This window comes from Gigantopelta aegis, chromosome 9 (assembly GCF_016097555.1).
Source record: "Gigantopelta aegis isolate Gae_Host chromosome 9, Gae_host_genome, whole genome shotgun sequence".
NCBI classification, from domain to species: domain Eukaryota; kingdom Metazoa; phylum Mollusca; class Gastropoda; order Neomphalida; family Peltospiridae; genus Gigantopelta; species Gigantopelta aegis.
This window is the reverse complement of record NC_054707.1, coordinates 36,797,403-36,909,902: the sequence shown is the minus strand read 5'-3', so window position 1 is coordinate 36,909,902 and position 112,500 is coordinate 36,797,403. Positions and strand designations below refer to the sequence as shown.

Genomic DNA, 112,500 nt, shown 5'->3' with positions numbered 1-112,500 from the left:
TCTGGTCAATGTAGCCCTGTGCATTCAGGTTGCCCTGCACGTGGACCAGGTCAGTTCTGCCAGTGTGTGAGATGGCTGCCCACACCATGACACTACCCCCGCCGAATCTGTCCACTTCCTGCACGCAGTTTGCCGCATAACATTCACCACGACGCCTATACACGCGACATCTTCCATCATGACGTCGGAGCAGAAATCGGGACTCGTCACTGAACCACACCTGTCTCCATCGCAGTTGAGGCCATTGTCGATGAATCTGGCACCACTGCAGTCGGAGTCGACAGTGTTGTGGTGTTAAGATGACACCTCGAACTGGACGTCTGGCACGAATTCCTACCTCACGTAGGCGGTTCCGTACGGTCTGGTCGGATATCCTGCGCAAACCTGGTATTGCTGCGGCTGTGGAGGTGGCAGTAGTCAATCGTTCCCGAAGGTGGCGTACCCGGATGTAGCGGTCCTGCCCGGGGGTAGTGACCCGTGGTCGACCGGATCTAGGGAGGTCACGTGTTGATCCATGTTGCTGGTAACGGTCCCACAGTCTGGAGATGGTGCTTGGGGACACATGTAATGCCCTGGCAACGGCCGTTCTGGATTCGCCTGCGTCTAGTCGGCCGATGGCATTGTTTCTCTGCGGTTCACTGAGACGTGGCATGTCCTGGATTGTCAACTGTCGGCCAGATACAGAGGCCAGGCAAGCGAACACCCTGCACTTTTATACTGTCGGTGTTCATGTTGCACGTGCAGACAACGCACGTGCAGTGGTGACATGGTTTGCACGTGGCTGCGTTTTTGCGAATATTCACATTTTGGAACTTTATTGTACAGTAGCTGCGTTTTATCGAATGTAACCGTGGGAATGTGTTTGGGACATGCAATGACCTTATATTCACAAAGCATGAACCGGTAGGAAACATAAAATCGGAGTTATAACCCATTTGTACCCTTTTGCGTTTCTTTTTTTGAAGAGTATATAATAGTGACACTCCCATAAAAGAATGTCTTTAGAGTTTGCGTGTTAAAGTAACAGATTGTATATTGTATCAATTGGTGGGTGGTTGGGTGGGGATTGTCGCCATTCAGAAGTGTTATTGTACTCACGAGGTTTCCCGCCAAATTATTTCCACATTGTGACGGCGGTGGCGGAAGTAACGTCGTCCAGTCGTGATGGAAGCAGATGTACATGTGTGTGCCACCAGGCGGAGTCTGGACCGTCGTGTATACACGGTGTAGCAGCACGCGCCAGAGTCTGAAGCAAACAAAACAAAAAAAACAGCAACAAACAAACAAGAAGAAAAAAAAAGAAAAAAGATGACCGAACCTGGATTTAATATCATATTAAATAAGTAGTTTTTCTCTATCCCCAACCCCCCCCCCCCAAAAAAAAAAACACAAAAAAAACAACAACAAAAACACACACACACAAAAAACAACAACAACAACAACAAAACAAAACAAAAACAACAACAACAACAACAAACAAACAAAAACAACAAGAAGAGGAAACTCCCACCCATTCCCACACATGTAAAAACGGCCACAGGCGCGTGTTCAGGATGGTGTTTTGGGGATCGAACATACCCCACCTTTTTAAAAATGTATTTTCTAGTGGAGCATGGCCTTATATACTCTTCAAAAAAAGAAACGCAAAAGGGTACAAATGGGTTATAACTCTGATTTTATGTTTCCTACCGGTTCATGCTTTGTGAATATAAGGTCATTGCATGTCCCAAACACATTCCCACGGTTACATTCGATAAAACGCAGCTACTGTACAATAAAGTTCCAAAATGTGAATATTTCGCAAAAACGCAGCCACGTGCAAACCATGTCACCACTGCACGTGCGTTGTCTGCACGTGCAACATGAACACCGACAGTATAAAAGTGAAGGGTGTTCGCTTGCCTGGCCTCTGTATCTGGCCGACAGTTGACAATCCAGGACATGCCACGTCTCAGTGAACCGCAGAGAAACAATGCCATCGGCCGACTAGACGCAGGCGAATCCAGAACGGCCGTTGCCAGGGCATTCCATGTGTCCCCAAGCACCATCTCCAGACTGTGGGACCGTTACCAGCAACATGGATCAACACGTGACCTCCCTAGATCCGGTCGACCACGGGTCACTACCCCCGGGCAGGACCGCTACATCCGGGTACGCCACCTTCGGGAACGATTGACTACTGCCACCTCCACAGCCGCAGCAATACCAGGTTTGCGCAGGATATCCGACCAGACCGTACGGAACCGCCTACGTGAGGTAGGAATTCGTGCCAGACGTCCAGTTCGAGGTGTCATCTTAATACCACAACACCGTCGACTCCGACTGCAGTGGTGCCAGATTCATCGACAATGGCCTCAACTGCGATGGAGACAGGTGTGGTTCAGTGACGAGTCCCGATTTCTGCTCCGACGTCATGATGGAAGATGTCGCGTGTATAGGCGTCGTGGTGAACGTTATGCGGCAAACTGCGTGCAGGAAGTGGACAGATTCGGCGGGGGTAGTGTCATGGTGTGGGCAGCCATCTCACACACTGGCAGAACTGACCTGGTCCACGTGCAGGGCAACCTGAATGCACAGGGCTACATTGACCAGATCCTCCGGCCACACATCGTTCCAGTTATGGCCAACGCCAACGCAGTGTTCCAACATGACAACGCCAGGCCTCACACAACACGTCTCACAACGGCTTTCCTACAGAACAACAACATTAATGTCCTTCCTTGGCCATCGATATCACCGGATTTGAACCCAATTGAGCATCTATGGGACGAGTTGGACCGACAGCGACAACCACAGCCCCAGACCCTGCCCGAGCTGGCAGCAGCCTTGCAGGCCGAGTGGGCCACCATCCCCCGGGACGTCATCCGTACTCTGGTTGCTTCAATGGGCAGGCGGTGCCAGGCAGTTGTCAACACACGCGGAGGCCACACCCGGTATTGACTCCAGATGACCTTGACCTTGGTGGTGTGTCCTATCACTTACTCACAATGGACTAGAGTGAATTGTGAACAATCCTGCAACATTTGGTAATTATCGGACTCACCATTCAATAATTAAATCAATTCTCCAAATGTTACGACAATGTGGTTTTGCGTTTCTTCTTTTGAAGAGTATATATATATATATACGATCGCGCATCAGGCGAGCGCTGTACCACTGAGCTACGTCCGCGCATCAGGCGAGCGCTGTACCACTGAGCTACGTCCCGCCCCATAAATAATAATAATAATAATAATAATAATTTAATAAGTTTAGTCACTATATTTGAGTGCAATATATTTTAACATGTTCCTATATTCCACTAAAGTTTCGAACATGTCTGTCCCGGATCCTGTCTCTGGATAGCCAGAAGCCTGATCCAGGACAGAATATATTACAGGGACAATTTTGATTATTACAGCCAAAAAATTATAAGGGGACTTTACATAATTTTTGTGCGCTTCCAACTTATGAATGTTATAAATAATAAAAAGGACTAATTAATTTTTGCGCATTTTTGATCGGGCTATCTAAAATAATTTTACTTTTAAGTCATTATATACGTACAATTTGCAGGACACATGTCACAATAACAGGAAACATAAACCAATATCTTTTAAGCCATCGGCTTAAAATTTGAGAGTTATCTCTAGCTACGAACGTTGAGGGTTGGGACATTAAAAACAAAACTCCTATCGTTTTCTTAATCTTTTGTTTTCTTCTTATTCTCTTTTTTCTTGGGGAGGGGGGACGGGGGGAGTTTCTGAAGGACATGACTATTTAATTCGTCCACCACGTATCACAACATGACGTAGAAGATGATCGGTTCATTGCGTGACTTATGTTGGAAAGCAAACAGCACTCCGTCAACTTAATTATGTCGGGTTAAGGCCATTAATAATGCAGAGCAGCGCGCATCCTAGAGTAATAATGAATGGCGGAAAAAAAACAAAAAACAAACCCAAAACATCAACATGTGGGTTGATACTCCTGTCCAAGGAGATGATAATAAATGATAATGATGATTATGATCATCGCTATAGGCCTAATCATAAAACACAAACAGGGGCCTAATTCACTAAACTCTCGCAACTTTGCGATCTCGCAGTGCAATGCTAAAAGACTTGCAAAGAGGATGCTTTTTTTGTCTAACAGAGCCTAAGAGACCTGTGTGAATTAGGCCCCTGATGTAAAACGGGCGGGAGCGAACGCACACACCGATACAAACAGACAAACACTGACACAGACACACACACACACACACACACACACACACACACACAGACAGACATACAGCCACACACACATTCACAGACACACATACATCGACACACATACACACACACATAATCACGCACATACATACACACGCGCGCGCGCGCGCGCACACACACACACACACACACACATAAATAGGCATGCAAAATTACAAAAAAGAAAACAAAAGTCAATAAAACAAACAAAAAGAACACACACAACTTTTTTTTTTTTTTTTTTTTTTTTTTAATATTACAATCTAGTACAATATTGAATGAAAAAAGCACTGTGTCAACTTTGTAGTTTTGTTTTGACGTGATTAATAATGCAAACATCTCGAAGCTGCTGGAACAATACTGCATGCTGCCAATGCCATTCACATCCAGCTTGTCAATGTGAAGACTGGCAGATATGCAATTAATGTTTGATGAGCTCACAGCTGCTGTTACTGAGTTGGGATAACCCGTAACACGTCATAGTGTATCGTGCACCTAAGGCGTCGGGACAAGCAAGAGAGTACAGACCCCTCCAACAACACTGTCCCTCTTGTGGGTGTGGGTAATTTTTGGCATGCTTCCATCACAGAACTGTTCAAGCACGCCTGTCGTGGGCACAACCCCTGACCGCTAGAAAGTGCTGTCCATGACAGGCGTGTCCCTCTTGAAAGGCGAATTAATATATGCATGTAGTTGTCCTCCCCTCCCCCCCCCCCCTCCCAACAGTTGCTAGCATCAATTCGTCTTTGGTATGATGTGTGTATATGTATGTATACGCGTGTGTCACTGTGTGTGTGTGTGTGTGTGTGTGTGTGTGTTGTATTTGTGAGGTGTGTGTATATCTTGTGCGTGTGGACCATATATATGACTGTGCATGCGTGCGTGTGTGGTGTGTATGTATCATTGCATGTATATGTGCGCTGAAGAACATGCACCTTTAACGAAAGATTATTGTCACTTTCGGATGTTGTTCTCATTTCACGTGTGACCGTCCGGTTGTTTCTCATTCCGTGCGGTGCACATTTCACTAGCGGGTCGCGTTCGTTTTGACAGTCGTAAATTTCAACATCTCACACCTGTGACGACAAGCGCTTTTAACTGATGTACATTTTCCGCGTGCTGACACGTGCACGTACCTTTGCAGACGGGTCGCCGCGGAAGTCAAATGGGCATGCAGAATGTAAACATTGGCGAGCTGTGCATTTCCAGTGTCGTCACACAACCTACAGTTGTTAATTATAATGTACGGTATATTATAATGTACATTTCAAAACTACTGTATATAAATATATAGGACCGTACCCGACTTAAAGTTACAAGGGTTGTGTGTGGGGGGGGGGGGGAGGGGGAGGTAAATGAGAAGAAGCTACCCTAAACTAACTTAATTCTTCTTAGAGAGAGCGAGAGCGTGAGCGTGAGCGTGAGAGAGTGAGTGTGAGAGAGAGAGAGAGAGAGAGAGAGAGAGAGAGAGAGAGAGAGAGAGAGAGAGAGACAGAAAGGCACACAGAGAATAATAATAATAAAACAATATTTTTAAAAAAAATCTCCAGCTTGACAATAAGGCCCCCTTTTTAAAACGAATTATTCAATAAATGAAGTGGTCTATATAAAAGATTTTCCACAAAATGACGTTATATACCAGTTGACTGTATAAAATTAAACTAACGAAAAACATGGGCTCTTATTAATTAGCCAGTGCACCACGACTGTGTGTGGGATGGTACATATAAAAGAACCCTTGCTGCTAATCGAAAAGAGTAGCCCATGAAGTGGCGACGGCGGGTTTCCTCTCTCAATATCTGTGTGGTCCTTAACCATATGTCTGACGCCATATAATCGTACATAAAATGTGTTGAGTGTGTCGTTAAATAAAACATTTCTTTCGATCAGTGGAACATGACTACCACCATGTTTAAAACTGTTAATTCGACAACCAGCCCATAAAATCAGTACTATGTTAGTAATACGTCGTGTGTGTTGGGAATATTACGCCCGACACAACTCCGTATAATATATTATATGCATTACTTAACACAGGTACGTCCTTTGTGTAGTCACATAAACTGGTGTATTAATATGTTAATTCACGTCGCAGGGAAGAAAAATCCTAAAATCCATTCATAAGCCGGGTAGGACTGGAACCAAATCCTGGGAACCTGTCAACCTCGTTTCGTCTGCGTAAGGTGTAAAATACTATATAATACGCATTGGTTTTTTAATAAAATAATATTTGATTTTAAAAGGATAACGTTCGTCTTTCACACATATTTTAATATGCTTTCATACGTGTCCGTTGAACGGCGTGAGACAGCGGTGAATTTAGGCCCGTTTTCAACGTGCGCCGTTTTTGAAACGGCGCCGGCGCGGTCAGCGTGCGACGCATACGAAAACACTTGTCTTGGTAAACAAAGAATCGAAAAAAATGTATGCGTACATTTTCCGATACCCGCGCCTGCGCTGCACCAAAAACCCCGCAAAAAACCCCAAAAAAACCCAGCAATAAAAAAAAATCAACCAAAACAAAACAAAACAAAACATAACACACACACACACACACACACACACACACACACACACAAACACACACACCAACCCCCCCCCCAAATTAAAAAAAAAAAAATACAAACAAAACAAACAAAACTAAAACAAAACAAAACAAACGCGCACATGAAAAACGGCGAAAACGCTGTACATTACTTGAAAGGTTTTTAACACACCGGCCTCGATGGCGTCGTGGTTAGGCCATCGGTCTATAGGCTGGTAGGTACTGGGTTCGGATCCCAGTCGAGGCATGGAATTTTTAATCCAGATACCGACTCCAAACCCTGAGTGAGTGTTCCGCAAGGCTCAATGGGTAGGTGTAAACAACTTGCACCGACCAGTGATCCATAACTGGTTCAACAAAGGCCATGGTTTGTGCTATCCTGCCTGTGGGAAGCGCAAATAAAAGATCCCTTGCTGCTAATCGGAAGAGTAGCCCATGTAGTGGCGACAGCGGGTTTCCTCTCAAAATCTGTGTGGTCCTTAACCATATGTTTGACGCCATATAACCGTAAATAAAATGTGTTGAGTGCGTCGTTAAATAAAACACTTCTTTCTTTAACATGAATACGGTAATTTTGAAAATGCAATATTCCAACAACTTGTAGGACGGCAACAAGTATATATACCTAGATATTAGTGGTCTAGCGATCGTCTAAGATGCGATGAGCTGTAGGATGGATCCCCTCAATAGACCCTTTCGCTTTTGACAGTTCCATCCAATGCTTCACCACTTAGTATGTGTATTATTATATATCAAGGGCCGTAGCAAGTGCTGCCTGTTTGTATGAAAGTGTATATAGAAGACCCAAATACTACATGAGAGTCTTGTTCAACAACTCCACTAGCGCACATTGATTAAGTAATCGCAAAACTGCTGGCTGAACATAGGTCAGTAAACTAGTAGTAAACAAACGTTCGCGTCGCTGAACGCAGGACTAGAAGCCGTTCAAAGTGACTATATCGCCTAGGGTACAGTTTTAATTAACTTGTATAAATAACTAAATAATAAAATAATGTGGATAAGTTGTTCTAAAAGATCAAATAATTAAAATAAGTACTAGATATTGTAGCTTTGAAATGTGGGGGCTCAGTGATACAGCGCTCACCTGATAAGCGATTGATTTAGGATCGATTTCCGTCTGTGGGCCAGCTCATTGGGCTATTTCTCGTTCCAGCCAATGCTCCACAACTGGTGTAACAAAGGCCGTGGTATGTTCGATCCTGTCGTAATATCCTGTCTGTGGAATGGTGCATATAAAAGATCCCTTGCTACTAATTGAAAATAGTAGCTCATGAAGTGGAGACAGCGGGTTTCTTGTCTATGTCTATGGTCCATAACCATATATCCGACGCCATATAACCATAAATAAAAAGTGTGTCGTTAAATAACACATTTCGTTCCTTTCATTTAAAATGTGCCCAATATGCCTTGCTGTTTAATAGAATCTCTGTCTAAACTCTTGTTATTTTCTTTCCTTCAGTCTAGCCTGTATGGTTAGGATTTATTTATGTTGACAATTAAGTGTTCTCGAACGTGTATTCTTTTCATTCCGTCAATAGCAACCAGAAGAGCTGACGTTTGGGACAATTAAACCTTTTGTTATTGTTTGGGTTCAAATATGACGCAAATGAAAAATCCATTCTACAACCGTCATATAGGTTACACTCTGCTATAGTAGCAAGCATTGTGCGATCAATGGTAACGTATACTCGCTGAAGACAGAAACACACCCGTTAATGTTGAACGAATAGTAGGCTATGTGGATTATTCAGCTGTGGACACTCGTTAAATATGAAACCGATATCTACTTGTTGAATTCCATTAGTATCATCATGATTATGACCAGAGAACTATCGCTGTCTCTGTCTGTCTGTCTGTCTCTCTTACTCTCTCTCTCTTTCTCTCTCTCTCTGTATGTATTGATGTTTTACTGTTTCGCGTGACTCTTGCCTTTGTGAGTGTTACAAATACAACAGACCTCTTCCCTAATTTCAGAACGAACCGCCAAATATAAAATAAAATGCTTAGGCGCCTTAAATCAACTCGCTATGTAATTATGTTATTATTTGAAATATAAACAAATGCCCCATACATTAATTTATTTGTGGAGTATACTGTATAGGGCCTAATTCCCTGGCACATTGCCAATGCGGAGTTCATTCATAGATGGCAGACGGAGGGAAAATTACATCCAATCACACGTTTGTTGACGCAAACATTAATACCTCGCACGAGACATATTCGCTCGTTCGTACGTTAGAGAACTATTTTATAAAAATCTTTGTTTCTGGATGACTGCAATACAATAAAAGAAGATCGTCTGTTTTGCTGTTGAATTTGAGACGTTGCTCCCTTCCATTCTCATTAAACAGAGACCTCTAGCGGGCACTACGTATTCGACCATAATCCCGCTAAAATCATGGCTGCACCGAACCAACATGGTCTGTATCCAACTGTCCCGCATTCTGGTCGAGATATGGATATTTCAAATGGGAATGCTGATGGAATAAATGAAGCACAAGTTGACCTTTTGGTGAGTGTGATTTTTTAAAAGCTTAAACCTCGATATTTACGAAACTGACGACGAAACATGATTTAAGCACATGGCCCACTTCAAAATAGACCCTATGCCAACATGATGATGAAATACTCGCATCGCTAGCGCTACGGTTTATTTACACGTAGGTCGGACAACTGCGTGGCGCGTTCTCGTGTATCATTTTGATACTAATCCATGCAGTAATTTATTAAATACACATACTAATATTTTTTACGTGCTCTTTATTTTTGTTGGTGGTTTTGTTTACAAAGGAATCGTCGCGAAAAAAGGCAGGCAGTGGCAGAAAGGTTTTGTTAAAAAAATACACAAAAAACTGAGGACGAGATTTCCATATTTAGTCGCAGACAAGACAAGTCGCACGCGCTGTACCGTTTCCCAGATCAGTTATGTCCGCGGGAAATAGAGTGGGCATTTTGTGGTAGCCTGTTGGTCAAACGGCGGTGATTTCGTAAATAAAAACAACGTCTGAAGCTTTATTTTGTGAAATGTGTGGTTTTGTTTACATAAAAACTAAACAAGATATTTTGTGTGGAACAGTTCCTGTTAGGCTCTGAGCGATGCAGGCATCAAGTTCGCGTGTGTAAATTTAGAAACAATGAGCCAGTTGGTTATAATTTTTGTTAAGTAGCAAATTACTGTTAAAATTAAAATCAGTAGACCTAGAAATACTTTGTAGACCTATATTATAATATTGTTTGATAAAGTTTTTGTTTGTTTTGTTGTTTGCAAATATTGTGTACATGTTTGTTATGTATTTTAACATATTTGTCAAAAAAGAAGAAAAAAGTTTTGAAACATACATTGAGGATATAGCAAAAATGTTAGGTGGTTTTTTTTTGCCATGAGTGACAGATTTTAAATGAACATCCTAAGACTTTATCCTGTAATATTATAAAACTCTTTAAAAATATACTTTTAGGAACACCCCCTCCCAACTCCAAACCCCCACCCTCCAAAAAACCCACAACAAACAAACAACCCAAACACCAACAAACCTTTAAAAAATATACATTCAGTAAAGGTATAAGAGACCAACCATATGTGATTTGAAAAAAAACGTCTATGCAAATTACATTTTAAATTTAATAAAGTTTATGTAATTCAATTAGCCTGTTAAGACAGCATAAAATCTGATAAAATTATCCCGAAACCGAGGAAATAACCAGTGGGCTATTTGTTGGTAAACACACATTCCTTTCCTCTTTTTTTTGCCTACTCACAGATGCTCAGCTGACACTGTTTAACCTGATGCAGTTAGCGCCTCAGAGGGATTGCATCATTGTTGTTCAATCAGACTGCACTCTCACTGATCAGCTAGCAATCAGGGAGGTGGTCAGGTCAGGTCATAGGGTTTTACGTGCACATTCAGAACAAGCTGTTGTAGCGCACGCCTGTCATGGGCACACGAGCCGGCCTTGGCCGGCTCCTCCGTCCATGACAAGGGAGGTGGTGTTACCTGTAGTGATAAAGAAACAGTTTACTGTTATACAGGCAGTAAGATATGTACTATAATTGACTAAAGTACCAGGCGGGATTAACTCCCCTGTTCTATACTTCTATTGCCTGAGGTCAATGATCTGTGTAATGAAATGAGTTACCAGAACAGATTGTTTCTAAAGGTGAATGGAAATAAGTTACACTGACCAATGATGGCACTTACAGGTAGCCAGACTTGTCAGGGTTAAAGGGCCTCTATCAAAGTTACCCTAATGACAGTTACCTGTGGAAAAACAAAATTGTAGTGAAATGTAAAGATTGTACAACTTCCACAGGAATTTTTTTGGCAGGGTCCCAAATGGGACTCTCTTGTCTAATTAGATTGGGAAAATTTGTGCTGTTTAATCATAATAGGGATTTCCGTTAAGGCCACTGTTTGATGAAATGCTCCATTGTTAAATTTATCAGAACAGCCATAATTACCAAAAAAAAAAAAAAAAAGTACACATCAAACTGAGAATTTTCAGTGCTTCTTGCATTTTGGAAGGGGCCAAAGTGACATAGAGCGCTCCATGTAACAGTGACATAGAGCTCTACATGTAACAGTGACACAGAGCTCTACATGTAACAGTGACATAGAGCGCTCCATGTAACAGTGACAGAGCGCTCCATGTAACAGTGACATAGAGCTCTACATGTAACAGTGACATAGAGCGCTCCATGTAACAGTAACAGAGCGCTCCATGTAACTAGCATAGAGCGCTCCATGTAACAGTGACAGTGACATAGAACTCTACATGTAACAGTGACATAGAGCGCTACATGTAACAGTGACATAGAACTCTACATGTAACAGTGACATAGAGCTCTACATGTAACAGACATAGAGCTCTACATGTAACAGTGACATAGAGCTCTACATGTAACAGACATAGAGCTCTATATGTAACAGTGACATAGAGCTCTACATGTAACAGTGACATAGAGTACTACATGTAACAGTGACATAGAGCTCTACATGTAACAGTGACATAGAGCTCTACATGTAACAGTGACATAGAGTACTACATGTAACAGTGACATAGAGCGCTACATGTAACAGTGACATAGAACTCTACATGTAACAGTGACATAGAGCTCTACACACTAACAGTGACATAGAGCGCTACATGTAACAGTGACATAGAACTCTACATGTAACAGTGACATAGAGCTCTACATGTAACATAGACATAGACCTCTACATGTAACAGTGACATAGAGCTCTACATGTAACAGTGACATAGAGATCTACATGTAACAGAGACATAGAGCTCTACATGTAACAAGAGTACTACATGTAACAAGAGTACTACATGTAACAAGAGTACTACATGTAACAGTGACATAGAGTACTACATGTAACAGTGACATAGAGTACTACATGTAACAGTGACATAGAACTCTACATGTAACAGTGACATAGAACTCTACATGTAACAGTGACATAGAGTACTACATGTAACAGTGACATAGAGTACTACATGTAACAGTGACATAGAGTACTACATGTAACAGTGACAGAGTACTACATGTAACAGTGACAGAGTACTACATGTAACAGTGACATAGAACTCTACATGTAACAGTGACATAGAGTACTACATGTAACAGTGACATAGAGTACTACATGTAACAGTGACATTGAGTACTACATGTAACAGTGACATAGAGTACTACATGTAACAGTGACATAGAGTACTACATGTAACAGTGACATAGAGTACTACAAGTAACAGTGACATAGAGTACTACATGCAACAGTGACATAGAGTACTACATGCAACAGTGACATAGAGTACTACATGCAACAGTGACATAGAGTACTACATGCAACAGTGACATAGAACTCTACATGTAACAGTGTAACATGTAACTAGCATAGAGCGCTCCATGTAACAGTGTCACTGTTACATGTAGTACTCTATGTCACTGTTACTTGTAGTACTCTATGTCACTGTTACATGGAGAGCTCTGTTACTGTTACATGTAACAGTGACATAGAGCTCTCCATGTAACAGTGACATAGAGTACTACAAGTAACAGTGACATAGAGTACTACATGTAACAGTGACAGAGTACTACATGTAACAGTGACATAGAGTACTACATGTAACAGTGACATAGAGTACTACATGTAACAGTGACATAGAGTACTACATGTAACAGTGACATAGAGCTCTCCATGTAACAGTGACATAGAGCTCTCCATGTAACAGTGACATAGAGCACTACATGCAACAGTGACATAGAACTCTCCATGCAACAGTGACATAGAACTCTCCATGCAACAGTGACATAGAACTCTACATGTAACAGTGACATAGAGTACTACATGTAACAGTGACATAGAGCGCTCCATGTAACAGTAACATAGAGCTCTTCATGCAACAGTGACATAGAACTCTCCATGCAACAGTGACATAGAACTCTCCATGCAACAGTGACATAGAACTACATGTAAAGTGACATAGAGTACTACATGTAACAGTGACATAGAGTACTACATGTAACAGTGACATAGAGTACTACATGTAACAGTGACATAGAACTCTACATGTAACAGTGACATAGAGCTCTACATGTAACAGTGACATAGAGCTCTACATGTAACAGTGACATAGAGTACTACATGTAACAGTGACATAGAGCGCTACATGTAACAGTGACATAGAACTCTACATGTAACAGTGACATAGAGCTCTACACACTAACAGTGACATAGAGCGCTACATGTAACAGTGACATAGAACTCTACATGTAACAGTGACATAGAGCTCTACATGTAACATAGACATAGACCTCTACATGTAACAGTGACATAGAGCTCTACATGTAACAGTGACATAGAGATCTACATGTAACAGAGACATAGAGCTCTACATGTAACAGTGACATAGAGTACTACAAGTAACAGTGACATAGAGTACTACATGTAACAAGAGTACTACATGTAACAAGAGTACTACATGTAACAAGAGTACTACATGTAACAGTGACATAGAGTACTACATGTAACAGTGACATAGAGTACTACATGTAACAGTGACATAGAGTACTACATGTAACAGTGACATAGAACTCTACATGTAACAGTGACATAGAACTCTACATGTAACAGTGACATAGAACTCTACATGTAACAGTGACATAGAGTACTACATGTAACAGTGACATAGAGTACTACATGTAACAGTGACATAGAGTACTACATGTAACAGTGACATAGAGTACTACATGTAACAGTGACAGAGTACTACATGTAACAGTGACATAGAACTCTACATGTAACAGTGACATAGAGTACTACATGTAACAGTGACATAGAGTACTACATGTAACAGTGACATAGAGTACTACATGTAACAGTGACATAGAGTACTACATGTAACAGTGACATAGAGTACTACATGTAACAGTGACATAGAGTACTACATGCAACAGTGACATAGAGTACTACATGCAACAGTGACATAGAGTACTACATGTAACAGTGACATAGAACTCTACATGTAACAGTGACATAGAACTCTACATGTAACAGTGACATAGAACTCTACATGTAACAGTGACATAGAACTCTACATGTAACAGTGACATAGAGCTCTACATGTAACAGTGACATAGAACTCTACATGTAACAGTGACATAGAGTACTACATGTACCAGTGACATAGAGCTCTACATGCAACAGTCACATAGAACGCTCCATGTAACAGTGACAGAGCTCTCCATGTAACAGTGACAGAGCTCTCCATGCAACAGTGACATAGAGTTCTCCATGCAACAGTGACATAGAACTCTACATGTAACAGTGACATAGAGTACTACAAGTAACAGTGACATAGAACTATATATGTAACAGTGACATAGAGCTCTCCATGTAACAGTGACATAGAGCGCTCCATGTAACAGTGACATAGAGCGCTCCACGTAACAGTGACATAGAGTGCTCCATGTAACAGTGACATAGAGCTCTACATGTAACAGTGACATAGAGCGCTCCATGTAACAGTGACATAGAGCTCTACATGTAACAGTGACATAGAGCGCTCCATGTAACAGTGACAGAGCGCTCCATGTAACAGTGACATAGAGCTCTACATGTAACAGTGACATAGAGCGCTCCATGTAACAGTAACAGAGCGCTCCATGTAACTAGCATAGAGCGCTCCATGTAACAGTGACAGTGACATAGAACTCTACATGTAACAGTGACATAGAGCGCTACATGTAACAGTGACATAGAACTCTACATGTAACAGTGACATAGAGCTCTACATGTAACAGACATAGAGCTCTACATGTAACAGTGACATAGAGCTCTACATGTAACAGTGACATAGAGCTCTACATGTAACAGTGACATAGAGTACTACATGTAACAGTGACATAGAGCTCTACATGTAACAGTGACATAGAGCTCTACATGTAACAGTGACATAGAGTACTACATGTAACAGTGACATAGAGCGCTACATGTAACAGTGACATAGAACTCTACATGTAACAGTGACATAGAGCTCTACACACTAACAGTGACATAGAGCGCTACATGTAACAGTGACATAGAACTCTACATGTAACAGTGACATAGAGCTCTACATGTAACATAGACATAGAGCTCTACATGTAACAGTGACATAGAGCTCTACATGTAACAGTGACATAGAGATCTACATGTAACAGTGACATAGAGCTCTACATGTATGAGCTCTACATGTAACAGTGACATAGAGCTCTACATGTAACAGTGACATAGAGCTCTACATGTAACAGAGACATAGAGCTCTACATGTAACAGAGCTCTACATAATAGAACTCTACATGTAACAGTGACATAGAGTACTACATGTAACAGTGACATAGAGTACTACATGTAACAGTGACATAGAGTACTACATGTAACAGTGACAGAGAGTACTACATGTAACAAGAGTACTACATGTAACAGAGTACTACATGTAACAGTGACATAGAGTACTACATGTAACAGTGACATAGAGTACTACATGTAACAGTGACATAGAGTACTACATGTAACAGTAACATAGAGTACTACATGTAACAGTGACAGAGTACTACATGTAACAGTGACATAGAACTCTACATGTAACAGTGACATAGAGTACTACATGTAACAGTGACATAGAGTAGTACATGTAACAGTGACATAGAGTACTACATGTAACAGTGACATAGAGTACTACATGTAACAGTGACATAGAGTACTACATGTAACAGTGACATAGAGTACTACATGTAACAGTGACATAGAGTACTCAGTAACAGTGACATACATGTAACAGTGACATAGAGTACTACATGTAACAGTGACATAGAGTACTACATGTAACAGTGACATAGAGTACTACATGTAACAGTGACATAGAACTCTACATGTAACAGTGACATAGAGCTCTACATGTAACAGTGACATAGAGAACTCTACATGTAACAGTGACATAGAGTGACTAGAGCTCTACATGTAACAGTGACATAGAGCTCTACATGTAACAGTGACATAGAGTACTACATGTAACAGTGACATAGAACTCTACATGTAACAGTGACATAGAGCTCTACATGTATGACATAACAGTGACATAGAACTCTACATGTAACAGTGACATAGAACTCTACATGTAACAGTGACATAGAGTACTACATGTAACAGTGACATAGAGCTCTACATGTAACAGTGACATAGAGTACTCTCCATGTAACAGTGACATAGAGCTCTACATGTAACAGTGACATAGAGTACTACATGTAACAGTGACATAGAGCTCTACATGTAACAGTGACATAGAGCTCTACATGTAACAGTGACATAGAGCTCTACATGTAACAGTGACATAGAGCTCTACATGTAACAGTGACATAGAGCTCTACATGTAACAGTGACATAGAGCTCTACATGTAACAGTGACATAGAACTACATGTAACAGTGACATAGAGCAGTGACATCTACATGTAACAGTGACATCTACATGTAACAGTGACATAGAGCTCTACATGTAACAGTGACATAGAGCTCTACATGTAACAGTGACATAGAGTACTACATGTAACAGTGACATAGAGCTACTACATGTAACAGTGACATAGAGCTCTACATGTAACAGTGACATAGAGTACTACATGTAACAGTGACATAGAGCTCTACATGTAACAGTGACATAGACTCTACATGTAACAGTGACATAGAGTACTACATGTAACAGTGACATAGAGACAGTGACATAGAGCTCTACATGTAACAGTGACATAGAGCTCTACATGTAACAGTGACATAGAGCTCTACATGTAACAGTGACATAGAGTACTACATGTAACAGTGACATAGAGCTCTACATGTAACAGTGACATAGAGCTCTACATGTGTGACATAGAGAGTAACTACATGTAACAGTGACATAGAGTACTACATGTAACAGTGACATAGAGTACTACATGTAACAGTGACATAGAGTACTACATGTAACAGTGACATAGAGTACTACATGTAACAGTGACATAGAGTACTACATGTAACAGTGACATAGAGTACTACATGTAACAGTGACATAGAGTACTACATGTAACAGTGACATAGAACTCTACATGTAACAGTGACATAGAGTACTACATGTAACAGTGACATAGAGTACTACATGTAACAGTGACATAGAGTACTACATGTAACAGTGACATAGAGTACTACATGTAACAGTGACATAGAGTACTACATGTAACAGTGACATAGAGTACTACATGTAACAGTGACATAGAGTACTACATGTAACAGTGACATAGAGTACTACATGTAACAGTGACATAGAGTACTACATGTAACAGTGACATAGAGTACTACATGTAACAGTGACATAGAGTACTACATGTAACAGTGACATAGAGTACTACATGTAACAGTGACATAGAGTACTACATCAACAGTGACATAGAGTACTACATGTAACAGTGACATAGAGTACTACATGTAACAGTGACATAGAGTACTAGTAACAGTGACATAGAGTACTCTACATGTAACAGTGACATAGAGTCTACATGTAACAGTAACAGTGACATAGAGTACTACACGTAACAGTGACATAGAGTATGTAACAGTGACATAGAGCTCTACATGTAACAGTGACATAGAGCTACATGTAACAGTGACATAGAGTCTACATGTAACAGTGACATAGAGCTCTACATGTAACATGTAACAGTGACATAGAGCTCTACATGTAACTGACATAGAGCATGTAACAGTGACATAGAGCACTCCATGTAACAGTGACATAGAACTCTACATGTAACAGTGACATAGAGTACTACATGTAACAGTGACATAGAGCTCTACATGTAACAGTGACATAGAGCTCTACATGTAACAGTGACATAGAGTACTACATGTAACAGTGACATAGAGTCTACATGTAACAGTGACATAGAGTACTACATGTAACAGTGACATAGAGTACTACATGTAACAGTGACATAGAGTACTACATGTAACAGTGACATAGAGTACTACATGTAACAGTGACATAGAGTACTACATGTAACAGTGACATAGAGTACTACATGTAACAGTGACATAGAGTCTACATGTAACAGTGACATAGAGTCTACATGTAACAGTGACATAGAGTACTACATGTAACAGTGACATAGAGTACTACACAGTGACATAGAGTCTACATGTAACAGTGACATAGAGCTCTACATGTAACAGTGACATAGAGTACTACATGTAACAGTGACATAGAGTACTACATGTAACAGTGACATAGAGTACTACATGTAACAGTGACATAGAGTATACATGTAACAGTGACATAGAGCTCTACATGTAACAGTGACATAGAGCTCTACATGTAACAGTGACATAGAGCTCTACATGTAACAGTGACATAGAGTACTCTACATGTAACAGTGACATAGAGTACTACATGTAACAGTGACATAGAGTACTACATGTAACAGTGACATAGAGTACTACTATGTAACAGTGACATAGAGTACTACATGTAACAGTGACATAGAGTACTACATGTAACAGTGACATAGAGTACATGTAACAGTGACATAGAGTACTACATGTAACAGTGACATAGAGTACTACATGTAACAGTGACATAGAGTACTACATGTAACAGTGACATAGAGTACTACATGTAACAGTGACATAGAGTCTACATGTAACAGTGACATAGAACTACATGTAACAGTGACATAGACACATGTAACAGTGACATAGAGTACTACATGTAACAGTGACATAGAGTACTACATGTAACAGTGACATAGAGTACTACATGTAACAGTGACATAGAGTCTACATGTAACAGTGACATAGAGTACTACATGTAACAGTGTAGACTAGTAACAGTGACATAGAGTACTACATGTAACAGTGACATAGAGTACTACATGTAACAGTGACATAGAGTACTACATGTAACAGTGACATAGAGCTCTACATGTAACAGTGACATAGAGCTCTACATGTAACAGTGACATAGAGTACTACATGTAACAGTGACATAGAGTACTACATGTAACAGTGACATAGAGCTCTACATGTAACAGTGACATAGAACTCTACATGTAACAGTGACATAGAGTACTACATGTATAGAGTACTACATGTAACAGTGACATAGAGTACTACATGTAACAGTGACATAGAGTACTACATGTAACAGTGACATAGAGCTCTACATGTAACAGTGACATAGAGTACTCTACATGTAACAGTGACATAGAGTACTACATGTAACAGTGACATAGAGTACTACATGTAACAGTGACATAGAGTACTACATGTAACAGTGACATAGAGCTCTACATGTAACAGTGACATAGAGTACTACATGTAACAGTGACATAGAGCTCTACATGTAACAGTGACATAGAGTACTACATGTAACAGTGACATAGAGTACTACATGTAACAGTGACATAGAGTACTACATGTAACAGTGACATAGAGTACTACATGTAACAGTGACATAGAGCTCTACATGTAACAGTGACATAGAGCGCTACATGTAACAGTGACATAGAGTCTAACAGTGACATAGCGCTCTACATGTAACAGTGACATAGAGCTCTACATGTAACAGTGACATAGAGCTCTACATGTAACAGTGACATAGAGCTCTACATGTAACAGTGACATAGAGCTCTACATGTAACAGTGACATAGAGCGCTACATGTAACAGTGACATAGAGCTCTACATGTAACAGTGACATAGAGCTCTACATGTAACAGTGACATAGAGTAACTCATAGAGTACATGTAACAGTGACATAGAGCGCTACATGTAACAGTGACATAGAGTACTACATGTAACAGTGACATAGAGCTCTACATGTAACAGTGACATAGAGCTCTACATGTAACAGTGACATAGAGCTCTACATGTAACAGTGACATAGAGTCTACATGTAACAGTGACATAGAGTACTACATGTAACAGTGACATAGAGTACTACATGTAACAGTGACATAGAGTCTACATGTAACAGTGACATAGAGTACTACATGTAACAGTGACATAGAGTCTACATGTAACAGTGACATAGAGCTCTACATGTAACAGTGACATAGAGTACTACATGTAACAGTGACATAGAGTACTACATGTAACAGTGACATAGAGCTCTACATGTAACAGTGACATAGAGTCTACATGTAACAGTGACATAGAGCTCTACATGTAACAGTGACATAGAGCTCTACATGTAACAGTGACATAGAGTACTACATGTAACAGTGACATAGAGTCTACATGTAACAGTGACATAGAGTACTACATGTACAGTGACATAGAGTACTACATGTAACAGTGACATAGAGTACTACATGTAACAGTGACATAGAGTACTACATGTAACAGTGACATAGAGTACTACATGTAACAGTGACATAGAACTCTACATGTAACAGTGACATAGAACTCTACATGTAACAGTGACATAGAGTACTACATGTAACAGTGACATAGAGTACTACATGTAACAGTGACATAGAGTACTACATGTAACAGTGACATAGAGTACTACATGTAACAGTGACATTGAGTACTACATGTAACAGTGACATAGAGTACTACATGTAACAGTGACATAGAGTACTACATGTAACAGTGACATAGAGTACTACATGTAACAGTGACATAGAGTACTACATGCAACAGTGACATAGAGTACTACATGCAACAGTGACATAGAGTACTACATGTAACAGTGACATAGAACTCTACATGTAACAGTGACATAGAACTCTACATGTAACAGTGACATAGAACTCTACATGTAACAGTGACATAGAGTACTACATGTAACAGTGACATAGAGCTCTACATGTAACAGTGACATAGAACTCTACATGTAACAGTGACATAGAGCTCTACATGTAACAGTGACATAGAGCTCTACATGCAACAGTCACATAGAACGCTCCATGTAACAGTGACAGAGCTCTCCATGTAACAGTGACAGAGCTCTCCATGCAACAGTGACATAGAGTTCTCCATGCAACAGTGACATAGAACTCTACATGTAACAGTGACATAGAGTACTACAAGTAACAGTGACATAGAACTCTACATGTAACAGTGACATAGAGCTCTCCACGTAACAGTGACATAGAGCGCTCCATGTAACAGTGACATAGAGCGCTCCACGTAACAGTGACATAGAGCGCTCCATGTAACAGTGACATAGAGCTCTACATGTAACAGTGACATAGAGCGCTCCATGTAACAGTGACATAGAGCTCTACATGTAACAGTGACATAGAGCGCTCCATGTAACAGTGACAGAGCGCTCCATGTAACAGTGACATAGAGCTCTACATGTAACAGTGACATAGAGCGCTCCATGTAACAGTAACAGAGCGCTCCATGTAACTAGCATAGAGCGCTCCATGTAACAGTGACAGTGACATAGAACTCTACATGTAACAGTGACATAGAGCGCTACATGTAACAGTGACATAGAACTCTACATGTAACAGTGACATAGAGCTCTACATGTAACAGACATAGAGCTCTACATGTAACAGTGACATAGAGCTCTACATGTAACAGTGACATAGAGTACTACATGTAACAGTGACATAGAGTACTACATGTAACAGTGACATAGAGCTCTACATGTAACAGTGACATAGAGCTCTACATGTAACAGTGACATAGAGTACTACATGTAACAGTGACATAGAGCGCTACATGTAACAGTGACATAGAACTCTACATGTAACAGTGACATAGAGCTCTACACACTAACAGTGACATAGAGCGCTACATGTAACAGTGACATAGAACTCTACATGTAACAGTGACATAGAGCTCTACATGTAACATAGACATAGAGCTCTACATGTAACAGTGACATAGAGCTCTACATGTAACAGTGACATAGAGATCTACATGTAACAGAGACATAGAGCTCTACATGTAACAGAGCTCTACATGTAACAGTGACATAGAGCTCTACATGTAACAGTGACATAGAGCTCTACATGTAACAGAGACATAGAGCTCTACATGTAACAGAGCTCTACATGTAATAGAACTCTACATGTAACAGTGACATAGAGTACTACATGTAACAGTGACATAGAGTACTACATGTAACAGTGACATAGAGTACTACAAGTAACAGTGACAGAGAGTACTACATGTAACAAGAGTACTACATGTAACAAGAGTACTACATGTAACAGTGACATAGAGTACTACATGTAACAGTGACATAGAGTACTACATGTAACAGTGACATAGAGTACTACATGTAACAGTAACATAGAGTACTACATGTAACAGTGACAGAGTACTACATGTAACAGTGACATAGAACTCTACATGTAACAGTGACATAGAGTACTACATGTAACAGTGACATTGAGTACTACATGTAACAGTGACATTGAGTACTACATGTAACAGTGACATAGAGTACTACATGTAACAGTGACATAGAGTACTACATGTAACAGTGACATAGAGTACTACATGCAACAGTGACATAGAGTACTACATGCAACAGTGACATAGAGTACTACATGCAACAGTGACATAGAGTACTACATGTAACAGTGACATAGAGTACTACACGTAACAGTGACATAGAGCTCTACATGTAACAGTGACATAGAACTCTACACGTAACAGTGACATAGAGTACTACATGTACCAGTGACATAGAGTACTACATGTAACAGTCACATAGAACTCTACATGCAACAGTGACATAGAGCTCTACATGTAACAGTGACATAGAGCTCTACATGCAACAGTCACATAGAACGCTCCATTTAACAAGTGACAGAACTCTCCATGTAACAGTGACAGAGCTCTCCATGCAACAGTGACATAGAGCTCTCCATGCAACAGTGACATAGAACTCTACATGTAACAGTGACATAGAGTACTACAAGTAACAGTGACATAGAACTCTACATGTAACAGTGACATAGAGCTCTCCATGCAACAGTGACATAGAACTCTCCATGCAACAGTGACATAGAACTCTCCATGCAACAGTGACATAGAGTACTACATGTAACAGTGACATAGAGCTCTCCATGCAACAGTGACATAGAACTCTCCATGCAACAGTGACATAGAACTCTCCATGCAACAGTGACATAGAACTCTCCATGCAACAGTGACATAGAACTCTCCATGCAACAGTGACATAGAACTCTACATGCAACAGTGACATAGAGTACTACATGTAACAGTGACATAGAGTACTACATGTAACAGTGACATAGAGTTCTACATGTAACAGTGACATAGAGTACTACAAGTAACAGTGACATAGAGCGCTCCATGTAACAGTAACAGAGCTCTCCATGTAACAGTGACATAGAGTACTACAAGTAACAGTGACATAGAGTACTACATGTAACAGTGACATAGAGTACTACATGTAACAGTGACATAGAGTACTACATGTAACAGTGACATAGAGTACTACATGTAACAGTGACATAGAGTACTACATGTAACAGTGACATAGAACTCTACATGTAACAGTGACATAGAGTACTACATGTAACAGTGACATAGAGTACTACATGTAACAGTGACATAGAGTACTACATGTAACAGTGACATAGAGCGCTCCATGTAACAGTAACAGAGCTCTCCATGTAACAGTGACATAGAGTACTACATGTAACAGTGACATAGAGTACTACATGTAACAGTGACATAGAGTACTACATGTAACAGTGACATAGAGTACTACATGTAACAGTGACATAGAGTACTACATGTAACAGTGACATAGAGTACTACATGTAACAGTGACATAGAACTCTACATGTAACAGTGACATAGAGTACTACATGTAACAGTGACATAGAGTAACAGTGACATAGAGTACTACATGTAACAGTGACATAGAGTACTACATGTAACAGTGACATAGAGTACTACATGTAACAGTGACATAGAGCTCTCCATGTAACAGTGACATAGAGCTCTCCATGTAACAGTGACATAGAGCACTACATGCAACAGTGACATAGAACTCTCCATGCAACAGTGACATAGAACTCTACATGTAACAGAGCTCTACATGTAACAGAACTCTACATGTAACAGTGACATGGAACTCTCCATGCAACAGTGACATAGAACTCTCCATGCAACAGTGACATAGAACTCTACATGTAACAGTGACATAGAGTACTACATGTAACAGTGACATAGAGCGCTCCATGTAACAGTAACATAGAGCTCTCCATGCAACAGTGACATAGAACTCTCCATGCAACAGTGACATAGAACTCTACATGCAACAGTGACATAGAACTCTACATGTAACAGTGGCATAGAGTACTACATGTAACAGTGACATAGAGTACTACATGTAACAGTGACAGAGTACTACAAGTAACAGTGACATAGAGTACTACATGCAACAGTGACATAGAGTACTACATGCAAGAGTGACATAGAGTACTACATGCAACAGTGACATAGAGTACTACATGTAACAGTGACATAGAGTACTACATGTAACAGTGACATAGAGTACTACATGTAACAGTGACAGAGCTCTCCATGTAACAGTGACATAGAGTCCTAAAAGTAACAGTGACATAGAGTACTACATGTAACAGTGACATAGAGTACTACATGTAACAGTGACATAGAGTACTACATGTAACAGTGACATAGAGTACAACATGTAACAGTGACATAGAGCTCTACATGTAACAGTGACATAGAGCTCTCCATGTAACAGTGACATAGAGTACTACAAGTAACAGTGACATAGAGTACTACATGTAACAGTGACAGAGTACTACATGTAACAGTGACATAGAGTACTACATGTAACAGTGACATAGAGTACTACATGTAACAGTGACATAGAGTACTACATGTAACAGTGACATAGAGCTCTCCATGTAACAGTGACATAGAGCTCTCCATGTAACAGTGACATAGAGCTCTCCATGTAACAGTGACATAGAGCACTACATGCAACAGTGACATAGAACTCTCCATGCAACAGTGACATAGAACTCTCCATGCAACAGTGACATAGAACTCTACATGTAACAGTGACATAGAGTACTACATGTAACAGTGACATAGAGCGCTCCATGTAACAGTAACATAGAGCTCTCCATGCAACAGTGACATAGAACTCTCCATGCAACAGTGACATAGAACTCTCCATGCAACAGTGACATAGAACTACATGTAAAGTGACATAGAGTACTACATGTAACAGTGACATAGAGTACTACATGTAACAGTGACATAGAGTACTACATGTAACAGTGACATAGAACTCTACATGTAACAGTGACATAGAGTACTACATGTAACAGTGACATAGAGCGCTCCATGTAACAGTAACATAGAAGTTAGAACTCTGCAAGTGAAAACAAGCAACGCTAATATTACAAATGATTTGATGACGTCCCAAGACTTTTTTTATTCGTCATTACTTAATATTTTTTTGATGTTATGTGGGCGTTACACTATATTTCATTGATAAATTTTATTTTATTTTATGATGGCATGGTTTCTGCCAGAGGGTAAAAACAGGTATGGCACCATACCCAAATATATTGGCAATTTGTTTTTTAAAAGTTAACCTTTTGACAAAAGTAATTACTCTTATTATTACTGCAGGGCATACAATTTGACACGAACGATTTTGTCGTTCGTCTGTCGGTTATGCAAAACCAATATCGACGGATCGTTCGTGGAAAAACTATAATCGCTCGTCAGAAAATGTAAACTGACGTGTTTTGGCTAATACAACTATTTTTGGAATAAAATAATAAGAACGGGCGTAGCATTACAGGTGTGAGGAAAAAACCAATGTATACGTTTGGACTCGACATCGCAGTCAATTACAAAGTCGGCACTGTCATTAGAAGTGTCAATAACATTTAGTAGCATAGTCGCACGTTCCCTTTGATCATTTTGCTACGTGCAGAAAACAATACACGGTTTGGAAATTAAAGCAGTTTGTGAGTATTTTACGTTACACTAAAACTGAGCTCATGAAAGGAGCATTGAACAGCAGTTTAAGATACACTGTTGATATAGATATGTATATGTGTGTGTGTGTGTGTGTATATATATATATATATATATATATTATATATATATATATATATATATATGTATATATATAATATATATATATATATATATATATATATATATATATATATATATATATATATATATATATATATATATATATATATATATATATATATATATATATATTAAGGGTATGTAATAAATACAGAACCTCACATACATTATTTTCGCTTCCTATTTATTGTGAGCAAGAACATACCACTCGACCGCTTTGCGGTCGAGTGGTAAATACTCTTGCGCACAATAAACTCGTGCAATAAATAGGAAACAAAAAAAACGTATGTGAAGTTCTGTATATTTATTTACTTTTTAACACCTGTGTAGTTACGTTGAAATATATGCATTAATTCTGAAAAATGTATTGTAATGAAAACAAGTACAACCCTTGCTAAATCAATTTATTAAAATATGACATACAAGGGCATAGGCTGGGTGGGGGTGTGTGTTTGGACGAACTGGTGGTGCAAAAACAAAATAAAAAAAGGTCCACTTGGTTCATATACGAACCCCCCCCCCCCCCCCCCCCCCCCCAGGTCCAGATCACGCTATGCCCCTGACATACACAGCGAAGAAAATAGTATGTTTAATAAGGGACTTTAAAATAACGAAGTGAAAATTAGAACATGATGAAACACTGAACTTTGCAGAACTTCAGGTCTTTCCGTTCAGACCCGGAAGCTCAAAGCTTCCGAGAAATCCCCGTTTTGTTCAGACTATTGTTTTTGGCGCCAACAAGTACTCCCCTGTAACAGAACCGATGGGGTAGTGTGCTGAAATGTAAATGGCAGCTTTCAAGTTAGTCCCAGCATACCAAATAATAATAATAATTTAGTATTTATAATAAAAATTTGGAGAAAAGCTACGAAAGTCGCCCATCTTAGATTCTCATTTGATTACCGTTGCCGGTTAACCTTTTCATTTGTATCTGAACCACTGAAGAAAATCGTTCGTGCAAACACTAAAACCACACGAACGACATATTGGTTGTTTGAAAAAAAATCAAATTTTATGCCAATTTACTGTATGGTTTTCTTAACTCTAACCCTAAACTTAACCCATTCTCTTTCTGGGAGAGGCCCCCCCAATACCCCATGTCGTTGTATTCAATTCCATTGTGCAATACCCAAACATTTCTTTCTGGCAGAAACTCTTGATGGGTACTTAATGACGTCACCACCAAGTGTGATGATTTTGGAACAATAATTGTCTGTCATGGATTTTTTAAACACATGTTTATGGTTCATTAAATGTCTCCCACGATTTTTTGAAGACATGTTTATGGTTCATTAAATGTCTCCCACGATTTTTTGAAGACAATGTTTCGCTCGATGAACTAGTTGTTATCTCATTCAATCATAATGATTATTTTGACCATGTTATTAAATTACAGTCTATACCCCCCTGTATCTGTGCCACGCAGGTCAACATTTGATTTGATGCCAAATTATTTGTTCCGCCGTTGTGCATCTTTTATTTGGGGGTTCATATTCAAATTGATCTATATAAGACAATCCAGTGTTTTGTTATGATCATATTTGGCGTCTTATGATCAGACGAACAGTATGTGTGATAAATTGGATTATTTGTGTTTATTTCGTCATTTCAGGTTTTTTTGGAAATGACTGTTTTCTTTTATACCAGCAAAATAAAGTGTCGTTTTTTTTGCACACATTCTAAAATATGGATTTACGGAAATATCGCAGAAGTCGTGCTCAAAGTGAGGGTGTGATAGGAGTTCCGGAGAGGTTTATGAAAGCTAAAAGGAGTGTTCCCGATTTTACGTTAACCCTTCCTCTGTTACCGTCTGAATTGAGTGAGAATGAAGCATCAGAGGTAGTGTCTTTGAACATGTAATTAATATATCGTTAATTAGCACCATTCTGCTTTTTCACAAACATTTAAAACTAAGGTTGGGTGGGCAGTGAAGGGTTTAATATTGGGATTTGTTCAGAATCTTTTTTGATGGAGTACTCTTTGTATGCTTACAGTGATGAAGTGGACTGTTGTAAATGGTTGAATTGTTTTTGTAAAAATCATTATTTGTCCTGATTGGCAGATCAAAATGGGAGGCAGTTTCTGAGAAAACAAATGTGAACATCTCTTTTTTATGTTGTCAGTCATTAGAAAACTGGTTTAAACGTGACGGTCAAGTGTATATGTTTATCCTGTAATAAGTGATAGTATTTACTCTTTTTTTTTACCCACACTCTTACAGGGCTTCTAGAATTTTTATAAAATCAGGGCTTCTAGAATTTTTATGAAATCAGGGCTTCTAGAATTTTTATGAAATCAGGGCTTCTAGAATTTTTATGAAATCAGGGCTTCTAGAATTTTTATAAAATCCACTAGCCATGAGATCAGGGATTTTAAATATTTACTAGCCACGATTAAAAATTCACTAGCCCCACTTTACTTTAAGTTAATACAATTTTACTAAATAACAGTAATTATCTGCTATGTCACCTAAAAAGGGAATAGAGCTTAAAAACACTAACACTGGGGGTTGAGGTGGGAGCAGTGTTATATTGTGACAACATTTATATGTTATTGTTTCTGACTAGGATAAATATTTATACCAGGGCGCAATACTGCGAGTGAAACACTCGCCTATGCGAGTGAAATTTTGTTACGGCGATTTAAATTTGCAAAACACTAGCGGGTAGATTATTTTTTCAGAATGAAGCTGTCACTGGAACATTTATTTCACTAATCAGTCAGACGACACATATACTAATGTGTGAAACTGTAAACATACACTTCTGCATTTTGCCCTGTTTGCGGATATCACACTCGGAGCTCTCCGGCCGACTTGACGATCGAGGTGTTCGGAAAGCCTCGTGACACATCGGGGTTTTCCGATTGTTTTCACAAAGCATTGGACCAATTGCTTCGCAGCCAATTTGTTTGCACCTAAAGTTAAGCTAAATGTTACATGGCGGGAATATGCTAAATAAATGTTTAAAAAAACGTTCGAGAAAGTTGTTGGTAACGATAGCATATCGTGAACAAAAATAAATAAATAAATAAAATACGTCCTAGTTTCGGTAACTGTAGCCGTCGGTATACTTGTCGGAATCGTGTAACCCAATTAAAAAACGGTTTACAAAGGAAAGTAAAACAAAATGTACTTCATATGTTGCCTGGCGAGTAACAATCTCTAGTTGGCTAGTATTTTTTTTCATTCACTAGCCAGTTGGCGAGTAAATATAAAGTGCTGCTTTGCGCCCTTTATACAGTGTATGTATGTATTGCTGTGTGCCATTATCTGAATTGTCAAGTTTCTGCCTGGAGCTACTCCTATTATATAGCAAAGGATCTTCAGGGGTGCACAAATCGGTTGTGCTCGGGACAACCAAAATATGTTGCGGGCAACCATTCTTTGTCAAACAGTTGCCCGATGGGCAACCAAGAAAATCATAAAACAAATAAAATGAAAAACAAAACTTCACAACACTTGGACAGTCATGGGCAATTCAAAGTATTGGCACTGACAACTTGACTGACAGGCGATATAAATATCCACCCTAACGCTGCCATCCACTTAAGTGTCCACCATACATGATTTTGGCAGGAGGCATTTCGAAAACCCATGTGCCAGTTATTTTGTCCCCAAACTGGCTGGTTCCTACCAATTTTCGCTACAAAATATTTCCTATTCACCCTAAAAACCTTGTTGACACATCTCAATATTGACAACTTGTGTGCTTACCGAGTGTGATTTTTTTAGACACCATCTGGCAAGCTTTAGTCTAATTAATAATGAAATATTTCTTAAATGTTGTCATTATTAACTTTACTTCAAAACGAGTTCTGCATTTTGTAAAACATGTTTTTTATGTTTCAAGTTCTTCGTATTTTCATGAATTAAATTTCAGTTTCATTTTCATGACAGTTCAAAATTATATTCATAAAACGTTTATGAAATATGTGGGCAACCAAGAGATGATGTTGGGCAACTGAACTTCAACTACTGGTTGCCCGGTGTGGGCAACCATCACCTATACTGCAGTCGTTGATGTATACCAGTGGGTTGAAACAATAAAACAAACCCAATTAGGCTTTCTGCCAGAAAATAATTTGAGGGTATTTAGTAAAAACAAAACAAACCATGAGTGCTCCTACTAGGTGGTTATACGTTTGAAATGATTTGAAATTAAATACAATATTGCATTTCATGTGCTATGACAATTTTTAAGCGGCAATTCTCTTACTATCATCTCTCTAAAAATTAAAAAAATATATCACATTAATTTCCAAGATTTTAGGGTACCTAATTTTACCCTTCATACCCTCTGGCTGAAACCCTGGCAATGTCCAGCTCTAGGTGTTTATGTGTGTGTGTTCTGCTACACATTGGCACTCACTGAGGGTTTGGACTCGGTATCTGGATTTAAAATCCCATGCCTCGACTGGGATCCGAACCCAGTACCTACCAGCCTGTACCCTCTGGCTGAAACCCTGGCAATGTCCAGCTCTAGGTGTGTATGTGTGTGTGTTCTGCTACACATTGGCACCTCAAGCAACCGCTCAACCACCCCACTGAGTTAAGTCTTACTTGTGTTCATTAATATGCGGTAGGCGGGCGGGACGTAGCTCAGTGGTACAGCGCTCGATCGATGCGCGGTCGGTCTGGGATCGGTCCCCAATCGATGGGCCCATTGGGCTATTTCTCATCACAGCCAGTGCACCACGACTGGTATATCAAAAGCCGTGATATGTGCTATCCTGTCTGTGGGATGGTGCATATAAAAGATCCCTTGCTGCTAATCGGAACGAGTAGCCCATGAAGTGGCGACAGCGGGTTTCCTCTCTCAATATCTGTGTGGTCCTTAACCATATGTCCGACGCCATATAACCGTAAATAAAATGTGTTGAGTGCATCGTTAAAACATTTCCTTTCTTCCTTCTATCCAATACTAGCGCCATCATCCCATTTCTTTTTCTTTTTTTAATATGCGGTAGTGTGCAGGCAACAATGTTTGGTGGCTATTGTTGGTACCGCCGCCTATTTATTTTACGTTTACAGTTATAAACCTCTTAGCATTCAATAAATGTAGAAGACTACTTTTCTCAAACAGCCTCCTATTCAAATTGTCAAAGATAAGGAATAACGAAACCCCCTGGTTGTTGATATGAAGTCAGTATCGTGAAATAATCTGACTGACCAACTGACTTTGATATAATGACCGATTGACTGACTGGCCGCCAATACAGTGGGTCCATGTTGTTCACAAGGTCACTGCTAATAGACCGATCGTGCGGTCTGTCTGTCTGGCTTGGGCTGCCGCCACAAGTCTGATCTGTCGAGTTGTACAGCTTTCTTGTCCATGCGTAGTATTGATCCATCCGTCTGCCAGCCAGAAGACGGTGAAATGTTTCCGCAGCAGTCGATTGTTCTGCATGTGTTTAGGCACTCCGATTGACTGGGGAGCATTTTTGAGTATTTGATCTGTTTATTTACCTGCAGAACTGCTTGGAACACTTCCAGCCTGTGAATTGGTGGACTTGTCTGTGGATTGCGTCTGCTCCCAACCCAAATATTGGCACCATGCCAGTGCCAGTGTTTTGTTCTGTGCAGTGCAGGATCTATCCGGATCTTGTACTGCGAAGGTTACAGATAATCGGTGTATAGGTATTGATGACAGACTTAGTGTATATATATATATATATAATTATTATGTATGTTTGATAACATAACTAGCCTTGTGGTATTGGTTACAAAGAACTTAACAGATTTGATCACAAACAAATCACAATACTATACAACAGAAAATTAAGTCCCAGCAACGGCACGGGACAGTTTGTGATGCCAGAAAGGATTTAATTATCCCCTGGGCCAGTGCGTTAATATATATGTATGTAATGGTCAACCTTGACATACATACAATATATAGATATTCATACATCAATACACGCACACGCACACATGTACACACATACACACACATGTACACACATTCTCACACACAAACACGCACAAACACGCACAAACACACAAACACGCACACACACACACTTACACACTCACCAGTTGACCAAATGCAGTAATTAATGGCCATCATCACAACATATAAACGTACCATATACACATGTATATTAAGGAACGAAGATATTTGTCAAAGCTGTTAAAAATTCTCATTCAGGAGTGAGGATTCATTATTTCAGCTTCGGAATTGGTAATTGGTAATTGGTAATTGGTAATTTTCAGTTATACTTTCTTTTGGCAATGGGCCCATGTTCGGACTGACAGAAGGCCTGAATAAAAACCTTTGTTCACTGTATGATCCTCTACACTAGAACTCTGTGTGTCTGTATTTCTCGTTCCAGCCAGTGCACCACGACTGGTATATCAAAGACCGTGGTATGTACTACCCTGTCTCTATCTGTGTGGTCCTTAACCATATGTCGAACACCATATAACCGTAAATAAAATGTGTTGAGTGCGTCGTTAAATAAAATATTTCTTTCTTTCTGTGTGTCTGTGACTGTGTTAATTGAAGAACATGTATATTTGACACTGATGGAACTGCCTGCAAGATGCTGTAAAACAATCAATCCTCTCCGTTTCCCATACCTTGTGATGTTGCCTTGAATAACAGAAATGGGGTATCTTCACGACCTACATTTCACGGTTTATTGCATGTGAAAGAAAGTGTTGTCTGGTCCTTAACTTGCAGAACTTTTGATTGACAGAGGCAATAAACCTGAGTTAGGGTGTGTTAACATTACGTAATTAAGTCTCAGAGAATGGAAACTTTGCATAACCCATCTTTTGGTTATGCAAAAAAGAAACCCATTTCACGTAACCCATTTCCTTTTCCTGATGGGCAATCAGTTTGGGCTATTTCTCATTCCAGCCAGTGCACCATGATGTATATCAAAGGCTGGCGTATGTGTTATCCTGTGTGGGATGGTGCTTATAAAAGATCCCTTGCTAGTAATGAAAACAATGTAGCAGGTTTCCTTTCTAAGACTATATGTCAAAAATACCAAATGTTTGACATCAATAGCCAATGATTAATAAATCAATGTGCTCTAGTGGTGTTCAGGGCTTCGCAAATTTTTATAAAATCCACTAGCCATGGGATTAGTGATTCTTTAAATTTACTAGCCATGATTAAAAATTCACTAGCCCTACTTTACTTTGAGTTAATACAATTTTACTAAATAATTGTAAAAATCAGATACATTTGTATGTCACCTAAAGAGAGAAATATAGCTTAAAGATAATAAAAGTGGGGGTTGGGGGCAGGTTATTCATATTTACAAAATAGACAACTGCAACATTTGACAAATCTTTTTCACTAGCCGTCAGGCATGGCAATAGTGGTTATTTACTAGCCCAACATTGAATATTACTAGCCATGGGAGTGAGGCTACCATTATCTAGAAGCCTTGTTGTTAAAGAAAAACAAATCATCTTCTATTTAGTGATTCTGTTATATTTTAATTTTATAATGCTCTACAATACACCTCAGGGCTCCTAATTCTCCACACAGTCTCAAACCCTGCTCTCAATTGGTGCTGATGTCTGATTTCCAACAGGCCATTTTTTATTTCTTGGCAGGCCATATTTCTTTTGGCCTGCAATTAATAATAATTAAAAAAAATATTGTGCCATATTTAACTTCCTATTTCAAGCCCTGTATCATATCAGGGTTCAAAACTCGCCAAAAAATATAGTGGCCCCAAAAATAATAATGCATGTTGGCAATTATAGTAAGTGAACCATGATTTTGATGTGGAATACAAATATTAATAATGGCTCATGTGTTATAGCTCTAAAGAAGATAATATTATTTGGATGACTAATGCCATTATTGTTTTAATATTTAAGTCACCCAAACAGGACATTGGTAGCATTTGGCGACCTGGCCACAGGCCATTTCGAGCCCTGTCATATACAATAATACATTTTGTTTGAATGAGATTTGTGAAAATGTTTACTAGATTATGATGTTTATAACCATTTGCCAGGTATGTTTCTTTCAAATATATCAGTATACATATGTTTACCAAACTTGATGCATTCAATAACAGGGTTTCTGCCAGGTATCTTTCTTTCAAATATATCAGTATACATATGTTTACCAAACTTGATGCATTCAATAACAGGGTTTCTGCCAGAGGGTAAAACGGGTATGGTGCCATGTCTGGGTTTCTGCCAGAGGGTAAAATGGGTATGGTGCCATGTCGGGGTTTCTGCCAGAGGGTAAAATGGGTATGGTGCCATGTCGGGGTTTCTGCCAGAGGGTAAAATGGGTATGGTGCCATGTCAGGGTTTCTGCCAGAGGGTAATATGGGTATGGTGCCATGTCAGGGTTTCTGCCAGAGGGTAAAATGGGTATGGCGCCATGTCTGGGTTTCTGCCAGAGGGTAAAATGGGTATGGTGCCATGTCAGGGTTTCTGCCAGAGGGTAAAATGGGTATGGTGCCATGTCTGGGTTTCTGCCAGAGGGTAAAATGGGTATGGTGCCATGTCGGGGTTTCTGCCAGAGGGTAAAATGGGTATGGTGCCATGTCTGGGTTTCTGCCAGAGGGTAAAATGGGTATGGTGCCATGTCAGGGTTTCTGCCAGAGGGTAAAATAGGTATGGCGCCATACCCAAATGTTTGGCAGATTTTTTGAATTTTTTTGGATAAAATTAATTACTCTTACCATTAATGTATGATTTTCTTAACCCTAACCCTAAATTTAACCCATTTTCTTTGTGGGAAAGGCCTCCCATACCCCCTGCTGACTGTGGTTGCATTCAATTCTATAGTGCCATACCCCAAAACACTGAATAAAGTTAATTTGAAATGCCACAGAGTCATTTTTTGTAAATAGATTTGATGCTACAGACTATATCGGTCAATAGTTATGCCCGATATTCTCAGTAATCTTGGCTGTTAACAGTTACGATTATTTCACATTTTAATGCAAATGTTAACACCATCATAAATACAAATGTCTTACAAAAGCATTTATGTGTGTTATCCACAAAAGACAATGTTGAGAATCTCATTTTCTCTTTGTTTATAACCGTTCTCGTTATCTATTAAATGGTGTTATTTCACCTCTTGATAGAATGTAGGCTACTTGTACACAGGTGTGACTATTATAATAAGACACTGACGTAACAGTCGCAATATGCTGGCAGTCGATATACATTGTATAATTATATTTACAGTTATGTTGAGTGAATGTTTCATGCATCATAATAAGAAATAAAACATGTTTATATTACTGATGCTGTAATTACAATGCATCTTATTTTAGTTTTTCCTGTGCTGAAAATTGGGAAGTGGGGGGGGGGGGGGGCAACCCCTGCAATTAAGAAAATGTCTGTGGCAAAAAAACATGCCATTAAAAAAAAAAAACCTGAATATATATATTCCATAGCAAAATCTGTGCCGTGGAGAACTAAAAACACCACAGCATTGCTGATTGCCACGGCAACTGCAGGGGTTGGGGGGGGGGGGGGTGATTGCAAACACAGATCTTATCATTTAAGGGCAGCTATCACCCGCTCCCCATCACTCCCCTGAGACTAGTCCAAGGAGAGTAAATTTTAGCTAACCGTAGCATGTGAATTTGTATGGTAATATTTTAAATGGCTTCCCATTAGCTAAAGTTAGGGGAGCAATTAAGTTTTATACTGATGATGCAGTTTAGAAAATAAAAGATAGAGTAAAAATGTACAAATTTGCAAATATACAAATATGCACCAGGAATGGAAACAGTACGTGTGTATACATATACATGTCAGTGGAATTGTCAATTGAGGTGTCAATATTAACGGGGCTAGCTCAGGGTGAGCAGAAAAAGTTAACAAATTACAATGTACATGTATCTCGGTGGCGTCGTGGTTAGGCCATCGGTCTACAGGCTGGTAGGTACTGGGTTCGAATCCCAGTCGAGGCATGGGATTTTTAATCCAGACCTATACAGACTCCAAACCCTGAGTGAGTGCTCCGCAAGGCTCAGTGGGTAGGTGTAAACCACTTGCACTGACCAATGATCCATAACTGGTTCAACAAAGGCCTTGGTTTGTGCTATCCTGCCTGTGGGAAGCGCAAATAAAAGATCCCTTGCTGCCTATTGTAAAAGAGTAGCCTATGTGGCGACAGCGGGTTTCCTCTAAAAAACATATGTTTGATGTCCAATGATAAGATAACAAATCAATGTGCTCTAATGACATCGTTAAATAAAGCAAAGTTTACTTTTACTTTACTATTAAATTTTATGAGGACAGAAACCTATAGTTATTTTCCAATAAAATAATCATGTTGTTACATGAAATTATTTTACCAAATTAAAATAAAATGTATCCGTTGTTTTTATAATTTGCAGTAGGAGATTGGCAAAGGTAGACATGGTCGTTCAAGTTTGTGTAGTGCACATGTATGTTCTGTTATAACATTTAAATGTTGTATTTCCAATACCCTACCAGGGTTTCGGCCACAGGGCGCCATACCCCAATTTTTTTTCCAGATTTTATTTTTAAAGTTAACTTTTGGACAAAATGAATTACTCTTATCATTACTGTTTGATTTTCTTTTAAACCCTAATCCTAAACTTAACCCATTGTCTTTCTGGGGGAGGCCCCACCCCTCTCTCGTATACCGTTGACTATGGTTGCATTCAATTCCATAGCGCCGTACCTCCCAAACACTGCCTTCCAAACAAAGTATATAACATGTTGAATGTCAAATGCATGTTGAATGCAGATAATTTACACAGTGTCAAAAATCCAGTTGCTGAATAATTGTCGTGGTGTAAAGTGTAATAGCTGTTGCATATTATGTAACATTCATTGTGTCTAGAATTGCGGGCTCTAGGTACATGTATCTCCATCATCAGTTACGTCTTGCAGTCAGCCTGCAACCATGTTTCTTCTTTCAGTTACCATGCAGGGTTTCATTTCAGTAATAACCATGTACATTCATTCATCACATTTCATTTAGCTTGCATCTTTTGAGATTTTTCTTAAATACCTCTTATGCCAAAATGGCTGCCTGTTTTGGGGTGTGTCTTAAAGATTCTTTGTTTTCTTTCTTTTTTCTTTTTCTCTCCTGTATGTGTATGTTTGTGCAGAACTCGAACTTTAAAAAAACCCCAAAACAAATGTAGGCAAAATGCTCACATAAAGCAATTTAGTAGCTGCCTACGGCAATTTTAACTGTTGCAACAAATAAGTGTAACTTGAAAAGCAATAAAAAGCAAAAATTATCTCTTGACCATCGGCAACAGTTTTTTTATTCAGTGACAAAAAAAAGAAGAAAAGCCAGTGGTATAGCCACTAGCCAATTGATGTTAGTTCATAATTTATCTGCGGCAGTAGCCATTGGTGCCATCGTTAAGTTCGAGGCCTGTGTGTGTGGTATGCTGATTTGCTGGTAAATTACAAGAGCATGTTTAAAAAATCTTCGTGTTTTTTTTTTAGGTGGTTGGGCTTGTGTTTTTATGTTGGTTGCTTTTTAGTGTGTTAGTACTATGTCCTTCAAAAGTGGCTGTCAGAAGTTGTATAATTTGATTTGATTTAAATAAGATAATTAATTAAGATAATTAAAAAAAATCTCACGCCCCCTCCCCCCCCCCCCCCCCCAAAAAAAAAAAGGTGAAAAAACATTGATTTCAAGATTATGGTATAACATGGATGAAATAAATATTTGTTACAAACTCTGTATTTTATTAGTTTCAATTTGCCCATGAAGTGACGACAGCGGGTTTCCTTCCTCAATATCTGTGTGGTCCTTAACCATATGTCAGACGCCATATAACCGTAAATGAAATGTGTTGAGTGCGTCGTTAAAATAAAACATTTCCTTCTTGTTTAAATTTGTATCATAAGTCTTTAATTGAAATCTCATTACAAAAGTTTATGGGTGAATTTCTTAAGAAATTTTTTGGAATTGAATGAAAACAATTTGTATATAATAAATTTAATCATTTTAAAAAGTTTCCATTGTCTTTTGTGTCGTTCAAAAAGATATGGACTTTTACTTAACTTAAAAATATTACTTGATTAATAAATTAGTAACTACGAATAATCTTGGTTATTAACTCTAAAATAGCCTTTTTGTTTATGTTGAGTTAGGGCATAAATAGAGAACTGGCCTGATATGCCGGGTTGTAAACATCCTCCCCGTGCCAGCCAGTGCCCTACGACTGGTATATCAAAGGACGTGGCATGTGCTATCCTGTCTGTGGGAAAACACCTGTAAAAGATCCCTTGCTTCTAATAAAAAATATTTACAAATGTAGATTTCCTTTGAGTAGTTGTCATATGTTTGACATCTAATAACTGATGATTAATTTAAAGGGACATACCCTAGTTTCAGCCCATGGAAATGCACACTAAGTTTAGTTTTATCTACAAACCTGTAACACATTTGGATAAAGTTACAACTGAGTGAAACATGAGTCTGTGACTTTGAAATGGTGAAATACCCTCTAAAAATAGATTAAACCTCGACTCCATAACTGTTACCACTCAAACGCATATGCGTTTTTAAAAATATGAGAAATTTATTTTGTGATGCTAAAAACACCAGGATCACCAAAAATACTTTGAATGTACGGAAATGAATAAGATAAACAATAAAAATCTAAATAAAGTATGATTTCAGTTATCAATAATGGCCTTAATAGTCAAAAATATGCCTTTAGTGATTAAAAACTAGGGTATGTCACTTTAAGCAATATCCTCTTGTGGTATGATCATGAAATGCATACATGTAGTTAAATTGGCTGTGCTAACACATTATCTAGACCTATTGTTGATTTTGTTGGTGCTTCTTGGGTGTGTTTGTGTATGTGTTGCTTTTCCCTGTTTTTCAGAGAGGCACCGAGAAGTACCAGGGCAACGCTCAGCCCAGTGATAAACCGGGGAAGTGGGGCGTGGCATGGTACAAGCAGCAGGAATACCCCGAAAACAACCTAGAGCAAGAGGTTACTTCCCCTTTTTTGTTTGGCTTTTTGTATAATTTTGCTTTAATTTTTTATTTTTTATTTTTTGTTTTGTTGTACCAGCTTGTGTCTCACCATCCTTCATTGTTCATTGAAATCATTCATTAGGGGATGTATTTACATTAAGTCATGGAAGAAGGGGAGGTGGGAGGTTTGTTAAGAGGAGGTGGGAATTTTGTTAAGAGGAGGTGGGAGGGTTGTTAAGGAGGGTTGTTAAGAGGAGGTGGGAGGATTTCTAGAGGTGGAAGGTTTATTAAGAGGTCTTTAAAACAGAAAGAAAAGAGAAGAAATAAAGAAAGAAAGAACGAACGAATGAAAGCCCACCTCTGTTGAGATAACAGACTCCATCATATGCGGTCATGTGGAATAGAGGTGGTGGACATTTCTACCCGGGACTAGGCTTGCCAAGTTTTTGTTGTCGAAATTTCCACCACTGAGGGTGTACTTTTTCTATTCCACATGACCGCATATCCAGTCTTTTTCTCTCATCAGTTCGGTAAATAAACAATTATTTTACACGAACAGCCAAAGATAGCTGAAAAGTAACTTCTTTATTTGACCATGTTATCATAAATAAACTACACTATTACATTTGTCACTACAAATTAACAAGATGGTGAAGGCTTTATTAAAACAAAATATCAATCTAAAACGGTTGTTTGAAAGAAAAAAGAAAGAAATGTTTTATTTAACAATGCACTCAACACATTTTATTTACGGAATTTATATTGAGAGAGGAAACCGGCTGTTGCCACTTCATGGGCTACTCTTTTCGATTAGCAGCAAGGGATCTTTTATATGCACCATCCCATAGACAGGATAGCAAATACCACGGCCTTTGATATACCACTTGTGGCGCACTGGCTGGAACGAGAAATAGCCCAATGGGCCCACCAACTGCAGGACACAATATTTCACGCGAACCGCCATTCTGTTCGCATGTCGGTTATGCAAAATTAAATTTACGCGAACTGCAAATTGGTTACGTCGTGACCTGTAGACGTTCAGAAATTAAAACTTGCAGACTTCACGATTACAGTAAGTTTATTCATGCAGACATACTACTAGTATTCCGACAAATGTTTTAGACTGATTTTTAGATACTTGATGTGCAGCAAACCAGTAGCCAACGGTATATTGCAACGGTTGTAACTTGTGGCCGAAGACTCAGTATAGAGTCGAGCCAAAAGTTTTAAAGAAATGTGCACGGATCGCTAAGGCGCCTAAATTATCTGCTGCTATTCTGTCTCTAAAGGAATATATGTAGACATAATATTGGATTGCCTATAATTTCAGAAAGGTTGAAAATGGTTTTAACATATAAAAAAAATGCAAAAATGTCACAAAAGCTGAAAAATACTAACATCGCATAATGAGCTTTAAATAAGACATTTGGAACATCACTGTAGTATAGAAGTACCAGTGATAAAATGAAAGTAGCATGGCCACCGCAAAATATCGGTGTCAAATTGTGGTCTTTCTTTTTATGTTATTATAAGATTTATGTTTATTAATCTAATCATGCACCAATGAGTAGCCTGTTTTATAGTTCAGAGGAACTGGACATTTGTTGCTTGGGTTTTGGGTGGGTTTTTTAAAAAAAAATTCCAGTCTGCTGTATACTAAATTTTATATATCAGTGACAAATGGTAGCCTTTATTTGTTATTTATAAAAGAAAATTATTAGTCTAATCATGGGCATTTTTCCTCCAAATGTATTTTGTTTCAGTACTGGGCTGATATTTAGTCATTTTACAATAGCGTTACCTTCCGCAAGCTGCACAGAGGTTATAGAATACGGTGGCCCGATGTCTGAGGACAGTGGGTTTTAGATTCGGGCAACTTAAAATTACTTTTTGCGATCCCGATGGCAAATGGTGAATAATAATAATAAATCTACAACGCTACGATCTTACGAAAACAAAAGAAACATCTACAAGTCACTTCTTTCGATTTGCAAGCATTAAAGAAACTGTTTTATAATACGTTTTCTTTTGTATTTTGTTTTAACTTTATGCTTGAGCTAAAAGTTATGTATTTAAAATATAATTTCAACGTAACTTTGAGGTAACCGATCAGGTAATCCACAGGTTATGCAAATATAATTCACGTAACTGAACAATTGGTTACCTAGGTAAAAACCACGTGAACCGACTTCCGGTTACCTAAGATTTTGAAATATTGCCCCCTGCGACTGGGATCGATCCCACACCGACCCTGAATTGAGCGAGCGCTGTACCAGTGGGCTACGTCCCGCCCCGCCCCTGTTGTTTGATGATCACAGATCACAAACTTGCTTTAATATGACGTCATATATTACCAACGATGTAATACTCCCCATGTTAATAATGTCATAACCTATACAAGATAGATTTATTCTGAATGGGCTGACATGGAATGGGTCTGTCTTGCATAGCTAGGGAGGGGAGAAAACTGGTGGTGGTAACCGAGTCTGATAAAACTTTTGCAATTTTGGAATTCTTTTTTTTATTTTATTTTATATTTAAAATGTTTTATTGCTGCAATAATAAAAATAGTATTATTTACCCATTTGTTTGGATTATGTTACTGTATAATAATTGATTCTGGATACTGGTTTTTAGTTCAAATGCCCTATATTAAAACTATCAGCTTGGCCTGGTTTGTGTTTCCTATTTCAAGAGCGACAATATGGATGGATAATGGGGAGTTTAGAAAAAAGTTTGTTTTGTTTAACGACATCACTGGAGCACATTGATTTATTAATCATCGGCTGTTGGGTGTCAAACATTGGGTAATTTTGACTGGTAGTCATCAGAGGAAACCCACTACATTTTTCCTAATCAGGTCAGGTCAGAATGCTGTTGTAGTGCACACCTGTCCTGGGCACAGCCAGTCTCGGCCGGCTCTTCCATCCAGGACAGGAGAGCACATACCACGGCCTTTGTCCAGTTGTGGTGCACTGCTTGGAACGAGGGGAGTTTATAAAGGAACAACCCCAAAAATGACAGTGAAATCCGCTGTACTTGTGAGAAGAATAAAACGAACACTTCCAATAGATGCCGGTAACTAGTTGCTTTCTTTGTACTCTCTGAGCCAAACAAATGCATTGATGTTGTAACTAAAAATGGTTTCCTCCCACCCATCCACATTTTAACGAGCATCTAGGAATTCATCAGTTTATTTGCAATTCAGCTTAGTGTGTAGGTGAAGAGAATTATTGATTTAAAAAAACCCAGAGCAGAAAACAAAAGCACAAACAAATGAAACAAAAAGACCTAGGCAAACCATTAAAATAAATGTTGCTATGGGGAGATTCTTGTGTTCTGGTTTGATTGAGTTAGATTGCTACAGGCATTTAAAAGTGCGTTCTGAGTACCCTATCACCTCTTATATATACAGGCATTTAAAAGTGCGTTCTGAGTACCCTATCACCTCTTATATATACAGGCATTTAAAAGTGCGTTCTGAGTACTCTATCACCTCTTATATACTCTTCAAAAAAAGAAACGCAAAAGGGTACAAATGGGTTATAACTCCGATTTTATGTTTCCTACTGGTTCATGCTTTGTGAATATAAGGTCATTGCATGTCCCAAACACATTCCCACGGTTACATTCGATAAAACGCAGCTACTGTACAATAAAGTTCCAAAATGTGAATATTCGCAAAAACGCAGCCACGTGCAAACCATGTCACCACTGCACGTGCGTTGTCTGCACGTGCAACATGAACACCGACAGTATAAAAGTGCAGGGTGTTCGCTTGCCTGGCCTCTGTATCTGGCCGACAGTTGACAATCCAGGACATGCCACGTCTCAGTGAACCGCAGAGAAACAATGCCATCGGCCGACTAGACGCAGGCGAATCCAGAACGGCCGTTGCCAGGGCATTCCATGTGTCCCCAAGCACCATCTCCAGACTGTGGGACCGTTACCAGCAACATGGATCAACACGTGACCTCCCTAGATCCGGTCGACCACGGGTCACTACCCCCGGGCAGGACCGCTACATCCGGGTACGCCACCTTCGGGAACGATTGACTACTGCCACCTCCACAGCCGCAGCAATACCAGGTTTGCGCAGGATATCCGACCAGACCGTACGGAACCGCCTACGTGAGGTAGGAATTCGTGCCAGACGTCCAGTTCGAGGTGTCATCTTAACACCACAACACCGTCGACTCCGACTGCAGTGGTGCCAGATTCATCGACAATGGCCTCAACTGCGATGGAGACAGGTGTGGTTCAGTGACGAGTCCCGATTTCTGCTCCGACGTCATGATGGAAGATGTTGCGTGTATAGGCGTCGTGGTGAACGTTATGCGGCAAACTGCGTGCAGGAAGTAGACAGATTCGGCGGGGGTAGTGTCATGGTGTGGGCAGCCATCTCACACACTGGCAGAACTGACCTGGTTCACATGCAGGGCAACCTGAATGCACAGGGCTACATTGACCAGATCCTCCGGCCACACATCATTCCAGTTATGGCCAACGCCAACGCAGTGTTCCAACATGACAACGCCAGGCCTCACACAGCACGTCTCACAACGGCTTTCCTACAGAACAACAACATTAATGTCCTTCCTTGGCCATCGATATCACCGGATTTGAACCCAATTGAGCATCTATGGGACGAGTTGGACCGACGCCTCCGACAGCGACAACCACAGCCCCAGACCCTGCCCGAGCTGGCAGCAGCCTTGCAGGCCGAGTGGGCCACCATCCCCCGGGATGTCATCCGTACTCTGGTTGCTTCAATGGGCAGGCGGTGCCAGGCAGTTGTCAACACACGCGGAGGCCACACCCGGTATTGACTCCAGATGACCTTGACCTTGGTGTGTCCTATCACTTACTCACAATGGACTAGAGTGAATTGTGAACAATCCTGCAACATTTGGTAATTATCGGACTCACCATTCAATAATTAAATCAATTCTCCAAATGTTACGACAATGTGGTTTTGCGTTTCTTCTTTTGAAGAGTATATATACACAGGCATTTAAAAGTGCGTTCTGAGTACCCTATCACCTCTTATATATACAGGCATTTAAAAGTGCGTTCTGAGTACCCTATCACCTCTTATATATACAGGCATTTAAAAGTGCATTCTGAGTACCCTATCACCTCTTATATATACAGGCATTTAAAAGTGCATTCTGAGTACTCTATCACCTCTTATATATACGGGCATTTAAAAGTGCGTTCTGAGTATCCTATCACACCTATAGCACTGGTTTATTCACCAAGAGAGATGTTTTGCCCGTAAAATTTCAGTGATCAGTTTGGGCATACTCGTTAATGGTTTAAGATTTATTTTTTTAAACTGGCAACCCGAAAAAAGTTTACTTTTGTGTGTGTGTGTGTGTGTGTGTGTGTGTGTGTGTGTGTGTGTGTGTGTGTGTGTGTGTGTGTGTGTGTGTGTGTGTGTGTGTGTGTGTGTGTGAGTAGGACTAGGAGTAATCCCTCTGCCCAATCGTACAACCATGGTTTTAAAAATATTTTTTGTCCACCCCTATTTTCTCCCCCTCCCCACAAATGGAACATATCTATAAAATAATCTTCAATCGATATGCTAAGTGGTAAAGTGCTCAATTGATGTGCATTCAGTCTGGGATTGATCCCTATCTGTGGGCCCATTGGGCTGTCTCTCGTGCCAGCCAGTGATGCACGACAAGGCTGTGGTATGTTGTATGAGATGGTGCATATAAAAGAACCCTTGCTATTAATGAAATTTTTTATTTTTCTATTAATATTTTGTTTTGAGTTTTTTTTTACTCTGCACTTACTTACATACATGTGTATATATGAGCATGTAGTGATGATGTATTGAAATTCCTAACATTCAGACTCTCACTCGTGCACACATCGGTGATGTAAATAGCTCTGTACAGTGTTTGGAAAACCATCTTGTCTGGTATATATACATTGGCAGTGACACGAGATCCTGAGCATTGTGGTGTTTCTGACATTTACCAGGCCTACCATTTATTTATAACATCTTCGTTGTCGTACACACACTCTCCAGATTACACTCTCTCAAGATCACGGTGCGATGCTTGCAGTCATTTGTTGAACATTGCAAACAGATATATGCCAACAGATATAACCCGAAACTAAATGATATCTAATTGAATTAATCGGTATCCTTCATTTCGTCTACACAAATCTCCAGTTGGTCTACACAAATCTCCAATTGCGTTTTATTTTATTTGATTACTTTTCTTGTATACGATGACAGGGCTTGAAATAGAAAGAAAATATTTGCCTGCTGTTATTATTATTATTTTTTTTTAAAACCAGTAGGCCAAAAGAAATATTGTCTGCTAGAAAACAAAAAGGTCTGTTGGAAATAAAAACAGCACAGGGTTGTGGGAGGCCCCAGGGTTTGGAATGGTGTGTGGGAAAATGACCTCTGAGATATATTTTGAGAGCATTATGGAATTAAAATGATACAAAATCTCGGGTTAAATAGCAGATGACCTGCGATTTCTGGGTGGGTTTAGCAGATGAATTTCTGTTTTTGCTCCTAGGTCTAACAAAATGGCCAGCTTTTTGCAGGTTGCTATTTTGAGCTGTGCATTCCACAGTCTTTGAGGGGAGGGACGTATCCCAGTGGTAAAGTGCTCGCTGCTAATCGAAAAGAGTAGCCCATGAAGTGGCGACAGCGGGTTTCCTCTCTGTGTGGTCCGTAACCATATGTCTGATGCCATATAACAGTAAATAAAATGTGTTGAGTGCGTCGTTAAATAAAATATTTATTTTTCCACAGTCTTTGATGTACCAATTGTTTTGCAATGATTAGAATGTGAAAGAAACCTGAATCAGTAGACGGCGATCGTCCTCGAGGACCAGGCAATTACAACAAATGGATGTAATTAACATGTACATGTATTTAAATTTTTTCTTAAATGCAGAAATACTCAAAACTTACACTGATGCAAACTCAGCACCTGCCAGTTTTGAATCCAATTATTTAACTACTGTGTCAATGTTGCTTTTATCAAGGATGTTCTAGATACTTAAAAGGGGTGGGGGGGATGTGACGTAGCCCAGTGGTAAAGTGCTTGCTTGATGCCCGGTCAGTGTGTGATTGATCCCCGTCGGTGGGCCCATTGGGTTATATTTCTCATTCCAGCCAGTGCACCACGACTGGTATATCAAGGGCCGTGGTATGTGCTGTCCTGTCTGTGGGAAAGTGCATATAAAAGATCCTTTGATGATTACGAGTCAGAATTACCCAATTTTTTACATCCAATAGCCGATAATGGATTAATCAATGTGCTCTAGTGGTGTTGTTAAACAGAACAAACTTTAAAAAGAAATCTACTTAAATACACTATCCTGAGGTGGTACACATTTTAAATGATGATCAGCAAATAAATGTTTTTGACATTATTAAAATTACGATTTACTTACACAGATTTTCTTACTTAGATTTTCTTGTTCAGAATGTGATTATCTCTATAACCAATGCATTTTTAGACATTGTAATTTTATGTAGCATCTCAATATTGATTTTTGTCTAGTGTAATTTTGTAACGGTGTATGGATTTATTATCTCGTTCAACAGCCAAACAAACTTTGATTTAAATTAGCCAAAGGTCATTTCCAAATGTATTTATCGGTTTACCGTAATAATTTATATGTAAAACATGTTAACTTGAGGTAAGATGGTGTTCTAAAAACAAACAGAACCACTACACAGGACGAGTTTTTATTATGTTGCTGGAGAAGGTCAGGATGAAAACTCGATCAGTCTCTTAAAACTTGATGAATAGCCTAACTCTATTAAACACGGTCTGTCGGCATCGTGATCACTGGATGACATCGTAAACCCATTATGTGTCCGATACTGTCTGGGAGCTCTCCTGTCATGGAGATATATGTACCATCTCGGTGGACCACAACACTTTAGCCATGTCAAAATGTCACACACTCGGCCATTACATTGTTAGGTGTTTTCATTAATTTAATTCTTTGTTGATATGAAAATTACCTAATTTATACTGGTGATGGTTTTGAGTGGGGAAGTTGTGAACCTAGTAATGCGTCTGTGAAGTTGTGAACCTGGTAATGCGTCTGTGAAGTTGTGAACCTAGTAATGTGTCTTGTCAGGTTGTGAACCTGGTAATACGTCTGTCAAGTTGTGAACCTGGTAATACATCTGTCAAGTTGTGAACCTGGTAATGCGTCTGTCAAGTTGTGAACCTAGTAATGCGTCTGTCAGGTTGTGAACCTAGTAATGTGTCCGTCAGGTTGTGAACCTAGTAATGTGAACCTGGTAATGTATCTGTCAGGTTGTGAACCTAGTAATGTGTGTGTCAGGTTGTGAACCTAGTAAAGTGTCTGTCAGGTTATGAACCTAGTAGTGTCTCTGTCAGGTTGTGAACCTGGTAATGTGTCTGTCAGGTTGTGAACCTAGTAATGTGTCTGTGAAGTTGTGAACCTGGTAATGTGTCTGTCAAATTGTGAACCTGGTAATGTGTCCGTCAGGTTGTGAACCTAGTAATGTGTCTGTGAAGTTGTGAACCTAGTAATGTGTCTGTCAGGTTGTGTTGGAATTAATTAAATCTAGCCTTAGTATACTTTCAAATAATGAATATGTTGAATGAATGTATTTCTCAGAAGACATCTTGGTGGTTATCAGCATCATATTCAGCATGGATTTGCACCATATCAAGATTACTTTAATCTGGTTGTATTGATATGCTGAATATCGCTGTTGATGACCATTGCCATGATCTTCTGAGTTGGTAATTAGCTTTTGTATTTATGTTCTCCCTGGAGGTGAGTACAGAATGTTTTTCTTTTATATTGATTATTGAATTTCAGTCCTTATTTTTGTCAAAAAAAAAATTCCTAAAAATAGCCCTTATTTTTTAAGAATTTTGCCCTAAAAAAAGCCCTTATTTTTCACAAAATCTTGCTTGAAAGCCTGTAATCCAGATACCGACTCCAAACCCTGAGTGAGTGCTCCACAAGGCTCAATGGGTAGGTGTAAACCACTTGCACCGACCAGTGATCCATAACTGATTCAACAAAGGCCATGGTTTTTGCTACCCTGCCTGTGGGAAGCGCAAATAAAAGATCCCTTGCTGCTAATTGGAAAGAGTAGCCCATGAAGTGGCGACAGAGGGTTTCCTCTCAAAATCTGTGTGGTCCTTAACCATATGTCTGATGCCATATAACCGTAAATAAAATGTGTTGAGTGCGTCGTTAAATAAAACATTTCTTTCTTTTTTTTCTTTAGTCTTTATGTTTGACTGCAGGTGAATATAAAAACAAATATTTAGTTTTTTTTCTTTCTTTTTTTTTTTTTCTTTTTCTTGTCTTTTCTTTTCTTTCCTCTGCCCTTTGGCATTAATTACCTGCTAACCTTGTGATGCAAGTGGTGTATCTCGTGTCTTTAGATGATATCGCGCAGTAGGTTTGGGAATACCATTCGAGCAGTGAACCAGTGACGCAAATAGACTGGTAGCATCCAAGTGATTGTGGACCAGTCTATTTTGGTTTCTTGATAACGTCTGATGTATTTTCCTGCTTGTTTAAGAAAAGGGGGAAAAAACCTACAAAAAAAAACATATTTTATTTTTGTCGGTACTCTGGTACTGGTGTATGTGTAGGTTACCAGTAGGAATGTGTTTACAAGTCATCTGTTGTTATTTTAAAAAACCCACCAAAGATATTACGTAAATGATTTGTTTTGGTTGATCCAAAATTAGTTTGGTATATTTTATATATTAGTATCTAGATGGGTGTAACATAATATAATAATGGAATGAATGAATGAATGTTTAACGACACCCCAGCACTAAAAAATATATGGGCTATTGGGTGTCAAACTATGGTAATGGTAAAAGTTAATATAATAATGGATTTTATCTAATAATGGATTTTATCACCCAATTAGTCAAAAATAAGGTTATCAAATGATACTGTAAATAAATCATAATATTGCGCCAGTATAGGTACACACTTAAATGCATATTTTGTGTTAATGCATCTAGACCTCATCATCTTAGGTGAGCTATCACTCACTCTCACCTGCCATCACTCCCCAAAGACTACTTCAAGGAGAGTAAGTTTTAGCTCCCCTAAGCATGTAAATTTATATGGTATATTATTAATATGTAGGGCTTCAGATTGCATCAAAGTTGAGGCGATAAACATGCTCCAAATACATATGCCCAAATAACGACGCCCAAATTGTGTACAGACATGCTGACCTCAAAATATTTCACCTCAAGACTGCTGAAATGTTAACTTTAATTACATTAAATTAAAATAACTTTAAATACGTTTTTGAATATTGACAGTTCTCCAGCAGCCGTTAATGACGGTACTGAACTAAAACGACCTTTCCATGCTCAGAAAAGACAAAAGTCCCCATGGTGCCCAAATTAGTAAGATCAAAATCCCTTATATGGTAATATTTAAAATTTTAATCACTCCTCTCCAGGCCTCTGGGAATTGAACATTTGCGTAAACCATTTATGGATATGTAACTGATGTCATAAATTCAGTGCGCAGATGAAAAGTGGGTTATGGAAACTATACTTACGTGAGTAACACATGAACGAAACTATCGCTCTCGCAATTTTCAGAAGCCTGCTCTCAATGTGTTTTTTCAAGTTGAAATCTGCTATATCTTCTAGTGTTACTTTAAAAAAACAAAATTCATATCTAATTTGTTTTTCTCTCTCTCTCTCGTTTCCAGAATCCCAATGAACAACTGGTCCAGGATGTTTCCAGTACCGCGGTGCTCACCCCACTGGACGATGACCTGGTTGGAAACATCGAGGACCCCGGCGACCGGGGCAACTGGACGGGACGGTTTGACTTTCTCATGTCCCTCCTCGGCTACTCCGTCGGGCTGGGCAACGTGTGGCGCTTCCCCTACCTGTGCTACAAAAACGGCGGCGGGGCCTTTCTCTTTCCCTTCATTATCATGTTGTTTCTCATTGGAATGCCCATGATGTTCATGGAACTCGCGTTTGGACAGTTTGCCGCACTGGGTCCCGCGGCGATATTCGAACGGATATGTCCGTTGTTTTACGGTGAGTGGATTTTTAATTTTATTTTTTGTTTGTTTGTTTCTTCGAGACTACATGACTGGTATATCAAAGGCCTTTTTTTTTTGGTTTCATCGAGGCTACATGACTTGGTATGTCAAAGGCCGGTATGTGCTGTCCTGTCTGTGGGATGGTGCATATAGAAAGATCTCTTGCTACTAATGGAAAAAATGTAGCGGGTTTCCTCTCTGAGAGGGGCGGGATTTAGCTCTGTCGGTTGAGTGCTTGCTTGAGGTGCTTGCGTTGCGGGATCGAACCACCTCGGTGGATCCATTCAGCTGATTGGGTTTTTCTTCGTTCCAACCAATGCACCACAACTGGACAAAGGTTGTGGTATGTGCTTTCCTATCTGTGGGAAAGTGCATACAAAAGATCCCTTGCTGCAAAATGTACGTTGTTTTCTCTGATGACTATGAATCAAAATTACCAAATGTTTGACACCCAATAACTGATTATTAATTAATCAATGTGCTCCAATGGTGTCGTTAAACAAAAACTTTCATATTTTTTTCCTCTTTTAGACTATGTCCAAATGACCATATGTTTGACATCCTATAGCTGATGATTAATAAATCTGTGCTCTAGTGGTGTCGTTAAACAAAACAAACTTTCCTCGAGGCTAGGCTGATATTTGAAAGTTGAGGTGTAGTATTTTTTCTTCGAAGCCGTCTTAGCACTATGATATAGTAAAACCATTGTAGGCTATGATGTCACTATGACACACGCCATAGCTTACGATGATTTTATGATATTGTAGTGCTAAGATAGCTTTCAAAATAAGAGCCCTGTTTGAAGTAGTGTTTATTTGTGAGAGAGACCGATAAACAGACAGACTGGTATTTTTTTTATTTTTATAAAAAACAGACACTGGCACATGTATGTAACATATACAATATTATCTGTGTGAAAGTACTTAAAATACTTGAATTTGTAATGGAAAACATTTAACCTAGATCTATCTGTATGTGTTTGGCAGTGTTTTGTTGGAGTTTTTTTTTCTTTCCCTTTTTTCTTTCTTTTACGCATTTACTTACAGTATGCTGAATTTGTCATTAAGTAATAAAGTCATTAGTTTTAGAGTGAATTCTCAGTTTTTTCATGGACTCCTGTTGTCTTTTTGTTTCAGGTCTTGGGTACGGTATGATCGCGGTATCGGCTCTCGTATCGCTCTACTATACGGTGATCATTGCCTGGGCCATCCTCTACATGTTCACATCCTTCACCTCAGAGCTTCCATGGCAACGCTGCCACAAACCCTGGGCAACGAAAAGTAAGCAGTTCTCGTGCTAGGCTCAGACTACCAGCTGTCACGACAGAGTTGACCAACTCGACAGTTGCGTTGTACTTTCCCCCACTCAACTTACGACCGGTGCACTCAGATTAACAGTCTGTCTTAGAAATTGTATATGACAAGAATCGAGTTGGCAAGAGCGCTTAGACTAGCAACTGGATGGTTTTAGAAGTTGTGAGATTGTCGAGTTGGCAAACTCATTTGTGATAGTTGGTAGTCTTACAATAGCAATACACTGTTTTTGATGATTATTAGAATTTTAATTTTTATAGTTGAGCATCGTTTACACTTTTGTGTGCTAGTGGGTCGTTAAATATTCGTTTATCCATTCCCTTGAGCTTTTAATGTTTTGTCATGTTTTAAAAGTCATTGACCCGAGATCTCAGAGTATATCAGAGCTTTCACAGATGTGCAAACCATCTGGTTTGGACATAATTTATTGATGCATGTTATTGGATAACTGAAAAGACACAAGCAAAACGTGTTGCATAAAAGATCGCAGTGATACACAAGCATCTACAAGATCACTATCTTGATCATCAGACCATGACATTTACAACTGAAGGTTTTGGAAATGAAGAAGCACATTGCACACAGCCCCAGCACAAAATAAGATGTCGACCTGGTAGTGTGTAGTGGCACTGTTCTGAACAGTAAAAGTTTGTGTCAGTTGTGGGCCCAGGCGTGCTTGTTGAAGTCTAGAATGGGTATCACTGGGATAACTGAGGTGCACACTGAATACTTTCAGTCCAGAAACGTTCGAATACACAGCTTTCGATCCTGCAATTATCTGACCTTCCATGGTGATCTTTTTGCCAGTGTTTCTGCCAGAAAGAAATTTTTGGATATGGCGCTATGGTGGGGGGGAGGTCCCCCAGAAAGAAAATGGATTAAGTATAGGGTTAGGGTTAAGAAAATCAAACCGTAATGATAAGAGTAATTAATTTTGTCAAAAGGTTAACTTAAAAAAATAATCTGCAAAATGTTTTGGGTATGGCGCCATACCCGTTTTACCCTCTGGCAGAAACCCTGCTGTGATGTTATCTGACCTTCCATGCTGATGTTTTTTTTCAATAAATTTCTAAAGTAGCAAAATATTCGGACTTAAGAGAATTTTTTTCTTTTCTTCTTTGATCTTCCTTTGTTCATTTGTTAACATGTCATTCTCTGTGGGAAAAACACTGTTTTGGAAAGTTAAATTTATAAAACATTTTCAGATGCTGATTTTCAACATGACCACCATTTTTCATGCTCTATCAATGAATGTGTGAAGTATCACCGTTGTGTTATATCTGGTGTAGTGAAAGCTAATCTGGTTCTAGCCTTCTTATCTTGAAGTGATCAGTTTACCATTATGTGTATTTCTGGCGTTGGTGCCCATGTCATATTTTTCTCTTCTGGAGTCGAGACATGACGTTTGGTTGAATTATTGAAGTTATCCCCTCGACAGAATTGACCATAAATAACAAAACAATCGGCACGAATGGTTAAAAATATCCTCTTCACGTATGTTATCAGAAAACTAAAGAAAAGAAAAGAAAAAGGGGAACAATTCTTCTTTTTTCATTTATAAATCTTGTGTGAATTAGCTCAACATTGGTAAAGCCGCACGCTCGATATGATGTCGGTCTGGGATCGATCCCCATCAGTGGGCCCATTGGGCTATTTCTCGCTCCAGCCAGTACACCACGACTGGTACATCAAAGACTGGTATGTGCTATCCTGTCTTTGAGATGGTGCATATAAAAGATCCCTTGCTACTAATAGAAAAACGTAGCAGGTTTCCTCTCATCAAAATTACGAAATGTTTGACATCGTAGCCAACAGTTAATAAATCATTGTGCTCTAGTGGTGTCGGTAAACAAAACAAACTATAACTTTTTTCACTGCCACTTTGATATAGTCTGTTACACAATAAAATGTTTGTTGTATGGCTGGGGATTAGGCGAGAACCCCACTTGCAAGTCATTCTTTTATGGCAGGCTTTGCTTCAAAATCTTTTAGGGGTTTTGTTCCATGTGTGGTTATTGTGACTGTTACTGGACCGCCTCTACCCCAAAACGCTTCTCTGGGATGTTTTTAACTGTTAGTAGATGCGAAAAGTCTCTCACAAATAACCGCGGCAGGACTCAAAGCAAACATGAATTCTGTTTCTCTTCACAGGAGTTACAAATATTCATATCACATTGAATTTTACTTCTTTAATTTTTCTCCTTTTTTTGTTTTGTTATTTTGGTAAATATGTCAGAGTGAAGAACCTACTTCACAATTTTAAGGATATGAATTTAATATATAGTGAGCATATGAATGAATAAAAAAGCATTTCATGATATTAAAAACACCAGGATGACCAGAAATACTTCGGATGTACGTAAATGGATATTCCTAGCAATAAAATGCAAGTAATGTCAAATTTCCATTATCAAAAAATGGCTCAGATATTACAAAAATTATTTAAGTCTTTAAAAATGAGGATCTGGCGCTATAAATTAATAAACAAAGGATATTGTAATTTTTAGCTGACTTGTGTAGTCGGGCAAGTAACAGTTTACTTGTTGTACACCAAAACCAGGGTTTCTGCCAGAGGGTACGAAGGGTACAATTATATACCCTCAAATCTTGGAATTGATTTTTAGAAATTCAAGATTATAGTAAGACAACTGCTGTTTAAAATTTGACAAAGTACATGAAATACAGTGTCCAGTTTCAAAAGATTTGAAATTTGACAAGTACATGAAATACAGTGTCCAGTTTCAAAAGATTTGAAATTTGACAAAGTACATGAAATACAGTGTCCAGTTTCAAAAGATTTGAAATTTGACAAAGTACATGAAATACAGTGTCCAGTTTCAAAAGATTTGAAATTTGACAAAGTACATGAAATACAGTGTCCAGTTTTAAAAGATTTGAAATTTGTAATCACCTAGATGGGGCACTTATTATTATTACGTACCCTTAAATTATTTGCTCATTCACTGATTCCTTAAATTATTTTGTGGCAGAAAACCAGCAAACTACTTGTCCTGAACGAAAAAGTCTTTCTGTAGAGCTCTGGACTAAAAATGAAATTTAAGTTTTATTGTGTTGTTTAATTTTCTTTACGTAGATCCATAGACCAAAAATTAAATATAAGTTTTATTGTTCTGTTTGAATTTTCTATACATAAGAGTCTTGGACCAAAAATTAATCGTAATTAAGTTTTCTTGTTCTCTTTAATTCTCTTTATGTAGAGCACTGGACTAAAAATGAAATTTAAGTTTTATTGTGGTGTTTAATTTTCTGTATGTAGAGCACTGGACTAAAAACGAAATTTAAGTTTGAATTTTCTTTACGTAGAGCCCTGGGCCCATATTTTCGAAGCAATCTTAGCCTACAAAATCGTAAAATCATCGTAAGTTATGACATCACTATGGCGTGTGATGTAGTGACGTCACACTCTACGATGGTTGTACGATTTCGTAGCGCCAAGATAGCTTCAAAATATGAGCCCAGGACCAAAAATTAAATTTAAGTTTTCTTGTTGTTTTGTTCTGTTTAATTCTCTTGATGTAGAGCCCCTGGACTAAAAATGAAATTTAAGTTTCCTTGTTCTGTTTGAATTTCAGACTGTTACTCCTACCAAGATGCCGATGAGTGTCAGAGTGTGAACGGGTCGTTCTACTTCAAGACGGTGTGCTATAATGCCTCGATGGTCGTGGAAAATAACATGACGGCCATCACCCACAGCCAGGTGGATCGCCACGCTCCAGCTCAGGACTTCTTCGAGTAAGTCAAACAATTCGGTGCCAGTGTTTTTGCCAGTATATGGGGTATGGCACTATGGAATTGAATGCAACCACAGTCAACAATGGGTATGGGGGGGGGGGGGGGGGGGGGGTGTCCTCCCCCAGAAAGAAAATGGGTTAAGTTTAGTGTTAGGGTTCAGAAAATCATGCAGTAATTAATGATAAGAGTAGTTAATTTTATCAAAAGGTTAACTTAAAATACACAGAATCTGTAAACAAAAATTGGGTATGGCGCAATACCCGTTTTACCTTCTGGCAGAAACCCTGGGTGCACAATGTTGAGATAAAAAATTAAAGTACTATAAGTATTACCTAGTTTGGCATATATATATATATATATATATATATATATATATATATATATATATAGTGAACCCAACACCATTGATGTATTAATGATTGATGTCAAACATTTGGTAATTTTTTAATTAAGTCTTAGACGAAACCTGCTACATTTTTAGTCCCCTACTGGTCCAACCGTCCTTCTGTCTGTGAATCTGTCTGTCTATCCATCTATCCCATGTATAATTTTTCAGACGTTTTTTTTCACAATGCCTCAAGATATTGATCTGAAATTTTGTGTATAATTTTACCATGCACTGTTACAGATAAAAGTTTGACTTTCATGGGAATTTACCCATTTTTGACAGAGTTATGGTTCTTGAACTTAGGAGACATGAAAATATGTTTTCCCGGACATTTTTTGTATGTAATAACTGAATATCTATATTAGATGAAGTTTTTAATATAGCTTATCATGTACTGTTACAGATGAAGTTTAACTTTCATGGCAATTTACCTATTTTTGACAGGGTTTACGGCCCTTGAACTTTCGAGATATGAAGAAAACAATTTGCTCTGTAGGGGACATGTATTGCTTTAGCAGTACTCTCAGAATGCTTGTTCTATTAGCAGCAAGGAATCTTTTATATGCACTTTACCACAGACGAAAGCACATTATACAGTGCTTGGGAGTGGAAAAAACAACAATTGGTCGACCAAGCAGTAATGTTACATGTATGACATACAGTATATGTTGATTACATGACTTCACTTTGACTTGTTACAGACGACACATCCTAACGATAACGGAAGGGATCCATGAGATTGGCACAGTGAAATGGCAAATTGCACTCTGTCTTCTGTTTGCGTGGTCGCTCACGTTCTTGGCTCTTAGCCGAGGCGTCAAGTCTGTCGGAAAGGTGAAGTTTTTTTGCAATATATATATATATATATAAAAAAAAAATTTTTGTTTAACAACACCAGTAGAGAACATTGATTTTATTTAGTGAAACATTTGGTAATTTTTGACCTATAGTCTTAGAGAGGTAACCGACTACATTTTTTGTAATGCAGCAAGGGATCGTTTATATGCATTTTACACCGACAGAAAAGCACATACCACGGTCTTTGTCCAGTTGTAGACGACTGGTTAAAACAAACAAAAAACCCATTCAGCTGAATGGATCCACCGAGGTGGCTTGATCCTGAGACACAAGCACCTCATGCGAGTACTCAACCGACTGAGCTAAATCCCGCCCCTTGCAATATACAAAGATTAATTACAGGTCAAAACTGGACATTTTTATTACAGATATTTGAATTAATTAATCCAAGATTGAGAATTCAACATGTGCGTAAACTATTTATGGAAAACACAAAACATTCAGGTAACCCATTTTGTTTTTATGGAAACCATCATGACCATGAAAATGGTGTCCTAAATTAAATGCATGGACGAAAAATGTGTCACGCAAAACTACATTGCACGAGTGATACAACAAATGAAATAATCGTGCTCGTAATTGTCAGGTCAGGTCATAGGGCTTTACATGCACATTCAGAACAAGCTGTTGTAGTGCACGCCTGTCCTGGGCACAACAGCCGGCCTCAGCCAGCTTCTCTGTCCAGGACAGGAAAAGTGTCGTAATTGTCAGAGGCCTACTATTTATATACCCATTATGGATAGTTTGTGTCGGCTTTTGTGGATTTTTATTTAGAATATTTTATCTAAGTACCAATAAAATGGATAGACTTTCTATTAATTAACAGCCTATTGCCTTACATTTTCTGTCTGTAAATAATAAAATCTGTTGATGTGCATTTATTAACATTCTGTTATCATTACTAGCCTATACATTAAAAGGATGTAAATCATTAGTGTAGATAGTTGATATCTCTAAACGGTTACTTGTCTTATTTTCCAGGTTGTGTACTTTACAGCTTTATTTCCATACTTTGTATTAACCATTCTCTTCTTCCGTGGAGTCACGCTACCTGGGGCGATCAATGGAATTATTTTTTACGTGACACCAGATTTTAAAAAGCTTGCCACTGCCCAGGTAACATTTTTTTATATATTTTAATTTTAACCTAGTATGGCCTGTTTTAAATGTTTACATTTAGTCTGTTTATTGTCTGAGACAGTCAATGGAATTATATATTATGTGACGCCATATTGGAAAAAGCTTGCCACTGCCCGGGTAAGATTGTTAATGTGTTAATCATTACCTAAGTAAGGTTTGTTTTCAATATTTACGTTGAGTTTTGTTTTCTGCCTGGGGCTTTCAATGGAATTATCTGTTAAGTGACACCAGGTTCCATGCTTATAAAAAGTTTAGAATTTAGACTTAAAACTCATTAGAGTCTGAGACTTTTAACGCCATGGAATGAATGAATGAATGAATGTTTAACGACACCCCAGCACGAAAAATACATCGGCTATTGGGTGTCAACCTATGGTAATGCAAATAAATAAAGTGATGATCAACATCAATATAAAAATTCAAGACAAACAAAAACAGTGTAAAGAACTGTGCAAAAACACAAATATCACAGAATTTTATGGATACTGAATTTTACTCAAAACTTCAATTTTGTGCTGTATTGGCCATTCTCAAAGAGAATGTTACACCCCTGCACCACGGTGAGGTTACAGCACACGCAGGGGTTTAACGCCATGGCAACGATACACAAATTGTATATGTATAATATCATTAGATTATCTCTAGACTCTAGTTTTATAAGCAGGTAAGTTACTTTGTATTTTATTATTAAGCTAATGACATCCATTTTAATGTCTTCTGTTTTTGTGTATCGGATTAAAATACAAAATTGAGATTTGATCTCACTTTTGTTTTGTTTACTTCAGACATGGGTTGACGCAGCAGTGCAAATTTTCTTTGCTCTAAGTCCAGCTTGGGGCGGCTTGATAACGCTGTCCAGTTATAACAAGTTTCACAACAACTGTTTCAAGTAAGTAATCATGAGGTGTTTGGTACAGAGTCAGCTATGCAAAGGCAAATGGTTTTTCAGATTTTTAATTGTCTGAACAGTGTTTCCGGTTTTTCTGCTGTTTGTCAAAAACATTTCATATTCTGTCCAAAACCTGCGATCTGGTTTTGGTTGATGCTTTTCATGCATTCTGAATGGGGGTGGGGGTGGAAGCTGCCATTTATTTTTTACCATTCTGCAACCCTAATCCTAGCACCAATCTAAGTATCCAACCACCAATATTAAAATTTCTGGTTGGGGGGGGGGGGGGGGGGGGGGGGTCGTAACCCACTTCCATCTCAGCCTTGTCAAGCTGAAATAACAAACTGACCAATAGCAAGGCAGAAAATTTGGCAAAAAAAGTTTTTGTTGTTCGTCTGTCGGTTATGCAAAACCAATATCAACACAAATGATGGATTGTTTGTGTAAAAGCTGTAATGGTTTGTGAGAAAATGTTTATTAAAACATTTATCATTAAAATTGGTTGAATATTAACAAAAAAATTCTTCCTCAAAAGAAGTCAACAAAGATTTTGACACGGGGTTCATTTTCATGGGTCAGTTGGGTTAGGACAAACAAACATAAAAAAAAATTCTGCCTGGTAGCTTTTAAGTTAGTCTTAGCACACAAAAAGTATATTTCCGTATTTATGATAGGAGAAAAGCTAAGAAAATCGCTTATCTTAGATTCTTGTTTGAATGTTGTTGCCCATTTTATGGCTCAGTAAAGTTAGATTGATTTTTTTATCAGTGTTCGGAATGGTTTATTAACACATTTGATATTATAAAGATTTGCCAAGGATTTGAGAAACATTTAATGGTGGTTGTATTAATATTTATGTTTTTGTTGTTTTTCAGGGACTCATTAATTGTGTCTATTGGAAACATATGCACGAGTATATTTGCTGGATTCGTTATCTTTTCTATAGTCGGGTATTTGGCCTATGAACTGGACATGCCAGTGGACAAGGTGGTAGAGCAAGGTGGGTCGATTATATACTCTTAAAAAAAGTAGGGGAACCTGAAATATTAATGTTAATATCAACTATTACATACGTTTTGACCACAGACACCCTATTAAACAACGTTCTGGTCTGTTTATGAACATACAGAAACACATTCCATAGTTTGCACGTGCATCACGCAGTTGCTCCGTACACGTGTGTAGGGTGTCATTCTCGATTTTAACAATTTCCAGGAAGGTCCATTAATCACTGTGGAACATTATTTCTGTGTACATGCCTGATTTAATCACAGTTTTAGGACACTAGATCGGACTAATATTGTGAGGTGTTTTTGTTCTGTTAATATGTACTTCACAACATGTAAATGTAAAAAAAAAAATTGATAGCTGCAAACCCACTGTGTAATGAAAATAATGCGTGCTTATAAATTTGCAAATTGAGGTGAGATGTGAATGATGCAAATTGTATATGCATGCATTCCCCCACCTCAGTTTACAGTATACATTCTAAAATCATGTATGTAATGTAGGGGTGAGGGTAGGGCATTGATTAATGTTATTTGTTCCACTTGTGTATTCTGCATAGTGACGTTTCTGTAAATGGCAGTGTGTTAATGTAATATTATATTTTTCTTTGTTTTTTTATTCGACAGGTCCCGGATTGGCGTTCATCGTGTTTCCAGACGTGGTGACGAGACTCCCCATACCACCTATTTGGTCTTTCCTCTTCTTCTTCATGCTCATCACACTGGGCATGGGCAGTGAGGTGTGTTCTCATTTTAAAATTCTTAACATTCAGAGGTTTAAAACGATGGGACACATAAAATCTTTAAAAAAAGCTTCAGAATTTGGTAGACAGATTCAATCTTCAGTGTGTTTAAAGTCTTTATAAAATGTGGGGGGGGGGGAACTGTTTTTCGGAAGGGACAGGAATGGTATTTATTGTTTTCTGTATTTCTGTAAAATAGATACAGACTTTAATAAGATCACAACACTGCATTATATACACGTTTAAACCCTTTGGCACAGATCTTTGTTTGGTGTATTTAATATTGCTAGGGACTATAATGTTTGTGTGGGTTTTTTTCCTCTTCAGTTTGCATTGCTGGAGACCGTGATGACCGCCATCCAGGATACTTACCCACCTTTCCGACAGAAAAAGACGTGGGTTGTACTTGTCGTCAGCATTCTCGGGTTTTTTGGCGGTCTCGTTATCTGTACTGAGGTAAATATAGTGTTGCTGTTTTTCCCTATAGTTAACCGCCTCAGTGTATTGTGGTAATGGCTGTGATTGGAGCCATAGTTTTACCTCCTTTCTTGTTCAGTGCTCGAAACTTGCCAAATAATATGGTGGCCCAAAAACTAATAATGGGTGTTGGCAAATTAAGGTAAGTGAACCATGAACCACGAGTAAGATTTTAATGTGAAATAAATCTATGCAATACAAATATTAATAGTGACTCATATGTTATAGCTCTAAAGAAGATCGCCCAAGTAATATTATTTGGATAATTAACACCCATAATTAATTCTGTAACATTTTCATATCAAAATAAATTGGAGTAATGACAAAATGCAGACAGCAGATTTTGGTGGCTGCTGTTGCTGCCGCTACCATTGCCTATTTTTTTATGCTTACAGCTATAAACCACCCAGCATTCACTAGAAATAGCCACCTACTTTTCTCAATCAACCTCTTGTTTTCAAAGATTAGTAACACCCTGAAAATGGATATAAAATACAGACTGAAAGAGATCAAATAAAATTAAAAAGATAGGTTATATGTACTTCTAAACTTGTAAAATAAGATTTGATAGTTATCAGTGTGCGATTTTGGTTAAAAACATTTAAGTGTCATAAGGACTCACTGTTTGCAAATCTCGAGAGCCCGCCACCAACCCGGCGAGCCCTGCCGCGCGTCTCCATGTAGGACAGAAGATACACTAAATGTTTTGCTTACAACCGTGTATTTTGACAATGTCTTTTCGAAGAATCAATGTAATTTGTACAAATAAGTTGCTCATATGCTAGCTAAGCTAGAGAGTCCTACATGATTTTTGCAAGCCTTGGTCTCCCGGACTCTCCTCAAATTCACACACTGGTTATGATCAAACTGCATCCGCACTGACATGTACAGACATATTTTATGGATGTAAACAATTTGAGATTGTTATTATCGGTGAGGACAAAACTTGTGTTGACAGCTGCAAACCATGAAAACAAATATTTACAAAAAATGCATCGATCTGCTGTTCTTCTGTTAAACATTCATACTAAAAAATGCATCGATGTGCTGTTCTTCTGTTAAACATTCATACTAAAAAATACATCGATCTGCTGTTCTTCTGTTAAACATTCATACTAAAAAATACATCGATCTGCTGTTCTTCTGTTAAACATTCATACTAAAAAATGCATCGATCTGCTGTTCTTCTGTTAAACATTCATACTAAAAAATGCATCGATCTGCTGTTCTTCTGTTAAACATTCATACTAAAAAATGCATCGATCTGCTGTTCTTCTGTTAAACATTCATACTAAAAAATGCATCGATCTGCTGTTCTTCTGTTAAACATTCATACTAAAAAATACATCGATCTGCTGTTCTTCTGTTAAACATTCATACTAAAAAATGCATCGATCTGCTGTTCTTCTGTTAAACATTCATACTAAAAAATGCATCGATCTGCTGTTCTTCTGTTAAACATTCATACTAAAAAATACATCGATCTGCTGTTCTTCTGTTAAACATTCATACTAAAAAATACATCGATCTGCTGTTCTTCTGTTAAACATTCATACTAAAAATGCATCGATCTGCTGTTCTTCTGTTAAACATTCATACTAAAAAATGCATCGATCTGCTGTTCTTCTGTTAAACATTCATACTAAAAAATACATCGATCTGCTGTTCTTCTGTTAAACATTCATACTAAAAAATGCATCGATCTGCTGTTCTTCTGTTAAACATTCATACTAAAAAATGCATCGATCTGCTGTTCTTCTGTTAAACATTCATACTAAAAAATACATCGATCTGCTGTTCTTCTGTTAAACATTCATACTAAAAAATACATCGATCTGCTGTTCTTCTGTTAAACATTCATACTAAAAAATGCATCGATCTGCTGTTCTTCTGTTAAACATTCATACTAAAAAATGCATCGATCTGCTGTTCTTCTGTTAAACATTCATACTAAAAAATACATCGATCTGCTGTTCTTCTGTTAAACATACATACTAAAAAATGCATCGATCTGCTGTTCTTCTGTTAAACATTCATACTAAAAAATACATTTATCTGCTTTTCTTCCATTCATAACTAAAAATATACATTGATCTGTTCTTCCATTCATAACTTAAAAAAACCCATTGATCTGGTGTTCTTCCGTTACATTCATACTAAAACATCATTGATCTGTTTTTCTTCCATTCATAACTAAAAAAATACATTGATCTGTTCTTCCATTAAACATTCATACTAAAAACCACATTGATGTTTTTCTTCCATTAACCATTGATATTAAAAAATACATTGATCTGATTTTCTTTCGAAAAATGTGTGTGGTCATGCATACTGTGGAATATCAGTCTTAAGTGCGTGCCCAAAAATGACAAAAAGAATGTTATTTACACTGAACTAAATTAAAATGAACATGTGTTTTGTCATCTTATAGGGAGGGATGTACGTCCTTCAGTTGATGGATACGTATGCCGCCAGTTGGTCCGTGTTTTTCATGGCCATTCTGGAGTGTGTTATTATTGGATGGATTTATGGTACGTATTTCTTTCATAATACCTACAGCTATAATTTGTCAAAATTATGATTTCATTTCCGGGGGGATATAGCCCAGTGGTAAAGCACATGATCGGTGTGGGATTAATCTCCGTTGTTCCAGCCAGTGCACCACGACTGGTATATCAAAGGCTGTGGTATGTACTACCCTGTCTGTGGGATGGTGCATATAAAATATCCTTTAACCATATGTCTGATGCCATATAACCGTAAATACAATGTGTTGAGTGTGTCGTTAAATGAAACATTTCCTTTCCTTTTTTTTTTTTTTTTTTTTTTTTTTTTTTTTTTTTTTTTAAATAGTTTATTGCCCCAGAAATATGTTATGATAGTCTCAGGGTTGGGGCCCTGATTTCACTACCTTACAAAGTACATAACAAACAATATACTAATATATAAGAAAGGAGCAGTAACAAAAGTGGAAATAAAAAGAAGATTGAAAACAGAAAACTTAAAATGAAGTTATTGATATACTTCCAAACTGGCTTCATACTTAAAATTATACACATAACAAAAGTATTAAGTGTCTCAGTTGTGGCCTTCTAGAACTTTTAACTATGGTCCCCAATTGTCGTCGAATTCTGTATGTAAAAAGCTTTTATAATATATATATTTTTCTATTTTAACTTATCTTTAATAAAATTGTTGATACCAGTTTCATTTAGTGTACTCTTTTTTAATTTTGATTTGTATATGTAATATTTTACGTTAACAATTAACCAGTTTACAAATGTATGTTTACTATTTATAATTCCAAATAAAACTGTGTTCCTATTCAACTGGGTATAATCACCTTTTTGTAATAACTTTTTCTATAATACTCCAGAGTTCAACGACTTTAGGACAGTCATAAAATAGATGCTGCAGTGTTTCTGGTTCGTGTGAACAAAAATTATACATACTAGAATCAATCGGTTTTATTTTATGTAAAAAGGTATTTGTTGGTATAATTCTATGTAAAATCTGGTATTGAAACCACAACAGCGTTGGGTCTTTTAAAGAGCAAAATGGTAAACTATAATATTTCGCCCATAATGAAGAGGTAAAATCACACCCTTCGGCTGAATATTTCATTTGTGATGTAGGAACTATAGATGATTTATTTAGTAGTTTGTCTTTTAGAAAGAATTTAATTTTCGATGGAAATATTGGATTTTTGCCTAAATTGAATGTTTGGTTATTGGATTTATTTTATCACGCATAAAGGATTTGACAGCCGTTAATAACGAGGTATATTCTTAAAAATTTGACCTTATGTTATATTTTGCTTTGAAGGTATCAAAGTTCATGTATCGTCCTTCGTCATCTAATAAATCTTGTATAAATAATATACCTTTTTCAATGTAGTGTTTATAAAATATAGTTTTTTTGTCTATTAATATGTTATTATTATACCAAATATTAGAACTTAACAAATCATCATTATTAAAGCCGTGTTTTTGTTGAAGTATTAGCCTCCTTTCCTTTCTTAATGCATACAGTTATAATAGTCGAAGCTTTCATTTCATTTCAGTATTTCTAAAGTTGGATTAACAGTAAAATCAGTTTTTTTAGTAACATGTTGCTTCTTTTATTCTAAATTATACACCAAATTGTTCGTCTCAGGACTGGCAATATTTGATGATTTGTGGCCTTGGAACATACATTTTGAGGACTGAGGAAAGAGATAAAATGTTTATCCTGAGTTTATTTAGATGGGTAATAAAATTCTGTGATTTGTGATTTTTTTTTAAAAGTTTAAAGTTTGTTTTGTTTGATGGCACCACCAGAGCATATTGATTTATTAATCAACGGCTACTGGATGTCAAACATCTGGTAATTTTGGTGTAGGAGAGGAAACCCGCAACTCTTTTCCATTAGCAGCAAAGAATCTTTTTATATGCACCATCCCACAGACAAGGTAGCACATCCCACGGCCTTTGATATACTAGCTGTGGTGCACTGGCTGGAATGAGAAATAGCTCAGTTAGAAGAACAATTTGCTTAAACAATGAAATACTACTGGTTTGGAGACGAGGCGGAGGATTTGTGCTATTAGCAGCACTGTACAATACTTCAACAATTGGTATATTAAAGGTCGTGGTATGTGCTATCCTGTCTGGGAAAGTTCATATAAAAGATCCCTTGCTGCATTAGAAAAAATGTGGATTTCCGCTGATGACTACTTGTCAGAATTATCAAATGTTTGACATCCAATAGCCGATGATTAATTAATCAATGTGCTCTAGTGGTGTCGTTAAACAAAACAAATTTCTTACAGTACTTATGTGGTCAGGTATCATGAATAAAGTTGTGTCATTTATTTTATTTCTTTTCTAAAATACAGGTGCCGACCGGTTCCTTAATGATATTGAACAGATGATAGGGGTGAGAGGTCGACACTGGAAAAACTTTTTCAAGGCTTTCTGGAAATACCTCACTCCAGGAACACTATTGGTACGTTACAAAATGTTACAATCAATTCTGACTTTAACAACATTAATTAAATTTTCTTTCCATCTATGCTCTTCACAGCAATCTGATCGGTTGTGTATGATTCTTACCGTTTAGTCCCCTACCGGTCCAACCAGAGGGGACCGTAGGTTTTGTGTCTGTCCGTCCATCTCTCTGTCTGTCTGTCCCACATATAGTTTTTTTTTTAATTGTTTTGTTTTTGCAATTCCTCAAGATATTGAGCTGAAATGTTTTGTATAACTTTATCACAGACAGTTACAGATCAGGTTTGACTTTCATTGTGGTTTACCCATTTTTGACAGAGTTCTGACCCTTGAACTTAGGAGATATGGAAATTAGTTGAGCCTGGCAGTGGACATGTATTTCTTTAGCAGTACTCTTCAAATGCCTGTTTGCATCTTTTGATGTACAATTTTGATTCTGTCACCGAGGCATTTGAATGGCATACGTAAAATGTTTGCCACAAATAGGTAATACCTGTATGATATCAGGTGCAAAAAATAATTCTTGTTTAAATACTTTCCAATTATTAATTAGTATAGGGTCCTTTTGGGGGGGGGGTGGGGGGGTTTACCACTAATATTCTAAGCAAGAACGTGAATTTAATATATATGTTTTGTTGTCCAAAAGGCCTCCAGATTTCATGGAAACGATACAAATTTCTTTTCCCATTATTATCATATCGAGTACAGAACCGAAAAAGTGTTAAACACAAAATTTGAAATCCCATGGCCATTAAAAGGCTTTAATTAATCATCTGAATCGTATGAACAATGGCAGAAAATTTCGACAGTCGAAAACATTAAAGCTTATATTCATTATTATTTTTCAGTTTCTTCTGTTCTTCAACTGGATTGAATACAAACCAATGTCGTACGCTGGCCGCAAGTACCCATTCTGGGCCAACATCATCGGCTGGGTGATGGCATTTATTCCAATCATCGCCATTCTCAGCATGAGTGCATTGAAACTAAGACAAGCTCCTAGTGGACTCAGTCTTATCGAGGTATGTGCCTTAACAAGTTCTTAGAGATAAAGCTGAAGCGTGTGTTGTTTACTGGACGAAGGAGCTGGTGCAAGTCCATCTCAGCGCCCACGACAGGCGTGTGTTACAACAGCTTGCTCGGAATGTACACATTAATACTTATGACCTGACCTGACCTGTTTAATGGCGCCACATATAGCACATAGATTAATTAATCATTGGTTATCGGATGTCAGACACTTGAGAGTATAGTCTTCAGAGAAAGCTGCTATATTTTCCGAATTCTGATAAATATGAAAAAGTTTATTTAAAGGCACCACTAGAGCACATTGATTTATTTATCATCGGCTATTGGATGTCAAACATTTGGTAAAAAAAATTAGCATATAGTCTTTCTGAGGAAACCCACTACATTTTTCCCATTAGTAGCAAAAAATCTTATATTCAACGTCCCACAGGCAGGATAGCACATACCACAGTCTTTGATATACCCGTTGTGGTGCACTGGCTGGAATGAGAAATAACCCAATGGGTTCACCAAAGATCTGACTGCACATACGGTGAGCGCCTTACCCACTGGGCTGCCTCCCGCTCCAATAAATAAGTAATGCATGTTGATGTTTTGGTAGCCAAATTAAAGTGGTTTCGTTTTTTTTCAGAAATGATTATATATAAAGAGGCAAACTTTTTGTACATCTGAAGATGGGTGTCGACATTTGTGTGTTTCAATTATTGATTAATTGCTTCCCTTGTCCAGGACAAAAAATTCAAGCCAGATCAGGCCTTAGAGATTTGAAAATCTGTATGTCCTATTTATTGGTTACACAGAAACAGATCCAGGTAACTCATATCCTTTTTGGCAAACCCGTTTAGTTTATTCAAAATTAGATTTGCATGAGCAATGCGCGAACAAAACGATCGTTCTTGCAATTTTCAGAGGCCTATACCTAAAACAGACCTCATTTACCATCAGCTAACTTCACCAAAGAAATGGTTCCCACAAACTACACAATTACAGCAAAACAAACAAATGTGCTAGAAGTTACTAACAAAACTGTATAATATTTCATTTTTTAAATTCTTTTTCCAGAAAATCCGGCATATGTTGAAACCATCGGCAAGCTGGGGTCCAGCTCATAAAATACCCAAGTTCGATATCACCGATGTGGACAATGGAAAGGTCGATGCTAGGACCATAACGAACCCAGGATTTAATGGAAACGGTCCCTTCGAGACAAAAATATGAAAGTAATTTTAGGTGGTTCTCTCTCCTTTTTTTCTTTTTTTTCTAGATCAGGCAGTTGTCAATTTTCCAAAAGCATGTTCTTGCAAGCTGGGCAAGAGGTTTACGAAACTTTCATATCAGCACTGTGTGGTAGCAGTTGTTTGTTTTTCGCGTTCGATCAGGATTTAATTCGTCACACTCGTTGCCATTTTTGTTTGACTGTTAAGGAAGATAACTCTTGCTTAATCTTTCCTCGTGGAACAGCTTTTGTGTTGATTGTTATCAACACAATGTATCTGAGGCAGGACCTCCCGATTCCATCGGTTCTATTCTCAGACAATCAGGAAAGTGAGAAACTTGTCCATGTCCAGTCTATCAAGAAGTACATTACAAGAGTGAAGTAAAACAAGAAAAGGAAAAGCAAGCGTAGGTCGGCACATTTAACCCTTAAAGCTGGCCGTAATTTCTTTCTACCATTTATAACTACATGTCATTCTGCACACAAATGTATCTTGGTTTTTAACCCTAATCTCAGCTATAGGGCATTTTTTTATTTTTTTTTTATTTTTTTATTTAGCATACAATTAATCAAGAAAGCATTTAAATAGTAATGTGGAACAGGAACAGTTGTTAAGCTTAATGTATCAAAGACTGACAGCAAAAAATGGTTGTCTTTTTTGTTTGTTGCAATAATGAGTAATCGTCTTTCACATTTGTTACATTTTTTTAAATATTGCTGTTAATGGAAGGAATTCAAGGCTATATATTTTTTAAACTTTATAAAACTTTGGACCTAGTCAATTCTGGTATTTAGCCTTTGATATATGATGTACATTTTATATCTTTAACTTAAATAGGGATTAAAAATCCAGTGATTTTTTTTTGCGTGTGCAAAATAAACATACATGTTTTAGATGGAAAGTCTCCAACCTCGCTGCATTAATGTCATATAATTATCACTGAAGTGTGTGAAGTCGGCAACAGTTTATCTTAGCATTCATGTACCTTTTTCAACCTAGCAGTATGAGACTGAATTTATCAACATCTTATGTTACTGTGCCTGACAAATATTTGTTTTATTTAAAAATGTAATAACACACGTTTGCTTGACGAGTCATGTTGCCATTGTTCCGATGAGTTTGATCTAGTAAGGCTGGAAAATTGCATTGTTGTTATGGAGAGTGGTTGGACGATTGGTTTTCAGATCTACCAAAGAAAAGGCTGGACAAGAAGAAATGAATGCAACTTTAAATCGGTATATGTATCTGTACATAACTGTTCCTTTAAGATGTCTGGACAAAAAGAATAAATGAACGCAGGTTTGAATTGATACATGTATCTATATATAACTGTTCCTTTAAGGCGTCGGCATCAGCAGATTTGGAATATGTACTTTTCTGGCCTGCAGAATTGTTGATTGGAGAAAAAACCCAAAGAGAACTGATATGACATTGCATCAAGATACGTATCTTGTACATACGGTTTTGTGTAAAACTCTGGAATATGTCTGTGTATTTTCTAACCTGCTGAAAAGTAGGTTGAAAAGTTTAGAACTGATTTGATGCAATTTTGCTTCAAGGTGTGTATCGAGGTGTGTATCTGTACAATACGGTTTGTGTAAAAGCCTTGGGAACACATCTGGATATATTCCAACCTTCTGAACAAAAAGACTGATTACTGTATCTCGCGGTTTTGCATAAAGTTATGTACATGTTTCTGTAAACCATTGATGGCCTAGGAATGTACGTGGACCCATCATTCTGACTTGTTAAGGAACTGGAGAAGACTGGATGCTGAATTAATGCAGCTTCGCGTTAATATATGTATATTTATATTATGTAAGACTTGTTCATAGCTTTGGATTACGCCTGAACATATATATTTTTTGTTCCTATCTGGAAGTTTGTTCATAGAAGCAAGACCGGTGAATTTTACATATCAACATACTTGTCGTAGGTGTTTCGACTGTTGTTAACAATCTGGTCATTGCATCTAAATTCAAAAGATTTATATTCGAAAAAAAGATTTCAACTTTACCATCATCATTATTAACATTCAGGTTTGATGTGTGGGGTTTAACCATTGTTGTTTTGTTTCCGTTTTGTTTTGTTTGTTGTTTTTCTTATCCTACGAACACTTGTGACTTGTTTATATTGCATAATGCATTTTACAGAAACCAAGTTGCCGTTACAAATATAGAAAACGTAAACTTAGATCCAAATATAGAAAACGTAAACATAGATCCAAAATGCAATTTAAACCCATTTGTGGCAATTGTCATATTAGATGACCTAATGTTGTTGCTGATTAAACAATGTACTGAGGTGTTTTTTTAAAATACATATGCATTTCATTTTGTAAATATAAAATGAAAAAAAAGAAAGAACATGTAACTGTTTGGAATATCGACAGTAAATCCTCAGCATATGATGTGCACCAGAGTCCGTGCCCATGTTGCCTAGGTAACCCAATTACGTCGGGTCGGGTCGGGTCGGGTTAGGTTAATCTTTGATCCCATGCATACATCTACGTAAAGTTCACACATGACCACCACAGATTCAGTTTGTAAGATTGCAAACTACTACATCTTTGTAGAGGATCATGATATCGGTCTGCGTGTTTATGTAATACTGCTGCATAATTGGTTTGCTAATTAAAGTAAATTTGTATTTAAAAACAAAAACAAAAAACCCACTTTTTTTTCACTGAAATTTCTTACACTTTTATTTTATTTTTACTCATTAAAAGTCATTGACCGTAGTTTCTGGGGTATATTTTTTTTCTGTTTTGTATAAAATGTTACTATAGACATCAAGATAACCTAAAAGTGATTAGATTTGCCAAAATTAATAATTTAAGCAAGACATTGTAAGTTGTACTATGTACCAGAAAAAATAGCTGTCATAGCCAAAAAATATTTTACAATGCCTAGAGCTACGTTTCTGTATGTATGCTTTTCCTGTCTGTTTTACATCAATCTGTGAATGAGCAAAATAATGTGTGTGCCATGTCTGTTTCAATGCGAACCGTGCATGAACAATGTATGTGAATTTGGAATCGCTTTTCAAGTGATTTATTCATGGATACACTGATGACAGATGTGTGATATTTCACAAGAAATGACGTCATATTATGGAAGAAAGAATCATTGTCAATATGTGCAAGAAGCCTTAAACTGACTGATGGTCTTCACTGTATCCTTTTGAAATTAATATTCTGTCAGTGTGCATTTATGGATGGCTATATATGTGCACAGATATTGCGATTCATATACTAGTATTCAAAGATCCGTGCAATATGAACACGGACAATGTGCATATGGCGACGTAGCTTAATACACGGAATTAGGGTCAGTGACTTTAATTAATAATTATAATTTTGAAATTAAACTGACCCATCCCACTCTGAAGTAGAACGCGATGGCAAACTGGATTTTTTTTTTTTTTTTTTTATAATTTAATTTTAAGGAGGGTTTCACTGCAGTGTTTTATAAAATGTCAAAGTAAATGTACCCATGCTGGCAAATAGAAATATTATAAGCTACATGTATTGAAGTCAAATTTGGGCATAATGATTTTAAGTTTTTGTCTTATAAATATAATATTTTTAGAGTGGATAAGTGAGAGGTCCATGGCAGGTTTTTTTTTCTACCTTTTGAAAAAAAACCCCAAAACATGTGCAGTAAATGTGTTATATATTTTCAATATTGTCCTTATAAATGCATGCTAGGACTTCAGTGATAAAACAAATTACATTTTGTTAGCTTTTTAGCCTGAATAAAATATATAATGCATTTATGTTTGACAATGACATTAAGATTGATGCACAAAATACTCCAAAAACATTATTGATCCAGAATTCAAAATGCTAGATTATAATGTTGATAATTATTAACAACACTACACGGACTGACAAAAGAAATTTTACAACCTTTGTAAATAATAGTTTAAAACTTTAACAAAAATATGCAAAACATAAATTCCTTAAAAAGATAATACATGGAAGTAAAAAAAATAAAAATACTAACAGTAAAAGTAGTCTGGGTACAAGTTATTCAGCTTTTTAAAGGGACACGCCCTAGTTACGGCTAGTTGTTAACCATTATGGCATTGTTTTTCGCTATTAAACCCATTTTTTCACAAATAAAATTGCACTTTACTTACATTTTATTATTTAGAATACACATTTCCATTCACCTGAAGTGCTTTTTGGTAATCCTGGTAATCCTGATGTTTTTAAAACCACGAAATGCATTTTTTGTATTTCTTAAAAATCCGCGTGCACTCGAGAAAAAAGCGTTAAGCAAGCGAGGTCCAATCTATTTTTAGAGGGAATCTTACTGTGTAAATGTCACAGATGTTGGTATACCATGTGACCGTTATCATTTTGGTTTGGTTTGTTTTCTCGTGCACGGTTCGTGCAATCAACATCCGATTTGTTGTCTGCTTGTTGTTCATTTGTGAGATTTTTCTTCACAATTCGTGAACATTTTCAGTAACAATAAAGTTCAGACAAGTAAGTATCTCAATACAAAACGTTACAAACCCTTAAAACCAATAATTTTGCTAAGTCTTATGATATCTGGAGAGGGGATACAACCAGGACAGAACAGTTGGAACATGTCCAGGAGAAGTGAAAGGAACGCACCCCAAGTCTGTGCGCGCTCTGTGAAATTTGTCGTGACATAGGCATTGTTGTGCTTTGAGCGACATCTACCGGTTTTTCAGAATACTAACTTTCAAGATTATTTCAAGCAATTGGGACATGGGGATTCCCATGGTATTTATCGATATAAAACCTGCGTTTTCACTCCATTTGATAAAAACGTGATCTAAGTGTGTTACGGTTTGTAGATTAACCAAATTATAATTTATTTTTGCTGGATGGAACTAGGGCGTGCGGCTTTAATATTTGGTGGGTTTTTTTTACAGAACACCAACTTTAAATAACGGTGTGTTGAATGCAAAATGCAAGTCATATTGTTAACAAAATTTGGAAACTATTAATATAAAATGCCCCCAGCCCCTCACTGAATTTAGCTATAAAAAAATTGAAATAAATTTGGTTAAATTCTCAACAGTCACTTCAGTGTAACTCTGTCACATCTCTAAAACCGTCGATACATGATATATTTGAAAAACGATAGTTCTATGTAAGATAAGTAAATTGTCAAAAGTTAATGAAAATTTTCTGCAAGTTACAGTATTTGTATGTTGTTTGACAGTGCTTGTCGCAGGTAATGCAAGGAATTCAACACATATTATTAAATGTAATAAACAAAACTACGTGTAGGACTATATGGAACTAAATGTTGTGAAAACGTGGATGGTGTAGCAACCATTGACATCTATACAGGACCTTGAAATATACCAAAGACCATTTATTTATTGTGTACGGGGGCCAAATGTTCGCATGGCAGCTATTTTAAGACATGTACATAGATGTAGCATAGTGATTATTGTATTATATAATCCTAGTATTATTAATTATGTGTTTTTTTCTTGTTGTTTCCTTGGTAACCATATATTTACTACAGGCACATAGTCATATGTATATATCTTTGGCTCTTTATCGTGAAAACATTCCGTGTGGTGAATAAAAGAAAAATTGAGGATTAATCAATATTTTAATTGGGTTAAAATGTTCAACCTAACACTGGTAAACAATCTGGTCATTTCCCATTCTGAATTTTTTTAAATGTTTTTATCAGAAGTCAAAATGATAGAAATAATATATTGGTTATTAGGTGATCACAGGTGATATCTGTCATTTAATGTCGTAATAAATCAGGTTTTAGGTGATCATAAGTGAGAAATGTCCCTTAATGTAATAAATCGGGTTTTAGGTGATCACAAGTGATAAATGTCCGTTAATGTCGTAATAAATCGGGTTTTAGGTGATCACAAGTGATAACTGTCCCTTAATGTCACCTTCCATCAGTGCCTTCATTATCTCATCTTCCTAAAACTCAAAATAACAAATTTGTTGCTACGTTGTTGCTTTGAATACGCACACTTTTTTTGTTATTACTGCTAAAAATAAGCTTATTATAGGTGGGGTTTTTATTATTATTTTTTATTATTAATTGTTAATTTAGTTGGGTTTTTTAATCTTGAACAATATATTTGCAAGTAAAAAATACGTCTGTAGAATTAATTTTTGCCAGACTTAATTCTGATAAATGAATAAGTTACTTTGCCTTAAATTTCAACAGGGGAGGCATTTTAAAAACTCAGATGTTTGTCAAAAACAAACTATATTTTATTTTTGACCAAACATTCTTTGGGGAATATTTTTAAAAAATTAATATTTAATGCAGTTTGATTTAGTCATATTAACCAGTAAATAAAACTTTTAAGATTGAAATTTATGTAATTGAATGTTTCGGTATGCTCATGATAAAAGTAGCTATATGTCATAGAAAGTATAATACGAGTCAAATAAACATGGCTAAGATATTAAGTTCATAACTTGGTAAAAAAAACAACGAAAAAACCAAAACAAAAAACCCTGGGATTTTGAGTGGAACGTATGTCCGATATGATTGTAAGTTTGTCTGTGTGTAGCTGGATTGATTCACATGACATTACTATATGTACAAAACTGTAAAAACTTTCATGCCATGTGACCTCTTGCTTGTCAGCCAATCGTAGCCAATGTCTCAGCGATTCTGCAGCCGATAGGAAACTTTGTGGCAACTGTAGCTTTCAATAATATATTTAGCTAGATATATTAGTCGGTGTTTATTGTTATTGTTATTATTATTATTATTATTATTATTAACATCAGTCTTTGCCTCAAAAAGCGAGGGATCATTTTATATCCCCTTTCACACTTCACTTAAAACCTTTTAGGAGAATGGCAAATTGATGGCCTTAAAATAACGTCAAGAAAATATTGTTTTTAAACAAAGAAACTTTCCATTGTACACTTTGACCATTTATGTCTCATTTGTACCTATTTAAAAACCTCCCGAAATGCGTTCTGTGCATAGATGTAGCATAATTCAGAATACAGAATATTGTAGCTTCGCTAAAACTGTTTCTGCTTTGTTGTGTTTGTTATATATATTTACATATACAATGTGTGTTTTTATATGTAGTTTGTTGTCGTCGTCCTCCCAGAATCTCAAACAAATACACGGACAAGTTTTATTTTTGCATAATTAGATTTTTCTGTTGAACAAATGAAGCAGATCTATGCGTTATTTTTTAGCCAGTTAAATCCTTTGTTATATATATATATATATATATATATATATATATATATATATATATATATATATATATATATATATATATATATTATTTACAACTATTTAGATTCTTCAGAAATTTGTAAAACAACAATTGCAATTAGTAAAATTACATCAACCAAAATACTAAATATATTAATTTTAAAATGTGTCCTTCATGCCAATTAAGGTGTTAATTTTTTTTACTTTTTTAGTTTTTGTGGCACAGTAGCATTATTAAGTCCAGTCCCATCATTATCAAATCAATCGGAAATGGCTTTACGGAAACTATTATATAAGTTGTTGTCTGCAGCCTGATAGATTTGTATGTTGTGAATTTGTAACCGTGTTACTTTGTATAATTCCCAATATACAAGTCATTGTTACTCGATGCAACATTAAGAAGTACCACTGTATTTCCCAAGTGTAAGGTGTAAATTTTTAACGGAATATAAATGAATATTCCCAACAAAATAAAACTTCCATCTGTTACCTGTCAGACATGCCCATTGATGGAAATGTTTAGAGAAAGGATTCGGTTTATAAAAAGTAGGTTTGTGTCTGCAGTGGAATTTATTTTCAACATAACTTTAACCATCAGTGTTTTTGTACCATTGTGTTGTACAACAAAATGTATTTTGTATTTGAAGTCAGTAATTTACTAAGCATAGCTGACCAAGATGTCGGTTATTTACAAATGTATTTGACTAAACACGCAAAACATTGGTTGCATGTTGTTGAATAATTTTCTGTTTAATTGAACAGTTGTATTTGCCATTGCCTTGTTGAATTTTAAAATTGAGATTTTTTTTTTTTAATTTACAACTTTGACAGTTACCAGGAATTCCTTTACATTATATACATAATTATCGTAAATATGTATGATATATATTGCTGTTTTAGCAAGAGTATTATATATAAGCTGTTATTTATTTACAATTTTGCTTATTAACTTATAAGGAATGTTCAGTCAGCGTGAATATGAATTTGGAATCATTTTTCAAGTATAGTTACTATTAAAGTTGTACTGTTCTATTTATAAACATTTGAAACATGTTCATTGGCTTATATATCTTGTTTGACTGTTATATTTGACATTAACATCAGGGTAAAATACTTTACACTAACCATTGTATGACGGTTACGCTACTTTAAATTCACGTCAACTGCCAGTCGGTTACATCGTGAACCTTTAAATTAAGTTACAACCTTGAACAGCACCAGAATTTTATTTCGCTAGGCATATATATAATTTATGTAAACAAACAATTGGTTACCTGGGAGAAAATCACCTGAACCAGAGTTTGGTCCAAATCCCCCGATCGTCCTCCCTGATGCCAGTACTGGATCTGCCACTGAATAAGCAGCATAAAATATATAAAATATTTCATGTCACTACGTAATATAATAATAGGTCATCGATCTAGTCTTGATTAAGATTTTAACATTGCTAATGTTTGATGTATTAATTTTACAACTAAGTGCTGTGACATTGAGTTTTATTATCATTTTAATTTACGTGCTGTTTCATATAATTTTTACAACCCCCCCCCCCCCCCCCCTCCCCCAGTGCTTACTGACTGTTACGTACTACAGTTTTACAGTTTACTTTTTCATTCATTGATTATACGGAGTACTAAAGTTGACTTGCCTTATTGTTGTGTTTTTCCATATGCTGACACGTTTGCAGTTTAACAATGCAAAAATAATACGTTTATATTTATAGACATGATTCTGTGCTATCGGGTTGAAATTAGATCTTACTGTTCACCCCCGTCTTGTTTCTGTTGGTAGATCTGACACGAGCCAAGACCTTTTTACGAGTCCTGGGGCCTGATTCACTAAACTCGCACAACTTAGCTATCTCGCAGTGCAATGCTAAGAGGCTTGCAAAGAGGATGCTTTGTTGTCTAGCAGAGCCTAAGAGAGCTTTGTAAATTAGGCCCCAGATGACCAGTGAATTGGCATGAAACTTTACAATGAATAATGCTTTTAAAGGCATATTGTCACAGACCACTGACCTATTTAATGGTCTAACAAAGTATTACCTGAACAAAAATAATTTGACTTGTCCCTAAATGTACTTTATTCAACCATCTTCATAACCACCATACTCCATTTATTAATGACATTTTGTTAAAATAATTGAATTATGGCAATGGTCCATAATTCAAAAACTAAAATTGCCGAGAGGGATGACATGGATTTCACTCCCATCATGGTTCAGTTAAGGTGATGTGATAGCTAGATTTGCTTTCCAACAATTAATGTAATTTTTATTTATTATCCATTTTTAGAGAAAAATGGTCCTTAACTCAGTGACAGTATGCCTTTAAAGTCCAATTAGTGCAAACTGACTGCCGGTCTATGAATAGTTGATCTCGGGCTTCTGAGAATTGAACATCTGCATAATCCATTTATGGTTTATTCAAAAAACAAATTCACGTAACCCATTTTGTTGTTACGTAACCTGTCATGACCATGTAAAAGATGTCATAAATTCAATGCACAAACGAAAAATGGGTTACACAAAAACTATTCCTACGTGAGCAACACCTGCATCTAAACAAAGCCATCATGTTCCTTTGTCCAGATTCCTGTTCATTTGACCAATCAAAATGTAGGTTATAATCTGTCAGTAGCGTGAAACTTTTGAAAAGACTTCATATTGTCACATTGTTACAGGCACCTTGTCAGGCAGGTGCTTATAAAACTTTTACAGTCTAAAACTCGAGCCTCTAATAGAGTCTGACCGGCCTCAGTGGCGTCGTGGTTAGGCCATCGGTCTCAAGGCTGGTAGGTACTGGGTTCGGATCCCAGTCGAGGCATGGGATTTTTAATCCAGATACCGACTCCAAACCCTGAGTGAGTGCTCCGCAAGGCTCAGTGGGTAGGTGTAAACCACTTGCACCGACCAGTGATCCATAACTGGTTCAACAAAGGCCATGGTTTGTGCTATCGTGCCTGTGGGAAGCGCAAATAAAAGATCCCTTGCTGCTAATCTGAAAGAGTAGCCCATGTAGTGGCGACAGCGGGTTTCCTCTCAAAAACTGTGTGGTCCTTAACCATATGTCTGACGCCATATAACCTGTAAATAAAATGTGTTGAGTGCGTTGTTAAATAAAACATTTCTTTGTTTCTTTTTTCTAATAGAGTCTGAGATGTGAACGTCATGGCAACGCCATACAACTTGTATGCATGTGATTGCAGTAAAGATTGAGTCTGGACTCTAAAAGTTTTATAAGTACGGGCCCAGATTAAGATAAACCTTGTTCAGAAATAATGATTTGTCAAATAACTAAATAAATTAACCTCTTTTTTTTATAAATTTTATATATATATATATATATATAAATATAATATATATATATTATTATATATTTTGGTATATCATTAAACATTGATTGATTCCGATGTGCTAACAGATGAGTCTGGGTGGACAGTAACCTGTGAATTCCAATCCGATTGTCATTGTGCACATTCTGTATATATGGTACATAGCCTTTGTAAAACTACTGATGGAGCAGTTCATTCAGTTTTATACTTTAAAAAAAAAAAAAAAAAAAAAAAAGACGAGGAAAAATGGTTTGAATAAATGTGTGTTGGGGATTTAATTTTTATGTAAATACTGTATGTATATTTTAGATGTCTAAATGTCATTTGTGTGAACGATATACATGCGAAATGTAACGATATACATGCGAAATGTAATGATATACATGTGAAATGTGTGAACTTTTTTCCTACGTTAGCATTACGAGGGTTAACAGCCAGAGTTTGTCATGTCTACAGAATGTTTTTTAAATGTTGAAACCTGTTTATCAGGGTCTCCATCCAAGGAACAGTCAGCATAAATCCCTACTATCACAGTGGTCAATTTTTCCTAAGCCTGTTCCATGATGCAGCATAGCTTACTGTTATCATAAATTATGGTGAAAATTTACAATTGGTACAAGACAGTTATAAGCCACTAATGTAGGTATCTAGTGGCAGTTAGATGAATATTTGGTGATTTTTCTAAGAAGGGTACGAATTCATTTGTGCTAAAATGGATATAATATACACTTAACACCCTTTAACAATAAAACTTTATGTTGAATGAAAACCAGTTTAGGCCGTACAACCTTCATATAAAAAAATATGGGAGATAATTCTCATGTCTTGTCCATTCGGCAATTATTGCATCACAAATAAACTGGCAAAGTTTTTTTGTGCATGTCCATTATCATCAAATACATCCAAAAGAATCACTAACCAAATGTATTATTTAACTTTTCCTATGAAAGATTTTAGTTGTTTAAGAGGTGCACTTAGGACTAACGTACGGTTGCTTTGTAGAACGGTTGTAAATGTTATATATTCTGGCCGTAAAATTCATAGTAAGTTGCTGCAATTTACACTTGGCTACAATTCTTTCATAGAACGGGTCCCTGGAAAACATGACTTTGTCCGTGACGAGTTCTGGTTGTTGACCGTTGCCTGTAGGACATTTAGTTTTGATTCTTTTGATTCTTTTAAGTAAGACGGACATCGAATACTAGTTTTTAGTATAATTAGACTTGCAGGTGTCAGTCAATGTAAAACTGGGAACACTAGGTTTTAATACATGTTTTTATAACCTTGTCAGTGTTGGATATGGGGCGAGGTAATGTTGCGTAGGGTAGGATGGGTGTGTTTAACCAAATATATTTGTACCTTGATTCGTGAAAATCCTTAATTGAAAGCGAAGGTGGGTTGTTGTTTTTTTGTTGTTTTTTTATATTTTTTTTTATATTTTTTTTTATACCTTTTTTGTTGTTAAATTATCATGTTGCAAAACCTTAAATGTTATATTAATACATTGTGATTATTTTTAAGCATTAATTGAAAGAATATTTTTTTTTTTTTTTACTGTATATACAAAACTTCTAATTATTTAAAAGTAAAAAATATGAATTAAAAAACAGGTGTGGTGGGGGACTGACCCCAAACCCAGCCTTGTTTGAGTACATTGATCAAACAATTTTATATGTTTTAATAAATGTAATGCTGAAGTCGGCATTGAACACTATCATTCTCTAAACCCCCTCCCACCATAATGCATGCCCCCTCCAAATAGAAAGTACATGTACATGTTTTGTGTGCATAAGGACACAATATTTCATGCAACCTTCTTTCTGTTTGTGTGTTAGTTACTAAAACTTCCAACTGTTCATGTGGTGAATCGCAACATTTTAAAAATAAACGTTGCAGATGTAAATATCGGCAAAACTTAAAAATCATGTGAAATGTCATTTTTGAAATGTTGTGCCCTGTCTATCTTATATGACTTTAGCCTGAACAAAAAATACCTGAGTATTATTTTAAACTGCAAACTTCAGTCATTTGTTGACAGTGTGTATTGATTGAGCACTAATATACTACATCCAAGATTAATCTATTGATGCATTATTATTGTTACTGTTGTGTTGCTGTCGTGTAATTTTAGTTTTTAATTTTAATTATAGTATTTAAAAACCATTTTGTACGATGTATGCCATTAAGATAATGAGATTTTAAGTTTGTGCCTTGTGTTTTTATAGTCACCAGTTCAACAAATGAATTGTGCATTTGTTGCACCAGACCGGCCTCTGTGGCGTCGTGGCAGGCCATCGATCTACAGGCTGGTAGGTACTGGGTTCGGATCCCAGTCGAGGCATGGGATTTTTAATCGAGATACCGACTCCAAACCCTGAGTGTGTGCTCCGCAAGGCTCAATGGGTAGGTGTAAACCACTTGCACCGACCAGTGATCCATAACTGGTTCAACAAAGGCCATGGTTTGTGCTATCCTGCCTGTGGGAAGCGCAAATAAAAGATCCCTTGCTGCCTGTCGTAAAAAAGAGTAGCCTATGTGGCGACAGCGGGTTTCCTCTAAAAACAGTGTCAGAATGACCATATGTTTGACGTCCAATAGTCGATGATAAGATAAAAAATCAATGTGCTCTAGCGGCGTCGTTAAATAAAACAAACTTTTGTTGCACCAGAAGATGAATTGACTTCTTTATTTTTAACTGGAACAGTTTTAAGTTTTAAAAAAAATTTAGGTGGGGTGGGGTTGATGAAATTTATGATGAATGAATGTTAAAGAATCTGTTTTGTTCTTATTGAAATTCATTTTTCAAAAGGAAGTTTGGATTTTTCTTTTAGAGTTGTTGAGTTCTTTGATGGTTGCTTACTACAGTGTTGTATGGAATACCATTGGTAATAATAATAATAATAATAAAATTCTTTATTTTCAGAGGGTAAACACATTCAGTACAAGGTGACTGGTCTCCCATGAGGCCCTCTCTAATCTATACATGATATTATACATACATACATTCAAAGGGTAAGGATAATGAAAGAATATTTGCATTTGTTTGATAGGAGTATTTCGCGAAACACTGTTAAATAAGTGTTGTAGCAATTCGGAAATTAACATAACTTTTAATTTTTAAAAACTCCCGTGCTTTGTGAAAGTAGTGCTCATTAATTTCAGAACATGCTGCATAAACAAAAACAAAAATCATCCATTAGTTTTTCATTATTTTTACCAAAATTTAATGATTCATCTAAGAGATTAATTATATCTGCATAAATTGTTTTACACTTTGAATATCCCAGATATAATATACCAGTCAAATTTGCATACAACTGTCTAATGTTTACCATTTCAAACTATCGGATTTAAAAAATAAATATCAGATATCCAGATAGGTCATGTTTTAGAGTGCCCCAGATGTTTGACAAAATCACAGATCAAGTGATTAAACTGTACAAAACTATGACAAATTATCTGGCACTAAATACGCCCAGATGTTTTGCTAAACACTATCCCTCTTCGTTGTACATTACACGACCATATCACAATACACTACATTACTAACAGAAACTGTTAAACTAGACTATATCCCAGGCAACATAGAACTCGTGTATTCTAGACTGTATCCCAGTACAGAAGTTTAGTATTTCTATATTAATGTACTTGGTTTGCTTGTATTTATTTTCTAGGATCGTTAGTTAGTTAGTCTGACTGTGCCGTGCTTGGTTATTCTTCTGTTCCGTTATCCTGAACGTCATGTTTGTACATATTTTATCTTTCTTTGAAGAGTGCATTTTACTCAGGATTGCTGCGTTTCTAGGTTGTTTTACTTCTCTTTTTTTTTGTTGTTGAGTGAAACACAAGTGCACTTTATCCTGTACATTGACTGAATAAAGGGTATGGTATGAAATAGAATGGTCTTTTGTTAAAATTTATGTTGCTAGTTAATTTCTGATGAAGCGCACGCACACGCACTCACATACATGCACACGATACATGCACACGATACATACACACAGTCAAACGTATTGTGTTGGCAGCCACATGGAAGAAAGCAAAGTGACATCTCTTAAAGCCACTGATCAATATTGGCCAGTATTTTTTATTATTATTATTTTTTTAAATATATATAATTACAGATTTTTAAACATTATTACAAATACCTTTTTACTTATAGTCCTTCCCACAGGAAAACCCTTTTTTCATACTATGGAATTTACTACATGCCAATTATTTTATTTCTGAGGTGATTTTTTGTTTTCTAAATTGCACACAAAAATAGTGTTGTTTTTTGTTATTTCCAAAACACTAAACAAACAACAACAACAACAACAACAAAAAACACGTTTTTTTAGAAAGATTCTAAGAGTATGTATATGTATGGAAACGTATTTACTACTAGATGCAATGTCGCATACCTCTCAAAACATACACCTCACAAACACGTGCTTCTCATGAACAGAACATCGCTTAATATTAAAACTATTAATTTATACTCAATACAATAAGCAAGGTCTTTTTAACAGTTTTTAGTTGTTCTGGCTGCTTCTCTTTACTTGTGCTAGTCTCAAGACTCCACTGTCAGGACGAAATCGTCGCACTCAACAGTTGCCTTGTAATTTCCCCCAACTCTCGACTTGCGCTCAGATTAACAACTAATGGGTTCTAAGACAAGAATCGAGTTGTAAGAGCGCTCAGACTAGCAACTGGACAGTCGTAGAAGTGACAGCAAAACGTTAAGCAACTTGGTGATGACAGTTGTTAGTCTGTCCTAGCATTCCAGATTCCGCACATCGCAAGTATATTTTTGCGCTCGGGTCCAGTCAACTACTGTACATACATCTTGGTAAACAAACAAACAAAGATGAATTACATAAATACAACCGCAACGGACATCGCCATCTTTGTCACTTAAAATAGACGTGGCTATATACACGGTTGTCGTGTTTATGGCATCGGCTAATGAGGGCTAGCTATTTACACGGCGGTCGTTTTTTTCTAGTGGTGACATTTCCCATGCGTAGCAGTGCAGTCCATGGTAGCGCACTAGTTGAGACCAGGACGAAAATCGAGGCCACCAAAATTAATATTTCATTCAGTAGAAGACTGGTATGTACTGTACTGCCTAGGCGTACGAGACGGGCGGGTGGGTGTCTTTTTATTATGTATGTCCATCATTATACCTACAAAATTAGTTGTATTCCATGTACAAACGCGTAGTGATTCGTTCCCAACCCTATATAGCTGTTTGGTAGTAATGTTAATATGAATAAATGTTATTATCCAGACTCGGGCATTTTTGTTTAATTCGGGCAAAAGCTAGTCTGCCCCATCCTACACAAATACGCCTATAGGGGTGGGTGGGGGCAGTCTAGACAGTGGTGAGCGAAGTTTATATGGGGGTCGAGCCATACTACACCGGAAAATGTATTGAGCAGGGGTTTGGTCCGACAAAGAACCTCAACAGACTGCTGAAATAACTATTTTGGTGGTGCATAATGGCAAATCAGACTGAGTTATCGCGAAAGGTAAAGCATCCTTTTTAAACAGCCAGTACTCCGCAACTGATATAACAAAGGCCGTGGTATGTACTATCCTGTCTATGGGATTGTGCATATAAAAGATCCCTTGCTGCTAATCGAAAAAGAGTAGCCCATGAAGTGTCGACAGCGAGTTTCCTCTCTATATCAGTGGTTTTTAACCATATGTCTGACGCAATATAACCGTAAATAAAATGTGTTGAGTGCGTCGTTAAATTAAACATTTCCTTCCCTTTTTAAACAAGGCGCGAGAGGTAGATCAGCACTCGCCTGGGACGATCGCCATCGATAGACGACGTTTTTACCCGTTCCGACCTGTACTTCACAACTAGTATATCAAAGACCGTAAATGTACTATCGTGTCTATGGAAATGAGATCCCTTGCTGTGTTTTTGATGCCTCTGACGTGGCAGCGGGTCAACCCTTTTTGTCTCTCTTTCTCTGTCTGTCTGTCTGTCTGTCTGTCTTTCTGTCTGTCTGTCTGTCTGTCTGTCTGTCTGTCTGTCTGTCTGTCTGTCTCTCTCTCTCTCTCTCTCTCTCTCTCTCTCTCTCTCTCTCTCTCTCTCTCTCTCTCTCTCTCTCTCTGTCTGTCTCTCTCTCTCTCTCCCCCCCCCCCCAAGTGTTAAAATATGTTCAACACCAAATAGCCGTAGTCTAGTTTAAAATGTAATGTTACTTTACTTTTGTTTTGCACAAGGGACATTTTAATAAACTCAGTTGTCATCCCGAGCGCTATGAAACGTTTGGGGGGGGGGGGGGTGATACCTAGGGCTACGTTCAGCCAGCTGTTTTTCGTTAAACGTTTGCAACACATTTTAATTGGTTTCTGAAGTGGTTATTCATTCGGTTTACCGTGTCGCGTAAAAAAAACAAATGAACTGACCCTCGATGTTGCTACGGCTACGCTGTAAAAAGTTTGTTAAAGGGACATTCCTGAGTTTGCTGCAATTCTTAAGATGTCATCGACTAACAGATACTTTTTAACGATTGTAATTACATATCAAATATATTTTTCTGCATAAATCATTAGTGGCTGTATATTAGACGTGTTTTTGTTCGTTCTAATATTTGTACTAGGTTAAATTTCATTTTATTTTCTAAAATATTATTTTTTCGTACGTACGAAATTATTTGAAGACAAAATCCAGTTTGGGCTTCTTACAAATATTAAGACGACCAGAAACACATTGAATATACAGACACTGATATTCTAAGCAAGAAAATATATTTAATATGCAAGTTTAATCGCAGAAGTATTTTATTAGTCGGAAACATTTTACAATGCAGCAAACTCAGGAATGTCCCTTTAAACTTTGTTTTGTTTAACAACAATACCACTAGAGCACATTGATTTATTAATCATTGGCTATTGGATGTCAAACATTTGGTCATTTTTCCTTTTTTTCCATTAGAGGCAAGAACACTTTTATATGCCCCATAACACAGACAGGATAACACATACCACGGCCTTTGATATACCAGTCGTAGGGCACTGGCTGTAATGAGAAATAGCCTAATGGGCCCACCGACGGGGATCGATCCTAGATCGACCGGACATCAAGCGAGCGCTTTATCACTGCTACACCCTAATGTCGTTTGGGGAAACATTAGACGTATTGGTGTGACCTCAGACCTTGCTCCATTTACCCTTTTGCGACATTCGATGTTGGGAAGATATTAGAGGTTGCTATGTTTGGAATATCTGCCTCAAATATCACCTAGCGCGTCCATCTTATAATATGTCGTCTTGGAATTATGTAAGACAACCTCTACAGTCAACCCAACCTCAAAATGTCTACCGAGGGCAACCAGAACTACTTCTAATGTCACTAATGTCGTACGAAATGTCTAATCATGAATGTCACCCGAGACGACATTATGGTCAGATATCTGGGTCGACAATACAAGTTACTACAGGGCACGAAAAGAAAATGATTTAAACGAGTTTGTGTACCACTACTATTGATATTGTCCTATGATTGTACACATCTTGAAATGTTAAGTGACGTTTGTATCAAAGAACAAAATATATTTACTCCTCTTACATTGCTGGAATATTGTATTTTTCTTTTGTCACTTTTATAAGGAAACAGTCAGAACCGGTGATAGAAATTCTAATTTATAACGACCCTGAATGCATCTTCCAACAGAGCTTCGAAAAGTAGAATTTTTTTCAACAATAACCAGGATGCCAGCCCCCACCCCGTTCAAAATCCTCTCCGTTAAACAATGGTCAGTGTAAACATGAAGTTATGAACAACATCAATTTATAACTTCAAGAGCCCTTAGTTACAGATGAATAAATAAACTGTCATCTTAAAAATAAATAATTCAGGAAAATAATATTAAAACCTTTATATTACAGAAACTATTAAAACAATAAACATTTCTACCACTGCCCAGGTGCGGATCGAAGGGGAGGGGGGAGGCGGGGTTACAGGAGTCCCGTTACCCCTCGTTTGAATAAAATTAAGGGTCACATGCCTGCTGTGAGCCCTATATATTTGTCATTCATATTGCACAGCAGGGCCGTAGCTAGGGTTTTTTTTGTTTGGGGGGGGGGGGGGGGGGGGCAACTGAGTAGTTAATAGTTTTAAAACTCCTTTTCTTTAAGTTTCTATAATGCTTTCCGAACTGCCCCCCCCCCCCCCCCCCCTTACTCCCCTGCTAGCTACGGCCCTGCACAGTATCTACATAATATACTGCATTAAAACAAATGATGTACATTATTCAAAGCTCGTCAATTCCAGCCAGTATACCATGCCTGGTATATGAAAGGTCATTGTATTTTCTGTCCTGTCTGTGGGATGGTGCATATAGAGTAATATCCCTTGCTACTAATGGAACAAATGTAGCGGGTTTCCTCTAAAGAAAAAAAAAAAGAAAGAAAGAAGTGTTTTATTTAACGACGCACTCAACACATTTTATTTACGGTTATATGGCGTCAGACACATGGTTAAGGACCACACAGATTTTGAGAGGAAACCCGCTGTCGCCACTACATGGGCTACTCTTCCGATTAGCAGCAAGGGATCTTTTATTTGCGCTTCCCACAGGCAGGATAGCACAAACCATGGCCTTTGTTGAACCAGTTATGGATCACTGGTCGGTGCAAGTGGTTTACACCTACCCAATGAGCCTTGCGGAGCACTCACTCAGGTTTTGGAGTCAGTATCTGGATTAAAAATCCCATGCCTCGACTGGGATCCGAACCCAGTACCTACCAGCCTGTAGACCGATGGCCTAACTACGACGCCACTGAGGCCGGTTTCCTCTAAAGAGTTCGAGTCATAAATTACCAAATGTTTGACATCCACTAGCCGATGATTAATTAATCAATGTGCTCTAGTGGTGTCGTATAAACAAAACAAACTTTCTTTTTTTCAAAGCTCAACAAATTGAGTTAAATTAGGAATACATCCCAGTAATTTTATTTACTGCTATATTTTTAATATATATATATTTTTTTTTTTTAAACATCCAGTAAGGATGACCAACTTAACTTTGACAAAGAACTGGCTGCTGTTTTAGTGCACAAATATTTGTATGTACTTAATATTTTTTGCATCGCTAATTCTGCTGGTGATGGACAATTAAATACTATACATAGTTCTTCACTACTTTTATTCTTTGTCAGGCGCGGATACCAGTGAGATAGTAGTGCTGGAGGTGCGAATTTCAATGGTATTAAATTTCGACGTTTTCCGTTAATAAGTTACGAAAATTGCCGAAGCTGTTACCATAAAAACGTCAACAATCCTTTGACGTGACGTCAACAATGCTTTGGCGTTTCAATATGCGTATTGATGCCAAAGCGATACTACGCACATTGGTCAGAATATTATCGCTGTTTGACATTTATAAGCATATTTATTTTAAATGTATATAAACATAAAATATCTGTGCATGGATCTAATACTACCTAATGACAACATCTAACTACTGTGCTGTTCTGTTCCAGTATTTCCTGCAAATGTTGGATATTTCAATAAAGGTAAGTGATTCTTTATTTGTTTGTTTAATAGTTTCTTTATAAGGACCGATAAAGTTGGAGGCGGGGTGCTTAGGTATTGGCGTATCCAGTATTTTATATTATGGAGGGGCACCAACATTCAAGGGCGGATTATGCTTTAGGTAAAGGGGGGGGGGGGGGGGTCCGAAACAATATGTAAATGTTTATAATTTGAAATTGTAAATTTTATGTGGACATCAATTTAGATCTACGTGGCGGGGTTGGGTTTTTTTTAGCCACGGGGGGAGGGTTTCCGTTCAACTGGGACCCCCCCCCCCATAATCCACCCTTGACATTGGGAGGAGGAACCCACACTGTTAACGAGTCGTGTTATAGGGCGACGGGTACATTTAAAAATAGGTGGGGAAGAGGGGTCACACACACACACACACACACACACACACACACACACACACACACTAACACACACACACATACACATACACACACACACACACACGCGCACACACACAGACGCACACACACACGCGCGCCCCCCTCCATCCATCCCCCAGCTTCAAAGCCTCGTCGTGACCCCTGCTTGATTTCATGCTGGATCCACCACTGACATCCGCTTCAGCCGCTGTTATTAATAATAACTCCACACCCATTCTCCCCTTAAAAAAAACAAAAACAAAAAACAAAAACAAAAACAATAATTTTAATAAATATAAAAAAAAAAAAAAAACGATATAAAGAAAAGAAAAAAAACCACCGAATCAAGCAAGCAAAACCAAATTTCATCACCAACATTAAATGTTTATTTATCGGTTTAACTGGGTGACAGCAGGCATGTAACTGTGTAAGTTAAGAGTATCATTAATTTTGCTGTTCATTTTCTATTTCGGTGGCGTAGGAAGGTGCCAAAAAGTGTGTGTGTGTGTGTGGGGGGGGGGGGGACACTTATATTTACACTATTATAAAGCAAATATGAAGCAAAATATCTGAAAAGTGGGGGACACGTGCCCCCTTGCTCCCTCCCCCCCCCCCCCCCCATCTCCGCTTCCTACGCCAGTGTATTTTATTAATACATACACATCGTTACAGAATATGTGGTTCGTAATTACGATGTACTGGATAGCGGAATTTATCTTGCAATGGTTCTTCTAAGATTAGTTTTGATTTTTTTTAGTTTTTTAGTTAGAGTTGTTTTATAACTTAAGGTATTGACTGTCCAATATATTCAATTTTATTTTAATCAATTCTGTTATTATTTATTTATTGTACATTCTATCCATTCAGCTGATTGGGTTTTTTTTCTCGTTCCAAACAGTGCACCACAACTGTACAAAGGACGTGGTATGTGTTTTCCTGTCTGTGGAAAAGTGCATATAAAAGATCATTTGCTGTGTTAGAAAAAAATGTAGCTGGTTTCCTCTGATAAGTCAGAATTACCAAATGTTTGACATCCAATAACCGATGATTAATTAATCAATGTGCTCTAGTGGTGTCGTTAAACAAAACAAATTTCTTTACTGTACATTCTTTTACTTGAGACCTATTTTTTTTTTTTAAATATATATTTCCAAACTTTTTTTTTTTTTTTTAAATATATATTTCCAAACTTTTTTTTTCTTTTTTAAATATATATTTCCAAACTTTTTTTTTTTTTTTTTAAACATCTTCTGTTTAACCCTTTCTGGTTTCCATTCTTTTTCTCTTGAGAACATTTTGACGTTCGTCATGACGTATTCGAAATGGGAACTCTCTTAGACATTCCCGTTAAAAAAGGTTAAATGGCACAACAGCTGCTCCCAGCTTTTATTTCTTTTCCTTACAGCCCCGTCTTGGAGTGACCACGAGCCAAGCATTGCCAGTTATGTGGTAAACAAGATAACTCTTGTAATTAAATACGAAAATCAGCCGTGGCGATAGGGCAGAGCGTGAGAAAGAAAAAACCTGCATTAAATTGTGTCCATCTGAGCAGTTGGCAATGTCTGTCATCAGGACCCATCAGAGTCGAATTGGGGGGTGGGGGGTGGGGGGGGGGGGGGGGTGGGTGGGGGGGGGGGAGGCTGGGCGGTCATAGCCTTTTTGGTGGAGGTGGGATGGGGTGTTCAAAACTAAAAAAACTCATAGTGAAAATTTAAAATTGCATCATTTTAATAACCGCTATCTTTCCAAATACCTAAAGTGACACCAATGGCCGAATTTACAAAGCCAGCTTATGACTTACAGGCGTGTAACTACATACATTTACAATGCTTAAACACCTGTCTTACACGTGTGTAACTACATACATTTACAATGCTTAAAACAGGCTTCGTAAATTCGGCCCTAAATGCAATATGAGAGATTGCTAGAGCTGCCTTCCAATGTTCTTCCTGGTGACGGCGCTTTATTTGTAACTTATGTTAATTCTTGTGATAAATTGAAATAAATCGCGAAAAAAGGGCATTTCTCAAATTTGAGGTGGGTCCGAACCTTCTAGCCCTCACCTCTAGATCAGCCCCGGGGGGGGGGGGGGGGGATTGGGGGTAGGGGGCATAGATGGCATTTGGTATAGAGTTGAAGCTCAAAACTGTACTTTATTAAATAATTATTAATATGCTTGGGCAGCTGGGCTCATATGCAGAGTAAAGAAAAATAGTGAAAACAAATAACGAAAAAAACACAACAACAAATTAATTTGTGAAACTGTAGCAAAATAATTAAGAAATAAAATGCTATAATATATTAGTAAATCCAAAATAAAAATTAGTTATTGAATCTGCTTTTTCAGCACACTAGTTATGGTTTTTTGACCACCCACCTACCGGTTAATATTTTCAACAATACAAGAACATTATTTTTTTGCTCTTTCTTTAACTAAAACTCGATGTCTACAGAATAACCTCGCGACAAAACTGAACGGCGGGGGGTCTGCACAGACAAGATGTCAACTTTTGAAAAGATTATTTCAATTGTTAACCTTCATTCTGGCCGTTAGGGATTAGCAGGTCTTCATTTAGAACATTCATTAATTTTGTCTTGACATTTTTACAGCCCATCGACAATGCAAACACCTGTGAAGCGCTCGCGGTAGCTGGTTTCGTTTATTTAAAGAAATACAGCTTTTGTTTGATTTCAAAATAACCGGTCTCCTCTTTTGAAGAGCTTCACCACGGGGACAGAAACAATACCCTAATTCTGTTCAGCATGAGATGCATTTAGTTTGGAAATTCATGGAGTTTTAGGTGGAGCGTTTTTTTTTGTTGTTGTAGTTTTTTCTTTAGTTCTTTTGAATTAGTTTTGGTGTTTCAAAAAAAAAAAAAAAAAAAAAAAAAAAAAAATTCCCACCTGTAGATCTATGTGTATCTTATCATACAAATAATACAGGCAACTGCATTTTATATTTATAATTACAGAATGTACATTAAACCATTTTAATTTGAGTCTAAAACCTAGTATCTTATTAATTTGTACTAAACAAGTCATAATAGTTTTATTTTAAAAGTATTACATCATATTAAAAGATAATTATTCCAATATTATTATGTATAAAGTCACAATATCTTTATTCAGCGAACATTATTTATTTCAAATGTATTTACATATTACAAATGTATTTACTCCATTAGACCGAGACCGGCCTCGGTGGCGTCGTGGCAGGCCATCGGTCTACAGGCTGGTAGGTACTGGGTTCGGATCCCAGTCGAGGCATGGGATTTTTAATCCAGATACCGACTCCAAACCCTGAGTGAGTGCTCCGCAAGGCTCAATGGGCAGGTGTAAACCACTTGCACCGACCAGTGATCCATAACTGGTTCAACAAAGGCCATGGTTTGTGCTATCCTGCCTGTGGGAAGTGCAAATAAAAGATCCCTTGCTGCTAATCGGAAGAGTAGCCCATGTTGTGGCGACAGCGGGTTTCCTCTCAAAATCTGTGTGGTCCTTAACCATATGTCTGACGCCATATAACCGTAAATAAAATGTGTTGAGTGCGTCGTTAAATAAAACACTTCTTTCTTTCTTTCCATTAGACCGTACTTAGTCATTAGAATAGTATGATGTTTGTTTGTATCTTGTTTGTGCATATGTTTTGCATCCAGTCCCGTGTGTGGAATGTCTATATACAATAAAGTTTTTATCTTTTATCTTTTTTTATGTTAATGAACTACCAAAAAAACAAGTCAATTCCACTGGTTTGAATGCCAAACGAAAAACAAAAGTTTGTTTTGTTTAACGACACCACTAGAGCACATTGATTTATTAACCATCAGCTATTGGATGTCAAACATTTGGTAATTTTGACATATAGTTTTAGAGAGGAAACCAGCTACAATTTTCCATTAGCCAAACGAATGGAGACGGGCCACCATATTTTAAATAATTTTATTAACAGACGTTCAGTATGAACACCGTTTTGGAATAGCTATTTGTTTAAAATCGTGACAACCATGTGTTATATGTGAATATACTCCAGTATTTAAAAAAGAAAAAAAAACCCTATATATACATACATTTTGTAAATCACACAAGGACGTGGTAGCTTTGCAAATTGTTATATCCTGGGAAAGTATCTCTGTTGCAAGACCTATATGACATGTCTCGGCACGTCTCATTCTATTGAGAGCATCTTTGAAAGGGAACGTAATGACTTGTTCATTTTATAATAATGGTTAAATTTTTTCTACGTAAAGTGAAAAGACGTAAGGCTCGAGGGGGCGCCCTTGCGTGACGCCCTTTGATAAAGGCTGTGGGGATTTAATGAATACGATCACGTCGTTTCTTCTCACACTCACTGAACACTTGAACGTGTGTCGATGAAAGAGGCTGATACTTTACTCTCACGGTTCCCAATAAACCGTAACACGCTAATAATAAATATAGTCATTTCTATGATGCACAGCTTAAATTAACTTCAGGTAGAATTTCTAAGATTGACTTTGTTTTCGGAGATTTACATTAATTATCCATATTTGAACGTCTGTTTAAGCATTCAGTAGGATAGGCACAAGAAACTGAAGAATTCGTAATAATCATATCCTTTAAAATGTTAAAAAAAAAGTAACTATGCATGTGTGGTGTTGTGTAAAGGTGGTGTGTGTGTGGGGGGGGGGGGGGGGGGGGGGGGGGGGGGGGGGGGGGGGGGGGCGTGTCAGTGAGTGTTATCGTCCTTGGATTTCGTATAGGGAAAATATAGAATCTTTGCAGGATTGATTAGACTGATATCCTTTAAAATATATATGCAATTAAAACACTGAAAGGATAATTACCTGTTTTCAATTATTCTTGTGTAAATGTTTTATACACTAATTTATTCCTTCATACATTTATGGATATATTAATTAATTAATTAATTAATTAATTCATCCATCCATCCATCCATCCATCCATCCATCCATCCATCCATCCATCCATCCATTCATTCATTCATTCATTCATCTTTTCATTCATTCATTCATTCATTCATTCATTCATCCATCCATCCATCCATTCATTCATCCATCCATTCATTCATTCATTCATCCATCCATCCATTCATTCATCCATCCATTCATTCATTCATTCATTCATTTATATTTTTAAAATAGCATTTCGTCCTCACTTATCTCTTAAATAGATGAACCATCATCATCTCTTTCATATCTTAATAACAGTTGTTTTATCGGCCCCTAAAACAAATAAATAAAGAACGAAGAAAACAATCGGGGAAAAAACCTTAATGGCACAAACGAAGCTCAATGTGTTGACAGACTTTCTGCCGTTTAGAAACGAGATCAAAAGATATGGCTGTTTTAACTTATCTTTTGTTATTTTTATATCCTCCATGGCGATTGCTCCCAGACCGGAGAAAGGCAACACCCACAACATATGTTCTGCAAATGACACCAGAGCTGATGTTGCATGCATACCAAAGCAATGCGTGGGTGAACAACATTGGGCAATTTGCCTGCACGGAAGTACATTGAGAGGAATTATGTTATGGCGTCCCCCCCCCCCCCCCCCCCCCCCCGGCAACCCACCCCTCCGCTTGAAATCCTGTCTGGAGAGGTTTGTTAGGTGGTGCTGGTAGATCATACAGGTGATGAGCAGACGTCATAGGGTCATTACCCGGCAGGAGATCCACAGTAGCAGGATGTATTTTCAGTGCCAGGACCTTACCTAGCAACTGACCCTGCCCCTCCTCCCCCCCCCCCCCCCCCCCCCCCCCCCCCCCCCCCCCCCCCCACCTATAAAAATACGAATAAGTTCCCTTTTTAGTTAAAAAAATTTGCCTTTTTTTCCTCTTTTTTTGTGGGTGGTGGGGTGGGGGAGGGTCTATCTGAACAAGACTTTATATTATTATACCATGGATGGTTGTGGACATCAGTGATAGAGCCCTCGTTTAAAGAGACAATTTCATAAAGTATAACAACAACAACAAAAACAAACCCGAAAATAATACACCCCCCCCCCACACACACACAACCAAGAAAAAGACACCCCCCCCCCCCCCACAATTATTCCTCCCAACTCGGGACAGCCATTTTCTGTTTTTCTGACTGACTCTACCCACTCAAACTTGTTAATATCACGACTGGTATTGCGTCAGCTATTCCTGTACGTACAGAGTAGTCTACGTGATGCATAGACGTCCTAGGTGGTTTCCCCCAATACGTGTCTTCCTTTTTCAACAAATGCTGTATAACTGCAATGTCTTTGACTGTCCTGTTGTAACAAATGTTAACACTGTCACAAACTGTAATTGATATGTAGGACAGGGCTAGAGCGTACTTAGTGTTAAAAAATGTCAGGTTTTTTTACTTCGGACTACCTAATAGTCTCCAAGTAGTATCAAAAATGCACACACTTTCTTAAATGTGACATTACAAATTTTGTGTGTAATCATTTTCAAGTACACTCGTCACTTATGACATGTACAAGCGCAACAAGAAGAAACCCGACACTGTCTGTTTGGGTTGCTAGTACAACTATAACTAGTTTATAGGTTTAATGTGATTTGTGAATTCGAAAATGATCAAAATAATAATCTATGAAATCAGATTTAGGAAGCTGTATATATTTTTAGACAGACACAGTGACGGAACACATAACTGTTTTACGTATTTCGCCCATTCCAACCCACCTGTATCTACAGGGACGTATCGAGGATTATTCTTCGGAGAGGGTGTGGATACAATTTAAAAAGGGCAACTACATTATTGATGCAGCTGTGTAACGTTTAAAGAGGGCACCTACAACATTCAAAAGTACACTAACGTGTATTATACCCAAAGTGGACGAGATGTAGCCCAGTGGTGCACAGTCGAACTAGGATCGATCCCCGTCGATGGGCCCATTGGGCTATTTCTCGTTCCAGCCAGTGCATCACGACTGGTATATCAAAGACCGTGTTACGTACTATCCTGTCTGTGGCATGGTGCACATAAAAGATCCCATACTACTAACTGAAAAATGTAATGAGTTTTCTCTTCGAGGCAATATGTCAGAATTATCAAATGTTTGACATCTAATAGCCGATGATTAATAAATCAATGCGCTCTAGTGGCGTCAAAACAAACTTAATACGCCCACAAAACACCACGCTGACGTAGGTAGTACATGACCACACCTAAACACAATTAAATTTATTGTATTAATTTGCTACACACTGGAGTTTTGGGGGCAATTCGAAATTCGAGGTGGGGGTGGGGGGGGGGGGGGTGCTACCCCAGCGCCCTTCCATCTGGATCGACGCCTGAGCTATGCCACTCCATTAAGTGCAGTTTTGAGCATGTGTTGGTGTTTCCCTTCGCTAGCAAAACATATGGCGACCATGTGGGAACACGGAAAGAGAATCTGACGTAAATAAATAACAATTACTTCACTGCACCGATATTTACAAAAGGAAATTGTAAACATAAAGCGACAAGTGACACGAATTCCAGTGTAACTTCACCGCGCAACATTACGAATGGGATATTACAGACGAAAACAAACTTCTGTAATCGTTACACATTTGTTGCAAAATATGAGGCCTAATCTATGACGCCTGTTTGTGTTTATGTGTTTGTGTATTGTGAAATATGCTAATATGTAGGCTTGTAGGAACCGAAGAGGGAGGGCGAGAGGGGGGGGGGGGGGGGGGGGGGTTGGGCTTATGGCTATGTCCTCTCCTCGCCCACTCAAGGACGAAAATGTACGTTTTTTGGCCTACTTTATATTTATAAATATAAAAATCTGGCTTGTTCCCCATCTCACAAGAAACTGTGCCCCCTCTCACAAGAAACTGTGCCCCTACCACTACAGATTGTGTCCCATCCTCTCCTGATATCGTACCACCTTCCCCAAGTAATCACAGCCGTACGCAGGGGCGGATACGATAAATATTTTTGGAGCAGATGACAATTTGTTTTCACCAGATAGACAAATGAGGTAAGTAGTTGCCGTATAAAAACGTCATTGTGCAAGTATACTCCCCACTCCACAACCTCCATCCCCGAAAACCCCCAAAACAATCCCTTCCGCAACACCCCCCCCCCCTCCTCCCCCAACAAAAGAAAAACTAAACAAAAACAAAACAAAACAACAATGTAAACAACCAAATGCTACATTAAAAAATAATACAAGTATTCTTCAAAAAATAATTTTATTAACATATAGCAAGGTCATTTTCAGTATCATCAAATAATTATTAAAAAATACATGTATAACAATGAAATCTGTACAATATTTTTTTAAAATGATATTTAGCACACTTTAGTCATTAAATGTAGATACCAGCTGGTGAATAATAGTGCTCTGTAGACACCGAAGGGCCTAATTCACTAAACTCTCGCAACTTTGCGATCTCGCAGTGAATTGCTAAAAGACTTGCAAAGAGGATACTTTGTTGTCTAGCAGAGCCTAAGAGACCTTTGTGAATTAGGCCCCAGCTCCAACCAACGTCTTGTATGTTCCAGCATAATAACAATTAATATTACTGCCATGTGTTGGTGGTGGTGGTGGCGGCGGCGGTGGTGTGTGTGTGTGTGTGTGTGTGTGTGTGTGTGTGTGTGTGTGTGTGTTTACATGCATGCATGTACGGTCATATATGCATGTTATATAGTGTGCTTCTGGAAGTTGTTTTCACGTTACAAAATACAAAACTTGATCATAGTTCCACAACGGTGTCCTCCCAAATAAACAGTTTTGTCTTATCAAATGAGATGTATGTCTTATGGGACATCTTTCTTTTGGGACATCTGTCTTTTGGGACGGAACCCCTGCGGGTCAACACAACATGACTCCACAAACTGAACAAGAAATATTGCAACGCGTCATAGTGTAAAACGGTGCCAGCAACCAGTCTTATTTTAATACACAGAATCCAACCGAACGAACATTTCATATTTCTGAAAACAATTACTAACAGACAATATCCAGGCTGACTAGTCGCCAGCCATCTCCTTTGAATGATAAATCATTACATCTATGACGTGTGGATGTCACGTGACGTGGAATGGTAACACTGGCTGGTAGAAACTGCAGGCGCCAGTAATTCGTCGTTGATGCCAATGTTCTCATGGACGTTTTTCGTCTGTGTCAGCCAACTGGATTATTCTGGCAACCTGAAATAAAATAACAAAATAATGAACAGTCGTGTTACTTCCGCAGTAGATTATAGTTATAGGTTGCACTACAGGCACGGTGAAGCAGGGGTGCTCTAGCCCCCCCCACCCCCACCCCATAATTCTTAATAAAAAATATTGGTAGTAAATCTTAAGGCAGAGATGAATTTTACTTGTAGAATGCAGGAAATTGCATTTCAGGACATCTAGTTTTCAAAAGTTTACGGGGGAGCAAACCCCGAATTCCTTTAAAACTTTGCTTTGCGCCATCTATCTCAGTCAGCTCCCCACTATCTACTTGATTCCGCCGTGCCTGCACTATATACCTAAATAACATCCGGCCGGGTCAAAATTTGAAGTGAACCTAACTTTTGATATTGCAGTTAATGCTGCAAAACAAGGGTGTCTTCCTGTTTGAACATTTAAACCATGACAGCGGAACTAAGAAGAAACAAGATCTGATGTCAAATCAGACTGGATATTTTACATGAACATGCAGCCAGATGAAAAGAAAATGAAGAAAAGTACGTGTACCTGTATTCTGATTTGTCGTCGTTGAAATATTTCAATAAAAACAGAAGCAGATTATTTAGTTAATGTCTTTTGCAAAACAGTCTACAATTTAAATGATATAAATAACTTCTACAAAAGTCATAAAACATTAGACATGTAGTAATGTTAAATCAAATTCAAATTCTTTATTTCAACATGTCAGTCCTAAAAAAAATGTGTTTCTGGGAATATACTGAAAATCTTTTAGTTGGGGGAGGTCGATTTAAAGCGACAGACCCTAGTTTCAACCCGTGAAAACTAACACTAAGTTCAGCTAATCTACAAATCTGTAACATATTTGGATAAAGTTACAATTAAGTAAAACACGAGTCTGTGACTTTGAAATGGTGAAATATCCTCTAAAAATAGACTAAACTCGACTCTATAACTGTTACTTCTGAGACGCATGTGCGTTTTTAAAAATATGAGGTTCGTATTTTGTGATATTAAAAATACCAGGATGACCAAAAACACTTGGAATGTGCGGAAATGGATAATCCAAACAATAAAATCTAAATAAAGTATGATTTTAGTTAGTTAGCTCTAATAGTCAACAATATGCCTTAGTGTTTAAAAACTAGGGTATGTCCCTTCAAAAACTACATGTATTCACTCTTACGGCTCCAGATAAAATGATATCTATGAACATTTTACCTTCATATTAGTACAAAATCGAACAAAATTTATATGTAACAAAAATTAATAGGTCCTTTTTTATGTCTCAACATCATACAAAATACAAAGTTTAACTATGGTACTATATAAAAATGTAAATACCTTCAGAATAACATAAGATGTTCAGTTCAGCATCTAGGTATTGGAACAGAATCAAAAGCTAGAAGACATTGTAAGTCGCAGCCACATTCAGATCAATATTCTGGACATCACGCTGTTGTTAATAATATATTAACACAGTCCAGGCTTGTTTTGATTTTTTAACAACCTCAAAACGATTCGCTTCATTCAATATCAAAATCTGATCTTTTGTATTTAGCAACACTCTCAAGAAACTATACTGCTGCATCCAGATTCCAATTCGCCAGTCGTTGTACAACGTAGGTAAGCATCAAAATATGTCAAGTTTAGAATTCCGTAACAACGACTACTACTTCAAATCTTTAGTATTCCAATGAGAGAAAAAAGAAAAAAAACACACTAAGAAATTGTCTGTACAAATATCACATTAACCGGAATGCAAATTCCTCGAATTCTGCGTCTGTTCTCCAAAAACATTCCTTTCAATAAATATTTCCTTGATTTTCATCTGTTGGTCAGTTCATATTCACGTGATCTAAAGAAGAGTCTTCGAAATCTGGGACAACTTTGAATTCATCTTCGGTATTGTCCAATAAGAAAGTCTGTAAAACCATGGACGATATGTGCTGTGAGTCTCGATTGGATGAAATATAATTTCCGGTTTCATTGTAACTTCCGGGATAAAAACATGTCTTTCCTCGCTCTGTTGGTGACCTGCCCTTTGATGAGATGTACTCCTCGGGTAGCCAAGGCTCTATCCGAACGTACGTGTCCTCTTGTCGCAGAACACCTGTGGAAATAGAAAAGAATGATCAATATTGGGCTTAAATTTCTCTTAATTGTAATTTATATTTTATTAATTTTATCTTTTTGAACTGCCCGCTCTAAAAATTGGCGTCTAAAATATTTATTTTTAAAATTATTTAGGGTTATATTGTTATTTATTTTTGGACTTGCGCTTTTAAATTTAAATATTATTAAAGTCCCTAGTTCCAATTTTGGTTTAAAAATATAAATTGTCCCTTAGTAATATTATTCTGCCCTGAACCAAGCCACTGGCTATCCAGAGACTTGGCCTGCGACAGACATGCCTGATACCTTAGTGGTATATGGGCATGTTAAAAATACTCACTTACACACTCAACATTGCGAAATGGTAGACGAGGCAAAGCATGAAGTATATATTTTCGAGGGGTTATATTTGTAAGACTTCTGAACTCAAATCTGGAATTCCTTTCTGGTAGTCGGTCGGTCAGTTGGTATTTTATTTCTTATAATATATGTATTTTTAATCAATAATAAAAGCAGGAAAGAAAAACAGAAAAGGAAATTACAACAAAGAAAATATTCGGGTTTGGTTAAAAAGAAGAAAAAAAGTAGTTTTTGTTTAACGACACCACTAGAGCACTGATTAATTAATTTGGTAATTCTGATTCGTAGTCATCAAAGGAAACCCGTTACATTTTTTTTTTCTAATGCAACAAGGGATCTTTCATATGCACTTTCTCACAGACAGGAAAACTTATAACACGGCCTTTGTCCAGTTGTGGTGCACTAGTTGTAACGAGAAAAAAAACCCCAATCAGCTGGATGGATCCACCGAGGTGGTTCGATCCTGCGACACAAGCACGTCAAGCGAGAACTCAACCGATTGAGTTAAATCCCGCCCCAAACAAAATACGTTCTTGTACAAGTAATACATTAAAAACAAAATTTGAACTACTAGAGACTGGGACGACCGAAAACATAATTTGGATATACAGACACTAATATTCTAAGGAGAGAGAGAGAGAGAGAGAGAGAGAGAGAGAGAGAGAGAGAGAGAGAGAGAGAGAGAGAGAGAGAGAGAGAGAGAGAGAGAGAGAGAGAGAGAGAGAGAGAGAGAGAGAGAGAGAGAGAGAGAGAGAGAGAGAGAGAGACAGACACAGAGAGAGAGAGAGAGAGAGAGAGAGAGAGAGACAGAGAGAGACAGAGACAGAGACAAAGAGAGAACAAAGAGAGAAAAAAAGATGTACCTATAATATTATGTAACTTTAACAGTTAAACAAGTTAGGTTAATTAAAAACATGTTGCCATGACTACAAAGTCAGAAATGTTCCTTTAACAGCCGCTGTTAAAAGAAACTACGCTGGTGTGTCGTTAAAGGCACATAACCTTCCTAAAACATACCAAAAGCGTCTATTATTTTATTTCATGTAACTATAGTCGTAAAGACTATGGAGAACGCCAGCTATGTGGAAACGTGTGTTCTGCGAGATAAACTTGAATACCCTTTCTAATTAGTTGTGATTATGGCGTCTATACACCGCATACCGTGCCACAAGTCTCTCTGTTTTTCAAACCACTGTGCCAAAGAATACGGCTGAGAATGCAAATATATTTGTGTTTTATGGTGGTGCCAGGACGGTTTTAGAACTCGTGTTGCGTTATATCACAATCCCTTTTCGGCGCTCAAAGAATCTCACTTTTAAAACATTATAATATACGTTAAAAGCTGCACGAAAAATTATTACCAGTGGAAGGCCTTTCTGTTTAAATGCCCGTTATAACCTGATTGACTCATAAAAGTCGCTCCCCATGCAATAATTGTCTTCCAACGATATTTTCCTATTTCAAGTTTTCACTATATTATATTTAAAACAACTAACAGGTGTTGAATCATGGCAAACTAAATAGTTATTGTTCATATAGCCCACCCACCATTGAAAATTTAAACAATATTTAACATTAGCATAAAATAGTTTACTTCTTTTGTGTGAAACATCCTAAAAATAAAATTTTCAATACCAAAAAACAATCAGTCATCTCTATCTATCTCTCTCTCTCTCTCTCTCTCTCTCTCTCTCTCTCTCTCTCTCTCTCTCTCTCTCTCTCTCTCTCTCTCTCTCTCTCTCTCTCTCTCTCTCTCTCTCGCATATATGTCAGAAATGACTATGGAATCTATAAACTTGTCCATATGTTTCTGATCAATCCAGGAATTAAAAATTAGCTTGGTCTAGACAATATGACTTTGCGATAATTTAGTCACCCGAATTCCCACGGACACGTCAACCAGTTATTTTAGTGTGGAGCCGGCATTAATGGTCCCGTGTCGTAACGCTAGACGCTGCGATGTCTTGACATGTCACCGGTCTACTTTTTAAATTATCTTTATTAGCTGGGATAATTTAGAGAAACACGTCAAAGTGGATGATGCGGACCAGTGGTTAGAGCGCAAGTCTTAAAGGGACATTCCTGAGTTTGCAGCAATGTTTAAGATGTTATCAAATAACAGAGACTTTTTATTGATTGTAATTACATATCAAATATATTTTTTTCTGCATAAAATATTAGTGGCTGTATATTAAACGTGTTTCTGATCGTTCTAATAGTTGTACTAGTTTAAATTTCATTTTATTTCCTAAAATCAAAATCCAGTTTGGGCTTCTTACAAATATTAAGATGACCAGAAACACATTGAATATACAGACTCTGATATTCTAAAGAAGAAAATATATTTAATATGTAAGTTTAATCGCAGAAATATTTTATTAGTCGTAAACATCTTACAATGCAGCAAACTCAGGAATGTCCCTTTAAGAGGCAACATATAATAGAATCAATTCTTAAGAGAGCGAGACGTAGCCCAGTGGTAAAGCGTTCGCTTGATGCGCGGTCACTTTGGGATCGGTCCCCGTCAGTGGGGCCATTGAGCTATTTCTCGCTCCAGCCATTGCACCACGACTGGTACATCAAAGGCCGTGGTATGTGCTATCCTGTCTATGGGATGGTGCATATAAAAGTCGAAAAGAGTAGCCCATGAAGTGGCGACAGCGGGTTTCCTCTCTCAATATCTGTGTGGTCCATAACCATATGTCCGACGCCATATAAACGTAAATAAAATGTGTTGAGTGCGTCGTTAAATAAAACATTTCCTTCCTTCCAATTCCGATGCCAGGGCCTTGCCTAACGAGGGAGGAAGTGCAGTCCCACACTCGTGCCCCCCCCCCCCCCCCCCCCCCCCCCCCCCCTCCAGCCGCTATCTCGCTTTACATAGGCAAGGTACTACCTGTATACAGTGGGTAGTTTTCCGTTCCAACCAGTGACTCATGAATAATACACCACATGTGCTGTTCTATACATGGGAAAGAATATCTAAAATATCCCTAATCTACACATGGGAAAGAATATTTAAAATATCCCTAATCTACACATGGAAAAGAATATTTAAAATATCCCTAATCTACACATGGGAATGAATATTTAAAATATCCCTAATCTGTCTACCACTGTTAAATTTTACTTTATTCAGTATGCTAGTTTTCATGTGTTTGGTTGTTTGGTTGTTTAGTTTTAGTTTTTACTTTTCTTTTCATTATTTTATTATTATTTATTTATTTTAACTTTATTTTTTCCCATTGCTTTTCATTATTTCAGTTACTTGTAATTGCAGCTAACATCTAAAAGGTGTAGTCTACAAAATGTGTAGGTGTAATAACAAAACCTAAAACCCCTCTATAACTGTATTCACTATAGCCGTGTTACTAGTACAAGTATTATATATATTATAAAATATATGCAAATGTCTTTACGAATTCCAGCCCACAGCTGACAGTAATAAATTAAACATTTTATCAGAACTGAAAGCACAGAGCTAAACAAGCTTGTAGCGACATCCGACTAAATTACGACAACCCTCGACGAGCGTCCACAAATGTACACAGACAAGCGTACACCAACGATAACATCGTCGCCGTCTATCGGAAAAGTCCGCGTTTTAGTGACTGTCTCGATAACGAGCAAAACCAACTAACAACTGTATAATTATACACACCGACAAAAATAATACCACAGATTTTAGGTGGGTTTTTTAAATAACCCGTTATAGGCGCGTATTTTTGTTGTTGTATATTCATTCACAGAAACACACACACACACCCCACACACACACACAACCCACCCAACAACTTCATGTTCGACTTTTTGTTTGTTTGTTTGCTTATTAAAAAAGGAGTATTTTTGCAACAATACTATATCATACACACATGCCTCTGGCTAAACACGCCAAAATACCAAAGAAAGAAAGAAATGATTTATTTAACGACGCACTCAACACATTTTTTTACGGTTATATGGCGTCAGACATAATAATGGTTAAGGATCACACAGATATTGAAAGAGGAAACCCGCTGTCGCCACTTCATGGGCTACTCTTTTCGATTAGCAGCAAGGGATCTTTTATATGCACCATCCCACAGAAAAGGTAGTACATACCACGGTCTTTGATATACCAGTCGTGGTGCACTGGCTGGAACAAGACATAGACCAATGGGCCCACCGACGGGAATCGATCCCACACCGACCGCGCGTCGAGCGAGCGCTTTACCACTGGGCTACGTCCCGCCCCGCCAAAATACCAGTACCATAAACATAAAAATATATCTTGTACATCATGTACAAGTCAATGTACCTTATTTATTTATTTATTTATTTATTATTATTTATCATTTATTTTGTTGGGGGGTGCACATGGCTATTTTGTGTCAAACGTAGTTATTGCAACACTAATGTTGATAATGACAGAAAACCCCCGCTGTCGGTACATTAATATACTTCTAACAATACTAGTGCAGCAAGATACATTTAAAACGTCCTTTCCCATAAATTGGACAGCACATACCACGACCTTTGTAATACTATTCGTGGGGAACTGGTTTTGAACGACAAACGTGATTGTGGTGGTGGTGGTGGTGGTAGTGTGTGTGTGTGTATGTGTGTGTGCATGCGTGTGTGCGTTAAAAAGGTATTTTATTAGAAGATAAGAGGGTCTTTATTTATTTATTTTTTTAAACATTGAATATATATTTTTAGTCAGATCGATTTCACATCACACAACTATTTTCATACAACACGCACTCGAGCACGCACGCAGGAAATTATTAAAGTAAACTAATGTATTATGCATGTATTTTCTTGAGAAGTATACTCGTGCATTGAGGGTAAGACCTAAACGCCGAGTTCGCGCGGATTATCTCGTTATCTTGACGGGCCATATCGACTAGGAACAAATTTACTGACTCGCTCTCCATTAAATTGGCTTTCTTCACTTCATCACGGCCACTCACAGACCGCGGTAACGACCAAACGCCGTGCTTTATCTCCATATCATCTCACAGATCTACGTGCCGGCCGAGAACTTCAAAATATTTACCAACGGGTGGGTTATCTCGACGAATAAATAACAGTTTAAGAAAGTTCAGCATCTGCATGTTCATTATGAAAGATGTTGATGGCCAACGGCCTGTGCTCCATCCGGCTATATCCTTCCATCCTTCCTTGTCTCACACATCCCCTCCCCCCCCCCCCTCCCCCCACCTCCAACATCCTTGCCTCCCATGCCACTAGTTCTTTTTCTGCTGGATCCCTTGTCTTGTTAGATCGCTTTCGTCTCTTGTCCCCGTCCCACTCCCTTCCCTTGTCGGGGATCACGCTGTGCATTGCCAAATTAGCCAACTGCCAAATTGCTATTTATTATTATTATTATTATTATTATTATTAAAAGTGGCTTAACATTTCGTGTTTGGCTAATATAATATTCCTTAAATTAACCACATTTAATAATTTTCAAGGAAATAATCTACATACAAATTGTTTTTTTTTAAATGGCTAAACCCAAATTTGTTCCACATAAGAGAATGTAGGCTTACACCATGACACCTGTATTTATATGTTGTATACCTGTGTAGCCGTGTCATAACCCCCCACAAAACAAACCACAACAAAAAGACAACGCAAAATCCCAATCCCAAAACCACATACCCAGGATAGATAAACACAAAAATACCCCCCCCCCCCCCATACACACACACACGCGTCTTGTCTCTCGTAACAGAGCAGTGGATAAAACTGGAGTTTATAAGAGCACCAGCGATTGGTTTGTCTAGGTACGCTCTCGAAGACTCTTACAAGTTTAGAGTACGTCAACTGGTAAATGCTTCTTTAACATGTAGATTATTTTTCACTTACCAGAATTAAACTCCAGCTTCTCCTCAGCTCCTCGTCTAACTCGTATGTAGTAGACGGCGAACACAAAGACCAGCAGACAGACGGACACCAGACACAAGATTCCGATCAATCCCAGCGCCAGAGTGCGCCACTGAGTTTCCGTCGTTTTTAATGACGTCATGTCCACGACGGTGGCTCGGGAAATCTCGGGTGCTTTCGGAGTAGCTATGGAAACAGTGCCGCCAGCTGGATGGTCGTGATGATGATGTTTATGGTGTTTCGACCCGTTACCACGAGATTTGTGCTTTCTTTCGTGTGTGTATTCAGGGGAGAGTTTCCCGTCCTCTGGTGTTTGATGGAATCTGTTGAATTCTTTGAATGGTCCGCATATTGTATCCCTGTTCTTTAGGCATGGCTTGCGAATTATTTGGTTGATGGGACATTTCGAACACTCCATGCACGCAAGAAGAGCTCTGTTGAAGTACTGGGAAGGAGGGCAGTGACTGGTAGGGCCCGCTCCCGAGCCGGAGGGAAACACGCACAAAATAAATGCAATGACGATGACACCTGGCTGGATCATTTTGCAAACGTAGGCTAAAAAAGAAAAAGAATGAATGAATGAATGAATGAATAAAATGAAATAATAATTAAATGAATGAATGAATGAACGTACATTAATGAATGAAAATACATGAATGAATGAATGAATGAATGAATGAAGTTCCAAAAAGAATAGGCCTTGGATATATCAGTCGTGCAGCACTGGTTCAGGTTTATGTCTGTGACATAACCAGCCATATCGGTAGGCCTATATACACATTCTCTAGACTGGAGGCTAGACTGGGGTACGAACCCAGTACCTACCACCCTAAGATGGGAAGACGAGCATTTAGCAAGTCTTAACTTGTTTATTTTCTAACAAGACACACCACTAACAATACCACCTACCCCCGCCTTTATTAAGTGACCCCGACCTTTTCCCCCCACATTGTCGTAATCCATTCTATGTCCTGTAATTGTCGTAATGGTCTCGTGTGTTTAGCCATTGTCGTTATCCGATTCTTCCGGTCGGCGTGGAAATACAATTTCCGTACCTCTCCGTTCACAGTGGGTGTCCCCGGGTGTTTGAAAGGGCTGTTTTGTGTGGCTGACGCCTCGGCGTGACGTAACATGTCAGATGTCGGCGACGTCCTGATGGTGTTTCCCCATGTATTAATTAAAAGATCCACGGGAAGGGAAACCGATTGTTCGGTCCGTTTAGAAGTGATCCCAGTGCACACACGCGCGGTGGGACTTAATTAAAAAATGATTTTCAAAGCCAAGTCTCCTAGTTTTGCTGCCACTACAAGACAAATGATGCCTCAGATTGTTGAGCTGCGTTATCTCTGTTATAAACGACCGGCATCAATACTCCTAAAAGTTAAAGTTTGTTTTGTTTAAAAACAATTCTAGGGCACATTGATTTATTTATCATTGACTATTAGGTGTCAAATGTTTGGTAATTTTTTTACCTTCTATACTTTTCCATTAGCTAGAAGGGGTCTTTTATATGCACTTTAAAAAAAAAAAAATTGGGATATAATGCCAATGTTTGACAAGTGTGCCTTATTTTCCCAGACCAGTGGGTGCACGGTTTCCAAAGCTTCCCCTTACCTATGACTATTATCAGTTATCTATATTTCGCTAGTGCCTGCGTGCACGCAACTCCATTTAAAATGTGTATTTTATTGTGTTTGTGTGTGCTAATGAGCCACGCGCTCCACGCCGAAATAAAGAAATTGAAATTGAATAATTATAACAAATAAAAGAGGAAACATACAATTACAAAAAGTTAAAGTTAAAATGTTCTTTTGTTTAACGACACCACTGGATCACTTTGATATATTAATAATCGGTTAAACTCTTGCTGCTAATCAGAAGTATTTCATGTGATATTAGCGAGTTTCTCTTCTAATGCTGATTAAAGTCTATCCAACAGCCGAGTTGCGTACCAATTACCGTATTTGAACGTCAAATGTATAATAGGCAAAACATAATTTATATCATTATCATCACCATCATCGTGACCATGACCATCATTATGACCATCACCATCATCGTGACCATGACCATCATCATGGCCATGACCACCATCATCATCATGGCCATGACCATCATCACCACCATGGACATGACCATCATCATGATCATCATGGCCATCATCATCAAGTTTAACCGATGCCCCATTACTAGTATTACTGAAGCCAACTGGAACATTTCCTCTTTGTTTACAAATTTCTCTAAATTACGAAACGAGAAAACATAAAAACATAGCAAAGAATTGCATACTTGCAACGATCAGCTCTGATACTTTGTTTGAAGTATTCAGAAATATACCCGAAACCATTTCCTCCATAACAATCTGTGTTCCTTATTAATTTTACCTAAGTCGTCATCATACGACCTATATAAAGTGTACTCGCATGCTCCAGTAGATACCGTATACATTTTCTTTAAAAAAAGAACAAGAGAGATGATGATTAAAAGTATAAACACAACGCTCCACCTACTCCAAACCACACCCTATATACATGTATCTTCTTTACGCTCCAACACTCCCTTCCAAAAAAAATCCCCCAAAAACCCTAAGCAAACATACCCAGCCCATATAATTATTACCCACAAGTCTGAGTAATGGGAATCAATAGGGTGACTCGCCAAGCCGCGATACTGAATATACTAATGACAATGGCAGACAAGGGCGAGTTCCTAAGTTGTTATCTCATTGTTGAGAGGCACAGAGGCGAGACATGGTGTATAGCACGATGAAATATTGCTCACACAAACAGTGAGAAACGATTTACACTTTTTTAAACCTGACATATTCCCTATCAACATTGTACTGGCGCCTTTCTTCCTGGCGTGTTTCTTTTTAAAGTTAAAACGTTGTGTGGGGTTTTTTCGTTTTACGATACTGCTAGAGCACGTTTCTTTATTAATCATCGGCTATTGGATGTCAAACATTTAGTAATTCTGACATAATAGTCTTTTACAGGAAAGTTGCTACAAGGAAGGAAGGAAGGGAACTCGTTTAACGTGCCCATATCCCGATGATTCAGCACACCCACCCCGGATTTAGTCTCAGGGGCGGGAGGGGTAGGTAAAGGTGGAAGTTGTTATTGAGTCCGACAATTTTGAAATTATAATTCAATAAAAATGGGGGAGGGAGGATTAATAATTTTAAGGCGCCATAAATGAAAAAGCCCAAGCTATTATCTTTACCATTATATTTATTTGGTGCAGTTTTCAGTCGGGCTGGTCTAAATACATGTTCCATTAGTAGCAAGCTATCGTTTATATGCACCATCGCACGGTTCCCATACCACAGCTCTTTGATATAGAGTCGTGGGGCACTGGTTGATGTTTGTGGGAAATTATTATTATCATTCCAAATCACTTATTATAGCGCGCTATTTTGAAAAACATCAGCGATCTTGGTGGTATAATAGTTAAGCAAGATTCAGCCTTAGGGCAGATAGGTGCACCCAGAGTGAGTTTTAACCATTCAGAGGGGAAGGTAAAAGACAACTACACCGTGTTCTGCTTAGTAACACCACAATGCCCTAGACAGACAGTCGAAACAGCTGAAGTGTGTTTGCCAAGGACCTCAGTTGTATACACGTAGGAAAATCAATTGTCAATCAATCAATCAATCAATCAACGAACGAACAGATGAATCAATGATTAAATGGATGAATAAAAGAAAGAAAGAATGAATGAATGAATGAAATACAACCCAATCAGTTGTCAGTAAATGAATGAATCAATCAACGAACGAACGAACGAACAAATGAATGAATGATTAAATGAATGAATGAATGAATGAATGAATGAATGAATGAATGAAATAGAACCCATCCCACTGTTCGTGTGTAATCGTATCAGTATTACCAGCCTCGGTGGCGTCGTGGTTAGGCCATCGGTCTACAGGCTGGTAGGTACTGGGTTCGGATCCCAGTCGAGGCATGGGATTTTTAATCCAGATACCGACTCCAAACCCTCAGTGAGTGGTCCGCAAGGCTCAATGGGTAGGTGTAAACCACTTGCACCGACCAGTGATCCATAACTGGTTCAACAAAGGCCATATTTTGTGCTATCCTGCCTGTGGGAAACGCAAATAAAAGATCCCTTGCTGCTAATCGGAAAGAGTAGCCCATGCAGTGGCGACAGCGGGTTTCCTCTCAAACTGTGGTCCTTAACCATATGTCTGACGCCATATAACCGTAAATAAAAAGTGTTGAGTGCGTCGTTAAATAAAACATTTCTTTCTTTCGTATCAGTATTATACTTTATGTCGTATATTGTGCTTTGGTTGTTGGATCGAACCCCTTCTGTGGATTCATTTGATTATGTGTCTTTTCTTTACATCTCAACCCGTTCCTCACGACTGGTATATCAAATAATGTGGTATGTGCCGTCCTGTCTGTCACAGAGTACTCATAAAAGATCCCTTGCTACTAATGGAAAAATGTAACGGGTTTCCTCTCCAAGACTATATATGTCACAGTTACCAAATGTTTGTGAAAGTCAATAGCCGATGATTAATAAATCAATGTGCTCTAGTGATATTGTTAAACAAAACAAACTGAACATTCTCAATTTTAATGAGTATATACTACATGTCATACGACTGGGCCAGTGTGTTTAAAATGTGATTGTTGGGTTAAAAATAGGATATTAAACTCGCTGTCATTTCGTATCAAATTTATTTTCCTCGTGACTTTTCTTTTGTCACCCAGGCTCATGACAAAATTTATATAAAATATAAACATTATTTTCATTTTATTTACAAAGTAAGTCAACTACGTATTAATATTATATGTATTGGTATTAATCAGTAATAAACACAGCTGATATATATTTAGAAACAGAAACAATACTTTGATGACATGATTGGAATATAATCGATGATAATAATTATTAAGCTGGTAAAAATGATGATGATGATGATAAATGATGATGGTGGTGATAATGATGACGATGAATGAATAAATGAATGAAAGGATGAAAGGATGAAAGGATGAATGGATGAATGAATGATTAATGACATCCCAGCACAAAAGGACACCTTGGCTATACGACTGGTAAGAATATGTTCATTGATCATTTACACACACACAAAAAAGTTATATAATTATGAAAATGATGATGATGGTGATGATAATTATAATGTTGATGATTATAAATTAGAGTTAAAAATAACTCGGTCTGACAACAGTATATATTTCTTATTTAAAATTATACAGCATTTAAGCAAATTTGATTAAATATTACCACCCCTAATGTATAATAATGATTAAAAATGCAGTATTAACAAACTTCAGACTTTCAAATTTAATATTATCACAGTCTACGAAAAAATTACAAACTTAAAAACACGAAATTTGCAGACTAAAACCACTCACCTGTTCGCTCGGAAACAACCATGTTTAATGTGAAGGAACCGATTGCAGATTTACGATAGAACAGCTGTCCTTCGCGGGCTATGAACGCTACCCGTCTCACCCGCCAGCCAATGAAAACTGGCGCTGTTCCCGACTGGGCGGGGCCATCTTGTGTCACTTAGTACTGTGTTTGTGTTGTGTTGTCTGAACGTAAACAAAACTTTACTTGAGATATTAACCTTGCTAATTGCAAATGACGATTCTTACACCGTATTAGAGCATGGGTGTCATCCGAGAGGTATAGGTTAGTTGTGGGTTTATTTACAGACGATATGTCAAACATCGTCCATGTTTTCCTAACGTAACCGAAGTCGACTCGACGCTACTGGTTTTATCGTGTTGTAACGCTAATTGCAGAAGATGTAGGATTTTAAGCATTCAAATTTACCAGTTAACAGCGGTGTTAATTTCTGAGTAAACCTTAATTACAGTGTAGAACACTCAGTAACGATACGCTTAAACACGACTAAGAGCAGAGTTTTTATAACAAAACAAAAAAGAAGTTAAAATGGCAATACACTACAGGTCTGTAAGAATGATATCTGAAGGTGGAGGGCACAATCTCTAGTGGCGGGGGTGGGGGGCACAAGCCAGTTTTTTTTTGTCTTTGTTTATATACAGGGTAGAATAATATCTGAAGGCGTGTATGTGTCTATAAGACAGATATTTTACTTTATTTATATACAGATAAGAGAAATTTGTTTTACATTTTTGCAACCCCCCCCCCCCTCCTCCCTGGTTCCTATGGGCCTATATTACATAATATATAATATATATGAAATGTTTTCCTCGAGTGCCCTATTTTATGTCATATTGAACAAAGTACAAGTTTATTTTGAAAACCATATATTTTAAGTGT

At 37.7% G+C, this 112,500-nt stretch overlaps 2 protein-coding genes across 3 annotated transcripts; one reads left to right on the top strand and one right to left on the bottom strand.

Annotated features, from left to right (window-relative positions):
- Positions 1-9,065: 9,065 nt before the first annotated feature.
- LOC121380400 (sodium- and chloride-dependent glycine transporter 1-like) lies at positions 9,066-72,407 on the top strand. The gene is made up of 15 exons (XM_041509195.1): positions 9,066-9,310; positions 39,291-39,401; positions 50,118-50,457; positions 51,599-51,742; positions 55,369-55,528; positions 56,618-56,750; positions 57,756-57,890; positions 58,700-58,803; positions 59,679-59,803; positions 60,438-60,550; positions 60,881-61,009; positions 63,462-63,561; positions 65,907-66,016; positions 66,867-67,040; positions 68,110-72,407. Exons 1-15 carry the CDS (start codon positions 9,197-9,199, stop codon positions 68,263-68,265), a joined length of 2,148 nt encoding a protein of 715 aa, XP_041365129.1. The 5' UTR covers positions 9,066-9,196; the 3' UTR covers positions 68,266-72,407.
- A 24,484-nt stretch (positions 72,408-96,891) lies between these two features.
- On the bottom strand, positions 96,892-111,690 carry LOC121382023. Of its 2 annotated transcripts, none has more exons than XM_041511489.1 (4): positions 111,603-111,690; positions 106,180-106,752; positions 99,196-99,964; positions 96,892-97,866 (listed from the first exon to the last, which is right to left on the bottom strand). In XM_041511489.1, exons 1-3 carry the CDS (start codon positions 111,622-111,624, stop codon positions 99,690-99,692), a joined length of 870 nt encoding a protein of 289 aa, XP_041367423.1. In that variant the 5' UTR covers positions 111,625-111,690; the 3' UTR covers positions 96,892-97,866; positions 99,196-99,689. The 2 variants fall into 2 exon arrangements, with proteins under 2 accessions (XP_041367423.1, XP_041367421.1); XM_041511487.1 differs by lacking the exon at positions 111,603-111,690 and adding an exon at positions 108,487-109,095.
- Positions 111,691-112,500: the final 810 nt, after the last annotated feature.

What these genes read in the sequence shown, in the direction of transcription:
- LOC121380400 (XM_041509195.1), top strand. Translation starts at nt 9,197, where the DNA reads ATGGCTGCACCGAACCAACATGGTCTGTATCCAACTGTCCCGCATTCT. An exon ending in AAGCACAAGTTGACCTTTTG is followed by an intron (nt 9,311 to 39,290) that starts GTGAGTGTGATT and finishes CCTGTTTTTCAG; the next exon opens with AGAGGCACCGAGAAGTACCA. An exon ending in TATTATTGGATGGATTTATG is followed by an intron (nt 63,562 to 65,906) that starts GTACGTATTTCT and finishes TCTAAAATACAG; the next exon opens with GTGCCGACCGGTTCCTTAAT.
- LOC121382023 (XM_041511487.1), bottom strand. Translation starts at nt 108,553, where the DNA reads ATGGAGGAAATGGTTTCGGGTATATTTCTGAATACTTCAAACAAAGTA. An exon ending in ATCAGAGCTGATCGTTGCAA is followed by an intron (nt 106,753 to 108,486) that starts GTATGCAATTCT and finishes TTTCTTTTTTAG; the next exon opens with CCTACGTTTGCAAAATGATC. An exon ending in GAAGCTGGAGTTTAATTCTG is followed by an intron (nt 99,965 to 106,179) that starts GTAAGTGAAAAA and finishes CTATTTCCACAG; the next exon opens with GTGTTCTGCGACAAGAGGAC.